This window comes from Mytilus edulis, chromosome 9, assembly GCF_963676685.1.
Source record: "Mytilus edulis chromosome 9, xbMytEdul2.2, whole genome shotgun sequence".
NCBI classification, from domain to species: domain Eukaryota; kingdom Metazoa; phylum Mollusca; class Bivalvia; order Mytilida; family Mytilidae; genus Mytilus; species Mytilus edulis.
Genome location: NC_092352.1, coordinates 5689690 through 5808114, shown reverse-complemented (window position 1 = coordinate 5808114; position 118425 = coordinate 5689690). Strand labels below are relative to the sequence as shown.

The following is a 118425-nucleotide window of genomic DNA, read 5'->3' as shown; positions in this document are numbered from 1 at the left end:
TATACTTTTTGTCTTCTTTGGTTTATTAGATCAAATAACATTAGCATCAGATGCGCATTTCGACAATAAGCGTCTTTTCAGTGTTGTTCAAGATCAAATATTTTATAATCCAAAAACTGATTCAACAAGAGTGTATTCAATTCAATTCAATTCAATTCAATTCAATTCAATTCAATTCAATTCAATTCAAATTAAGATCGTATAAGAGTGGAACAATTTAATCAACTGTCTCTTCTCATGACCAAGACGCACGATCGTATAATCGTATTCAATCGTAAATACGATGGATTAATACATTTGATTAATTCAATCAATTGTCTCTTCTCGTTTTCATAGGCCACGATCGTAGCAACCGTATTCAATATATTTCGGATAGTATTATAGTTGATCAATTCTATCAACTGTGCTGCCTGGATTTTACCGAGCCTGCGACTTTTGTCGCAGAAAGCTTGACATAGGAATAGTGATCCGGCGGCGGCGGCGGCGGAGGCGTTAGCTAACTTCTTAAAAGCTTTATATTTTAGGTGGAAGACTTGGATGCTTCATACTTTGTATATTGATGCCTCATGTTACGAAGTTTCCGTCTGTCACATGTCCATTGTCCTTGACCTCATTTTCATGGTTCAGTGACTAATTGAAAAAAGTTAAGATTTTTTGTAATGTATTTTTTCTCTTATTATGAGTAACTATATTTGGTATGTGTGTACCCATTGCAATGTTCTCCAGTATGTCAGACAATTTTCACTTGACCTCAACCTCATTTCATGGATCAGTGAACACGGTTAAGTTTTGGTGGTCACTGAAGTCCATATCAAGATTGTAAATATTCTTTCAGATATAGTAATATACTGGATATACCACATGTAAAAACTAGTTTGGTAAGAAAAGTTTTTAATTTGCAGCTGCTACTCTGTGGAACAGCCTACCTGACCATTTCAGGACTGAAAACACTGAGTTTTTCACAATGTAAGAGCCTTATACAGTCTTGGAATGGTTCAAAATGTTGTTGTTCTGCATGTTGATAAGCTTTTTTTATATTTTAGAAGTTGCTCTAACATTCTATTATGCCTTAAATGTTTGCATGTGTGCTATATTTTAATTTGTGCTTAATTTTAGTTGTGCTTAATTTTTTGGCCTGTCTAGATATGTGTTTTAGTAGTTCTTTGCATGTATTTCAATATGTCTGTGCTGTTATATATCTTGTCTGCATGTTGTATGTTTTAATGTTATGTTGTATTCGGCAAAAAAGCTCTTAAGAGCTTATGTTTGTATTGTTATATATGAACCGAATCAAAATAAAACTTTCGTACTCGTATTCGTATAGTTTGTGATTAGGACGGCTTATAGTGAACCACTAGTGGTAGTTCAGAGGCGGATTTAAGGGACGGGTCAGGGGCCCGGCCCCCCCCCCCCTTTTCTTGGAAAAAATAGTTTGATTATATAGGGAATCACTGAAGCATGACCGGAGCAGCCCCTCTTAGGCAGTCAGTAGGTCCCCACTTATAAAAATTTCTGGATCCCACTGTAGGTCAATGAAAGTGTGTGTTTTAGCATTGGTTCATCTCATTACCATAGAGATTATTTGACCCTGCCCCCTCAGTCATGGTTTATTCAATAAACTTATTGTCTTTGAGATTTTTCTTAGTTTACAAGTTTATGTTAGTTTAAAGGGAACTACTTATGATAAGTCAATAGTATTTAGTATGCAGTAATATCAGCATTGGCATATCACATTTCCATTGAGATTGTTTACCCATGTACCTTCAGTCATGGTTCATTGACTTTGAATATTTGCAAAACTTGCATATTAAAGTGTTGCTATTTAAATTTCAACATTTGCATTATCGAAATTACAAAAAAAGCGAGATATATCTCTGTGATAACAGTTTATTCTTAAACTATAAGTAATAGGTCAACTATAACTTTTTACGGAAGGATTGTAAGTTGCACATGTCTGCTTGGCATGGTTCATTTGACCTTGACATCATTTTCATGGTTTATTGGTCAATGTTTTTTTTATTAAGTCTGTTTCTAAGAAACCATAAGCGTGAAAAGCAATAGGTCAACAATATTTATTGAATGATTGAAAGGTGTACATGTATTTCTCCTTAAGTTTATTTGACCATGACCGCATTTTCTTGGATCATATTAAAGTTATGCGATTGTTGTAGTAAAGCTTTATATTTAGAACTATCAACATAATATCAATGGTTAATAAAAAAAAAAAAAAGACGAGACATTTCAGCGGGTGCACTCTTGTTTTGATACATAAATTGTTTTTTTACAAACTTTAGATTGGTTCTGAGGATTGGTTATCACTTTTAAACTTACGAACTTGTTTCAATTGAAAACATAAATGATAGTGTTTTCATTGTAAATATGCCCCACCTAGCCTGAGCATTGTGTTTTCGGTCGGTGTGTCCGTTTGTCTACCCGTTCGTTCGTCTGTCTGTCCAGCTTCAGGTTAAAGATTTGGGTCAAGTTAGTTTTTGATGAAGTTGGAATCCAATCAACTTGTAACTTAGTACACATGTTCACAATGATGTAAATTAATCTATCTAGTTATGATGCCAAATTAGAGTTTTTTGTTTACTTGTAATGTGCATTTGTTATGCGATAGAGAGTCTTTATGATAGGAACAGATATCAGTATATATGGTACTCTGTTAATAACTAAGTTTTCATTGGAACTGGAGTCTTCTGTTAAGAGAAACAAAAATACGTTGACACCTCGAGATAAAATATCAAAACAGTAAAGTAAAACGGAGTCTTCAATAGTTTACTTGCAAAACACAAGGATTTGTATAGGGACACTATACAAATCCTTGCAAAACAAAAGTGAGAACTTTTGGTGCCGACTTTTGGTGCCGAAATATCTACATCGGGTGCTGAATTAACCAGGTCCCGATTTAACTAGGTGCCAAATTAAATATACATGCTGCCGAAGTAACAAGAATTACTGGAAAACAAGATGCAGGATTCGTTTAAAAAAAAAGGGTCGATAGCTTGAGAGGGCGAGTTATAATGTTGTCAACTACAACTGTCGAACACGTTTCCTTCCCCGCTACCAATGATTCCAATATTATGATTTACGATACAAAACCAAATGCACTTTAAACATTTAAGAACTGTATGTAACATTAGCAGGTTACTGTTTTCAACCACGCAAAATGTTGTCTAAAATAAATGTTCGAGCGGTATTAGGTCCGTCCGCTCCCAAAACACATTCGCACCCTGCACGTTCGCTTCCTTACCTATCCAGGATATATATATATACACATGTGTATATATGTCTCTGATCTATCTTATTCAAAACCCGGTTGAATTATTTGATGTTCTATTAGATGTATATATCAATATACAGTAAAATCTGTAAAAACTGGCCTTCTACTAGACTATGATCACGAGGCCAGTATGGACAAGGGGTCAGGTCTATTCAGGTTTCCATTTATACCGGAATTTAAGGACTTGTGTCGTCAGATAGTTTGCATGTAAACGTTCTTTCTCTTTTAAAATTGAAAAACTAATTAATACAAATACTGTAAAAATATTATTATTTGAAATTATGTCAGAGGGGGGATAGGACCTTTATCGGGACTTCGGGATCGGGCGTTTTTAAGCTCGGGATTTCGGGATTGACCCTTTCGGGATCTGGGAATCATTTTTTTCGGATTTCGGGACGTCGGGATTTACTTTATTTAAATTTGGGACCTCGGGATTTCATTTTTTTAAGTCCGGGACTTTGGGATCAGGACCCCTCCTATCCCCCCTCATGTCATGATTTGTGTGAAAATATTGTGACATAACAAGTGTTCACTGCCTTTCCATCATTTAACTTGTGTGCGATTGTTGTTTTAAGTATTTGCACATGTATCCAATGGTTCTAGAAATTGGTTGTCTTCGAATTCAAAAGAATTCAAAATAATTATATTTTTACCCTTTTACATATCTTTGTATGTCAAATAGAACTCGGAAGCATCAGTCCCAGACTTGTTAATTTAACTTTCCCTTTGAGCTCAAGTTGTTGTTTTCATTTACAACAGAATCCTTTTATTTTTTTAACTGAGAGTTTCGTTTTTGATACTTCCGTCATTCATTTTCTACGTTGATATAGCCGACTAAAAGCCAGAATTTTATCAAACAAAATTGCATCACGATCATAGCATTGTCGTACAATGTACCATACATTACCAATGAATTTTCATCATCCAGTTTCTTCATTATTATTGTATAGGGGTTCACAACAGGAAACCCAACATTTTTTGAAAAAACATATTAATTTCCTATTTAGCCATTGGAAAAAATGATCAAAGTTACAACATAAGTTCTATCCAATGTCAAACATCGTCTATTGAAATATAACAATGGTAAGAACAACTACTGAAAGTCCTCACAACCAATCATAACTAAGTATTCCCTTATATGCTTATCATATAAGAATTATTTTATATTTATAGTTTATTCAGGGTCCGCTTTACTCAGGTTTGACTGTATATATTTTCATAAATAAAAATTTGTCAAATGAAATTTTCTTTTTGGTAAGAAGATGATTAGTTTATTTAAGATTACTGTTATACACCTTATTGCTCTTTGGAAATCTGTCCCGCTTGATAGAGTTGTTTCATAGGCAATCATACCACATCTCTTTATTTTTTATATAAGATCATAAATGCAACATGGTTATTTTTATTTTAAACTAGAGTATTATTCTTTTTCAGTTAGATAAGATAATGATGCCTGTGGCATTCAGATTATATCCAGTAGAGAGATTAATTCAAGGACTTAGAGTATTATTCAATGCATTCTATAATAAATATTTAAAAGTGAATAGTAAAGGAAGTCCACCTGATGTACTATACCGGAGTAATAATTACCTGATTATTAACAAACCATGGGACGTTAAAATTAATAGTGATAACTCAGAGGAATACACTGTAGCCACTAATCTAACAGATCATTTTCCACAACTAAGTGATGACACATTAAGCCATCGTTTCAGGTAAATGATATTCCTAGTATGGCATTTCCAATTTAATTTTAAAGATTTATTCACTTTTTAGCTCATTTAACCTGAGTGTAGTACACCATATGCACCATAAAATATAACCTCATATTACTTTTAAATTTATTAAATTCAGTGGCAGTTCCATTATTTTTTTGTTAAATGAGGCCCAATAGTGCCCACAGAAAAGAGAACCCAGATGGTAGATAAGAAAAGCAGAAAAATGCACAAAATCTATACTACATTTTTGTACTACAGGAAGAGACCAATTTCATTGAGCCACAACTCCTCTGAAATAAAATTGAGAATGGAAATGGGGAATGTGTCAAAGAGACAACAACCCGACCAAATAAAAAACAACAGCAGAGGGTCACCAACAGGTCTTCAATGTAGCGAGAAATTCCCGCACCCGGAGGCGTCCTTCAGCTGGCCCCTAAACAAATATATACTAGTCCAGTGATAATGAACGCCATACTAATTTCCAAGTTGTACACAAGAAACTAAAATGAAAATAATACAAGACTAACAAAGGCCAGAGGCTCCTGACTTGGGACAGGCGCAAAAATGCGGCGGGGTTAAACATGTTTGTGAGATCTCAACCCTCCCCCTATACCTCTAACCAATGTAGAAAAGTAAACGCATAACAATACGCACATTAAAATTCAGTTCAAGAGAAGTCCGAGTCTGATGTCAGAAGATGTAACCAAAGAAAATAAACAAAATGACAATAATACATAAATAACAACAGACTACTAGCAGTTAACTGACATGCCAGCTCCAGACTTCAATTAAACTGACTGAAAGATTATGATTTCATCATATGAACATCAGGCACAATCCTTCCCGTTAGGGGTTTAGTATCATACCATCATAACATATATGAGAAGAACATAACCCGTGTCATGCCAACAACTGTTTTTAGAATAAATGTGTTTAGTTCCGATGCAAAGACCTTATCAGTGACTCAATATTAACGCCAAAATATGCAATCTTTAATGACTTGACAACAGTATCGTAATTATATCCCTTCTTGATAAGTCTATTCAAAGGTTTTGTAAGTTTCTGAGGTGAATACTGACACCTTTGTGCTTTATAAAGAATATTTCCATAAAAAATTGGATGTGAAATACCTGAACGTATTAGAAGTCTGCATGTTGAGCTATATTTACAAATGATGTCTTTATACCAATGATAAAATTTAGTAAATGTTTTGACTAGTTTGTGATATCGAAAACCCTGGTGTAATAATTTTTCAGTAATACATAAATTTCTCTCGTTAAAATCTAAAACATTGTTACATACACGAGCGAATCGTACAAGTTGAGATATATAAACACCATAAGATGGTGACAAGGGAACGTCACCATCTAAAAACGGATAATTAACGATAGGAAATGAAAAATCATCCCTTTTATCATAAATTTTAGTATTCAGCTTTCCATTAGTGATATAGATATCAAGATCGAGAAAAGGGCAGTGGTCATTGTTAGTATTAGCTTTATCTAAAGTAAGTTCAACAGGATAAATTTCATTAATATACATACTGAAGTCGTCATTATTGAGAGCCAAAATATCATCCAAATATCTAAAAGTATTATTAAATTTGTTTATCAGATGTTGTTTCGATGGGTCTTTGCTTATTTTTGTCATAAATTGTAACTCATAACAATACAAAAAACAGGTCCGCAATAAGTGGTGCACAGTTAGTCCCCATTGGAATTCCGATAATCTGACGATATACGGAATCCCCAAAGCGAACAAAAATGTTATCTAGTAAGAATTCAAGGGCATATATAGTATCAAAGCATGTCCAATTACCTAAAAGAGTTTGAACATATATATTCACATTCTGATTTTTTGAATGCCCATTTAATTAGGTGTGAATTTTTTCTTAATGAGAATGTGAGGCAATGTGGTATACAGGGTAGAAAAATCAAAACTTTGAACAGATTCAAAATCACCAATATAAGCATGCAATTTATCAAGTACTTCCAACGAGTTCTTGACACTCCAAAAGTAATTTATTCCACTATTTTCGAAGGCCTTATTTGAACAATTTATTATCAGGTTTTTAATTGTACCAAGTGTGCTGGTAAGAAGAATAGACAATTTAGTAGTTGAACAATGGCTTGAAGACGAAATAAATCTATATTTGTAAGGTGTTTTGTGTAGCTTCGGAAGCCAACACATAGTTGGGACTTTCATTGTATTTGGCTCTGCTTGTAAAGCGGTGGCTAAAAGTTTAAGTTTGTTACAGATTTCGTTTTCTGAAAATGGAGTCAGTTGGAATGTTGGTGAATTGGTGATTTCCTTTTTCAGAAACCATACAGAGTCAGAAATATTTGTGATATGACTATAAATGTAGTGTTTTGTACTTCCTAAATTTGTCTTTGAAACAATCTTTTTTTCACAGAAAAAAAAAAAATTTTGAGAAAATATCCAAATATTGAGACCATTATAATGATCCATATTTTTTACGCTTTCTTGCATGCTTTGTCTACATACTGGCCGTGAAATTTTTAAAATCTTTGTTTACCCAACACCCAATTGTACCGCTATTTAGGAGGCATCCTGTAGTATCATAAATTTTGAAATAAAACCATCATTTAATAATCATTATTTAATGAAATTAAAACAAGTGATTGATTTTGTTTTCAGATTTAATCACCGTTTAGATTATCCAACAAGTGGAGTGTTGAGTTTGTCATTAAACAAGAAGGCTGCAGCTAAATTTTCGAAATTGTTTCTAAAAAGAAGTATAAGAAAACATTATTTAGCTTTGGTAAGGACTTTTACAACAGAACCCTGATAAGAAGTTTCTTAAAAGAGCTTATTTAGAGTAATTATGTTCAGTAAGGATGCAGCATCTACTGGATGGAACTATGGTACAAACAAACAACAAACAAACAAACAAACAAACACTTTTAAACTATCTGAACAAACTATTTCTTTATTGTACATGACCAATATGTTCATATTAGTACTACTTCAATGAATTCTAGAGAACAAATAAAAGATAAAAGATAAAAAAAAAAAAAAAAAAAAAAAAAAAAAAAAAAAAAAACCCACATCCAACGAATGGATAACAACTGATATGTTCCTGACTTTGTACAGATATGTAGAAAATGTATATTGGACCTGGTTTAATAGCTAGCTAAATCTCTCACTTAAAAATGGTTGATAATTAGAAATATAGGTTATATAATTTTATAGAGGCTAGAGGTATAGGGGGAGGGTTGAGATCTCATAAACATGTTTAACCCCGCCGCATTTTTGCGCCTGTCCCAAGTCAGGAGCCTCTGGCCTTTGTTAGTCTTGTATTATTTTAATTTTAGTTTCTTGTGTACAATTTGGAAATTAGTATGGCGTTCATTATCACTGGACTAGTATATAATTGTTTAGGGGCCAGCTGAGGGACGCCTCCGGGTGCGGGAATTTCTCGCTAAATTGAAGACCTGTTGGTGACCCTCTGCTGTTGTTTTTTATTTGGTCGGGTTGTTGTCTCTTTGACACATTCTCCATTTCCATTCTCAATTTTAACAATTTACACTTAAGGAATTAAAGAAGATGAGAACAAGATTTGATATAACCTATTTACTGAAGGCTTACTTAATATTAGGAAAATACACATTTTGATAATACATTGTAATAACAAGCTAAACTGGTACAAAAGCTTAAATAATATTAATTATATCACTTCTCCATTCTTCCATCGATATCCATATAAGAGATCTGCAAAGCACATCTCCTCATAAACTTCCTGACAGATCTCAGTTAAGCTTTATATTATTCCTGTCCGTCTCATTCTTGTCACTATGAAATAATTGACATGGATTCCAGCCAGCATCCATATGTCAATCTGTCTATCTTTTTTAAGTGCTCTATCAAACTTTCACTTGATTTGATATTATTACAACAGAACTTCAATCAAATTAGAATATTTGTGATGATTGAAATTGAGAGTTATTAGTCCCCCTGGAAATTTGAATTATTGAAAAATTGCCTAACAAATGCTATCATTCAACAATGCAATTCATAATTGATTTCACTAAAATTAATATCAAAGTACATATAAAAAATGTTTAGTTCAAAAGCTAGAACAAAAAGTATTAACATGGTCATAACAGTGCTTGAACCATTACTGTATTGGACATATTTTGATTTATCTTGTTGTTAGCATTGTGAGTATGATATAAAATGCATCTGTTGTTATAAAACTGTTCTGATATTTCAGGTTGGTGGGTATTTATCTGAGCCATATATACTGGTAGATATACCGATCGGAAAGGACAGTTTTGTGGACTATAAACATAAACAATGTGCATGTACCAGTAAAGGGTGTGTGGACAGTAAACATGCTATGACCTTGACAATTCTTCTAGAGTATGGAACATATAATGGAATGCCAGCATCTAAAGTTCTTATGATACCATATACAGGTATACAATTTATTCCTTGTTTTTATCCATGTTGGGTTTATGTATGTATTTTTTGTTGTTTATGAATTTCTTTTTTATAAGAAACCATAGGGTTATATTTATGACAAAACATAAGCTTAAAAGTTCTGTGCTAGTGACTGACATCACTGCAAAAACGCTTTATTTCCTTTGTTTGTTTGTTTATTTGTAATGGTTTTCTTTCTTTTTATCCTCTTCATCCCCAGTGGGACGTAAGGTCACAACAAACTGCCTCCACTTCTCTCTGTGTCCTAAGCCATATACTGGGCTTTACCCCAGGTGTAACCCGCTGCTTCCAATTCTTCTGTTACAGTTCTTCACCAGGTGATTCCTGGTACCCTGGTTTCCTTTTCCCTGGTGATGTCCAATATAGAACTGTTTAAGTGGGCTTTGTTGTGGCATTCTTAGTATATGGCCTAACCATCTAAATCTTTGTTGTTTGATTTCTACTGTAATACCCTTAGCCTTACATTTCCCAAAAAGGCTCTTGTTGCTGATTTAATTTGGCCAAAATATTCTGTTGATCATTAAAAATGTTAAAATGGTGCTGCAATATATTTCTGACAACATATATGTTACAATCATAAGGAGAAATTTGAGAAACTTTAAATTTGATATGAAAGAACTACATCCTACAACTGACACTTGTTGCTGCTTACTGATATTGTCTTTATTGCTCTATAAGGACTCGATGGCATCAGAAAAAAAAGTAACTGAGATCTCTGTCCCATTTGAATCTTTCTTGAAAACAGTAAACAGGGGTAAATACAACAGAAAGAAAAATATCTACATAAAAATAAACATTTTATTTATCTGGGTACAAGGGGAGACAACTTATAATTCTTTATTGTTATAAACAATACAATACTGGATTATCTTTCTTTATATGAGATTTAAGATATATTTTTGATTTAACTGAAGAGTTTTTTGTAAAAGTAAGTCTCTACTAGGATTTTGCTGTTTCAAGTGTCAAACCCCTTATATGGTCCTTCACTTGCATACTGCAGGTTTTGTCCTTGACTGGTACAAAACTTTAAATTTGTATAACTAAGAGTGAGGCCTTTAAGAACTTTCATTTAAAACTCATAGTTAAGTCTTAGATTGCATATCAATGTTTTGAATCAAATTTACAGTCAGGCCTTTTACTAGCATGCCAGTGTTTTGTACCAATTCTTCAGTTTGTAGAAATGAGAAGATGTGGTATGAGTGCCAATGAGAGAACTCTCCATCCACATCACAATGTGTAAAAAGTAAACAATTATAGATCGGTCAGGCCTTCAACACAGAGCTTTTGCTGACACCAAACAGCAAGCTATAAAGGACCCTAAAATGACTAGTGTTAAACAATTTGAACAGGAAAACCAGCAGTCTAATCTATATAAACAACAATAAATACTTATGAACCACACCAACAAACGACATGAACCACACCAACAAACGACATGAACCATACCAACAAACGACATGAACCACACCAACAAACGACAACCACTGAACAACAGGTAGTTAGGTCTTTAACTGTACATCAATGTTTTGAATCAAATTTACAGTTAGGTCTTTTATTGGGCATCAATGTTTTGAATCAAATTTAGTTACCGGTAGGTCTTTTATTGGGCATCAATGTTTTGAATCAAATTTAGTTACTGGTAGGTCTTTTATTGGGCATCAATGTTTTGAATCAAATTTAGTTACCGGTAGGTCTTTTATTGGGCATCAATGTTTTGAATCAAATTTAGTTACCGGTAGGTCTTTTATTGGGCATCAATGTTTTGAATCAAATTTAGTTACCGGTAGGTCTTTTATTGGGCATCAATGTTTTGAATCAAATTTAGTTACCGGTAGGTCTTTTATTGGGCATCAATGTTTTGAATCAAATTTAGTTACCGGTAGGTCTTTTATTGGGCATCAATGTTTTGAATCAAATTTAGTTACCGGTAGGTCTTTTATTGGGCATCAATGTTTTGAATCAAATTTAGTTAGGCCTTTTACTAGCATGCCAATGTTTTGAACCAAACCAACAGGAAAGTGTTTTAGATTAGCTATTTCCTGTTAATGTATTAGACCAACAGATTTGTAAAGTTCTTTATTAATACATTGGTACTAGGTAATACATCTGTTGATTTCAGGTTAAATACATAACACAGCTTGACAGATCCTGCTTTGGTTTTACTTTTAGAGGAAAACATCCCGAAATATCAACACACTTTGATTTCTATTGCAGGTAGAACACATCAGTTAAGAGTGCACAGTAATCTGATTGGTCACACTATTATTGGAGATTATACATATAGTAATGAGAAGGACACAGCACCGTATCGTATGATGTTACATGCCTATAGAATGATAGTACCCCTACATGGGGAACCACTTGATATAGTGTCACCGGACCCATTTCTAACAAGTGTAGATCCTAAGTGGAAGCCACATAAAGTCATTACCAATTATGATGACGTTATGAAGGAAAACTTAACTTTGAAGAATGTGAAAGAAAAGAATATATCTAGTTTAACATATCATACAATGAAAATTTATAACTCTCAATTTGAAAAGAATCCATTAAAAGAGTTTTCATCTTATTTATCTATATTTTCTCTGTATATCAATTTTGGGATGGATTTCACATATGCAACTCTATATTATTGTATGGATAGGTATGACTGAGCTATTGTCATCATTGGGCATCAACCCTTGTATCACATTATTATCTCACTTTGCATCCCTCGTCATCTGTCATCCCTTTTCTTTTACAAAATTTTCCTTTGAAACTACTAAGCCAATTACTACCCTTTTTTCCACACTCATCAGTTGGTTATATTGTTTTAAACATTCTGTCCAATGATCTGCCTGCTGACAAAAATGGCCAACATGCATAAAACATATCTATTATCCTGAAAACTGATAAAGATAGAGAAATCTTACAGGGGAAAGGATATTAAGAATAATGAGATCCGTCTGCTGTTCAAATATATCAAAATTGTCTGATAACTTCTTATGGAAGTTTTTGCCCTTCAATGATGAATTTTTCCAATTTATTTCATTTTGCCTTATATCGTGACAATTATAATCTTATTTCATTGCGGCGTCCACAAATTTTCACTCTGGTTAATGTTTTTGAAATTTTAATAACTTTCTTATTAAACTATACTGAATTTCTACCAAACTTGGACAGAAGCTTGTTTATGATCATAAGAAAGTATCCAGAAGTAAATTTTGTAAAAAAAAATTCCAATTTTTCCGTATTTTACTTATAAATGGACTTAGTTTTTCTGCGAGGAAACATTACATTCACTCTGTGGTTAAAGTTTTTAAAATTTTAATAACTTTCATAAACTATCCTTGATTTGTACCAAACTTGGACAGAAGCTTGTTTCTGATCATAAGATATTATTCAGAAGTAAATTTTGTAAAAAAAAATAATCACTTTTTCCATATTTTACTTATAAATGGACTTAGTTTTTCTTCCAGTTAGCATTACATACAGTCTGCAGTTAAAGTTTATAAAACATTTATTAGATTCATAAACTATCCTGGATTGTTTTACAAAACTTGGAAGCTTCTTTCAATCAAAAGACAGTATCAAGAGGGAAATTTTTATTGATGTTTTTCCTGATTTTTGTTGAGTCTGCTATTAACAGCAAAAGTAGGCGAGACACTAGGTTCCGTGGAACCCTTACAAAAATTTTTTTTCAGATGGGTTGTACAGATGCAGCTCAGTGTTAAGGTTTATATCATAGTGTTACGGTATGGATGATTATTGATATAAGATTAAAGAAGGTTATAACCAAGAGTCCATCACATATGTGTTGTACAGATGCCATCGCACTGACATTTGTCAACTAACTCCTTTTAGGAAAATCCTTAATTTTTTGATGACACATGGTTGAGTTTGATAGTTTTGCTCCTGTAGTAGTTCTTTGTTGACACATGGTTGATTTTGATAGTTTTGCTCCTGTAGTAGTTCTTTGCTGACACATGGTTGATTTTGATAGTTTTGCTCCTGTAGTAGTTCTTTGCTGACACATGGTTGAGTTTGATAGTTTTGCTCCTGTAGTAGTTCTTTGCTGACACATGGTTGAGTTTGATAGTTTTGCTCCTGTAGTAGTTCTTTGCTGACACATGGTTGATTTTGATAGTTTTGCTCCTGTAGTAGTTCTTTGCTGACACATGGTTGATTTTGATAGTTTTGCTCCTGTAGTAGTTCTTTGCTGACACATGGTTGATTTTGATAGTTTTGCTCCTGTAGTAGTTCTTTGTTGACACATGGTTGATTTTGATAGTTTTGCTCCTGTAGTAGTTCTTTGCTGACACATGGTTGATTTTGATAGTTTTTCTCCTGTAGTAGTTCTTTGCTGACACATGGTTGAGTTTGATAGTTTTTACCTGTAGTAGTTCTTTGCTGACACATGGTTGATTTTGATAGTTTTGCTCCTGCAGTAGTTATTTGCTGACACATGGTTGAGTTTGATAGTTTTTACCTGTAGTAGTTCTTTGCTGACACATGGTTGAGTTTGATAGTTTTTACCTGTAGTAGTTCTTTGCTGACACATGGTTGATTTTGATAGTTTTGCTCCTGCAGTAGTTATTTGCTGACACATGGTTGAGTTTGATAGTTTTGACCTGTAGTAGTTCTTTGCTGACACATGGTTGATTTTTGATAGTTTTGCTCCTGTAGTAGTTCTTTGCTGACACATGGTTGAGTTTGATAGTTTTGCTCCTGTAGTAGTTCTTTGCTGACACATGGTTGATTTTGATAGTTTTGCTCCTGTAGTAGTTCTTTGCTGACACATGGTTGATTTTGATAGTTTTGCTCCTGTAGTAGTTCTTTGCTGACACATGGTTGATTTTGATAGTTTTGCTCCTGTAGTAGTTCTTTGCTGACACATGGTTGAGTTTGATAGTTTTTACCTGTAGTAGTTCTTTGCTGACACATGGTTGAGTTTGATAGTTTTACCTGTAGTAGTTCTTTGCTGACACATGGTTGAGTTTGATAGTTTTTACCTGTAGTAGTTCTTTGCTGACACATGGTTGATTTTGATAGTTTTGCTCCTGCAGTAGTTATTTGCTGACACATGGTTGAGTTTGATAGTTTTTACCTGTAGTAGTTCTTTGCTGACACATGGTTGAGATTGATAGTTTTGACCTATAGTAGTTCTTTGTTGACACATGGTTGAGATTGATAGTTTTGACCTATAGTAGTTCTTTGCTGACACATGGTTGAGTTTGATAGTTTTGCTCCTGCAGTAGTTCTTTGCTGACACATGGTTGATTTTCATAGTTTTGCTCCTGTAGTAGTTCTTTTCTGACACATGGTTAAGTTTGATAGTTTTGACCTGTAGTAGTTCTTTTCTGATACATGGTTGAGTTTGATAGTTTTGGTTGAGTTTGATAGTTTTGCTCCTGTAGTAGTTTTTTGCTGACACATGGTTGAGATTGATAGTTTTGACATATAGTAGTTCTTTGCTGACACATTGTTCAGTTTTATAGTTTTGACCATAAGTAGTTCTTTTCTAACACATGGTTGAGTTTGATAGTTTTGCTCCTGTAGTAGTTCTTTTCTGACACATGGTTGAGATTGATAGTTTTGACCCTGTAGTTATTCTAAGCTGACACATGGTTGAGTTTGATAGTTTTGACCTGTAGTAGTTCTTTGCTGGCACATGGTTGAGTTTGATAGTTTTGACCCTGTAGTTATTCTAAGCTGACACATGGTTGAGTTTGATAGTTTTGAACTGTAGTAGTTCTTTTCTGACACATCTTTGAGTTTGATAGTTTTGACCTGTAGTAGTTCTTTGCTGACACATGGTTGAGTTTGATAGTTTTGCTCCTGCAGTAGTTATTTGCTGACACATGGTCGAGTTTGATAGTTTTTACTTGTAGTAGTTCTTTGCTTACACATGGTTGAGATTGATAGTTTTGACCTGTAGTAGTTCTTTGCTGACAAATGGTTGAGTTTGATGGTTTTGTCCCTGTAGTAATTCTTAGCTGACACATGGTTGAGTTTGATAGTTTTGACCTGTAGTATTTCTTTGCTGACACATCATTGAGTTTGATAGTTTTGACCCTGTAGTTATTCTAAGCTGACGCATGGTTGAGTTTGATAGTTTTGAACTGTAGTATTTATTTGCTGACACATGTTTGAGTTTAATAGCCTTTGCCCTGTAGTAGTTATTTGCTAACACATCTTTGAGTATGATAGTTTTGCTCCTAAATTATTTATTTGCTGACATATGGTTGAGTTTGATAGTTTTTACCTGTAGTAGTTATTTACTGACACATTGTTGAGTTTGATAGTTTTGCCCCTGTAGTAATTCTTAGCTGACACATGGTTGAGTTTGATAATTTTATACCTGTAGTAGTTATTTGGTGACACATGGTTGAGTTTGATAGTTTTGACCCTATAGTAGTTATTTACTGACACATGGTTGAGTTTCATAGTTTTGTACCTGTAGTAGCTATTTGCTGAAACATGGTTGAATTTGATAATTTTGTCCTTGCAGTTGTTATTTGCTGAAACACTATTGAATTGGATATTTTTGACCTGTAGTAGTTATTTACTGACACATTGTTGAGTTTGATAGTTTTGTCCCTGTAGTAATTCTTAGCTGACACATGTTGAGTTTGATAGTTTTGCCCCTGTAGTAACTCTTAGCTGACTCCTGATTGAGTTTGATCGTTTTATCTCTGTAGTAGTTATATTTGCTGTCACATGATTGAGTTTTATAGTTTTACCTCTGTAGAAGTTCCTTGCTGATACATGCTTGAGCTAGTCAATGTTGCCTCTTTGGTAGTTCTTTGCTTACACATGGTTGTGTTAGTCATTTTTGCCTCTGTGGTATTTCTTTGCCTACACATTCTTGGGCTGGTCATTTTGCCTCTGTGGTATTTCTTTGCCTACACATTCTTGGGCTGGTCATTTTGCCTCTGTGGTATTTCTTTGCCTACACATTCTTGGGCTGGTCATTTTGCCTCTGTGGTATTTCTTTGCCTACACATTCTTGGGCTGGTCATTTTTGCCTCTGTGGTATTTCTTTGCTTACACATGGTTGTGTTAGTCGATTTTGCCTCTTTGGTAGTTCCTTGCTGGCACATAGTTGAGTTTGATAGTTTTGCCCCTGTAGTAGTTCTCTGATGACACATTGTTGAGTTTCATAGTTTGTCAATGCAGTTGTTATTTTCTGACACATGGTTGAGTTTGATAGTTTTGTCCCTTTAGTAGTTTTTTACTGACACATAGTTGAGGTTGATAGTTTTGTCTCTATAGTAGTTATGTGCTGACACATGGTAGAGTTTGATAGTTATACCCCTGGTGTAGTTATTTACTGACACATGGTTGAGTTTGATAGTTTTGTCCCTTTAGTAGTTATTAACTGACACGTGGTTGATGTTGATAGTTTTGTCTCTATAGTAGTTATGTGCTGACACATGGTAGAGTTTGATAGTTTTACCCCTGTTGTAGTTATTTACTGACACATGGTTGAGTTTGATATTTTTGTCCCTTTAGTAGTTATTTACTGACACATGGTTGAGGTTGATAGTTTTGTCTCTATAGTACTAGTAGTTATGTGCTGACACATGATAGAGTTTGATAGTTTTACCCCTGTTGTAGTTCTTTGCTGACACATAGTTGATTTTGATAGTTTTGCTCACGAGTAGTTCTTTGGTGACTTCTGGTTAAGTTAATGTGCTGACACATGGTAGAGTTTGATAGTTATACCCCTGGTGTAGTTATTTACTGACACATGGTTGAGTTTGATAGTTTTGTCCCTTTAGTAGTTATTTACTGACACATGGTTGAGGTTGATAGTTTTGTCTCTATAGTAGTTATGTGCTGACACATTGTAGAGTTTGATAGTTTTACCCCTGTTGTAGTTATTTACTGACACATGGTTGAGTTTGATAGTTTTGTCCCTTTAGTAGTTATTTACTGACACATGGTTGAGGTTGATAGTTTTGTCTCTATAGTACTAGTAGTTATGTGCTGACACATGATAGAGTTTGATAGTTTTGCTCCTGTAGTAGTTCTTTGGTGACACATGGTTGATTTTGATAGTTTTGCCCATGTAGTAGGGATTTGCTTACACATGGTTGAGTTTGATAGTTTTACCCCTGAAGAAGTTACTTGCTGTTACATGGTTGAGTTTGATAGTTTTATCCCTGAAGTAGTTACTTGCTGTCACATGGTTGAGTTGGATAGTTTTACCCCTGAAGTAGTTATTTGCTGACACATGGTATGATTTGATAGTTTTGCTCCTGTAGTAGTTCTTTGGTGACTGATGGTTAAGTTTGATAGTTTTGCTCCTGTAGTAGTTCTTTGGTGACACATGGTTGAGTTTGATAGTTTTACCCCTGAAGAAGTTACTTGCTGTCACATGGTTGAGTTTGATAGTTTTACCCCTGAAGAAGTTACTTGCTGTCACATGGTTGAGTTTGATAGTTTTGTCCCTGTGAAGTTCCTTGGTGACACAAGGTTGATGTTGGTAGTGTTGCCCCTGTAGTAGTTCTTTACTGAAACATGGTTGAGTTTGATAGTTTTGTCCCTGTAGTAGTTCTTTGCTGACTCATGATTGAGTTTGATAGTTTTGTCCCTGTAGTAGTTCTTTACTGAAACATGGTTGAGTTTCATAGTTTTGTCCCTGTAGTAGTTCTTTGCTGACTCATGATTGAGTTTCATAGTTTTGTCCCTGTAGTAGTTCTTTACTGACTCATGATTGAGTTTGATAGTTTTACCCCTGAAGTAGTACTTTGCTGACTCATGGTTGAGTTTGATAGTTTTGTCCCTGTAGTAGTTCTTTACTGAAACATGGTTGAGTTTGATAGTTTTGTCCCTGTAGTAGTTCCTTGCTGACACAAGGTTGATGTTGGTAGTGTTGCCTCTGTAGTAGTTCCTCGCTGACACATGATTGAGTTTGATAGTTTTGTCCCTGTAGTAGTTCTTTACTGAAACATGGTTGAGTTTGATAGTGTTGCCCATGTAGTAGGTTTTTTGTTGACGCATGGTTGAGTTTGATAGTTTTGTCCTTGTAGTAGTTCTTTGCTGACTCATGATTGAGTTTGATAGTTTTGTCCCTGTAGTAGTTCTTTACTGAAACATGGTTGAGTTTGATAGTTTTGTCCCTGTAGTAGTTCTTTGCTGTCTCATGATTGAGTTTGATAGTTTTGTCCCTGTAGTAGTTCTTTACGGACTCATGATTGAGTTTGATAGTTTTGTCCCTGTAGTAGTTCTTTGCTGACTCATGATTGAGTTTGATAGTTTTGTCCCTGTAGTAGTTCTTTACTGAAACATGGTTGAGTTTGATAGTGTTGCCCATGTAGTAGGTTTTTTGTTGACACATGGTTGAGTTTGATAGTTTTGTCCCTGTAGTAGTTCTTTGCTGACACATGGTTGAGTTTGATAGTTTTGCTCATCTCCCAGGTCAGAAACTACATTGTAAATCCTCGTTTAATGTTGATTGGATGGCATACAAAACTTAACCTAAAAGTTTTTTTCTGAGATGCAGATTAAAGTCAGAATCAATGTCAGACAAGAAATAAAACCTTTAATTTTGATACTTGAATGTAAAGCAAGATTACAACAAAACTGAATCTTTTGTCTTAAAATGTCTGTTGAACTCAATATAAATTTATGAGATAATTGGATAAAAAAGCATATTGTCTTTTAAGGGGTTTTTGTTGGGTTTTTTTCCCCTTCCGTTATTGCATCTTGTTTAAAAGCTGTCTGATCATATTTGATTGATAAAAAAATGCCAGTCATAGATATTCTATATAAAGGTTGAGTTATCTTTCCTTTATCAAGACCCCCTTCAGTGTTATCTCCCTTTATCAACAATCCCTAAGGTGTTCAGAGAATACATGTTGTTGAATCACACCTGTAAATATTGTTTTACCTGTAATCAAGTACTAGATAACACAAACGAACTCTTTCATCTTCCCATGGTATGTCATTAAGGAGATAAAAGTATTCTCTACCTGGCCAGGTACACCAACCCCATAGGTAAACCACTATGTTGATAAAGAGACAGAAACAGTACATAGAAAGTGTTTATTATGGTCAGTTTGAGGCAATACACTTTCAACTGAGGTCAGGAAATCTATTTGTTTTGTAGTAATGTGGTTTGTCTTATATTAAACCCATTAAAAAGACTAATGTAAACTATTGATATCTGTAACCACACTGACAGTTCACAGTTCAAGAATCTTATCACTCAGACAAAATGTAGCATCTTTGGTTTCAAGGATACAATGAATTGTTAACAGTCTACTTGTCGGGAGCCTGTAATTTACTAGTTGTCATTTGTTGCTGTTTTAAATTCATTTTTTTGTACATTAATTAAGCCATTACTTTTCTCATTTGAATTGTTCTTAGTCTGTCATTTTGGTGCCTTTTAAAACTGACTATGCGTTATGGGCTTTTCTCATTGTTGGAGGCTATATGGTGACCTATAGTTGTTAATTTATGTCATTTGGTCTCATCTCATATTACAAATCTTCAAAGTTTGTAACACTACTGCTATTATAGCTGTGTTGGTCTTTAGTCAACCAATCGTACCATATTATAGCTATCACCAGCCTCACTTATACAATAGATATGTGTTAATTTTCTTGAAATTTACTGCCAAGATTCTATACATGTGTATAAATTGTGCAAATAGTTCAAAGTCTGTAGTTCTCTGTTTGTTTTTTCTTTTGTTGTTATGTGCATAAATCTGGATGTTAATTTTTTTCATTTGAATTGTTTTACATTTTGCTGTGTTGGGGCATTTAATAGCTTACAATACAGTATAGGTCTATCCATAGTTGAAAACAAGTCTTTGTGAAATCAGCTGGACATTTGGTCCTGCAAACCATTCTTCTTAACTGAACCGGACTTGTTTTTACACAATGTTTACACATATGATTGGGAAAAACTGAAAACTGTATTGCTCATTCATTTTAGTGATGCATATTACTAAAACTATACCAAATAATTTTTTACTGGACTTTGAACTATGTCAAGCAACCTTGGGAATGACTGCATACAGTGAACTGTTTTTACATCAACATCATTTGGTTTCTGGTGGATAGCTGTTTCATTTGCAATCATACCACATCTTTATATATATTACTTTAAATGTTGTAAACATATACCCTTTCATCCATGACATTAATGTTATTCCTATAAAAATATAGGTGCTTATTCCTGACAAATTAACTGTTGGTATTGATAATCTAATGATAAATAGTAATCCAGGGGACATAACTACAGATCTTAAAATTTGAGACAATAATCGATTTTCCTCAATTCAAAAGAAATCATCAATTGCATATACCACAGTGAAATTGTATTTCAACCAGTATTTAACTGTTTCAATTATTTCGAACCCACTGGTCAAATAAACATATTCATGACAGTTTTTTACCACAATTGTTTACAAGATCTATTTTGACAGATAAAAGGGGAGATAACCACAGATTAAATCTTCTATCAAAACTTGTATTGACTGGCAGGGAAAGAAAACCAAAGACGTATATATTCAAAAGAAATACTTTCTTAAAATAATGCATATAAAACGGTCTTAATTTACAAAACAAAACATTTCAACAACTTTAAAAGCACTATTCCTTCAGTTTTGTATGAACAAATTTGGTATTATACATGTCAAAATAAAAAGGTTACTAATAATAGATACCAATTGTGGTATCTTCTATATTCATCTCTGGGCATCATAATAACTGAATAATTACACAATAAAAATGCATATTTTTAAATTGTAGTTTATTATGTTGAACACTGGTTTTATTGACCATATGTAACATGAAAAAGATACAGCAGTTTTGTCTGGGTCATCTCAAAAGTTTAAATGATTTGTTAATGAGGCTAGTAATGTCAATAATGCATTTATATCATTTTTTATAAATAAAACATTTTAGAGTAAAAGTTCAAAAACAGAAGGGTAGAGATTATTTGGAAAATGAAATTACATTTTGAGATGATCCCTGATGAAATTATACCCTGAATTGTCATGGCGAATTCAATGATAGATTTAATCCTAATACAATTATAATCATTCCATGATACAACTTTAATATAATGGCATCACAGACTAAAAATTGGACAAATAAAATATTTCATGAAGTTGTTTAAGATTCAACAAATTCAATACAAAAGCTGCAAGAAAAGTACATGTCTAAATTTTAAGAGTTTTAGCAATTTTTTTTTGAAGTTGTGATTGATTCATTTCACCAGAGTTGAGTACTTTTAAGAAATTTTTTTCCTTTACATACATCGTAAAATTTGTTTTAAAAAAAATGACAGTTTAAATAATTTTTAAAGTTAACGAGCAAGAAAACACAAGTACAGTTCTCAAATTCTACATTTCCTAATCAATCTATATACTGAGTATTTATTTAGTCTTCAATGAAGGGCTAATAATCCAACAATTACTTAATCATATGTTTAAAAGAACGCATTTTTAGTGCCAAAAATAAGTTTAAAATAGCATCAATCCTTTCTTGCAGAAGCAAATTATGAATACTTCAGACATACTTTGATATTACAAAACTTTCTAGTATTAATATATATCATGTTAGAAGATTTTCCTTCCTAAATATTGAAGAAAAACTTATAAAAAATGAAGTAAAAGCAAATATTTCATTACATTTATAACTTTTAAATCAACATGTTTGATTAAAACTTTCGGAATAGGAATAACATGTGCTAGTATCAACCTGAGACGACCTTAGTTTAATCCTCTAAGGAAGATGTTTTACCACTGAAAATAATATAGTCATCTTTCATGAGAAATATAATGTTAAAATTACAGATTTTTTTAATGGAAACTTTTTCTTACGCTGTCTTTACTTGGTTATGGTAACACAATAATCCAGTTAAACAACCCTTATATTTGAGGACTTCTAAAATCCTCACGAAACTAAGAGTGTTGCTAAATAGGTCTAATTTAAACTACCCTCAATCTTTGAAACAATTTAACCTTCCAAAAGACGAAAACTACATTGAAACGAAGGTTAAAATGTTCCATTACAGAGTTAGGTTTCTCTATGTATTGTATTTTATCTTTATCATAATTTCCAGAGACAAATGAATCTATATAAATTGTTAACTTAAAATTCAAATCGTTCATTGTATGACAACGTAACTTCTTAAAAGATTAATTAGAAAGAAAACACTTTACACAAATAAAAAATAGCACCAGTAAAATGTGTAGACCAGGGTTAACATAAAAACAATCAGTTCCTTTGAATTCAAAATTAAAACGGTTCTTTGTACAGAGATAAAACTTGTTATTTCAGATGAAAATAGGTTAAATCTATTCCCTTACACATGTGTTGTATAAAATGAATAACATGATAGTTGGACTAGGTTTTACAAGTTCAAACAACTCAAAAAACAAGCAATGCCATCCGATAAACACAACCAGAATGGATTATCATGTATGTGTGTAAGCACAATTACTTTTATGGCAGATTTTCCAAAAAAATTATTACTTAAGAAATCCTTTTTTCAAACTGAGTTGGGTTTTTTCCTTTACTTCTCTCAAATTTGATTTAAATAAACTAATTCACTGAGATTCCAAAATGTAACTATATAATCAGTAAAAATTAATATAATTTTGTTCAGTTCAGATTTTCCTGTGTTTCATAGAATAACAGTATTTTTATTAAGTAACCTTGCTTACAGACATACAAACAACCATGATTTACATAAAACAAAAAAATTCATAACTTAAAACACAGTAAAAGTGTATGCATAATTTAAAACAACATAATGACAGTCATTCCATGAGGATGGTTAAAGTTCTGTGCTTTTAATATACATGATATTTTACTGAGGGCCGTCACAAAATGTACCTCAGAATGGCAGAATGTCATTGAAGAGGGGAGCTCATCTATTGGTATTATAAAGCTCTGCTGGTCAGATTTGAAATTTAGAGAACTTGTGGTTAAAAAAAAATATTTCTACTAAATAGCCGTATTTTAGATATGATTAAAATCACATTGTAACTGAAAGTCAATTTAAAACAACAAAAATTTATAAATGGCAGCATTTGCAATATCAATTGTGTTATCCTGGTACAAACATTCTGCCCTCTTGGTACAATTTGCTGGCGCCCTGATATGTAACCCGTAAACTGAATCCATAAATAATCCACTGGCATGGTTGATAATGGCCCCACCTGGTGGTTAAACCCTGAGTCACAGCTCTTTACAGTCTTTATACAAATATACACCACTATGTACACATTATACAATAAATTAATATTTAATCATTCTTAGTCACTTTAGCAATAATTCGACCATCCCATAAGGGTAAAATTTCAGAGTCATTTTTAATTTCTTCATACACTGCTCCCTCCTCACCAAATTCATTGCTTTTCTTCTTGAAGAAATATCTGTAAATAAAAAAATTCAAAACTTTAGCGTGTTACTTAAAATAAAAAATAAAACATAACTACTTAAATCGAAGCTTTTTTGTGAAAATAGATAACTTCCACATAGTATATGTAAATTTAATAAATCAAGTATTTAAATATCCCTCCCCCCCCCTCCTTTCTAGCTTTGTCAAGTGTATTTTTGACTTGCAAGTTCCAATTTTCTTTTGTTATATTTCCCCTCTCTTACAAACAATCTTCGGATGTATGTATTACACCAAGATCTTTTTTAAATTGATATTCTAATGTATTATTGTCTCCTAGTCGTCCAATAAGATGTTTGAACTGAGCTAGAGTTGCATGATCTAATGTACCTATAGTTCGCCATTCATCTAACATTTGAACTAAGTAACATTATGATCCTTACCTATAGTTTCCTGTTCTTCCAATCAGATGTTTGAACTGAGCTAGAGTTACATTATGACCAGGTACTGTTATTTTGTATGGTATAGGTTCCTGGCAGAAATAATATCCTATCACGATTTCTTCACCAGTAGAACCTGAGGTATTAGCACTGCTGTTAGGAGACTTCTTCTTTTTACTGAAATAAAAACATAACATTATAAATATATTAATTAGTGCTTGTCGTTTGTTTATGTGTTACATATTTGTTTTAAGTTCATTTTTTGTACATAAATAAGGCTGTTAGTTTTCTCGTTTGAATTATTTTACATTGTCATTTCGGGGCCTTTTATAGCTGACTATGTGGTATGGGCTTTGCTCATTGTTGAAGGCTGTACGGTGACCTATAGTTGTTAATTTCTGTGTCATTTTGGTCTCTTGTGGACAGTTGTCTCATTGGCAATCATACCACATCTTCTTTTTTAATATTAAAATAATAACTAACATGTGAATCAAATTCAAATGAAAAAACTGCTTCTGTATGTTAACATGGATGAAGTTACCAAGGGAGATAATAGCAAGCTTTTAGTCCTTACAAATAGAGTTGTCTCCCATAAGTGGTTTACTTAATGTTTACAATTTGAAGGAATGTCTAATGTATTTTAAGTTTGATCTAAAATTTGATTGAATTTTGATCATCTTAAATTTCTTGAAAATATTTCTAATGGTCTATTTTATCATTTTACAGATGTCAAACAATCTTTAATAACCCTTTAACAAGTAAAATACACAGGAAAATAGAGCTATTATGTCAAGTTTCGGTAATAACAACTTTTTCCCTGTTTATATGTAAGAACATTCCTGAGACAATACTTACTCTACAGCAGTAGTATCAAATGACATGTCTAAATCACACGGAACAGTTCTGGTTGTAGGTAGAGGTTTCATGTTACCCTGGGATGTTGTATTTGGTTTCTTTTCCTTAGCAGCTGGAATACCACCAAAAGACCTACAATTATACAATTTACAATGATTACTGGGAATACCACCAAAAGACCTACAATTATACAATTTACAATGATTACTGGGAATACCACCAAAAGACCTACAATTATACAATTCACAATGATTACTGGGAATAAAACTGAAAGACCTACAATTATACAATTTACAATGATTACTAGAATAAAACTGAAAGACCTACAATTATACAATTTACAATGATTACTGGGAATAAAACTGAAAGACCTACAATTATACAATTTACAATGATTACTGGGAATAAAACTGAAAGACCTACAATTATACAATTTACAATGATTACTGTCTCAAATATTTGCAGCACAGGTAAAATAACACAACATACAGGAATTTCACATTTATTTTACTCTGATTAATCATTTTTATGATTTCAATTATTTCAAAGTTTGTATTTTGTTCCGTCGATACAGATGAATCACAAATTTGAATGTTTAACGATTTCAATTATTTTCAAAGGTTGTATGTATGCAGACATTTGCCAAACTATGAAATCAAATATCCCTAAAAATCATCAGGCTAAAAAAAAAATTCTGTTATTAATCTGTTAATTTCAAAATCTCATGAAAATGCACCATCTTAATGAGACAACATACTTAGATTTGACTGGGGGAACGGTGCGAGATTCTTCTAGCCGACGCTTGGCTTCCTCCAGCTGTACAGTTGTACTTGTTGGTTGGAGGATTGGCATGGATGGATCCTGCATAAACGGCTGTGACGGCATAGCTCCTGGTGGAGGTGGTGCACTCATCATAGCGCTACGATCCACTGAAGCAGAACGACTTGCTCCATGACCTGATTTCTTTGATCTGTAAAGGAAAGTCATAGGTAATTAATAACTGTTTAATTATCTGTATGAAAACTCATTGGAACATTAACTTTTAATACATACTCTGTCAAATAATTTTTCACTTACTGTAAAAAAAAAGTAATTAATTAATTTAAAAATCTTCATATTTTTTTTTTCGAAAGGATTTTTTATTTATCTGTCAAGCCATTACCTGCTGACAGAGTATTTATTCTACCAAACAATCATCAATTACAAATTCTGAATATTTAAGTATATATTTAAGGAGAATTGTATTTTATTTCATGGTTTTTACTTATTTAATATTCAAAGTTAAGCAAAACACATCTTGATTGTCCATTCATATCAAAACACATCTTGATTGTCCATTCATATCAAAACACATCTTGATTGTCCATTCATATCAAAACACATCTTGATGGTCCATTCATATCAAAACACATCTTGATGGTCCATTCATATCATCAAAATCCATAAATAAAATCTAACTTATCAACAATACTGAATCAATGTACAAATCAACGGAATTTCAAAGTTTTTCTAACAATGTTAAAAGCTGATCCTACATAATATGAGCCAATATCTGTTACTTTTATTCCTTTTTCAATATCTATTTCAAATTATTTTTACATTCACCTAATCACACTTAAAGCCAATACCGTTTGAATAAAAAATACATTATCAAGAATCTGCAATAAAACACAATTTTAGATTGGTAATGATTTTTGTGCTTTATAAAGTGCACGAACTTTTATAACAATTAATTAAGGTTATTTATTTAATGGTTTGTACAAGGTTACCTTATATGCATTCAAAGGTTTGTAAATAAGATAGATTGTGGTTTTTTTTTTGTAATACATTTTTTTTAAAAGGTTTTAATTCAAATAATGTACTGGCAATCTGATTTGAGTTTGAAGTGATATGGAGATTGAACTTGTTATTGGACAACATCCCTATCTATTGTTACATGCATACTTACATTTGTTTCCTGGGAGCAGGCGTGGAAGAAGCAGTAGAGCGAACACGTTTCTGTGATGAGGCTTTATCAGAATCTGCAGTGTTGGTACCACCCATACGATCACTGTCCATCATCCAATTAAGGACCCTGGATAAAAGATAGATTGTATTACTCTTAATTAAGGATCCTGGATAAAAGATAAGATTGTATAACTCTTAACTGGACATTAAGGACCCTGGATAAAAGATAGATTGTATTACTCTTAACTGGACATTAACACTAGCAATACATGTCCATAATTATATGAACGTGTTAAAAATCAAAATTTCTCAATTCACTGAATTGATACAAAAATCTTAAGACTCTATTATGCATAAAATTATGCATAAACTATTCTCAGTCAATCATATGTTAAGACATATCTTAAGCTGATAACAATTTAAGTAATAGTTATATTTTCAGGAGGTTTGTTATTTAAATGGATTTTATACAATGGATTAGTTGCATTTTGTATAATAGCACAAAAATAGTAATTTAAACTTAGCAGCTGGTACAACAATAATTAGGTCAAATCAATATTCCAAATTGGAGGGGGGAAATGTGTGTACCTCCAAAAATAATTTCTCTGGTAAAGGACCAAGTACACTTAGTGCATTAATATTACCTTGCCTTCGGTACATAATAACAGCTTGAAATAATCAAATTATTCACTTTAATCTTTTAACATACTTATAAAAAAAACTTCAAACAATTGCATGACTCAACACACCTTCTAATTTAATGCCACGATTAAAGGGAAATAACTCCTTTGAGATCTGAAGAGTACAACCATACATGCAAAAACAATTTACATGTGGTATAAAATGTTTGTTTTTTCTTTAAAGAACAGATCAGGCTTTGAAATAACTTTTTGAGATGTAATTACATTGAATTTATTATATAACAAACATACAGAATACAATGGCCAACTGTGTCTCTCTGTTTTAATTTTAATTATATCTGGCAGATAGAAGGGTGGAGTATTTGCTCTGGTTAAACATATATCATATCAAACTTGAACAAGGATGTACAGATGCACCTAGTGGTATATAAATATCAGCTATCATACTAGATCAGTTAATGGAAAAATGTCGTCTACAAGGGAGAAATTTAGAAGGCATTGTCTCTTACATACTTCTTCAGTACAATTAAAGGCAATACCAGGGATCTCTTTACGAATTTATCATTTATTAGCTTTTCTTTGAGAGGCAAAGTTTTATACTTTTTGCAATAATTCTAATTTAATAAAAAGCAAAACTAGGGATTTTTTTTTAGTTTAATTTTTTAACATTTTATCTTATTTTGATATAATTACATAATAAAATATATTTCGCTTTTTGAAATGAAACTTTCCACATCTTTTTTATATATACATTAAAACTTTCAAAACAGACAGATTTTTTCCCAATGTTTACAATGTTGAATCAATGATAACTAACCCCTTTGATATCAACCTTCCTCCTTTATTACCATATAATACAAATTAGAAGCTTGTCTGATCAGCAATTCTCTTTAATTAATAAATAATGGTCTCTGAGGGATATTCATATTGTTAACAAATATATAAAATATTCTCTTTGATGACACACTGGATTACAACTTTTAACAGTCAGTTTAAACTCCTATTCATTGTAATATTGATTTTTAGGATACTTAGAAGATCAAAGAGTCAAGACATGTGTGCACCTCTAATTAGAAATATTGTTATTTTGATTTGGTTGAGCCAATAAAAAGTTGTCAGCTGTGGCCATGTCAGTATATATCATGACCAAGGTGTTACACTTTCATTAGACTTGTTTGAAGCCCTACCATGGGATTTCATGTAAAGCTGCTTCTTCCCTCTTTGATGTTAGTTTAAATTTCATTCTGGGCCACTGTGAAAGCAAATAACAACTAATCAGAGATTTTCTTCCATAACATCTGTCCCTTGACTTTTGTAAAACTTATTTTCTATGAGATCTTTGTGATATGACTAATGGCCCTGTATTATGGATCAATGTTTTCCTTGTTTTATCTCTCAACTTCAAAGGGACATTTAAAACCTTAAAGGCATCTTATTTTCTTACTGCAATTTTTTTCTTCTTTTTGTTATAAAATAAACCACATTGGGAGCTCACATGTTCTGAGAGCAGACTTAATTATCATGATGCAAATCTCTGTAGCAGTGGAATTTTTTCACAAAGAAAAATGTTTTTAAAAGAACAGACAACCATAAAAAAAAATAACCTTTAACTATGTAAACAAATCCTTCACAGTTTTACAACTTTTTCTACCTTTGAATTTTTCATAGGTGAATTAATTATAATGTTACAAGTTTTAAAACGATTTCATTTTGTAAACATTATTTAGAAGATTTCTTTGATTTTAATCAGCCATCGATGTTAAATGTACCTTCTTCACAGTCTTGTGAAGTAATTACATAGTTTTCAAAAGCTAAAAAACATGTCTTTTTTTCCAATGAATAATAGTACACACTTTCTTGTAATCAATATCCCTAACTTATCAAATTTATTCAAGTTTAAGATCAAAGCCGATTTTCGTCATTTGTAAATTTGCACATTATATAATTTGATCACTCCGCCGGTTCAATTATACATAGAAATGTAACATTGGTGATTGATTTCTCTATTTGATCACGCGACAAAACACCTTTCAGATCACTGATCATAATGTTAATTCAGAAGAGTATAATGGCTAAAAACAAAACACCCTATAGAGTAGCGGCATTAAAAATTAAAAATCCTTTTGGAATAAACACATCCATTTTAACGAACTCAATAGGAATATTAAAGTACCAGGTTTAGTTTAATACAAGGTTAGACTTCCCTTTCATCCTAAAACTTCTATAAATATGCATGATGCACCTATTGATTAACGAAAAAACTTCACTTAGATTTTTTCCCAAGATCAAAGAGCTCTGTCAACTTTGATGGAAATAAAAGAGAGCTTCACAAAGAGCTGTTAAAATCAAGCAACAGATGTAGAGAATAGCCAAAATAAACATCAAAACTTGCAAGGCTTTTTTTCAGTTTTTGATACATGGCAATTTTTGAAATTCAATATCTAACATTTACAGTTCAGAGATAAAAGAACTCTGTCAATTTATTCAATTTTTCCACATCAGTGAATAATATTACAGTCATACAAACTAAGGTTAAAAATTCACCTAAACCTCTTGCACAAATAGTTTAAATCTAATACAAAAGTTTTATATAAATATAGTTTAAAGCAATGTGCCCTGCGTTCAAAATTTTAACATACTTTTCTTACTGCACAGACAAAGGTAATATTAAAATGTGAGGAGAAAGTTGTCAAATAAAGGAAAAATTACACCTTTTCTCTATTTTACAAAAAAAGAACTTTTTAACCAATATTAGTCAAAAACTGCATGAATATAAACCCCTTCTTCATGAAGACAAAGGATGACAATAAAAACAAGTAATTTTTTCTCAAGTCTCAGGTCAAACACCACTAAATTAATCACAGGCAAAAAGTGTTTCACCGGATGACATATTTAACATGTTTTATAATTTCATCCTTCTAACACTGTTTGATCTCACTTTATGCACTTACACTTTATATATAGCTGTTGAGAAAATAACTTTGATAATAGTATCATATTCTGACCCTATTTCTCAATCATATTATGTAGCTCAATTTATAAAGTGCCGTAATTTTCTGTACAATGTATGTCAAGTTTTTTCGTGAACTAACTCCAAGTTTAACCATGAAAGAGCAAATCAAATGGATAAAGTGGCTCCTTTGAGGCTAAGTGTTGAAGGCCTCAATAAGACTTTGAGGCAAGGAACAGCATACTTTGCTTTTTTGTATGTGTTTTTTTGCTATGTATGTGCTGATTCAATATGATGGAATGGATGGATACCCCATATCCTTTTTTTTTCTTTTACATCATCTTCTTATTTTACCACATTTCAGTTAGTGCTAACAATGGTCCAAACTATTCATATTAAAATTTAGTCCTTCAAACCCTTAAACATTATAAGACTACTTACTTTTCCGATGAAGGATCTTTCATGTTTGGCATCGAAGGTATGGAATCAATCATACTAACACCACTATCAAATTTACTTTCAGTGTCAGAATGTTTACGACTGCCTCGTCCTTTATCGTTTCCTACATAAACCTTTTGAGCATCACTTTCTATTTTACACCGAGACTCTTTTGTATGATGATGATGATGGTGATGATGTATATGACGATGAGTTTCAATGGCTTTTTCGTCTCCCATTCCACTATCGAAAGATGAATGATAATCAGGCCGTTTTTTATGATGAAGTGTCCGTGAAGCTGACGGCAAGGATTGCATTTTTTTATTTCTATCAGGGGACTTTGGTTTTGTATTTGGAGGACTATGTCTCCCAGGCGACAGACTGGGCGTTTGTTGTGCTGAACTTTCCCATATCCGAGAACAATGTTCCTCTAATATAGAATCAGCATTCTCCTCGTCTATCACAGTAGAAGTCATTAAAGGTAGCACTGAACCGGAGGTAGTGTTATTGTTTTGTGAAAAGGATGATGTCATTGACCTGTTACCAGGATTGTCTATATCACTCTAAAAAAAAAAAAAAAAAAATACATGTACAATTCTATCAAAATTTGGCTAAGTTCAAATTTACCTTTTCATGTAGAAAAAAACAGAGGTAAACTTTATATTTATTGCATACACTAGCATATTTCTTTGTCTATCAGTCACGACATCTCAACTGCACATTAATTTAGTGGTGTTCGACCTTCATGAACTTGTACAAATGCACTTACCGTACATATTGGGGGGTAAAAAAAAGATTAAAAGGATGAGCAAGTCAAATAAATGTCTGATCCATAATAAAAACATCTATGAAGGTAGAACACATGTTCGGTTTTGATGTCCCAAAATATGTGTTGAAATTAATCCGTATTTAAATATTGATTTTTCACCTTTTTGTATTTCTTGAGCAAACAATATAGCCGTAAGGGCTCCACATTTTCAAATAACCTCTTGTTCTCCATCTATTAATGAGAATTTGACCAAACCCCTCTACAAATGACTATTTCTATTTTATATGCGATATCATTTCTCAATATAATTTGCCGATTGAATGTTGAGTACTGACACAGCCGTTTAGTATTACAGTAGTACGCCAACATCAAACGAAGTATTGATCGGCTGGATATTAGTAACATTTGTCAACCTTCTAATTCAAACAATTTGTAAACAGCTAAATATCATTAAATGGTGAAAAATTGCAGATTTTGCACGTCAATTCAACAATATTGTATTACTTAAATGCAAATTTAACAATCAAATATTATCAATGCAAATTAATGTGAATTAATTCACCCAATAAAACATTAAGTAGAAATGATTACATTAAATAACAATGCAGTTAACATGCACTATTACATAGAAGATTAAAAGTACGTTTATTCCCTGTAGAATCCATCACAGTTATCCAACCCCTAAAGATAGCAATACATGTACATGTAATCAGTAACAGCAGGTGCCCTTTGATGTTTTACATGCAATCTCCAATAACAAGTCACACTATTCCCATCACTCTTTGATGTTTAAATAATTTTACTAAGGCCAAATAAGGCATTCTACAAAAGCTGTTAAAACTGTAATGAGTTAAACAGCCAGCAAGAGTTTATGATTTTATTTTTATATAATAACTGAACCCTGGCTTTGAAATACATTAATTCCCTGTAAGTTTCAGTGTGGTATCACAATTACATTAACTTGTGTTTACAGGACATGGTGACACACACACATATATAAAGCTTGATATAAATAAGTACCTCATCTAAAACTCTGCTCATGTTAGCTCTTATCCTTTCATCATTTTCTTGTTTTTGTTCAACCTTCTTTAATCTGTCTATTAATACTTCTGCGAAAGCTTTAGGATCAGTTTCTGCTATGTTTCGATCTTTAGGCGGGCGATTTGTTCTCTGATAAATAAAAGGAGAGGTTACAGAATATTAAAAGACTAGAAAGACAGTGTTTTAGAAAGACTTCAGGCTCCTTATTAAACAAAGAAGAGGTACAGAAGTAAGCAATTTGAAAATTGGGCTATGCATATTTATCTAAAAAATCAAAAATCTTAAAAATTGAGTTTTTCTTTTCAATGTAAATGCGATTACTACAGACAATGCTGTTACCCTATCTGAACCATCAGAAAAACATTTAGACTGAAAAAAAATAATCAACTTCTTAGCAGTGCTCTGCATCAATTTGATGTTGGGAAATTATTTGAAGTACTGTCAAAGCTACACTTATCAAACTTGAAACACAAAGGAAAAAGAAAGGATGTCCCCTGTTGAATTGTTCCTTTCATCTACAATAATGTATACAAGTGTACTTCTCTCTATTTATATAGGTGCTTATTGTGGACTGATATCGGAAACATCCTTCCAATTATTACATCTAACAGTACCCTTCTTGTAATTGTGTCAAAAGAGAAACATCCTTTCAATTATTACATCTAACAGTACCCTTTTTGTAATTGTGTCAAAAGAGAAATCGTACATTTCTTCTTTGAGGAAATGTTAACATAGATTTTTAAAGTCTATTAGAAAGCATTAATTTTCGATTTAACTCTTTTGTTTGACATAAATAGAGAAAAGGATTAACTATGGAATATTTGCCTATTAAGGCAGGTAATACATGAGGGTAATACATTTACAGAAATAAAAGGCTGATTGAAGTATGAGTATGGAATCTTTGCCTATTTAGGCAGGTAATACCTAAGGGTAATACACTTACAGGAATAAAAGGCTGATTGAAGTACGAGTATGGAATCTTTGCCTATTTAGGCAGGTAATACCTAAGGGTAATAGACTTACAGGAATAAAAGGCTGATTGAAGTACGAGTATGGAATCTTTGCCTATTTAGGCAGGTAATACCTATGGGTAATACACTTACAGGAATAAAAGGCTGATTGTAGTACGAGTATGGAATCTTTGCCTATTTAGGCAGGTAATACCTTAGACAGCCTAAGACTTACAGGAATAAAAGGCTGATTGAAGTATGAGTATGGAATCTTTGCCTATTTAGGCAGGTAATACCTTAGACAGCCTAAGGGTTATACACTTACAGGAATAAAAGGCTGATTGAAGTATGAGTATGGAATCTTTGCCTATTTAGGCAGGTAATACCTTAGACAGCCTAAGGGTTATACACTTACAGGAATAAAAGGCTGATTGAAGTATGAGTATGGAATCTTTGCCTATTTAGGCAGGTAATACCTTAGACAGCCTAAGGGTTATACACTTACAGGAATAAAAGGCTGATTGAAGTTACTTTCTTTATTTTGTTCTGCTTTCAGTCTCAGTTTTCTTCTCATTCTCTTGTGTTTATATAAATCCCCATCTCTGGAAAAGACATTTAATTTATCATTAACATTCAGGTTTCTACATTTGATGATCTACACATTTTTCTCTCTAACCTTAGGATTTCCTTTGATAAACTATCATCTATTTGTCAAAATTTAAATGGTTATTGCCAACAGCAGAGGATTACATAATGACCACAAAGTACAAAAGAAAACTACAATGTAATCTTATTATATACAAAGTCAGATAATTAGTTGTCATTGATGTAAAGATCAAAGGCAATCACAGATAACACATTACCTACATGTTTTAAAATCGCTTTTATTTGCAATGTTTCTTGGTAATTATAGAATTTTTCATCACAAGCCATCAGACTATGGTAAAAGGATCTTGATCTTCTAACATCAAAGAATCTTTTTTACAGCTATCAATTGATTAAATGAGTCACTTTTATGTGCCCACTTCTACTTTAATTAATAGAAAAACAAGTCAAAGAGTTTGATAATGTATTAATGAAGAGTCTTCAAGTGTTCTTTGTCTCCTACAGTAATCACACAATTCATTTCATCCAGACACAAAACAAATAAACTTTCATCAGAATCAAGTTCTCCCCCCAACACACAAAGAGTAAGCAGAAATATTTACAGGTCAAAAATCAAAACAGCAGTGATGCAACATATAAATCAGGGTTTTTTTCATAAAAAAAGACTAATCGAAGTGTCTATAAAATTCATCAAACCTTACAGATGTTTTTATAAGAATGCTTCGTATAAACAATTCTTAAAAATCTTATCATAACTTTACTATAATCCAGTAAAGTATAATGCTTACAAATATACATTAACATGTTTTCTTTCAATCCATCAAAAGAATGTGTATTTTGTAGTATAATGTTGAAGAGGGCACTTTATATGTGTAGCGCTAGCTATATCGGATTATATAATGTTAGACAATGTGGAAACCATTCAGACAAAATGTGTCAATAATCACTAAAATAAACCACTTATCACACATAAGACCATTCATTTATAGAACACAAAACAGAGAAATACCAAAACTGTATAAGAATAGAAAAGAAGAGATGTTTGTCTGATGAGGTTACTTATAAGACCTGCTGAATTACCCCAGTCTTTCATGATGCCTTAATATTCTTCATAATTTTTTATATATTTGATGCATTTTTTTCTTTTTATTTTAGGTAGCATTTGCTTTGGGTTTTTAAATTATCTATTTTATTTTGATACCACTTGAATATCTTACAAATGTTAAACTGGGTTATTTGGAAATTGTTTATTCTTCTTCAAGTCTGGATGAAGTAATTATGATAACCTATTTTATGATTGATTGACCTATTTAAAAGCGACTAAGCTATAGATTCAAATGATTGATTGATTTTTTTGTTTTTGTTGAATATCCAGTGGCAAATACATTATGTATCATCATACACTCTAGAAGACTAAAGGTAATTTAATATCTTTGAAGAGAGCTGTTAATATCCTTGTCCAGAACAAACCTGGAAATCTAGATCCATAGGGAGGACAGACCCATATGGTTATTAAATATAAAAGTCCATTTAGATATTAATCCTGCAGTCTCTGAAACTTGACAATCCCTTTGTTTAATCTGGCCATTTGATGATTTTTTTACAGTGGTTGAATCAAAGGATTGCTTGTCTATAATGAGATAACACTGAATTTACCCTCTAGTGCTAATATCAATTATCAGATTGTTTAAAGAGCCATCTTCAAAGGACAGCACTGATTGGACACTTTATGTCCTATAGATCAAAGAGTTCAAATGATCCTGATAAAACTTCCATTAAGTGAACATATACTGCAAAATGAATTTTGGGTTGTACATTAGAAAATTAAATGTAAAAAATATTTATGACATCTTTTTACTCTTTTGATCTCCATTTAAAAACAGGTATATATTTAAGTTTCACACAATATTGCTTTTAAAGATTTAAAATAGAAGTAAGTATTCAAATTTTAATAAAACTTCTACAAAACACTCTTTGATCACACAGAAAGATTTTGCAAATTAAAATTTTACAAAAATTAAACCAGTACAAACAAATAGAGATACAAGAGTAACAAAAGTTGATTTGATTTTTCCACACTGTCGACCATAAGGATCAAAAGTCGTTATATTTTTGTTTTGTCTGCGTATTTTTGTGTAGTTAAATCCTATATAAGGCTTGGTTTCACCTCTATACTAAGCTTAGTTTTTGAAGTCAATCAACACAAAGGCTGTAGCTCACTGTATAAGGATTGTAAATTATGGTGAATTTCCACCTGATAGATCAAAGACTAGACTTCAATGAGGAATGACCATTACCTATGGTTTAATGGCTGAGCTTTACAGCTAACTACACAAGATATGTTATAAGAAGTACACATAAAGATTGCTTCTTTGTCAACAGATTTTAAACATTAAATGTGAAGTTACCAGAATATTAAGTTTCCCTTTAATTTGTAGTAAAATAAAATGGGAGAATTAAAGAGCACATACAGTTTCAAAGAAAAATATTATATCATCAAAAATGACAAGAACGGGCACGAAAAGCTTTCATCAAAAGATATTTTCAAGTGATTTCTGTGAATCAAGTATGTTTAATCTATCACACAAACAGGAAATCAAAGCCACGACAAAGTTTTTATATTAGAAAATGTACTGCAATTCAGATTAGACTTTAAAATGGGAACAATAAGATATTAAATATGGTGTATGGTGTACATTGTAATATTGTATACAATGTTGACAAGTTGGGGTCAAAGTGAATGTAAATAAAGAAAATTACAGGGTGCATAATGTTAATTTCTTAAAGACTTTGGATGACATCTAGGTCATTTTCTTTTAATAACATATTCAATATTCTGAGTCCAACCTAGAACAGTTGTACATGTAAGCTTACAGAAAACATTAAATATTAAAATAGGGAGATGTGGTACAATTGTCAATGAGAAAGCTATCCACCAGTCAAACAAAGATGTGGTATTATTGTCAATGAGACAGCTATCCACCAGTCAAAGAACTAGGATGCATACAACTATAGGTCATCTTACAGCCTTCAACAATAAGCAAAACTCAAAATGCATAATAGTAAAAAAGCCCTGAAATAACAAATTGTCAAACAATTTAAAAAGAACCAACAGGTATATACAGAATGTCCTCTATGAAATACATTGTAATATGTTCAGCTGAATATGTTACATGGAGATCTTAATCAAGTTTATTTTTATTTCAAAATTGTCAAGTTTACCACTTTTTAAATGTGTAAAATATTCATAAAAATTGTTATGTAAATTTGGAATTGATGCAACTGAAAAATATACTGATGACCAAAATGTTAAACATGAAATACATGTAGCTGTATTAAAAACATTTTCAACATACCATTACCATAATAAAACAAGTCAGCCACGCTTACAATCTGTACAATATATCTTCTTCAAACATGGTCATTCATTTTTTTTTTAAATACGCTAAAAGTTACAAAAGTTGTTAATAGACATGGGATTTCCACTAATTCCAAAAAGTAAAATGTGCTTTACAGATACCCCCCATGGATTGTTTGTACTGATTACCAGTTTACAACCTATCAAATGCTTCAAAAACTGTGCAGATAGAACTAACAATGACATGCAGAAATATTACATGTAAAAAGCCAGAAATGAGAACATAGTCCAAGGTCAACATCAACAACACATTAAAGGCAATGATGTAGTCAATGTAAAGGAATTTATCTTGGTCACCTGGTTTTATGTTCAACTTGATCATTTTAACCGTATTGCTTAATCTGTTTAAACAGACTTGTAAAGCATGGATTTGACATGATATTTTAATCTTTTAATTGGGATAGAAATCATTATTTATGAATTTAAATGATACACTTCCAACATATGCCACACAAGGATCATCCTTTCAGCCATTTGTTTTTAACAGATGTTTTATCTGAATTACATCAATCAGTCAAAGCATAGAGGTATTCATCTATGGTCAAACATTAGCGACTACTGTTTGAGTGGTGTTTCTAGGTCACTTTTTTCGCTAATTCTTAGTTAACTTATACATGTTTCAACTCTACATTTGCTGAAATTGATAATGTCTAATTTCCAAGCTGTTTACTGGTTTATAGAAGAAACAACTACACAGGAATATCAGCAAAAAACAGTATTCTTTAAAAACTTTTTACAAATTTAATAACTATCTTTGTTAATCTGGTATTTTTGTTTGAGGTTTTAGGTCAAGGACACTTACATTTTGCAAGTAATAGAAATAGTTAAAAATACCCATAGTCCAGTGAGAAAAAAATGATGAAATACATTCACAACAGTAGGTTGAAAATAAAGCAAATCAAAGGCTAACAAATAATAATTCTTGAAAAAAAAAAACAGTTTTCAGGTAAAAAAATATAATGATGATATGTGCATTCATTTTTACAAATAATAGGTTTTTGTTTAAGAAATGGTAAAATGACTTGATTCCAGAGTTATCCCTCATGTTAAGGATTTACAAATTTCACTACCACCTTTTTTTTGCCAATGTTGTAAAGACATTTTGTTCTATTGATCTCTCAGTCAACAATAAATCTGATTGAGGCTAGGACATTTCACTTTGCTCCTTTTATTGTAAAAGTCAGCATGACAGTATGTAGGAAATATCTTTCTGTACTGACCCTCACCTACTCAGTTTTGCAGCAAGATAATGTGAGGCAAATAATTATATTCACCTGTTTGTAACTAAAATGTTAGTAATTTGAAGGTCTACCATTTCCAAATGAATTTCTGTTGTGAGTAACTACATGTATGTTGGTCATGAAGATTACTACTATCATTTTACCACAATAATAACAAATATACAAGAACACCTACATGTACTACAGACAAATAATATCCAACATGGACACAAAACATGAAGATGACGATGACTTACATGCTACTATCTGTCTGGGAACGAGTGTCGTCAGTTAATGCATCGCTGGCGCTGGAAATGCTCTGGATCTCGCTGTCTTGGAGAGAGGTAGGAGCATAGGATTGGTAGGTATGTGGTATTGAGGGTACCCTTGGAACCGATGGATATGAAAAACTGTAACATAGCAACATAAATAAACAAAATAAAAACATAGAAGCATAATTAGATAATGCAGGCTACATGCAGCAGGTTTTATTGTAACTACAAGATGTAATAGCTTGTATTTATCAAGATAACAAAAGAAATCACATGCAAATTGATAAACAAAAATATTTTTATTGTGTATATATCATATTTAGATAAAAAAAAAAGTTCCTGCAAAAATACCCTATATAAACATATCATCTTTTTTACTTATTTTCTTAATTGTACTACAATACAATGGTTCAAAACATGTCCAACTTAATATTGATGAATCCTAAAGAAATGGGTAGTCCAAAATAGACACAAGTTATCAATACTTTTTTATAGCCTATATATAGCTATAATACAATGAGGTGAAAGCATTTATTCTGAAGACTAAAACAGGCAAGAGTCTGGCTAGCAGCTGGTTATGGAAACCCCTAGTGAAGTGTATTTCTGAATTTTATCAAACACAGAAAAAAGTAATTGCTGGAATAATTAAACAATCTTTCTAACTTTTACGGTTTAAGATTGATTAACAACAATGCAAAATGTTAACATGTACGTCCAGAAAATGTGTAGCATTCCTCCTCCTCCATGTTTATGTAGGTAGGAGAATGGATGCACATGAGTGATTTTCCTATCTTATGTGGAGAATGTGACCTGACTCACCTTGGTCATTATACAACTGTGTTAAATGCCCTTTGTTCCTAAGTAATGTGGAATTTTAAGAATAGCCTGCCCATCATAAAGTCACTGGCTTGGTATAAATTAATGTGAATTACTGAATAAGAATAAAAAGGTCCACAATCTGATTAATTTTACAATATGTCATTAGCTTTTGCTTAACTATGACTTTAATGAATGTATTCAGTGTCATTTCCCACCTAGAAAGATAGACCTTTATCATTTTACCCCCAAAAAAGGCATGATGAAATTATTTTATCATAGATTTGATGACCCAGTTCATACATTTTCAGGGGTCGAAATTAGCGCTGTCCGGTAGTCCGAGACCAGTAGAATTTGCGAAGGACTAGTAGATATTGTTAGCTGGTGGTCCAGCGGACCAGTAGAAATTAGTGGATAAAAATCACTGATTGCATCAATCACGGTTTGATTACAAAAAAAATTACCTGTGAAATAATATAATAAGGTATTTGGGGTAATAATTAGTATAACAATTGATCAAGTTAATTAATATCTCAGGTAAGCTTCTTTGACAACAACACAAAATACGAAAATTTTTGGAAGAAGTTAAACCCCCAGACAAAAAAATGAAAATTCGAGACATTCAAAAGGAAGATCGGAATAGAGTTTATGAAATTGACAAAAGGAAATGTGAATATCAAAAATCCTGGGGGAAAAAAATCGCGAATGGTTAAAACATATAGTCGATTGCAATGTTATAAATTGTATAAAATGTGAAAAATTTGCAGTGACAGACCTAGATAAGAAATGTATTTTTGCAACGGGATCTTCAAATTTTAAGTTATATTCTATACTATCTCTGACATGAGCAATCAGAACAGCCCAAAAAATCTATGGGAATAAAGGATAGGAAAGCACTTTTTGTCTAACATATATATGTAAAAGAAAAAGAAAATTAAGTGTTTGTCAAATGAATGACATTTTTGCAGGACCAGTTGATTTGGAGCCGGACCGGTAGATTTTTCAGTCCACTGGTCCGGCTGGCCAGTACACACAAAAGCTTAAATTCGAACCCTGCATTTTTTACTTATACATTGTACATATGATAAAGTTAGACTGTTTTTTCAGCTAACCACATTAGAATATGCAAATTCTGTAACATCCTTCGAACCAGTGAAAAGTTATAGGGTGGTCTAGTTGTGAAGGAACCTAAATCTACCTGCTAAAAAATCTAACTTATTTTCTTAATAATATCCTATGTTGTAGAGTACAAATCAAACTTATGATAGTTACAAAACAAATTCTACTTAATACCTACAAACAAACTTATTTTATTTATCATATCCTATAATATTGTAGAGTACAAATCAAAGGCTTCGGACACATGAAATTATTAAAGGTGTTAGTCTCAATTTTAAAGGGTTACAAAACAAATTCCCCACAAGACCTGTCACTATCACCTGTATACATGTAGGTCATATTGGTCATTAATAACTGGGTTCATATCAACAAAATATTATGCTTGAAAATAACATTAAAATTTAATAAAACCTTAGTATTTCTTTCCAAATTTATTACTGTAGATCTTGTGTAATTAAACAAAGCTCATCCAAATGGGACAAAATTGTTAGTTTACTAACAAATGTATATACTCTTATCCTAAACTAATTATGTTTGCCCTAAATATACCAAGTATTTGAAGATGAAAGCATTCACACAACAATCTTCTTACATTTATGACCTACTTTTATATATATATAATATATATATCACAACTACAGAGGTAACAGGTTATTTTTTGTTGAAAATTTTGCACTAAAATCTTTCAGAAAGGCAGTTGAGGATTTCTTTGTTGTTTAGTTTAAACAATATTTATTCAGATAAATCAACATTAAACATATTATACAATGAAATAATATTAAGGATTCAGAAACAAGCAATTTGCTTTTACAAATCTGTCTCTTTGTTGTTTAAAATTCAATAGGTGTGTTCAAGTTTCAATGAGGCTGAATATCCATTACATTCAATGTTTTTTTTTCTTTTTTTGGAAATGTACATTTGTATATAAATTACTTTGTTACTTTATACATGTGCACATATTTGGTGATTCAAGAATTATTCAGAAATTACTTTTTTAAGAATTTGGATAAAAATTGCTATACATATTTGGTGTAAGTGTAAGTACATTTACTTTGGCCAAATAAAAATAAATGTGTTTTTCCTCCTTAAAATTGTAGTTGGTAGGATGGTAATTAGATATTTTTTTATTTAGCTCATTTCAACTCGAGTATACAGGCCTAGGGACCGTCTCCAATTTAGTTAATATACATACTTCACTATCACTGTGCCAATAAAACCCTATATTAAAGGATAGTCATTTTGAGGAAACAAAATATTGTAGATAGGGAAACCATAAACACTAGTATTTTATATTTTGAACTTTAAGTAGTTCCCACTTTTTATTTTAAACAAAAGAATTGAAGGCCATTCAGACATTTATATGTGGACTTCTTCACCAGGGTCTGTAGAGTAACCTTCACCTTAAATTCAATAAGCTAAAGACTAAGCACAACATAGTGTACTTACTTAAATGGTTCATTCACAACTCTCTTCACACAGGTTTTAGAAGCACTGGGTGGACCATCCATATCACAACATGACACATTATTAAGTTCCTGATCTTCCAAAAGAGTAGGAAGAGGCCCTGAAACTGGACGTACACTATTTGAACCACTAGTACTAGTACTTTTTGGACTTCTTTCACCTTCCTTTTGAATATATTGAACAAAAAGATCACTTTTAAGGAATAATGGATATGTATTTTTACGCATATGTTCCTCTACCTCCATCTGAGCCTTGTCAAATATCCCCTGACCAGCCGCAAAAGTTCTTTTTTGAAGTTTTTCATGAATATAATGCCTAGTCAGTTCTGAGATGCATGGTAACTTATCAGTTTTTATATACTTTTTATGAATAGCTCGGATTATGCTTTGTATATTAGCTACATCATCTGGAGGTTTTCTCTTTAATCCTTCACATGCAAAATAAAAATCCACAGAATAACATTTAAAATCCTCGTTTTCTAAAAACTGTTTAAATAAATGGACACCATCTCTGTCTTCTAACAGATAACTCAAGTTCTCAGCCCATTTCATGTACGGCGGTGTACTATTCTCAGTAAAAGGAGGAGAATTGGACACACTCCCTTCTGGTTCAAAACCAAGGGGGGCTGTCATATCCTCGTCGTCTACACAACAACTTTGGTTAGATATGAGAGACTTGTCTTTCATAGACCGTCTTGGTGTAGCAGCAGGTGAATGTGTAGTTATATCACGATTTGATCCACCACTCTTACACGATTTGTTACTTTTATGAGATTCACTACTTTTTGTTGATAATCCGCCGTTTGACTGAATCTCATTTTCTTCACCTGGCACGGGTGGCCGTGGAGCAGTCTCTGTAAAATTACTACCTCCACTCTCTGAGAGAAACTGGCACACCCTGCTAGATGTCATGTTGCTTGATACAACCCAGCTTTGGGTTTCTGTCAGCTCATCTGAAAATGAAACATGACTTTTAAAAACTGTTACTTTTAAACATCTCAAGAACAGAATTCACACTGAAGTTTAAAGAAAGTAAAATCAATTTAAGATTGAATAATTTTGATGGTGTTTATTGCCTATTGAGACCAATTTCTAGTGTACATGTATATTATGCATAACACATTGATGATACTGCCAAAAGTGCATTTTACGTTCATGCAAAATTATACTCTAACCAGCTTTTATCATCCTAAATCAATAAAGGACAACCTAGAATCTTAATCAATGAAGTGTTTCATGGGTCAGAAGAAATGCAGAATGCACTGACATGTATAAAACGATTCAGTGTTTAGATGTTTATCTGTTTCTGTGAACTGTGAAGTATTAGAATTTTTCTAATAGCACAAATCAACAATTCTTTTCCACACAATTGGCAACAACTTCTATTATCTATTGAAGATTTATCTTTTGATCATTAACTGCAGAACATTTAACATGCTTTTTTCTATAATGGTGCCATGTCTTTTAAACATTACTATAGAACATTTGAAGTGCTCTTTCTTAGATGGTGCCATATCTCCTTATCATTTATGCAGAACTCTGGGTTATTTTTTCTCTCTTGTTTGTCATACAAGCAAATACTCATTACCTGTTCAGTATTGAGGTTCAGTTTTCACCAAAATCTTTTCCAACTACTTGTTGGAATACAAATATTTCTGTGTCTTAACAAAGTTTAGAAAAAACTAATGTAATCCAAATAAAATATTACAAGTCTGTGGCTTCAACCGTGTAGATAAAGATGCACTAGTACTCTGCCCTTTTTCTAATCAGAACTCCATCAATATACAAAATGTATTATGAACTCTGAACAAAAATAGTGTTAAACTGGATAAAATGTTATGTTTATAATCATATGCTTTCTACTCGTTATCTGTTTGTCAACAATAGAGGAATCAGCCTGCAGGTACATGTAAGTAAAACTCATATTTGAAACCTTTTGAAAATCAATGGGAATGATATTTTACGGAAAAAATGATTAAAAAAATAAACAACATAGGACAAGTAATACCGTTACAGTGAAGATAATGTTGTATTGTGTCAGGGGTGTCTAAGTTTAGTTAACAGTAGTGTATAACAACACCATGAGAAAAACAAAATGTAGTTCAATGGTATGCAACTAATGCAAGGGTTTATAGTTTATACACAATGTACTAATGTCAAATACCTCAATCAATTTAACAACTGGACGATTTAATGTGATGTATAAACTTAAAACATACATTTCAGCTGATTAATGGCTAAGAAGTTATTTTCAACCGTCTTGATATTAGAAGCAAGATACAATCCTAACAGTAAAGACAAGAGGCGGCCATTATGATAAGTCTTGGGGTACTTAAAAGGGGACATAATTTATGTGTTTAATTATACATCTGGCATCTAAAACAACATGTATCGACTGTTAAAGTGCACAATTACATATCTAATGACTAAACAGAAATGATGGAAACAAAATCAAGACTTACTTTCATCAACTAACGACATCAGAACAAAGTATTATTGGGAAACAATGGCTAAATTGCATTGCTATTCTGAAGCGTTCGCGCACCTGTCGAAAACGGTCACTGAAACACCAGATATTAAAAAACACCACAGTTAAATCCCAAATGAAATTGCACGCAGCAATTAATGTGTGTTAAGGAAGTGTGTTTAATCCTCAAATGAAATAATTTCACTAAAAACACAACCGAGTTATCTCCTCATAACATCCCACGAAACAAAATGGCCCCTTTCAAAAGCTGTGTTTATACGACATGGTGATATGAAATTTAGCAGATGGTGTACACTTCGAAACATACCTTAATAAATGTTTCAATTCGTGTGCATGTCGGTCAAATCAGATGCTACAATATTAATTTGAAAAGTTTGAATCTTCAAACATCAAAAGCCACGAGCCCGCCGCCGACTATCCTAATACAAAGTGACGTCACAGTTCTTTTGAAGAACCGCACCAATCACAGACGAGATAAAATCAACATTCACAAAAATGTTGTGGATTAGTCTAACATGTGGGTAAATCAATGTTAATGCGATTAACATTACAATTAAAATATAATTATCTATTGTGTTTTGTTGGCATTTTTTTTATTTGATCAACACTATATTTGCATCTGATATATAAAATAAGTAGATTTTATTTACAATAGCATCCTAAAAATATGACCAACTAAACATGAGCCCCCTCAAATATATACAAATGGGAAAAGCTTCCGATAGCAACAAAAGTTAGGAGAGAATGGACTCTTAGAAGTAAATTCGTGCTGTGCTGAAGCTGTTCGGGATACCTTCGATAAAATGATGAAAGTTTACAATGGAATAGCATATTGCTGAGAAATATTACATAATCTTTTTGTAAATACAACACACCAAAATAACACGCGGGGTATTATATTAGTCTTTCATCTTCTTAGATAATTTACATTTGCCCCTATAAATTACATCGGCGTGCCTTAGGCGATATGTGATGGTCAATGTATTACACTAGTGTTATAAATCTATAACTTTGTACGTGAAAAGGTTGGTAGGAAGAGAGGTAACGGTGAAATAAGATTATTATTTAAAAAAGTATATATATAGTTACATTTTTTCCTTCTGTTAAAATGTTGACACTGTGGTTCAGAACTAACCAGGGTTTGAAAGAAAGACATTATGAAGAACTTGTTAATCCAATCAGTACGATTCACAAAACATAATTACACGAACGAATTAATTATTTTAATTGTTACGTATGTTCAGGTAAACATCAAAGGAACCGATCGCCTTTGTTCTCTTTGTGGGATAATTACGGATTCGTCGATATCACCTATCTTGTTATGATCAATTCACTTGTTTTCCTACAGAGAACTAGTAACTTAATATTTTTAATTCGTTTTATCCCAAACACACTTTTTATAACTTTAAAGTAGATTTATCAAGCGGCGCTTAAAGGAAATTCAAAGAAATTAGAGTAATAACGCCGGTGATACACACAGGTAGACTTTATTGACTCTTTGTAGTTGGAGATCAAAGAGAAATTTGTCATTATGTCATGCTTGTTTAAACTCGGCTAGGTCGTAATGGGTTACCTTAAAACTTTATATTATTCATTGATGTTTGTAAAGGAAAAATTATTCTGTGCTCTTTAAAGAAACACAGGGAATTATTATGTTAACCAAATGTTGTTTCTCACTCCCAAATTGTAATTAGAAAGTTATTGCAAAAGGGAATTAAATGTTGAAATATAAAGTTTATTGTTATTAAACATTCGGCATAGTTTATCAAAATGGAAATTTGACACATCAACAAGGAAACTGCTTACATATTTTTCTGTGGGGCACACAACTAAATAATTAATACTGATGCACACAAATCTTTTCTTTTCATTGGACATCAATGTTTATGAATTTTGATACCAGGAATTACTTCGGAGTGAGTTAACAGGAACTAATTTTTTTAACCACAATTTGACGTTTTGGATCAATTTTGGAATCACTTTTTCATGTACATTTTACAAGAATATCATTTTTTGTTAAAACATTAAAAGATCCCCCCCCCCCCTAGAGAAATAAGGAAGATTTTAAGACCGACCTCTTTCTTCCGAAAAGTATTAAGATTTTCAAGTCCAACCACCCTATTTCTCCGATTATCACACATATAAGTGCATGTCTGAATCACCGTTGAAAAGCAAATCATAACATTACACTTATACATTTGTAGGTAAGTAAGTAATTTTTATTGGTTTGAAATAAAAAATTACAGGATTGATACCAAGACAATACACATTTGTTATACACATACAGACATATATCATACCAAATTCATCAATATATGTAATAAATATACTGTAGTAGACGCTAGATTAAAACTGACGAGGGAAGGTAACACATGGCCACCGAAAGCTTTATTATTGTGAAGCCAAGGTGGTCGTGTGATCTAGCAGGACAGCTACAGTGCAGGCTATTTGGTGTCACGATATCTCAGTAGCATGGTTCGAATCCTGGCGAGGGAAGAACAAAATATTTGCGAAAGCAAATTTACAAATCTAACATGGTTGGGTTGATATTTAGACGAGTTGTATATACATAATGTACACAGCCATGTATCACCATCATTGCTGGTGATCCGATGGATAAATCTGTTGTAGAGTTGTCACTGACTCGTCTGAATAGTAGTCAACGATTTTCCCCACGAGGGCGCTGGATCGTTACGCGTAACGATACATGTACACAATAAATAAATTATATAAACGCCTATAAACTCCAAATACAAAAAAGGTAACTATAAATGTAATTATTTATAAATATTTCGGATAACAGATATCCTTCATCGGTATATATGATTGTGATGTTAAATGAATCAATTATCAGTCTACTTAGATTAAGCTGTTACAATCTTGAAATTTATACAATAAAAAAGTCAAACCGAACATCAGGTAAGACGCTTGCACAATTCTAAAAATTTGTGCTAGTTCATATCGCACATTATTATTTTTCTTTGAAGCATATATTTGTACTCTCTGATGTAATTAGTCATATAACCTATGTGGTGTTTAACAAATTTTTAGAATATAAGGAGGTGATGGTACTACAAAGTTATTTAGTACTTAATAAAGCATTTCTAGAAATGTACATGTCACTTATAAATTGGACAACAATTCTAATTATATCAGTCTCACCACACGTATACAAAATTTAAATCTTGCTTCATCAGTCATATTTAAAAAGAGGGCACTATTTCGCTTATTTCAAAAAACAATTGGTCTCTATAAATTATATTTAGTTTTGTTCATTTTAAAGTGAAATGAAATTCATCTTCTACTTCTTTGTATGAAACTAAATGTTTAATGACCATATTTGTTTCTCTCCAAATTTCACCATAATCTACCACCAGAGACATATGTCTCTACTACTACGAGGGGTTTTAACAGCCTTGACTACCAATGAGAATCTTGCATGGTCGGACATTCACAATTAACGAAACGGTCCTTCCTTATGTTAAACACTGCATATAAGAATTAAATCGGATCTTGTAATCTAAGGGTCATATAAAGATGATTCTGAAAATTTGTTATTTTTTACATTGGGAATAAATTATGGAAAGTTATTCCATTTTTTTCACATTTTTGTCAAAATTTGACAAAACGGCAATCAATTGCATGAGGTTATCTCGAACAATGATGATACATGCCATACAGTAACAGACTGAAAGACACGGAGAGTAACTTTTACAGAGCACCACAGACTAGTGGCAGGTCCTCAATTAATTGATAGTGGTACAATAAATGATTCTCAAATTTCGGCAACACTTCCTATTGAACCAACTTCGCCGATATATGTCTATTACATTAATATAAAAAAAAAGATGTTGTGGCATGATTGCCAATAAGACAACTCTTCACAAGAGACCAAATGACGCAGAAATTAACAACTACAGGTCACCGTACGGCCTTCAACAATGAACAAAGCCCATACTGCATAGTAAAATATAAAAGGCTCCGCAATGACAAATGAAAACAATTCAAACAAGAAAACTAACGGCCTAATTAATGTACTAAAAAGTTGAACGAAAACAATTATGTAATACAGCATCAAACGGCAACCACTGAATTACAGGCTCCTGATTTTGGACAGGTACATACTACTAGTATATGCTTTAGCCTTATTCCACCAACGAAGATTGTTCAAAAGGAAGTCTTTCACAAATTTCTTTACGACGTTCACAACTAGGTGCGTGCGACATGGTTCTAATGTTGCTGTCAGCTAATATATCTAAAACAAGAACAAGTCTCTAAATAAGTTTTTGTCAATTTCTGTCTCTTAGCTAAAGCCTTCAATAAAATTTTGAGAATGGAAATGGGAAATGTGTCAAAGAGACAACAACCCAACCAAAGAGCATACAACAGCCGAAGGCCACCAATGGGTCTTCAATGCAGCGAGAAAATCCCGCACCCGGAGGCATGCTTCAGCTGGCCCCTAATTAAAAATGTATACTAGTTTGAGTGATAATTAAATGGACGTCATACTAAACTCCGAAATATATAACTGAAGAAACTAAAATTAAGAATCATACAAGACTAACAAAGTCCAGAGACTCCTTCCTCACTTGGGACAGGCACAAACATGCAGCGGGATTACACCTGTTTTTTGAGATGCATGTATCTTGGAAATGTTTATAAAAAAATATATGACGTACATATTCCGATTCATTCATTGCAACTAAAGCTTGAATGAAGGACGACTATACTATGATATAATGATTTGAATTATTGAAGACGAACATATATTAATCAATATGTTATGTTTTCTATTTTGTAAATTGGAAATGTAATCGTAGTGACCTAAAGCTATAATCAGAATACAGCCATGTCATAAGTATAAACTCGGTTGTCTCGTGTTCGCCTCGAGTACGGAACGTAACATGGGTTCAATCCCTGGCCGGGTAAAACCAAAGTCTTGAAAATTGGTTGCTTCTTCACCAAGAAAGTGGCGGCATCAGGGAATAAAAGCAAAAACTTGGAGTCAGAAAAATGTGTCCGCGTATATAGGGTTACATGTGTTCTGTAGACTGTTACTTTGTGAGCTAGCACATTAAAAATCCTACTCAGTGTATTGGTCTAGTACAAAGAAACACGTTCTTGCACTGAATGTGCGTCTAGTTTGCCACTAGACCGGTTAAACAACCGCCATCTTCATCAGTACTATTTAGATTACAGATTTTATAGAATTGATACATACTTTCGTCAGAGACATATATATGTGTATATATGTCTCTGCTTTCGTATAATAAATTGTATTTAATACTACAATCTATTTAAAAATACAATTTCCCTCACCGGGATTCGAACCATATGCTACTGAGATATCGTGACACTATATATATACAAACGAGTCTAAATTGAAAACTACGTTCAAACCTATGACTGCGTTGGATAAAAACCTCAATTTTTATACGTGTGCATGTAAAACAAATTTCGTTTTAGAAGGGTCTAAAAACAGCACAAACAACATTTTCCAAAAGACCCAAAAAGTGAAAAAGTATATTTAAACAAAACGCATTTGACTAACAGGTCGAACAACTGATGTTCTTAAACCCTGCTGACTGCCATTGGCGATTGCCAAATAAAATTGATCACGAGATGTAACAAAATGGATCTTAATATAAATTTAATACTAAACATAAAACGATAAACTTGTGACCAAGATGTCATGCCACAAACACAAGGTATTAATATTTTTTTTGTACACCAGATCTAGATTTCGACAATAAATGTCTCTTCAGTGATGTTAGGGATCGAAACGGTATTTGGAAGGCCATATAATTTACCCTCAATTTCAGATCGACTCTTGAATTTTGAGAGTTAATATATATAGGATGAACGGATCATATAAACCGGAGGGAAAACATGACACAAGCCCAAACGAAAAAATATAAACGAGTCTAAATTGAAAACTACGTTCAAACCTATGATTGCGTTGGATAAAAACCTCAATTTTTATACGTGTGCATGTAAAACAAATTTCGTTTTAGAAGGGTCTAAAAACAGCACAAACAACATTTTCCAAAAGACCCAAAAAGTGAAAAAGTATATTTAAACAAAACGCATTTGACTAACAGGTCGAACAACTGATGTCAGTCTTAAACCCTGCTGACTGCCATTGGCGATTGCCAAATAAAATTGATCACGAGATGTAACAAAATGGATCTTAATATAAATTTAATATATATTGTTTGTGATTTTATAGGGTTTTTTTTGTTTTGACATTAGTTGTGTATGATCAAGTTATGTAGGTCTATTAATACGGATACTATAAAAAGCAGTGGTTTTTTTTTTACTTAAAATTGAGAATGAAAATGGGAATTTGTTCAGGAGACAACAACCCGACCAAAGAGCAGATAACAGCCGAAGGCCACCAATGTGTCTTCAAAACAGAGAGAAAATTCCGCACTCGGAGGCGTGCTTCAGCTGGCTCCTTAACAAAAATGTGTACTAGTTCAGTGATAATTGACGTCATACTCCGAAATATATAAAATAAACTAGAATTAAAATTTCATACCGTTGAAGACTAACAAAGACCAGAGGCTCCTGATTAGGGACAGGAGAGAAAAAATTAGGCGGGGTTAAACATGTTTTTTTAGATCTCACCCCTCCCACTATACCTCTAGCCAATGTAGAAAACAAACACATGTAGCAATACGCAAAGTAAAACTTAGTCTAAAAGAAGTCCGAGTTCAATGTCAGAATAGGTAAAAAAAGTAACTAAACAAAATGACAATGTTCCATGAATTAACAAAGGACTACTAGCAGTTACTGACATGCCAGAGCCAGACCTCAATCAAAGTGATTGAAAGATTATGTCTGCATCGTATGTATATCAAGCACAATCCCTCCCGTTGGGTGTTGAGTATCACATATCACCATAATATGAGACTTCTAGAAAGCGAGATGTAAAGTCTAGCGATAAAGAACCGAAGATTTCAAGTAATATATATGGTGGAATAAGGCTAAAGTCCAGCGCTCAAGATGTACGATCTAGCGCTGCAGATGTAAAATCGAGCGCTGTAGGTTTTAGGTAGCAATACACATTTAAGACTTTGGTTTTCACTCGCGGCAATTCGGCCCCGTTGAATAAATTGTATTGCAATTGGACAAACTCACTAGGGCGGAATTGCAAAATCCAAAATCCTAACTGTGTATTGCTAACTAAATAAAATTGAGAATGGAAATGGGGAATGTGTCAAAGAGACAACAACCCGACCAAATAAAAAACAACAGCAGAGGGTCACCAACAGGTCTTCAATGTAGCGAGAAATTCCCGCACCCGGAGGCGTCCTTCAGCTGGCCCCTTAACAAATATATACTAGTCCAGTGATAATGAACGCCATACTAATTTCCAAATTGTACACAAGAAACTAAAATTAAAATAATACAAGACTAACAAAGGCCAGAGGCTCCTGACTTGGGACAGGCGCAAAAATGCGGCGGGGTTAAACATGTTTGTGAGATCTCAACCCTCCCCCTATATCTCTAACCAATGTAGAAAAGTAAACGCATAACAATACGCACATTAAAATTCAGTTCAAGAGAAGTCCGAGTCTGATGTCAGAAGATGTAACCAAAGAAAATAAACAAAATGACAATACTACATAAATAACAACAGACTACTAGCAGTTAACTGACATGCCAGCTCCAGACTTCAATTAAACTGACTGAAAGATTATGATTTCATCATATGAACATCAGGCACAATCCTTCCCGTTAGCGGTTTAGTATCATACCATCATAACATATATGAGAAGAACATAACCCGTGTCATGCCAACAACTGTTTTTAGAATAAATGTGTTTAGTTTCGATGCAAAGACCTTATCAGTGACTCAATATTAACGCCAAAATAAAACCTATAACACATAACATGGAATCAGTATAAAGATGCCCCAAACAATCTAAGAAAAGAACATGACTCTATACAACGCCAAAACAAACGTATCGACAGGATGACAATTAGGACCATAAATGTCCATAACGTTATTTTCTTTGTCACCATGTTTCGTGAAAATTGGTGTATTTTTTCGATCATCGTGAAATTGCCACCCCCTCAACACCACCGTTTTCAGAAGATTTAAGTATTCACATGAGTCGCAAAAAATAAATTTGAAATCAAATTGTTCAACGGACTTTTTGTAAAATAGAAATAGAAATTTTCCATTTAAATGATTCAAACGAGAAGACTGATTTATGTACAAAACAATAAACGAAAAACTGATATGAAAGACATGCAGACACCAACAAGCACCACTGAATTACAGGCTCGGATTAATCATAAGATTGTATGTGTCGGATTTAAACTTTTTCTAATGCTGTAGTACCACCCTCTATAAACATGGGACAGTGGAGTAACAGACCTCATGAAAAAAAAAACCACTTTCACAAATTAAGTTTATTTTTTTTCTTTCAAGACTCATCATATCGACACACAGCACAAAAATACTAAGAATACTATAAGCACCGGTCTAAAAGTAGGATGTTTTCTCTTCTGTAATGCTATCTATATTTGAATCAGCAGTGGTGCATTCATTTATACATTGTAAGCAGGGGAGTGAGCCCCTAGTAACTGAAAGATTATAGATTTATTGAAAAGAAAAATGTTTTATAAATTATTTAAATCACTGATGTCAAAACTTGTCAAGTTGCTGTGGAAAGGGAGATAACAAGTGTTTCTTAGTTTCTAACTATTCGTCGATTAGTTTCCATATATTGATGTAGTCATTTTTTGTAATCATTTACTTATGTTTCACATTAAATAAAGTATTGCAGTGTATGTCTTTATGGTAAAAAATAAATTCCCAAAATATACAAAAATCTTTTATAATTAAATCACATTTAAGAAATTTGTAAATCACATACGTATTTGAAACTTGGATATGTTATTAAGAAATCATCCTTCAAAATGTAAGTTAACAAAAGATAACATAAAAAGAAAAGATTTGAGATAAAAATTGAATACAAGCAACCATTTTATGATAATTATATTACAAGTTACACGGAGTTTAGTTTAGACTTTAATAGTAGCTTGAATGTCCCATTGGTATCTATTTTCGGCCTATCTTTTACATGTATGTTTTTTGCCACCCCTTTTTATGTTGATTTGTTCATTGATTTGATGTTGATTTCATATAGCTCAATAAAAGATCAGATGATAAATTATGGACACAGTTATAACTGTGGAAGAGAACAATTGTTTAAATGTGGGGAAGAGAACAATCGTTTAAATGTGGGGAAGAGAACAATCGTTTAAATGCGTGCAAGAGAACAATCGTTTGAATGTGGGGAAGAGAACAATCGTTTAAATGCGTGCAAGAGAACAATCGTTTAAATGTGTGGAAGAGAACACTCGTTTAAATATTTGGAAGAGAACAATAGTTGGAATGTGAGGAAGGGAACAATCGTTTAATTGTGTGGTACAGAACACTCGCTTAAATGTGTAGAAGAGAACAATCGTTTAAATGTAAGCAACATAACAATAGTTTAAATGTGTGAAAGAGAACAATTGTTTAACTGGATGGAAGAGAACAATCGTTTAAATGGGTGGAAGAGAACACTCATTTAAATATGTGGAAGAGAACAATAGTTTGAATGTGAGGGAGGCAACAATCGTTTAATTGTGTGGTAGACAATAATCATTTAAATATATACAAGAGAACAATCGACAAATGCATGGAATAGAATAATCATTTTAATGTATAGAAGAGAACAATCGTTTAAATGTGTGGTACAGAGCAATCGCTCAAATGCGTGGAACAGAACAATCGTATTAAAACGTGATACAAGACAATAGTTTATATGTGTGTAAGAGAACAATCGTTTAAAGTTGTGGAAGAGATTAATAGTTTAAATGTGAGGAAAATAACAAGTGTTTTAATGTGTGATAGAGAACAAGCGTTTAAATGTGAGGAAAATAACAATTGTTTTAATGTGTGATAGAGAACAATCGTTTAAATGTGAGGAAAATAACAATTGTTTTAATGTGTGATAGAGAACAATCGTTTAAATGTGAGGAAAATAACAATTGTTTTAATGTGTGATAGAGAACAATCGTTTAAATGTGAGGAAAATAACAATTGTTAATGTGTGATAGAGAACAATCGTTTAAATGTGAGGAAAATAACAATTGTTTTAATGAGTGATAGAGAACAATCGTTTAAATGTGGAGGACAGAACACGTTTTAATGTGTGATAGAGAACAATCGTTTAAATGTGGAGGACAGAACACGTTTTAATGTGTGATAGAGAACAATCGTTTAAATGTGGAGGACAGAACACGTTTTAATGTGTGATAGAGAACAATCGTTTAAATGTGTAGTAGAGAACACGTTTTAATGTGTGATAGAGAACAATCGTTTAAATGTGGAGGACAGAACACGTTTTAATGTGTGATAGAGAACAATTGCTGAAATGTGTAGTAGAGAACAATCATTCAAATGTGTGGTAGAGAACAAGCGTTTTTAAAATGTGTGGAACAGAACAAACCTTTTAGAATGTGATACAGAACAATCGTTTATCTGTGGTAGAGAACAATCGTTTAACTGTGTAGAAGAGAACAATCGTTTTAAATGTGTGGAACAGAACAATCGTTTATATGTGGTAGAGAACAATCGTTTAACTGTGTAGAAGAGAACAATCGTTTAACTGTGTACAAGAGAACAATCGTTTAACTGTGTAGAAGAGAACAATCGTTTTAAATGTGTGGAACAGAACAATCGTATTAAAATGTAAGAGAACAATCGTTTTAATGTGTGGTACAGAACACTCGCTTAAATGTGTAGTAGAGTACAATCGTTTAAATGTAAGCAACATAACACTAGTTTAAATGTGTGAAAGAGAACAATTGTTTAACTGGATGGAAGAGAACAATCGTTTAAATGGGTGGAAGAGAACAATCATTTAAATGTGTGGAAGAACAATCGTTTAAATGTGTGGAAGAGAATAATCGTTTAATTGTTTTGAAGAACACTCGTTTAAATGTGTGGACGAACAATCATTTAAATGGACGGAAGAGAACATTCATTTAAATGTGTGGAAGAATAATCGTTTAAATGTGTGGAGGAACAATTGTTTAAATGTGTGGAAGAACAATCGTTCAAATGTGTGAAAGAATAATCGTTTTAATGTGTGAAAGAATAATCGTTTAAATGTGTGAAAGACAACAATCGTTTAAATGTGTGGAAGAGAGCAATCGTTTAAATGTGTGGAATAATAATCGTTTAAATGTGTGGAAGGGAACAATCGTTAAAACATGTGGAAGAGAACAATCGTTTAAATGTGTGGAAGAGAATAATCGTTTAAATATGTGGACGATATTTATCGTTTAATTGTGTGGAAGAGAACAATCTTTTAAATGTGTGGAAGAGAATAATCGTTTGAATGTATATGGAAGAACAATCGTTTAAATGTGCAGAAGAGAATTATCGTTTTAATGTGTGAAAGAATAATCGTTTAAATGTGTGGAAGAATAATCCTTTGAATGTGTGGCTAAGAGTACAGTCACTTGTTTGAATACGTGGAAGAGATTGTTATGTATGGAAGAGAGCAATCGTTCAAATGCGTGGAAAAGAACAATTCATCAAATGTGTGGAAGCGAACAATCGTTCAAATAGGTGGAAGAGAACACGAGTTTTAATGTGTGGACGAGAACAATCGTTTAAATGGGTGGAAGAGAATAATTGTTAAATGTGTGGAAGAGAACATTTGTTTAAATGTTTGGAAGAGAACAATCGTTTATATGTTTGGAAGAGAACAATCGTTTAAATGTGTGGAAGAGAACAATCGTTTAAAATGATGGAAGAGAACAATCGTTTAAATGGATGGAAGAGAACAATCGTTTAAATGCGTGGAAGAGAACAATGGTTTAAAATGATGGAAGAGAACAATCGTTTAAATGTGTGAAAGAGAACATTCGTTTAAATATGTGGACGAGAATAAGCTTTTGAATGTGTGGAAGAGAAAAAACGTTAAAATATGTGGAAGAGAATAAGCTTTTGAATGTGTGGAAGTACAATCATTTTAATGGGTGGAAGAGAACAACCGTTTAAATGGTGTGGAAGAGAACATTAGTTTTAATATGTGGAAGAGAACAATTGTTTAAATGTGTGGAAGAATAATCGTTTAAATGTGTGGAAGAGAACAATCGTTTAACTGTGTGGAAGAGAACAATCGTTAAAATGTTTAGAAGAGAACAATCGTTTAAATGTGTGGAAGAGAACAATCGTGTATATGTGTGGAAGAGAACAATCGTTTATATGTGTGGAAGAGAACAATCGTTAAAATGTTTAGAAGAGAACAATCGTTTAAATGTGTGGACGAACAATCGTTTAAATGTGTGAAAGATATTTATCGTTTAATTGTGTGGAAGAGAACAATCGTTTAAGTGTTTGGAAGAGAACAATCGTTTAAATGTGTTGAAGAGAACAATCGTTTAAATGTGTAGAAGAGAACAAACGTTTAAATATGTGGAAGAGAACAATCGTTTACATAGATAGAAGAGAACAATCGTTTAAATGTGTAGAAGATAACACTCGTGTAAATGGACGGAAGAGAACAATCGTTTAAATGTGTGGAGAGAACACTTGTGTAAATGGATAGAAGAGAGCAATCGTTTAAATGTGTGGAAGAGAACACTCCTGTGAATGGATGGAAGAGAAAACTCGTGTAAATGGATGGAAGAGAACAATCGTTTAAATGTGTGGAAGAGAACACTCCTGTAAATGGATGGAAGAAAACAATCGTTGAAATGTGTGGAAGAGAACACTCCTGTAAATGGATAGAAGAAAACAATCGTTTAAATGTGTGGAAGAGAACACTCCTGTAAATGGATGAAAGAGAACACTCGTTTAAACATGTTTCAGAGTACAATCGTTTAAAAGTGTGGAAAGAGAATTATTGTTTAAATGTGTGGAAGAGAACACTCCTGTAAATGGATAGAAGAGAACAATCGTTTAAATGTGTGGAAGAGAACACTCCTGTAAATGGATGGAAGAGAACACTCGTTTAAACATGTTACAGAGGACAATCGTTTAAATGTGTGGAAAGAGAATTATTGTTTAAATGTGTGGAAGAGAACAATAGTGTAAATAGGTGGAAGAACAATCTTTTAAGTGTGTAGCTTAGAGTAGAATTGTTTAAATGGGTCTATACGCACTCTCAAGTGTACAATTTTCGCGTTTTCTACTATTCTTTATTTCCCGTCCAAAATTGTATATTTTGTAAATCCCACCTTTTATTAAAACGTTTAATCAACATTTTGCCAAGTAGGTTCTCCCTTAGAACAAGCTATTGTACGTGACTTGTCTCTATTTTAACTAATTCCTTCGTATTGTATTACGTAAAAACAGAATAACAGCAATGATAGTGTGGTACCATCAAGATTCCTAGTCATTTATAAGTTGTAATGCGTCTACTCGTTGGAGCATGCACATCTTGAAATTAGAGATTTATATAAAAGTCATTACAAACATGTGCTGCAGTCTGACAGAATATGTCATTAAAACACATATGCCTCAATCTGACATAATGTCATTACGGACATGTGCATCCGCCTGACAGCTAATATCATTACACACATATATGTGATTCAGTCTGACTGTATATGTCATTATAAACATATGTTCCTCATTCTGACAGTATGTCATTACAAACATATGCCGAAGTCTGACAGTTTGTCATTATAAACTCATATGCCTCATTCTGACAGTACATGTAATTACACACATATATGTCTCAGTCTGACAGCCTATTTCATTACAAACGCATATGTGCTTCAGTTAGACAGTATATGCCATTACAGACTAATGAGTGTCAGTCTGACATCTTATATCCTTTCTAACACGTATTCCGCTGACATATTATATCATAACAAACACATATACCCCAGATTGACAGAATATGTCATAACAAACATATGTGCCTCAGTCTGATAGTATGTCATTACAAACATATGTTAAGTCAGTCTAACAGAATATGTCATTTCAGAGATATGAGTCGCTGTTTGACAGTACATTCCATTAAAAAGAATGTGCATAAGTCTTACAGTATTGTCATTTTAAACACATATGCCTGAGCCCTCAGTGTGAAACACATATCACTCAGTTTATATCATAACAAACATATGTGCCTCAGTTTGCCAGTTACAAACACATAGGTTTCAATCTTAGAAAATGTGTCGTTTCAGAAATATGAGCGCTTCTGTTTGACAGTATATTCACTTAAAAACATATGTGCCTCAGTCTGACAGTATATGTCGTTAAAACGTGTGCATAAGTTTGACAGTATTTGTCATTTTAAACACAAATACCTCAGTGAGACAGTAAACGCCATTGAAATGTGCGCCCGGCTGGATATCTAATATCATTTCAAACACATGTGCGTCAATCTGACATTAACTCATATGTGCTTCAGTCAGACAGTATATGTCATTACAAACATATGTGGCAGTGGCGGAACTAGAAATTTTCACAAGTGGGAGCCCACTGACTGCCTAAGAGGGGGCCCGCTCCGGTCATGCTTCAGTGATTCCCTTTATAATCAACCAAATTTTCCCCACAAAGGGGGTGGGGCTCTAAATCCGCCTCTGTGTGCTTCAGTCTGACATCTTATAGCATTTCTAACACGAAACGTATTCCACAGTCTGACATTTTGTATTATTACAACACATATACACCAGGCTGACAGTATATGTCATAACAAACATGTGTGCTTCAGTCTGACTGAATGTCATGTCAGAGATATGAGCATAAGTTTGACAGTACATTCCATTAAAAACATGTGCCTCAGTCTGACAGTATATGTCGTTTATAGAATGTGCATAAGTCTGACAGCATTTGTCATTTTACACACATATGCATCAGTGTAACAGTAAATGTCATCAAAATATGTGCCTCCACCGGCAGCTAATATCATTACAAACATATATGCAATTCAGTCTGACTGTATATGTCATTACAAACATATGTACCTTAATCTGACATTATGTCATTACAAACATGTGCCGAAGTCTGACAATATGTGTTATTATAAACACATATGCTTCTATGACAGTATATGTTATTACACACATACATGCCTCAGTCTGACAACTAATATCACTACAAACACATATGTGCTTCAGTCAGACAGTATATATCATCACAAACACATGAGTGTCAGTCTGATATCTTATATCATTTCTTACACGTATTCCAGTCTGACAGTTTATATCATTACAATCACATATACACCAGGCTGACAGTATATGTCATAACAAACATATGTGCATCCTTCTGACAGTATATGTCATAACAAACATATGTGTCAAAGTCTGACTATATGTCATTACAAACATATGTGCTTCAGTCAGACAGTATGTCATTACAAACATATGAGCGTCAGTCTGACATCTTATATCATTTCTTACATGTGTTCCAGTCTGACAGTTAATATCATTACAAGCATGTGTACACGAGTCTGACAGTATTTGTCATAACAAACATATGTGCCTCAGTCTGACAATATGTCATTTCAGAAATATGTGCTTTGGTTTGACAGTATATTCTATTAAAGACATATGTGCCTTATTCTGATAAAATGTGTCATTACAAACATATGGTCCTGAGTATGAGTTTATTTCATTACAAACACATTTGTCTCAATCTGACATCATGTGTCATTACAAACATATGTGTCACAATCTGCCAGTATATGTCATTATAAACACATTTGTCTCAATCTGACATGTGTCTTTACAAACACATGTGTCACAGTCTGACATGATGTGTAATTACAAACACATGTGTCACAATCAGCAGTGTATGTCATTACAAACACATTTGGCTCAGTCTGACAGTATATGTCTACAGAAATATGAGCCTTGGTTTGAAAGTATATTCCATTACTATTGTATGTGCCTCATTCAGATAATATATGTCAATACAAACATATACTCCAGTGTCTGACAATAAATGTCATGACACACATGCACACCTTTAAAATATGTACAAACAGCCAGCAAAGTCAAAACTTCCTAGCATTCAAACTGTAGAAAAATTTTGTCGAAATGATATGCACCTCTTATGCAAGTATATACTCCAAAAATGACAAAGTTCAACTATCTCCAAAAAGAGCAAATATTAATAAACTTCAAAACCTCGACAACATGCACACCTTCAATATATGTTCAAACAGTTGCCATCTGCTGATGTGGTTCATGTTTCTCGTTTTTGTCAAGCCTTTGACTTTTGTCCAAAAAGCAAGACAGCAATCCTACATTCCGTCGTCAGCGTCCACAAATATTCACTCTGTGGTTAAAGTTTTTGAAATTTTAATAACTTTCTTAAACTATCCTGGATTTGTACCAAATTTGGACAAAAGCTTGTTTAGGATCATAAGATAGTATCAAGAAGTAAATTTTGTAAAAAAAATCCTGTTTTTCCGTATTTTACTTATAAATGGACTTAGTTTTTCTGCCAGGAAACATTACATTCGCTCTGTAGCTAAAGTTATTGAAATTTTAATAACTATCCTGGATTTGTACCACACTTGGACAGAAGCATGTTTATGATTAAAAACTAGTATCTAGAAACTCTGTTGTTTGGTTTCAGAGGATTGGTGATGGCAAGAACAGGACTGAGGGGTACAATGGATAGGTGCTACTCAAGTTAAATCATTTTAATGCTTTAAAAAGTTCTTAAGAGTATCAATCAAAGAGCTGAATAGCTCTGAGGGGAAAGACGGCCCTGGTTTCTATTTCATTTTTTTTTGGGGGGGGGGGGGACATCTTTTGATAGTCTTCATATAAAGAATGAAAAAAAGAACAGCTAGAACATGTAGAAAGTTTGACAATATTGAAATCAATGGTTGTTTAATGTAATTTCGTTTCTTTAGTTTAGGATTCAATTTAGACCAATGGAAGAGATCTGCATCTTCTAAATCTAAACATTCAATTAAAGTTGATAGTTAAGTATCTAAAATTCAACTAGTTGAATTCTGTCATTTAACAACAACTACAATATTTTTTGAAATCTTAATAGTGTACGACTGAACTGCAGGCTAGGGCCATTTTCCATTTTTTGTGACAGTACTCTTAAGATTTTTAATTTTTTCTTAAGAAAGTTAGGACTGAAAAATCTATTCAGTTTTAAATTTCCAATGATAAAGTTCCCAGTTACAACTTTCATCACTGGGATACAGGTACTAATAAAAAAACAATATGATTGATGTAAACTGTGTGAAGCTTGTTTCCAAATCCTACATTTTGAAATATTTGTAAAATTTCATGAATAAATAGGTTTAAACTACAAAATGCAACATTTGTAATTTAATTTTTTTTGTTACCATTACAATGATTATGCTGGTACACAAAATTTAGTTTTAATGGAAGACTACTTATCATATACTAAATGTCACATTTTAAGTGTTTATTTTAGTGGATAATTACTCATAAATTGAGGTGCTCCTGAATTGGAGGAAGATTCTCAAAACAGAGTTTTACAGAAAAAAATGAGAAAATCGTTTCTCTCCCCAATCTCATGTAGCTCTCGGACTTTGTTTACTTTGAAAGTTGTTGACCTACAAATTAAAGTATTGCATGTTGATGTTTGAATCATCTACAGCAAACATAATTATGTTTAAATTTAACAAATACTATTTTTTAATGAGTGCACAATCTTTGAGAATGATTTAAATAACCAGTGAAGGATATCCCTGCTTATGCGTAGTGTGGCATTCCAACAATGACGTCACTATAAAATATAATGTAGGTTGGATATATTTAGAATATCTCGTCATACTGATTTTTTCAGATTGTAAAAGAAACGTAAATAGTGTAAAGGAGAGCTCGATATACGATAATTTCAAGAGAAACAGAAGGGAAATGTGTAAAAAAGTGTTTAAAGTCAATTTATTCATTTGTGTCTCCCCATCTCATCATTCTCAGTAAGATTTGTTGGGGGTTTTCCACACTATAAAAACAAAATGAATGATGTGAGGGAATGTCACTCTGGTCAACCCCAAAGGGGATTGAAGGCTTGAAGCCGTCTTTCCCCAAAAACAAAAGAGGAATAATTCTTAGAATTTTTAATATTTATGTCAAATGATCAACATAAGTTCATATGTACCGATATATAAGATTAATAAAAAGTTTCTTCTCTACTTAGTAGATAAAATTAATCATTACAAACACATTTTGCATACAAGCATACTTGTAACAAAACAAACAATTATAAAATAAGAAAGCAAGACATCTTTTGTACCAGTTTGCAAAATTAATAATTAAAAAGAATGATTTTCTGTTTTTCATTTTTATTTTGGTGAATTTCCTTATTACATGTATATCATTATTAAAGCATGATGGGGTATAATAAGGAATGTCTTCCAACCAACCTATTTGTATACATTTATTTTTTGGAACAACCCTTAGTCTGGTTTTATATATTCAAAGATTATACGTTAACATACAGACCCATATGAATATGGTAATTACTAGTGATTTCAGTTAATAAAAGTAACAGAACACATACTGTTAAAACATTTATAGAAGCAGAATAAAGAAGTGGCATTTCACTAAAAGCAGTCAGTTTGGTACAATTTCATCAAAATAAGCTAAAAACCATCACTGGTGTATTATTGACTTGCAAGTCAATATTTCAACTCATTTAGATCTGTATTCATGCAACCATTAAATTTAGCAATGTGATTCATAAAGTATAACATGTACTGAATAGGAATGTTTCCATTATACACACCATCACCTTTATTTCAAAATACAATCATACAATACTAAGCTCACAACTTAGTCCTAAACTTTCAATACATTTTGGGGGCATAAATTGTCACCTTTATTAAAAATTTTAAATCTTAGCATTTTCTCTTCATCATAAAAGTTCACTACTGCACTCATCAAGTCTTAAAAGAACATGTATTATAAGAGAATAATAAAGCCAGAACCTGATTAATAAATAGTCTGAAGAAAACAACTAAGGATTATCACATATATGGCATGTACAGATAATTATGTGGATATAACTATTCTTGTATAAAATTATTGATCTAACAATTATACAAAACACTAAATCACTAATTCAAACAATGAAAAAACTTTTGGTTCTAAACGTCTACATACATGATGATTAACTATTGACTTATGAATTACTGTTTGCTATAGAAATATATTTCAATAAAACTTGGCACGTTAGACCTTACCAGACATACATTTTAACTTAGAAAGAAAGAGCAAAAAAGCATAATATTTAAGACACAATAGTCCAAAGGCTTTACAACTTGAAATTTAATAGTTCTAGAAAAATGTGAATGACCCTAACTTTATAAATTAGTGAAGTTTCCTTTAGATAAGCAGTAGTTTAGTGACACTTGGCACTATATATCTTTGTATATTTAATGGACAACCAGGAAATCAATAATAAATCTTATTACAACAAGGCATTTATCTGGATCACATCCAACCTAATTAAAGATCCTGTTTCCACTTTCCTTACAAGGATTAGATACTGCCCTGTTTTCTGTTTTTACCTTATGTTTCTCAAGATTCTCATGATGTATCATAATATAACACTCCCTCAAAAAATTGGAGGCAGTAATTTGATTTGTTCATGTAATAACTGTCAGAATACACCACTTCAAAAATTTGGCGGCTGTAATTTAATTGGATTTTGTAATAATTATTAGAACAGGAAGAATAATGGAGCGTTGTCAGATCCTTGTAAAGAAAGTATGGACGCAGGATCACATGTAACCAGCTGACAAATACTGTTAAAAATAAAATATAACACAAATGATATGTCACGCTTGTCACTTTGGTCACCAGAAAGTTTAACTGTCTCCAGTATTAACCATAGGAAGGAAAGTGTAGTAATTAATTTGATTGTCCCAATCGTTTCCTTTTCTTCTTCACTTCACAGCCATAATAGTATTGTCTAGAACCATCTCTAAAAACTGAAAAATAAACAAACATATCTCATGTTCAATTTTTTGAAGTGATTGAGTGATTTTTTTCTTATGCTTAATAAGGGTATAAATCTGAATTATCATTAGAGTCTTAGCCAACTAATGCTGACATCAGTGGCGAAACTGGGGGCCCGCTCCGGTCATGCTTCAGTGATTCCCTATATAATCAACTTTTTTTTTAATTGGCTTGTAATCAGATATCCCAGCATATATCTATACACAGTAAGTTAATGTATTACCTCTTCATAACCAATATTTATAACTCCTCTCTGTTGGGTGTCCTTCACTCGGAATTTATCTGTTAATGTCTTTAACATTACACAAGCTTGAATAAAATCGTCAAAATTAATGGTCCTCATTCCTCTTCTGTCAAACACTCGGATCACACTGTCACTGAATTGAGGTGACCTGAAAACAAAAGTTAAAATTTCTTGTTAACATCCTGACGTAAGTCGTAAACTTTTTACCTCCAATACTTGCTTAAAATCTCTAGAAGAAAAGAAACAATCAGGAGATATAAAGGGAACTACACAACAAATAAATAACATTTATCTTGCATAAATGTACTTTATTAAAATTAATGTATTCACACAAAATAAAGTTTTACTATTTCAATGACTAAAATATGCAGTATTTATAACAAAACAGTGTTTTGAGGGGTATTTTCATAATCTTGCACTCAAGACAATAGGAGAACTTGATGAGTTCTTGATTAATTTTGGTAAAATGGAAGAACAAGAAATGATCTCTTGTCATACCTTCCCCTTCTCTCTTCAATATGTTTATATTATTCATTTTTTTAATGAAAACTGAAACAAAGGATATGAGATTTATTTGTTCTTTATTTAAAATAGCTATTTTCAGTCATTCTTTGAAACTAAAAGCTAATACCACTGGTATTCCTGTCCTTGTAAATCTACTGTTTTGTTTTAAAACGATAGATCGCCAAATAAACACCAGATTAATACTTACAAATTATAACCAAATGTTCTGAATGCATTGCCTAGCTCCTGAGCATCAATGTTACCTGATCTGTCTGTATCAAATCTATAATGTAAAATAGATAAATATGATCAAATTATTTACTATTTTAACCCACATCTATCTACAATAGGTAATAACTTGTGTGAAATTTTTTCTTAGTTCCTCACTGTGCAAAATACCATATTTTAGCAGTTTATACTGTAGATTCAGAAATTATTGCGTGCATTTATTATTGCGATTTTGTCATTGTAGACTGAAATGCGATTTTAATTTTTACGATTTTGAGAAAAGTCCTGTTTAATTTTCATAAAATATTTCAAAATGCGAGTTTAAATTATTGCGTTCACAAGTTTCTCGCATTTTTCGCAATAATAAAAACCTAGCAATAATTTCTGAATTTACAGTAATGTAAGGAGTCAGCCAGGATAGGTCAATGTTTTGTAAGCTAGTTCTTTTAAATCACATTAGTAAACTGTCTAGGCTGTCATTAATGATTGTTTCCCTCCTTTCTCCTTTTGTATAGTCTTGTTCTTTAATTTTCAATAAGTTTTAGGTTTTTTTTATAGTATAATTTATATCCAAACTTTCAATTAGTCTTTTGTAAGAGTATTCTTGTATCTGGTGTTATATTCTTTATAAAGTCTTACCTTTCAAAACATCCTTTCCAATCTTGTACATATTTCCATAAAGCAGCAAATTCATGGATATCAATTGTACCATCTCTGAAATAAAAGGAACATAGATTAAATGTTAAAACAAGCAGAAAGACAAAACTATCATTTTGTTACAGTTTTTTCTTTCCTTAAGGGGATAGAAAACAAGTGTTCTCCATTGCAAATTCAAGGTCACTGAAGGGAAAATTAGGCTGAATGGAACACATTTAGGAAATTTTGAGTTATCTTCCTTTAATGAAAACTGTACTTGAACCTATTTGCAAAACTTGTGTATTTTTTTATATTATTAAACAGCTAATCTTGACAAGTACAGTTATGTAAATACATATAATTTTGTAAACTAATTGATAATTATTAATAAAATGGATTGCACCATGGTTTTTTTTTAACTCTGGCATTATATGTGTCTAAGTGTTTGTAAATAAAGTGATCTTATTATCCTCATTCACATATACAAATGAGATTTGGAAGAGAGACTTAAGGAAGGGGTTTGGCTCATAATCCTCAAAACTACAAATCGGATTTCATGGTAAATACTAGAAAGAACAAAACTCTTAACTTGAAAACCGAATAACTTACATAATTGAACAATATAAAACAATTCATATAAAGAGACCAACTACATGCAATCAGGCTAATGCAATGTTAATATTTCATCAACAACAAATATTTTGGCAAATATCATTTATTAAAGCTACTAAATCTACATCTATATCTTCAATAGAAGTGGGATCTTTAGGTACATTATAATGTCAGCACAATGATTATATATCAATGTAAAGAATATAAATGACACTTGTAAAATAGAAGTGAAATACTGACGGATCTGAAAATTTTAAAATTGCATAGCTCATCAATCAAGGGGGTAATATCCAAAAAAATAAGAAGCTCTTACTTGCAGTTGCTGAAAAATTGAAACAAAAAATTCTTATATTCTGACATGTGACTCATTGTAAAGAACATAAAATGAGAATCGAAATGGGGAATGTGTCAAAGAGACACAACACGACTAGAGTTCTCCTACACAGTGAGAACATCTGGCACCTAGAAATGGCTTTCAGCTGCCATATATTTGGTAATTGCCAGATCTAAATGAATGAATATTGAAAAAGATTGCATGAAGATGCAGTTTTTTTATTTTGAGACTTTTCATAAACTATGCAAAAAATTCAATATGTAAAAAGCAAGCAATATATAGGTTTAGTGTATCAAATAAAGCCTGGTACGATAGATGTCAACTCTGAAAATACTGATGGGATCTTAAACAAATGTTTCTTCCCCTTCTTTTGCATCATTAATTGTTGTTTTGAAAAGTGAAATTGCACAAGTTATTGTCAAAAAAAATTTCTTGTTAAAGATACAGAACCAAAACCCCTTGACATGTTTTAGTGAATCTATTTATTTATGATCGCCTTTCTTTGAATGTTTTGAACTTTTTGTTCAATTATTCAAACATATTAATTGCAAAAGTCTGATAAATTGTCTTAAAAAATTAGTTGTAAATCACTTTTCCTCTAGATATTTCCCAAGATTAAGAATTTCCCACCTTGGAGACTTTTGTTTTGACACTAATGTTATGCTTATTTGTGTTTTGTGTATAAAACTAATTAGTAAATACAGCCTAAAGTGTGAGCACACTGTAGCACTGTATATTCTGGTTAAAGATTAGTGTGCTATGAATGTTGGATGAGATCAGATGTATATATGAAACTTAAGTAGCTTTATTGTATGCTTATAATGGGAATGTGTTATCAATAATTGAGTAAGAGTTTCCATCAAATTCACCTCTACTACATTTGTAAATAAGACCCAGTAAAAAATTTGATTTCCATACCAAATGTAACTGGATGAATGAATGAAACAAATTCAAACATTTTTGTGGGGGGGACTTTAAAATTTGTGTCCTCAAATATAATACTTTCAGTAATTGTAATTGTGCTCAAAAGGGAAGGATGTATCCTTATACTTATTTCTTAGGTATTTTCTTTCCAAAAATGAAAAGTAAAATGATAATACATAAGCTTTAATGTGATTTAGTTTCCTTCCACCCTTAATTAGACTACGTTTATATATTTACATATTAAAGCATAAACTCAATTTACAAAACTTTGAACAACTATTGATATTTTACAATCTAGGGGCCAACAATACAAACAACTACAGCATGCTAGAACATATTACAATGTACAACAAGAATGGTGTCTCTTACTTGCTCTTATCAAACATCCCAACCATTAGACGGCAAGTTTCTTCATTAAAAGGTGTACTATTCCCGTTCATTAAGGCTTGCCGTAGTTCAATGGCCGTAATTTTACCCGAACGATCTTGATCAACTGCCTGAAATAAGAATAGCTTACTTGTTAGTGTCAAACATCCCAATCATTAGACGACAAGTTTCTGGATTAAATGGTGAAAAATTGCCATTTAGTAATGCAAGTTGTAACTCGTTGGCAGAAATCTTACCAGAGTGATCCTGGTCAACAGCCTGAAAAATATGGCAAACAATATCTATATACATGTAAAGACAGCTTGAAGCTTTCGTAATCCATTAATTGTTTTGCGATTAGAATATTGATCTTTATTTGAAGATTAATGAAAAGACAATCAATTGATATATAACAGAACATTTTTAATGCTTGTTTGTACAACATGTATTTCTTAATTGTAATGCTAAGATGCATATTATTTTGTCAAATTCATTTTATTCAAAATCTGTATTTATTGTCAAGATAAGTAATTTTCTAGGACAACTTTTATTAATTAAAAAAAACACTTTGTTCACAGGATGATCTTAGATAATTTAAATTTCTATGATTCTTCATGCAGGTTCTTAATTGGTTTGCAACATCATAATTTACCCGTTGTGTGCGATAATGTGTATTAAAGTACCTGTCATGGTAATAGTATCAACAAAGTACACACTATTATGTGTAATGTGTAAAGTACTTGTTTCATACTATTCATAATGTTTTATACCTGAAACCAATTCCATAACTCTTGACTAACACCTGGTGGTGGAGCCGGTGCTCCGTATCCCCCTGGAGGTCCATATCCTCCTCCTTGTGGTGGTGCTCCTCCACCATAGGCACCCTGCTGGTAGCCACCTGGCTGACCATAGGATGCAGGTGGTTGTTGGTAACCTTGTGGCTGGTAGCCCTGGGGTGGGGGTTGTCCATACTGTTGTTGAGGTGGTGGTTGTCCATACTGCTGTTGAGGTGGTGGTTGACCATATATTTGTCCTCTGTTAGGTGGTGGGGCCTGTGAGTAAGATGGAGGAGAACCTGGTCCTTGTTGAGGTGGAGGTGCACCATATCCTCCCTGAAATAAGTATGACAACTGTCTTCATATTTAATTTAACTTTTGTATGTCCTTATTACATTTCTATATATTATGCTTATATTGTGATATTTGACAGTGTTGAAAATTTTTACTGGTGATTAATGGAGTCATTAATATTCATCATGTTCAATGTGACAAATATTTTGTGAATTTCTTTGGTATACATGTACATGAACATAAAAAATGAATTAATTATTCATTGAAGTAAATAAATCTCAATGTACGTTAACTTTGACAAAACCATGAAATTAAGTGTCAATGAAAATATAATTTGTCACTTGACAAGAATTTGTAACCATAAAATAAATGAATCCCCATTACCAATAAATGAGTGATCCTGAAAAACAAAGTATTTGAAATCTACAGCTAATTTCACCGATTTTTTTATCATGAATTTAATAATAAGCTATAATTGGTATTGACCAATTACACTGGATATCATGATGACCAGTTACTATCAGAAATACACATTTTTTTTCAATAATTATTAACAGGACTTTTTTGGGAAAATATTCTTTAAACATAAGGTTTCTTCCAAAAGTTAGGTTTATCACCATAGACTCTGACTTTATGCAATATCTCTTTATTGAATATATTGGCAGATGATTGTAATAGATCTATGATCTTTTGATTTCAATTTAAACTCCAGGTCCCTTAAGGTGTCACTGATGTACCTTATCACTTTTTGTCAGCTGTTACTGGACATCACAAACGAAAAAAGTGATTGTTGTAAAACATCAAAAGTTGAAGTGTTGCAAATTCTTCGACTTAGGTCAAATGTTGCAGATTCCCAAATAAGGATTAGGTCTCTTTGTACACCTGATCAAATTTACGCTTGACCCAAGAATCTGTGCCGGTTGAACTTTTAAAGTAATACAACAATCACTTCTCCATTATTGTGTCAGATATTTATTATCTTAACTTCAAAATTTTGCAGGGAGCCTTAGTGATGTTCATTAATGGCAAACAAATAGTGATAAGGTGAAAATCTGCACTGGTTGTGACTGGGACCATTATACTAACGGGACTGGAAACCGTTACACCAATCAGTGTAATAACATCTACATCACGGCCGTTAGAACGAGACTTTACCTGCTTTTTAATCGATATGCCATATTGTTTTTACAGTGACATCGTGCCTTATAATTTCGGTAATTTGTTTTTTTTATTTTATAGTTATTAGAAATGATAATCCTTAAGATAAACATGATTACTTTTAATGATAAAAGATATCCCAATCTTTGACAATTGTTATTTATCACCAAATCCCGCCTTAAGTGTAAAAAATAACATATAAACATTGAAATTTTCAGGATGAAAATAGGGTGGGGATGACGTGGAAAAAAGTATATGATTCGTGAAATGTCTTATAACTTTTGATTGACAAGTTTGGTTTGTTGTAAAATCCTATTTAAAGGTGATAGTTTACATTTGCCTATTTTTATATTCACTTTTTTAAGTGAAAAGTGGGGGGAAAATCACTTTTTTATTACAACCGGAACCCACATGCTCGGCTCAAATAAATTTTACTGTTCCTATAGAATTGCCTACTCCTTTTTATGTGTGCAATATTTTATTGTAATCAGGGTTGATTTTGCTTAGTAATGGTCTTCAGGTGGCATTAGCATATGACTTTATGAAAATATATACACTGGGTTCCACATATTAGAACTACAAAAGAAGGCACAACCGTGCACCGTCATTTTGAAATTTTGGTGTAAACACGAAGTTCAAAACAATGTGGCTATGTTTTCATGAGACCCGGATAGCTTTTGTTACATGAATTAATTAGGAACTTAAATTGTCAACATTGTTTTTATTGCATACTAATTGTTTTTATCAGGATTATATATGATCTGTTAACCTTTGACACATTGTTTTCTTAGCGGTCAAGTAAATTGTCTGCCACTTTAATTTTCGACTATTTCTGGTTTATTTTCAACACTTATATATTGACAATTTATTAATATTTTTTCGTAATCAATATCGATTTTTTTGCATATAAACTAATTAATTTAATAATTATTCTTTATTTCAAATCCCCCAATTTTAACAGTTTTCTATCGGCTGTTTTGTTTACATGTACCAAATGCTAATTTACTACACCGTAACACGACATGATAAGCTGTCAATCAAAACAAATAATCAATAATCCCGCTATCAGGGCATTGAAATCTTAATAGATCGATCAGTTTCCAGTCCCATTAGTAGTATTAGTATAATAGTCCTAGGTTGTGACCAGAATCTGTGCCAATATTAACTATTGACATAATACAACAATCAGTTCTCTAAACTATTTTGTGTCATCAGATTTTTTGTACAATCAATGACGTCAAAATTTTACAGGAACCTTTGTGATGTCAAGTTTTGACAGACAAATAGTGATAAGTCCTACCAAGGATTTGTATAGTATACAAATCCTTGGTCCTACCATCTCAAAAATCCTGATCTTAATTTACAGACTACAATACACCTTATCGCTATTTGTCCGCCATTACTGGATATCACACAGGTTCCCGTAAAATTTTGACGTCACAAAACAAAATATCTGACGCCACAATGGGAAAGTGATTGTTGTTTACGTCAAAAGTTAAAGCGGCCGGGTCAGCCGGGATTAGCGATAAGGTGTATTTAAAAAACCAGAAAATTTACAATTTCAGTCTGAAATTGTTTCAAAACTTTTTGAATTAAAGGTATTGCGAAAGAGAAAACCCTACTTTACAGTACGTTTTTATACTTTTATACTAGGAAAATAATGCCAAATACTTTGTTTCCAGCTTCTACAAAAATGACAGTGATCGTGAACATCGGTTAGGGAATTTATAAGTATCTTACGTATTGTTGTTGGGGTGGACCACCCCAAGACATTTTCATATAATGTTATAACAAAATGAAGAAATTATTTTGACTAATAATCACAACTAATACACAGGACAGTGCTGACATCTATTTACACAAAGGTAGATAACTTTTATCCTCGAAGATAAATTATGTCTTTCAAATCTGGGTCCATCATCAATTCGCCGTTTCTCTGTAAGAAATGCGGTACTTATATTAGTGAATATATTGGGGATTCTCCTAATTAATGTTTTTATAAAAATCCACTTGTGTTTATTTGTTGAAAAAAAGCAGGTGTGCCTATCCAAAGGATAGAAATGTATTTTTTTTTGGAGTAAATGTACAAAATTTTGACTTCTCGGTTTATCTCTTTTAACCCTCTTAATGCCAAAGCGACACATATGTCGTTCTAGTGTTGATGCCAAAGCGACATATAAGTCGTTTGGGGGTTTGATGCCAAGGCGACATATATGTCGTTTCAACAATAGTATATACTATAAATCAAAATTTTGCAATCTTCACTTCAGCAAATAATTAAACCTTTATAACATTGTTGACCATCGGTCATCTTAGTGTATTTTGAAGCAATGACGTCATATCCATGACGTCATTATGACGTTATAATTATGGCAAAAGTCAATTGAATTTTCTTTCTCAGAAAAAAAAAACACGTTAACCAGCGGCAAACGGCAACGTTAGTTTTTATATTTTCAGATCTTTGCAAGCACATGACACTGGTGCTGAAATTTAGTGATTGCATAAGAGCTGGAAACACAAGATAATTGAATAAAACCGGGTCACCCTTTTTTTTTGCATCGTTACTTATTAGACTTACATAATTAAAAACACTTTATTGACGCATTTCCGACATATTCGATAAACGGTGTGTTGAAAAATGACCTATAAAGTTTCGCACATTACGTATGTTCGAATATTAATGTTTATGTCTTTATCCTCAAATAGGAAATCGGCCCGTCCACTCATGACAGAATAATGGCACAAGAAAACTCGATTATTAACACTGAAAAGAATGTTAAGATTTGGAGTTATGAAAATTTAGAAAAACACTAATTTTCAGCATGGAACTAAACAAAAGTCACCTTAAATGATCGATAAAACACACACTGTCAATGTTCACATTTTCCTATCTAAATTGAGTTCCTTTTATCCAAATGGTGTTTGATTGATAAGCGACAAATACTTGCAAGTTGACTTTAATTTGGTAAACTAAATTTCATATTTATTAGTTTTCGCCCATTGGAATTACTCCTTTTGATGTTTAAAGTGTTCTTTATTATTGCTAGCTTAGTTCCTGCTATGAAGGCGGAAAGGGTTTATTCATTTTTTTACAAACATACGTTTCGTAAACTTAAGACTTTTATTTGTCTGAATCCCGTAGGAGAAATATTTATAAACATTTATTTTAGGACTGAAATCGTGTCACTATTAAACATTATATATATATGGTGCATTATTGACGGACACTTTCAGTCGGCTTCACATAATTGATAGACGAAATATTTAATTTTAAATTTTAACTAAAGCTATTTGAAAACTGAATTTACGATTAATTAATTGCGTGTCATTTAGTTCAGCGACAAATATTTCATACTTATAATTATAATATAAAAATAAGGGGATTTGGTTTAACTGCCAATGAACATGATGAGACAACAATCAAAGAACGTTTAAATGAAGTGGATGTTAGCAATTTTGCAGGCAACCGTACGGCCTTCAACAATGAGAAAAAAACAGTACAACTAATCGCCTACAGAAGGCCCTGAAATGTAAATAGGAAAACAATTTAATCGAGAAAATGAATGGCCTAATTCATAATACTATATTTGGCTTATTCATACTCGTGTATAACAAATAAGTATTAATCATTTAAATGAAAATTAACGAATTTTAACCTTTAAATATTTGTAACGGGTTCTGTATTTCTATATCTAATATGATTTCTAGGAGACTGTATTGCTCACTCAGGGACTATTCATCTATATTAGCATCAGCTTAATTGAATTCCATATAGACCCTTTACAGATCCGTATTTAAACATACAGGTTCATGACATATTTTTTAGCCATGCATGCACCATCTGTAACTAGCTTGAAATTTTAAAGGCACCAGTCTTTTTTATTTGAAGTAGGACTTTTCCGGATTTAAAAGAAGCTAGGGATTTGAATTTCACTAAACGGGAAACCAAAGACCTGGTCATGAAATATTCCTAACCAAATTATAGAGAATAAAATGATGGAACAATATGTTCTCCGAATGTTTGGCATTCATTTTTGTAATTTAACTTAAAAGGATCTTGTCGATAAAATAATTCTCTATTTATCTGTGCGATGATTCACACTAAAAAATCCAAAATGAACACCCATTTTTTTGAGGAGACACCCTCTAATGGCACAATTTTGTTACACAAAACCAGCAGCGGTTTTTAGGCCTTTAAAATCTGGACCTATTTTTTCTTTAGATTCGGATAATGATGTAACATATACAATTAAGAAATAATATAAGTTGTTTTGCACGTGAGGAGTACAAGGAGTATGAATACTAAAATTATTTTAGATAATAGTTTATACGGGCAATACTTCCTTTTATACTGTTTTGTATTTGCTAGGTTTTTGAAATGTATGTGGTTCTTCAGAAATTTACACAAAAGGAATTTCGTGACCTTCATGTTATTTTTTTTATATAGGCCAACATCAAAAGACACAATAAATTAAAACAAACATTCAATACGTAATCACATCTACAAAATGTATAAAACTTCATAAAGTAAATAGTCTACAAAATGTATAAAACTTCATAAAGTAAATAGTCTACAAAATGTATAAAACTTCATAAAGTAAATAGTCCCGTGTCGAGACGGGGATAAATTCAAGCCAGTCTTCTGAATTTATCCCTACACATTATATGCAAGAAAAAAATGTGAGATATAAAAAAGAAAAGGCTTCTGCTCGCATGGTTCATGTATTCAGACAGCACAGGACAATGATATGAGGCTAAAATATCCCGACATTATTCGCCTCCTTTTGTATCGGTAATTGTTATATCAAAATGTTACTTTTGGAAAAATAAAAGTTCTTGGACATGGATAAAAAAAAACGATTATAACTGACGATTTATTACCCTTTAAGAAGAAATGATGTACGAACCCCTTTCATGCAGTGGCGTGAAGAATATTGTCACGAACAACTTTGTGCTAAATATTGCATTTTTTTAATAAATTTTATAAAGTTATTTCTTATGGGATGTCAATCAACCAAAAGATTTATAACAATCTATTTGTTTATCAGGTTATGTTTATCATTGAACAACTATCTTTTACTGGAGATATGAACACTATTTTTTTATCCTGAAATTTGCCATATATTTTACCAAAATTGGTTTGAAAAATATTATAATAGATGTCCACATCAGTAGAAAATAAAAATTTACTTATACATCTTTTTCATAATTACGGCTACATTGACGCGGGAAAAATTATGGACGGCGGGAAAGCGCAGTTCTACAGCTGATAGGCACAAGTTTTGCAACGTCACAGATAAGAAACGTCAAGATGCTTTTGGCGCGACAAAGCAAGAATAAAACTCGGCAGCAAGAGGGTTAAAAGAAGCCAACATGACGTATATTTTTTAAAACACATCTGAATTCCTTAGATAATAGCTTGTATGCAAATTTTCGTAAAAACTTATAATATTATGGGATCGAAAATGTATCATATGCCCGGCTTACAAATGGGCATGACTATTAGCTGCGAGATATGAAAAAAAAGAATATGATTGTGTTTGTTTCAATCATTATAAGTTAAGTGAAATACTGAAATAAAAATTGAAACAATTTTGTCAAAAAAAGCAAAAAAAAAAACCCTCATAATGAATTATTCACTTGGAAAAGAAGGAGAAGCTTATATAACTTAGGAGGCGATAGTCAGGGTTATAAGGAAGATTTATTTTAAAAGTTGTTAAACCAAATGGAGTACTATACATTGGAAATTCATCATATGTATAATCCATGTATTTGACTTGCAAGTAATAATTCAACTTCATTGAAACCGTATCATGACCATTTGTATTTTTTTTTAAATGCGAAGATGCAGTTATGCTTGTTATTTTTATAATACAGTTCCAGGATATAGATATATGAAGACTGTATCTTGACCTATAATGGTTTACTTTTATAAATTGTGACATAGATGGAGAGTTTTTTCATTGGCATTCATACCACATCTTCCTATATGGTGATACATGGCTGTGTACCTTCTGTATATACAACTCTTAGACGGATAAATAATAATAACATTTAATGAATGGCTGCAGGGGCGGATCCAGCCATTTTAAAAAGGGGGGGTTCCAGGACAAGAAACTACTGACAGATGGGTAGTGGTAGTAATATACTTGTTTACATAAATTAAGATAAGATTTATTTTATTAAAGTGTCACCATCCATTACAATATCTCTCTCTCTATCATATATATAAACAAGTCTAAATTGAAAACTACGTTCAAACATATGATTGCGTTGGATAAAAACCGCATTTTTTATACGTGTGCATGTAAAACAAATTTCGCTGTAGAAGGGTCTAAATACAGCACAAACAACATTTTCCAAAAGACCAAAAAAATCTAAGATTTGTAAATTTGCTTTTTTTGTTCATCCCTCGCCGGGATTCGAACCCATGCTACTGAGATATCGTGACACCAAATCGCCTGCACTCAGTAACCGGAGCGCTAGACCACACGACCACCTGGGCTTCTAACATTGTTGGGTTGATGTTTAGACGAGTTGTATATATATACAGAATGTACACAGCCATGTATCACCATCACTGCTGGTGATCCGATGGATAAATCTGTAGAGTTGTCACTGGTTCAGACGTACTTATATATACTCTGCCAACTGTAATGATTGTAAACGTGAAAATTCAGATAAAAATCTCTCGACAGGTATTTCAATAAAATTATAAATACTGTTGATATTTTGAGACAATTCTGAAATTAATAATAGAGTCTATGATATACCCATTTCTAGAACAAAAAGATAAACTCTAAGTTTTCGCAAAGCGGTTTGTGTTCGTACCGACAGACAAGCACATAATGTAGTGGTTGTGTGACGCATGCATATACTACATGGAAATTATCAAAATGAAATGGTCAATTCTTCTACATACAGGTCCGTCCTCTCCACAGACAGTTTTATTGTTTTAATGATAGTGTCGGCGTAAGTCGTTTTCGGCTGGCATCCTTTTACTTAAATGTTAGGTTCTTATGACTTTATGTGTATATATATAACTTTGAACGTAGTTTTCAATTTAGACCTGTTTATATTTTTTCGTTTGGGCTTGTATCATATTCTCCCTCCGGTTTATATGATCCGTTCATCCTATATTGACTCTTAAAATTCCGCAGAGTCTATCTGAAATTTATGTTAAATTATATGGCCTTCCAAATACCGTTTCGATCACTAACTTCACTGAAGAGACATATATTGTCGAAATTTAGATCTGGTGTACAAAAAAAATATTGACACCTTGTTAATTGTTTTCTGTTGAGTATTAAATTTATATTAGATCCATTTTGTTACATCTCGTGATCAATTTTATTTGGCAATCGCCAATGGCAGTCAGCAGGGTTTAAGAACATCAGTTGTTCGACCTGGTAGTCAAATGCGTTTTGTTTAAATATACTTTTTCACTTTTTTTGGTCTTTTGGAAAATGTTGTTTGTGCTGTATTTAGACCCTTCTACAACGAAATTTGTTTTACATGCACACGTATAAAAAATGCGGTTTTTATCCAACGCAATCATATGTTTGAACGTAGTTTTCAATTTAGACTTGTTTATATATATGATAGAGAGAGAGATATTGTAATGGATGGTGACACTTTAATAAAATAAATCTTATCTTAATTTATGTAAACAAGTATATTACTACCACTACCCATCTGTCAGTAGTTTCTTGTCCTGGAACCCCCCCTTTTTAAAATGGCTGGATCCGCCCCTGCAGCCATTCATTAAATGTTATTATTATTTATCCGAAATTGCACTGACAACTTTGATCAACTTTATCTGGCAGTTGGTTCCAGTTCATGATGTTTCCACACAAAATGAAGATTTATAATGAATATTTTTGACAATTTATAACCTAATTCTTAAAACAAATATGAGGGTTTGGATGGGGTTAAATGATTAAAGAATAATGCCCTTAAAAATTGAAGATTAGAGAATAACGGGCAAAAAAATTGAAGATTAGAGAAAAAAGGGGTTAATTTTTTGAAGATTAGAGAAAAAAGGGGTTATTTTTTTAAAGATTAGAGAAAAAAGGGGTGAAAATTAAATGTTTACAGAATAACAGACCCCCCCCCCCCCCCCCCCCCCCCCCCCATCCAGACCCTCAAATATAAAAGCAGAACAAAAGTGCTCTTATCTTAGATTTATTTTTTTGGACTAATACGGTATACATTACTGTTCCTAGATTAGACCATAGACGGTAAAGGGCTTGTTGGTATTTCGCCAAATCGTATCTAACTGAGTTCATAAGATCATTTTTGATTGGACAGATGCAAGAAGAAACCCAATCAAATCATGTTTTACAGATAGAATATTTCGTGACGTAAATTTCGGATTTTCCCTACCGTTATTGCTCAAGACTGGCATTGAAAAAGGTCACCTGAAAAGGTAAAACAAAATGATACAGAAAGTGCATCTGTGTTCAAAATCATAATATATAAAAGACTTATTCGATAGTCATGTATAACTGATTTATTTATTTCTGATTTCAGGTTCTTTAACAACCAAAATCAAGTCAAGGACAAACAGAAAATAGACCGACAATTGAATAGTGTTATTTTTGTGTCCTTTAGAACGGTCACCTGTTTGTCATTCTTCAACACTTACATATGATATTTCGCAAAATAACGTTAGGATATTGTTCGATGGAAATTTATTAAATCGTTTGATTGCCATCAGGCTTTTGATGTGTTGATTAGAAATCTGGAGCGACATCTGAATTTTGATTTAAGACATAATATAAGACATTTTCACACACTAAAGACGTCATGTATCGTGTGAAGGCTATTGCTTCTGGTCTCACTAGGCCAGCACTGTATCAATTGAAGTGTCTGCATAACCAAAGATTTGCAGAAGTGACAGGTGTTCCATTCAGGAAATATGCTTCAAGTGCACAGGCTGAATCGTTTCTCAATGGAAGTTCAGGAAGTTATGTTGAAACGATGTATGAGTCTTGGCAAAAAGACCCGAATAGTGTGCACAAGGTGTGGTTCTATTCTTTAGTGCAAAACCTTGTAATATTGTGTTAATTTTATATGCCAATCTTGTGTTTGTCTGCCTTTTTCTTCTTCACAACATAATTTTTGATGTTTCATGTGAACCTGGTCAACCTGGGCAAAATTGAGGTTACTCCTAATATAATACAGGAACATGAGATTGGCATATTGGAATCTAATATACACCTTACTGCTATTTAAAAATCTGGGCTGGTTGAGCTATTGACGTCACTCACATCAATCACTTTTCAATTGTGGCATCAGATATTTTGTAATATGAGTATGACATCAAATTTATTAGAAACCTTTGAGATGTCCAGAAATTGTGAACAAATAGCAATAAGGTGTACATGTAATGATTTTTATAATCTATTGATTTCAATTTTTAAAACAGTTTTTGTTTTGATATTTAAAACAACATATGCTATGATGACCGTCGACAGTTAACAGCAAACACAGCACCTTGTTATAAAACAAAATTTATCTAACAACAATAATACTGAAGATTTCCATATAACTTACATATGCCATTTATTTTAAGTGTAAGATCATTTTGAAAATAGCATGTGCACTTAAGATTAAATTGTTTAATTTTTTTACTTAAGGAATGACTAATATTTTGTCTCTCTATGAAGAAATATCATTAAAAATGTGGTGCCCACTAAATAACACTTGTAAGATTTCCTTATAACTTGCATATGCCATTTATTTTAAGTGTAAGATCATTTGAAAATAGCATGTGCACTTAAGATTTAATTGTTTAATTTTTTTTACTAAAGGAATGACTAATATTTTGTCTCTCCATTAAATTGTTTGATTTTTTTTACTTAAGGAATGACTATTATTTTGTCTTTCTATGAAGAAATATCATTAAAAATGAGGTGCCCACTAAATAACACTTGTAACATTTTTTTATATTAATTCCAATAGACAGCATTACAGTCATTCCTGAAAAAATGTTGATGACATCAAAGTCACATGTCGAAATTATGTCCATGAGCTGATTAACAAAATTCTCTCAGCCGATCAGCATGATCAGAAGATGTGTTACATCCAAATTTAAATCAAATGTATAAAGAAAAACCATAATCTTTATTCAGTTAAAAAATGACTGTCATAGTGGTTTTCTATCTACATGTATGAAGAAATAACATAAAAAATGTGGTGTACAAACGTACACTGAAAAACCTGTGTAGTGGGTTATTTTAAAGTTTTTGAAAGTGTGCATCACATTTTTGATGTTATTTCAAATAAACAACAATCTAACTATCATTGGAAGCTGGTGAACATTTTTTTTTTAAATCATAAAAAAATGTTGATGACATCAGTATGTCTATGAGCTGATGGTCAAAATGCTGTCAGCCAATCAGAATAAATACATCCAAAATTAAATTATTTCTGAATATAAACTATTGTCTGAAGGGAATACAAATTGCAATATAATATGCAATATACATATTAAATGAGGATACTACACATTAATTAGGATTTTTCCAAATCTGTTAAATTATATATAATATAACATATTTTTTTATTCTTATATATATAAATGTCATAAGCATACTGAATGTAATATACATAAAATGTAAACAATTGTAGATTTATGAGGAAATAAGTTTTCAATGGATTTTTTTTTTTTTTAATTTACTCTGATTTGAAGCATTTTGAAACATGTAAATTGTACTTTTATTTTCTGGGGGAGAAAATGTTGAAAACAGTGTTGCATGAATACACTTGTAAATGTAGATGTTCATATAATTCATACAAAACTGGTGCATTTGTGTATAATTCCATCAAATTTAATGATATAAGTTTGTGTATACTATTCAAGAATGCATTAAGTGACAAAAAAAATCTTTTTAATATCATATTTATAACACAATGGTTGTTTCAACATAAGACATACATGTATCTGACTTAAATATATAGGTTTTTATTAGCACACCTGGCCCATAGGGCCAAGTGAGCTTTTCTCATCACTTGGCTTACGGTGTCGTCTGTTAACTTTTACAAAAATCTTCTCTGAAAATACTGGGCCAAATTTAACCAAACTTTCACATTGATCATTCGATAAGAAGATATGCAATAACTTGAATAAGCAATATAAGACGTGTAAGATGGCTTCAGACTTGAAACTATTATAGTTAATTTAACATGTCATGATTCAATAATAGGCGAAGATAGAAGCAAGTCTTAAGGGGGCTCGTGGGTCTCTATCACATTTTCCCCCCTTATATAGGATTTCTCTATATTTTTTCATAAATTAACTTAATACATATACTTAATAGAAAAATGAAATAAAAGAATGGGGTCACCGTTCATTTAAGCTCACACTCTACCTCGAAAGAGGCATACATTTTTGTTAATGTCCTGTTTTCTGTTGAACTAATAGGAGAAATAAAGGTAATATCGAAATAAAAAAAGAACTAAAATTACAGAAATTACTAAAATTTTACAATTATTTAGTTATTTTAAGTTTATTTGAAAACAATAATAAAAAATATAGGTCACCGATGAGTTAAAGAAGACATTTCAATTTTAATGTAAAAAAATGGCATTTTTGCACCAAAGGGAGATAACTAGGAGCTTTTTCAATGATAAAAACATTTTAAAAGTCATCTGGGGCCAAACCGAATCGATTTGTTTTGGTTGATTTGTGTACCATATCATAAAAGTAATAACTAAAAGTGTAATAAATAAAATTTGTAATGAAAAAACAAATGTTTAATTTTTTGCCGAAATTTTTGTACCACTTGCCTCCTTAAGAGGTACATTTGACCATGTCTTTTTGTGTTTTTTTATTTATTTTAAGATCATTACAGGTATTGAAAGATTTGGCATGAAGCAAGTGCAGTCAGAAAATCAAAATGACACAAAGTTATTCATTCCTTGTGACTAAATTTTTACAGATATGTATAACAAAGACCTGAGCTATCTCCATATACACGTATAAGTAATGTACTGATAAGATAAATTTTTCCTCAAATCTCACAATTTTCAACATTGATCTCTGAAACTAAAGACTTAACAAAGACCTCAGCTATCTACACGTACAATGTACATGGATAAACTTTTCTTCAAATCTCAGTTTTTCAGTTCCAAGTGGTTATATATGGTTGTATTAGAAAGTGAATAAAAAAAATTACCCTGTTTTGAGACCCCCACTCATAATATATTCAGAAGACAAAATATTACACAACAAATACTGGTTATAGTTGTCATAAAGTCTTGGAGATGCACATTTTTTCATATTAATGGTTCATGTCTTGGGTCTTTAAAATTAAATGTAGTTGATGGTAGCCAGTAATAGAAATTTTAGATTTAGTTAAAACATTTTCCCGGCTTTTGTGGCTTTTACCCCTGCTGTGGTGGAGGGGGCCTTGAGTGTTGCCCTTGTCTGTACGTCTTTCGTAATTTTTTCTAATCTTTTACAAAAATCTTCTCCTCTAAAACTACTGGTCCAAATTTAACCATACTTGGCCATAATTATCATTGAGGTATTTATTTTAAAAAATGTATGTGGTGACCCTGCCAACCAACCAAGATGGCCGCCATGGCTAAAAAAAGAACATAGGGGTAAAATGTAGATTTTGGCTTATAACTCTGAAACCAAAGCATAGAGCAATTCAGACATTGGGTTAAATTGTTTTGCAAGTCAAGATCTATTTGCCTGAAATTTTCAGATGAATCCGACAACTGGTTGTTGGGTTGCTGCCCCTGAATTGGAAATTTTTAAGGAAATTTTGCTGTTTTTATACGACCGCAAAAATTTTAATTTTTCGTCGTATATTGCTATCACGTTGGCGTCGTCGTCGTCCCGTGTCGTTCGGCGTCGTCGTCGTCCGAATACTTTTAGTTTTCGCACTCTAACTTAAGTAAAAGTGAATAGAATTCTATGAAATTTTAACACAAGGTTTATTACCACAAAAGAAAGGTTATGATTGATTTTGGGAGTTTTGGTCCCAACAGTTTAGGAATTAGGGGCCAAAAAGGGCCCAAATAAGCATTTTCTTGGTTTTCGCACTATAACTTTAGTTTAAGTAAATAGAAATCTATGAAATTTTGACACAAGGTTTATGACCACAAAAGGAAGGTTGGGATTGATTTTGGGAGTTTTAGTTCAAACAGTTTAGGAATTAGGGGCCAAAAATGGCCCAAATAAGCATTATTCTTGGTTTTCGCACAATAACTTTAGTATTAGTAAATAGAAATCAATGAAACTTTTACACAAGGTGTATGACATCAAAAGGGAGGTTGGGATTGATTTTGGGAGTTGAGGTCTGAACAGTTTAGGAATTAGGGGCCAAAAAGGGGCCCAAGTAAGCATTATTCTTGGTTTTCGCACCATAACTTTAGTATAAGTGAATAGAAATCTATGAAATTCAAACACAAGGTTCATGACCACTAAAGGAAGGTTGGGTTTGATTTTAAGAGTTTTGGTCCCAACAGTTTAGGAATAAGGGGCCCAAAGGGTCCAAAATTGAACTTTGTTTGATTTCATTGAAAATTGGGGTTCTTTGATATGCTGAATCTAACTGTGTATGTAGATTCTTAATTTTTGGTCCCATTTTCAAATTGGTCTACATTAAGGTCCAAAGGGTCCAAAATTAAACTTAGTTTGATTTTAACAAAAATTGAAGCCTTGGGGTTCTTTGATATGCTGAATCTAAAAATGTACTTAGATTTTTGATTATTGGCCCAGTTTTCAAGTTGGTCCAAATCGGGGTCCAAAATTAAACTTTGTTTGATTTCATCAAAAATTGAATAATTGGGGTTCTTTGATATGCCAAATCTAACTGTGTATGTAGATTCTTAATTTTTGGTCCTGATTTCAAATTGGTCTACATTAAGGTCCAAAGGGTCCAAAATTAAACTTAGTTTGATTTTAACAAAAATTGAAGCCTTGGGGTTCTTTGATATGCTGAATCTAAAAATGTACTTAGATTTTTGATTATTGGCCCAGTTTTCAAGTTGGTTCAAATCAGGATCCAAAATTATTATATAAAGTATTGTGCAATAGCAAGAAATTTTCAATTGCACAGTATTCAGCAATAGCAAGAAATCTTCAATTGCACAGTATTGTGCAGTAGCAAGAAATTTTCAATTGCTCAGTATTGCACAATAGCAAGAAATCTTCAATTGCACAGTATTGTGCAATAGCAATTTTTTTCAATTGCACAGTATTGCACAATATTGTGCAATAGCAAGACATTTTCAATTGATTGGAGTTATCTTTCTTTGTCTAGAATAGTAGTTAAATCAACTTAAATCATTGTTTTATACAATATACAATGTATATTCACTTTTACTACCAACTGATAAATTAAAACAATCTTTACCATTCAGTGATAACAAGCACCTTTTGTTACATTTTAATATATTATGATGTATTTAAATGAGTAGTTATTGTTGCAAACTCCATAAGAAATTTGAATTGAGATCAGTTTTGGAAAAAGGGAAAGGGGGATGTGAAAAAAAGGGGGGGGGTAAATTTTTCTCATTTCAGATTTCATAAATAAAAAGAAAATTTCTTCAAACATTTTTTTGAGAGGATTAATATTCAATAGCATAGTGAATTGCTCAAAGGCAAAAAAATATTTTAAGTTCATTAGACCACATTCATTCATGTGTCCGAAACCTATGCTGTGTCTACTATTTAATCACAATCCAAATTTAGGGCTGAATCCAGCTTGAATGTTGTGTCCATACTTGCCCCAACCGTTCAGGGTTCAACCTCTGCGGTCGTATAAAGCTGTGCCCTGCGGAGCATCTGGTTGGTTATTATCTTGAATATTATTATAGATAGAGATAAACTGTAAACAGCAATTATGTCCAGCAAAGTAAGATCCACAAACAAGTCAACATGACCAAAATGGTCAGTTGACCCCTTAAGGAGTTATTGCCCTTTATACTCAATTTTTGATAATTTTGTAAATTTTAACAAAATATTTTCCTCTGTAAAATGGGCCAAGTTCATTATAAATTGAGATATTTGTAAGAAGCAAGAATGTTCAGAAAAGTAAGATCTACAAACACATCACCATCACCAAAACACAATTTTGTCATGAATCAATCTGTGTCCTTTGTTTAATATGTACATAGACCAAGGTGAGCGACACAGGCTCTTAAGAGCCTCTAGTTTATATTTGCACTAGCAATGAGTTAAAAAAAAAGATCTCCATTCTAGTTGATGATGAGACAAGATTTAGGCTTCCATGAATTTCAAAATGAGGTGATGTATTTTCATGGGTACAGCATGAAATGGGCAGATTTTATTAAAGTTCTCTGACTATTAAACTGCATAACAAGCTGGAATATCGGACCACTTTTAAGATTCTGAAACTCTTACATTCATGATCTTTACATGTATATGATTTAAAGTGCAAATCACTTTCATGTTATTCAGCTACTCTTTTAATCTAAAAAAAACAAACCAAAAATATAAGTACATGTACATGTAAAAAGGGGTGTAAAAAAATTGTTAAGTAGTTACTACAATTGTGAAAAGCCAAGGACCTCTTGTCTAGCCTTTGTGTTTCTTGTTTTTTTTGTGGGTTGACTCATTCCTGTTTCCATTCTCTATTTTGCATGTATGCGATACACAGATTATCTTATATTTTGACTACAAAGATGTCGAAATAATCTGTTGCTAACATATAATTTAGAATTATTTGTAATTAACTAATTTGTTAGTTTTGGAATCTTACTACATCAAATCTTATCATTTCAGTGCCATTGTAACATTTAAACAAGTAACATCACTTTGGTACTCTTCTGACCTTAACACTAAATCTGAAGTCTTTTTTCAGGTTTATAAAATAAAAGATCAAAACTGATAATATACTGATTTATTTTGAAGTCTTGGAAAGCATATTTTGAAGGCCAGGAGTTTGTCCGACCACCATCTTTAGGAGGCAGTGTTCCTTCTCTCTCTTCATTTTCAAGTAAAGATATCAAAGACAATCTGGAAGTTGGCAAACTCATAGAAGCTTATCAGGTAATTAACATATTTTAGTCGTTTATTGTCACTTGTCTCTCTTTAAAGTGAGAAAAAAATTGATTTCTGACATAATATACCTACACATACTAGATAAAACCAATGACCCAAAACCAAGCCTTTTTTTTGCTATTCTTCATCTAAAAGTCTAGAGTGATGTCTTCAACACAGACCAAAAGCTCTTGTGTCAATGTAATTGTAAGATACAAAATTCTTAGTTAGAAAGCAAGAAGACTTCATCTGTTCATTGACCACAACTAAAGAACATTTAGACAAGTTTATAAAGAAAATTTATAGCACCCAATCGTTTTTATTAAGTAGATACCATGAAGAAAAATTGTAAGTACGGCAATGCTTACTGTAAAACACTCAGTAAGTCATAACAAAGAATGACCCAGGACACAGCTATGTCATTAAAAAACATTCCTTAGGTCTCAGCTCAATTTTTTTTCAATTGCTATACAAGAAATGGTAGCATGCTAAGTACCAATATCGCAATAGGAAGTTTTCAAAACTATCTTGTTGCTCTTATTTAGATTGATTGTAATTGCTTACTCAATGTCCAGATACTGTTATTTCATGCATATTCAGGTTGAGCATATCATCTGGGTGTATCAAATGTTATATGATATAATATATAGGAAATCAAGAGTAGAAAATTTCTAACTAACAGATCGATCATTCTAAATCCTCATCAAATTTTCCTTGATATTTTTGATATGTAGTTAGTTTTAAATGCATATTTTTTTATTCTATTATTTAACTATTTGTCTAACTATTTGTCTGTTCCTGTGTTATAGTATAATACAAAGAATATACTCAACATGAATGATAATAATATATAAAGTGATTTTTGATGATGTGTGTTATGTAATTAATTGTTTACAGGAAATGACAGCAGTGAGCAGTATAACTAATGCCAAGTTAATAAATAGTAAAAAAACAGTCAAATACTTACCAAATAGATTAGATTAAACAGATAAAGATGTATACATTAATACTTTTAATGATTTTTTTATTTAGATTAAAAAAAAGTTTAAAAAAGGGGAGATAATTCAAATTTGTTTCTTTAAAACAAGTTTACAGCATACAAATTTTTTCTACTTTCTAGCTATTTAAACATTAGAAGTGGTGAAATATTTGGTTTTTTAAATAGCACTTCTCAAGAAAATGTTGTAATAATGGTGTCTACGAGCAAAGTGTTGCCTAGAAGTGTGCCGTTTAGGGCTATACTTTACACTAGTTTATTATCTCTTCTGTGTGATGCTGATTAATCTATTTATCTACAGGTCACACTTTCATTCCCATGCTTGCTGTGGTTATGGTTTTTATGTTGACATTAAGCTGTTGATAGGCTTAACATGAATATACCTTCTATGTAAGCCTACAAAAACTTGCAATAAATACTTTTGTTTTAATTCAGTCTTATCTGAACTGTACACAAATTTGATTTATTTGAGTTGTTTTGGGATGAGGTATAGAGGTAGCTGTGTGCAATTAAAACTCTAGTGAAAGTCACAAATGTTTTGTTCAATATATATACTGTAAATTCAGAAATTATTGCGAAAAAAAGTGACAGGGTTATAATCGCAATAATTAAAACTTGCTTTTTGAAAGTTTTATTTGAATCAATCAGGAATTTTCAAAAACTAAAATGGCATTATAGTCTAAAATGACAAAATCACAATAATAAATGCACCCAATTATTTCTGAATTTACAGTATATGTATCGGTTCTGTGTTTAACATTTATTATGATAGCAAGGGTTTTCAACTTATCAGAAAATTCCACACTGAAAATATTATTGTACACTTACTCATTATTTCTTGATAAGAACAAACAGTAAAAACAAAGGCTTGAGTATTTTTGTGAATTATAAGATATTATTTTTAGGCTCTACAAGTTTTCCTTGCATCAGTGAGATATTTGCAGAATAGATTCATAATTACTTTTATTGAAAAAAATAAATCATTATTGGATCTGGAAATAAGTTGGAGGGTATACATGCCTGGCTGACAGGGGTCGTCTGAAGTTAAAGCCTCGCTTTCAGAGATCAGTGATTCAGTTTTGATTCATGATGAGGTTAAATTTTCATTTCATTAATATAATGAATCCTTTATATTGGATCTGTTAAACTTGCATACAGCTATTTTTTTATGAGCTTACTAACATTTCTGACACAGAACGTCAGAGGTCATAAAGAGTTATGTCTTATTTCTTAAGAAAGCTAACAAACATTATATCTACCACAGAGAAGAGGTCACAATATTGCAACACTGGATCCCTTGGGTCTACTGGATGCAGATTTAGATCCAGAAATCCCTAAAGAGCTATTACTGAGTAGTTATCACTGGGGTAGGTAGATACTGGGTAGTATATACATTTGTACATACCTAAGTCCCAGTGCAGCAAGGTCAAATAAAGCAAAGGTGTGGTAACAGTTTGATGTTGAGGAAAGACACATTGTCTGAAAGTTGGCAATGTTAGTGGTACTAGTTCAAAGGACAAGGTACGATAAGGCCCATTTTTGGTCCCCCTATTTTCTCATTTTGTTTTGGAAAGCTACTTATCACGTCAGGTTTGAAGTTTGTTTGGATGAACTTCAAAACCATTAATTTCAGAAAATGGGTGAGGTGAGGGGGGTTAAAGGGCATCAAAAACGCCAAAAGAAGGAAAAATTACGATTTTTGGTCATTTGCATGGGCCTACATGACCTGGAGAAAATTATAGCGATTAAGACATAAAAAACAGTTCTCATGACATTGGAATAAAAAAAATCCTGGGCCACATTGGCACAGACATTAAAAAACAAACAAAAACGTTGTACGGAACACCTGCAAAGGGAATAATAATTACAATATTTGTATAATGACAGAAAGTTGACCCCCTTCACCTCACACAGTTTCTAAAATTAGTGGTTTTGAAGTTCATCCAAACAAACTTCAAACCTCAGGGAATATTTTCCTAAACAGAATTTGAAAAAGGAGAAAATAGGGGGCCAAAAACAGGCCTTATCGTACTTTGTCCTTTACTTATAAAAGTCTGATATTTTTTTATCAAAATACAAAATTAGCCATGTTATAAATGAATAACTGGAACCACATATTGTTTTATTTGGCTTTACTGTGGTATTGTAGTGGGCTGCTGTTGGTACGTACTTTTAGCCCATATGAAACCATTGGGTCTTTTTCTGTAAATTTGACATCTATATAAATACAAACAAATAATCTGTGTTAGAACTTTTTTCGTTGATATGTCTTGTGTTAAATTCTGAACTGTAAAAATGAAGGAATGTTTATTTGTTTGTATATAGATAGATGTCAGATTTGATATTATATAAAACGGTGACATTCATGGAAACCTGTTTAAGCCCACCTTCCACTTTGTTAACCTATCTGGAAGAACCTTCTAAAACTCATTCTCCAAAGGCAGCTTAGACCAGGTTTACATTATTTGCTGTGAATCAGTTAGTTACTAATTTTAGTATTTATTTATTGTAGATATTGACAGAATCATGAAATTTGGTCATGTGTGATCTTGTATGCCACTTTACTCACGGCTTTTGTTGATGCATCCCGTCTGTTCATACAGTATATATACACACCCTTTATCATGACTGTCAGTCACATGTGCTGTACTGCTTTAAACATACATTCAAAACCTTACTGACATATAAATCCATTTTCAATATTATAATATTCACCTCAAATTTCAATTTCTAAAAGTAACTGGATAGCATGGCTTTCAGTCAGGTTTTTTTTTGCTGATTTTCATTTGAATGTTTTAATTTTTTTGTCCTTTTTATTAACCTTTCTTAAGACTGGTAACTCCTCTATACCCAAGCACACATATGACCAAAATTTTTTGAGGACATTTTCAGGATATTTTGAATTGTTAAATTATTAAACAAAAATTAATTTTTGGAGTTGTGTGAACTGTTTGTAGGCACGTGGGCATACTATCGCCAAACTTGACCCACTAGAAATCAGTACTGCTAATTTGGATGAGAAAACTGAGTTATCTCCGTCTATATTTAATTTTGGTAAGATACGTGTCGGTGCTGCATGGTGGTGTGTTTGTCAGTTTTGCTTGCACTGCTTTTCATTCTCACTATTTAATCCACATGCCAAGTTTCTTTTTAATTTAACACATTACAAAAGTAAGAAGATAAATAAATTTTTGAGCTATATTTCATTCACAATTCTCACCAATGAGTTTTCTTTAGTTTAGAGTTATTTCCCTTCGTGAAAAAAAATCACAATTAAAGCATTTTTTAAAAGGAAATTATGTGCAGGCATAGTGATATTGTTTGTTATGATAAAATTCATTAATATTTAATAAAGTTTTTACAAATTATCAGATATTTTTTAAATAGATTGGTAGTGATTGTTAATGAAGGGAAGAAACTCTTGAACAAACTAAAAAATATCTTGTTTCTCATTGCAATTTTTAGATATTTGGAATTCACTTTAAATGTTGAAGAATTGTTATTGCTACATGTAATATATGATTTCTTTGTTGGTGCTTATTTTGATATGAAAGTAATTTATATAAGCAAATAAAAGTCAGAATATTTTAAAAAGTTCAACTTATGTGAAATCAGCTCATTCTGTATAAAATTGAACATCACTGCAAGATAAAGTTCGCTCTTTATCATTAAACTAAAAGTAGTCATTCTTAAGTACAAAGCAGGAGGTGGGACAGGGTAAATGGTACAAAATAAGCCTTGTAATACATATGAAATATACATGTACTTGACCTTGTTCCATATTGGAGGTTACATTCTGGTCAACAGTATATCTTGGTGGTTGTTAAATGCTGTACATAATGTAAAGTCTCATTGTAATGTTGATCATTTCCCAGAAAAAGTCAAACTGTTCATTTCACACAGTATTAAAGTCATAAGAAACGAGTGACCGGTGAAAAATAATGTTCTTCCAATTCTTAAACCAATGCATACAAACATCATAAACTTAGTCTTCTGTGCTCGAATTTATCATTTTTTTCGTGTAAAATTCGTATAATCGTCAATTTTTTTTTCAATCGGTCAGTGTTGTTGTGAAAATATGGCAGGTAATTAAAGTTCGTGTTTTAAAGCCGAAGTTTAACGATTGTCACCTGTTTGTCAACAATTGACGAAAAATAAACAAAAAAGCATGGAAATTGAGCACGTGTTTAACATGTAAATTCAGATAATAGTTTATTTTAAGGACATCCATGCGTATTGTGGTCACCGGATTTTAACGAGATGGGTCACACTGAGGTCACCTTGCATACGGAAAATATATCGGGGGAATTGCTTGCTGGAAGGAAGCAATTCAAATAAAGTAAACTTCTTCTAAATATGAATAAATTAAAGAATGTTCATCAGAAAAAAAGTATATGTACATAAGTTTTACAATGAAAACTATCCATTGAGTTATAAAAAACATATGCATTTTTTTTTTTGATTTGAGGTTTCTTATGACTTTAATTCTATAGTAAAACTGTTCATTTCACACAGTATTAATTCTATAGTAAAACTGTTCATTTCACACAGTATTAATTCTATAGTAAAACTGTTCATTTCACACAGTATTAATTCTATAGTAAAACTGTTCATTTCACACAGTATTAATTCTATAGTAAAACTGTTCATTTCACACAGTATTAATTCTATAGTAAAACTGTTCATTTCACATAGTATTAATTCTATAGTAAAACTGTTCATTTCACACAGTATTAATTCTATAGTAAAACTGTTCATTTCAAACAGTATTAATTCTATAGTAAAACTGTTCATTTCACACAGTATTAATTCTATAGTAAAACTGTTCATTTCACACAGTATTAATTCTATAGTAAAACTGTTCATTTCACACAGTATTAATTCTATAGTAAAACTGTTCATTTCACATAGTATTAATTCTATAGTAAAACTGTTCATTTCACACAGTATTAATTCTATAGTAAAACTGTTCATTTCACACAGTATTAATTCTATAGTAAAACTGTTCATTTCACACAGTATTAATTCTATAGTAAAACTGTTCATTTCACATAGTATTAATTCTATAGTAAAACTGTTCATTTCACACAGTATTAATTCTATAGTAAAACTGTTCATTTCAAACAGTATTAATTCTATTATTTCAGTCCTCTGATGTTATACAACAGTGTGCATTGTCAAGATATGCTCAGAGACATCAGATCAAAACAAAAAAAACAAAAATATGTAGCAATATTATTATAGTCCTTCTGTTCTTTTTTTCAATTTCTATGAAAAAGCCAATTGTCAATGCAATAAAAAGAATAACTTTTTGATGAATTAAAGTATGCAAAAATATTCAACTAAGGACCCAACAACTATGACACAGTGACACACATTCATAAATTAATGGGTTGTTTGGTCATTTGTTAGAAATTTTCTATATTTAAATTCCTATATTAGTTATTCCATTATTATATTATAGTTTTTAACCCATTTGTCGGTCCTTCTGTCCATTGCTCATCTTCTTTTCAGTATCCTGGCATAGATATTTTATATCAGATTGCAACCTTACCAGGATGTATGTTCCCATATGAGGAAGATTACTTTTGATTTTATGGTCAAACCTTAATTGTCCTAAAAGGTCAAGGTCAAAGTTACGAAGAATCGAAAATAATTTGTGCCAAAAAGTGGTATCCGTTTGATAAGTCGAATATTTCATATGGTATATTGTAACATAACTTGGGATTCATGGTCACTTATAATGAGAGAAATACAGCTTTTGATTTTGAAGCAAAGGTCAAGGTTATTGTTCCAATATTTGAATAGCAGGCAGTAATATTTGGTTGTATGAACATCACACACTTTTTTTTTATACTTTTCTAGATATAAAGCAGAAAGTTCATATATAAGTTAACCTGTGTGTATAATGCTTTCACTAGTGAAACATTATGATGAAAGTGTTTTATTTTCTGTATATGGCACATTTTCTTTATAAATTTTATACTATGTGATTCCCTCTGTGATGTCCTGTAAAGTTTCTTTATTCTTTTCTTGCTGTGATTTTATGTATAACATACATAATATTATATAATAGTTTAAGCTTAACAACTTCATAAACTCTTGTACTTAGAGAAGCATCATTTCCTAGCTTTATAGATATAATGATAAAACTATCCAGGCACTTTTACAATGTATTGTTGAACAATCAATTATTTCAATGGAAACAAAATTGATGTGAAAATAAGTTGATAAATTGAAAGAATATGAATTAAAATTCATGTTAGTTCTGATATGTTCTAAATTTGAACATGCACAAAATGTTTGTAGTCATCTGTTTTTGGATGTACACATCTGTGAAATGAATTATTGTGATTTCAGGAAATGCTTGCTTACAAATGATGCCATCAAAATTTAAAGTGTGAAATATAATTTTTGCAATTTTCTCAATAATAAAAACATTTGAATTTACAAAAACTGTATTTAAATTCATGAACATTAATTTTCATTCTATCTTCACATGCCTCTGTAACATCATCATATATTAGTGTTTTGCTGAAATAATACTTTAATAATGCAAAGAATATTTTCTCAGATTTCTAAATATACAGTAGACTAATGCCCCTTTTGTTCATTTATATATGATTATTTGTTTAAAAGTTGTAATAAAAAAAGATGTTGTTATAAGTGAAAAATTAGTTCTGAAATCATTCAACAGAATAATTTGAACATACTGTATCATTGTTTTCTATAATAGTTTGACCATTTCTGTATCATTGATTTGTATTAGTTAAAAGTGTATGTATGATTGTCCACTTATTGATACTCTGTGATATACTTTATATAGAGGAGAGTGATTTGGAGAGAAGTTTTACCCTGCCAACAACAACCTACATTGGAGGGAGTGAAACAGAAAAACCACTTAAGGATATCATTGAGAGGTTGAAGGTAATTATCACTATAATATTATAGCTACTATCTACATACACATATCACAGAGTACACTAACCAGGTGCTTCAGATTTCCAACTTGACATTGGAAACATCAGTTTTTTAGCTCATCTGGCCCGAAGGGTCAATCAAGTGAGCTTTTCTCATCACTTTGCATCCGTCGTCCGTCATCCGTCATCGTCTATTAACTTTTACACAAATCTTCTCCTTTAAAACTACTGGGTCAAATTTAACCAAACTTTGCCACAATCATCATGAGGGCATCTAGTTTAAAAAATGACTAACAAAGATGGCCACCATGGCTAAAAATAGAACATAGGGGTAAAATGTAGATTTTGGCTTATAACTCTGAAACCAAAGCATTTAAAGCAAATCTGACATGTAGAAAAATTGTTTATTAGGTCAATTTATCTGCCCTGAAATTTTCAGATGAATCAGACAACCTGTTGTTGGGTTGCTGCCTCTGAATTAGTAATTTTAAGGAAATTTTGCAGTTTATGGTTATATCTTGAATATTATTATAGATAGAGATAAACTGTAAACAGCAATAATGTTCATCAAAGTAGCAGCTACAAATAAGTCAATATGACCAAAATTGTCAGTTGACCCCTTAGGGAGTTATTGCCCTTTACAGTCAATTTTTAACAATTTCATATATTTTTCTAAATTTTTACAAAATATTTTCAACTGTAATTACTTGGCCAAGTTCATTATAGATGAGATAATTGAAGCAGCAAGAATGTTCAGTAAAGTAAGATCACCATCACTAAAACACAACTTTGTCATGAATTTATCTGTATCCATTGTTTAATATACACATAGACCAAGGTGAGCAACACAGGCTCTTGAGAGCCTCTAGTTCTTTGTAACAATTGACAAAATTTACCAATTCAGTTTTACAGAAGCACATTTTTTACACATTGTGCATATAAAACCTAGATGTGATTTGTCAGTGTAACCATATATTTGGAGTAAAAGATTCATATTAGACAAAATTATTTTTTTTGATCAATGTTAAGTATCCACTTGTTATGTGAAATCATAACCAAAAGGGTGTAGTGGAAGAATCTGTATACATGCTATTGTGTGAAGTATTAAACTATCCATCATCTGAGATTAAAGGGTAACCAAAAACTAACATTTCTAAAAATGTTTTCAGGAAGTTTATTGTGGCCATATTGGAATAGAGTTGATGCATCTAAATAATAAGGAGCAAATTGACTGGATCAAACAGAAGTTTGAAACACCTGGTATTGTGAGGCTAACCAAAGAGGAGAAAAATACAGTATTAGCAAGACTGCTCAGATCTCAAAAGTTAGTATTGGTTAAGTCTGATAATTGAGTCAGGTGGTTACATCTATAGTGATCACAATAGAACCCTCAACAATGAAGGAGTCCCAACACCATTAACCTTTTTCATTGGTCATTATACTATGAAGTATTGCATCATTACAAGAAATGCTTTGAATCATAGATAAATTATCAGTTTAAAATGTGTATTAATGCAAAGAAGCATTCAGATATTAATCTCATAGAATTCAAGTTTCTTTATTCTTTAGTATATACAGTAAGGGATCATCCATAATTGTCAACCATTTTCTAAAGTGTGCAAAACATACACTTTTTCTGATGCAGACATTTCAAAGTCAAAGCGTTTCAACTGAGGTACTGCCTAGGCGTAAAAGGCGTCATTATGGAGCAAAGGGGGTGGCGTCAAAAGGCGTCATTATGGAGGAAAGGGTTAGCATAATTTGACTAGACTGTAGATACTTAATATCCTTTTAGATTTGAAGAATATTTAGCTAAGAAATGGTCATCAGAGAAAAGATTTGGTTTGGAAGGCTGTGAAGTTTTGATACCTGCCATGAAAACTATCATAGATACTTTAAGTGACCGAGGTGTAGATGACTTCATCATTGGTATGCCACACAGGTAAGTTTAGATACCTGCCATGAAAACTGTCATAGATACTTTAAGTGACCGAGGTGTAGATGACTTCATCATTGGTATGCCACACAGGTAAGTTTAGATACCTGCCATGAAAACTGTCATAGATACTTTAAGTGACCGAGGTGTAGATGACTTCATCATTGGTATGCCACACAGGTAAGTTTAGATACCTGCCATGAAAACTGTCATAGATACTTTAAGTGACCGAGGTGTAGATGACTTCATCATTGGTATGCCACACAGGTAAGTTTAGATACCTGCCATGAAAACTGTCATAGATACTTTAAGTGACCGAGGTGTAGATGACTTCATCATTGGTATGCCACACAGGTAAGTTTTGATACCTGCCATGAAAACTGTCATAGATACTTTAAGTGACCGAGGTGTAGATGACTTCATCATTGGTATGCCACACAGGTAAGTTTTGATACCTGCCATGAAAACTGTCATAGATACTTTAAGTGACCGAGGTGTAGATGACTTCATCATTGGTATGCCACACAGGTAAGTTTTGATACCTGCCATGAAAACTGTCATAGATACTTTAAGTGACCGAGGTGTAGATGACTTCATCATTGGTATGCCACACAGGTAAGTTTTGATACCTGCCATGAAAACTGTGATAGATACTTTAAGTGACCGAGGCGTAGATGACTTCATCATTGGTATGCCACACTGGTAAGAAATATTAACTGACAAATATCCATCAAAGTTAAAATGAAGTGGATGTAAGCAATCATAGGCAGCTGTCTTCAGAAATGAGAAAAATCCATACCATATCGCTGTCTATAAAAGGCCCCAAAATGAAAAACAAACGGTCTTATTTATAACAAAATAATTTATAAAAAACAAATATAATAGGCATGAATCAACAACTGAACTACAGGCTCATGACCTAGGACTGGCATTTATGAATGAAGAATTTGGTAGAGTTAAACATGTTGAAGGTGGCAGCCCTCCCCATTCCTGGACAGTGGTGAAACAATACAACATAAGAACAAACAAAAAAAATCAGTTGAAAAGGGTTGGACTCATCAGATCAATATAAAGCAGAAAAATTTTACATCCCTTACATTAAATTGACTCAAAGTACAGATCTGAAAAGCCAATAACAACTAATGGAAAATCATATATCTAAGACTAAAGTATCAATTAAAATTGAGAATGGAAATGGGGAATGTGCCAAAGAGACAACAACCTGACCATAGAAAAAAACAACAGCAGAAGGTCACCAACAGGTCTTCAATGTAGCGAGAAATTCCCGCACCCGGAGGCGTCCTTCAACTGGCCCCTAAACAAATATATACTAGTTCAGTGATAATGAAAGCCATACTAATTTCCAAATTGTACACAAGAAACTAAAATTAAAATAATACAAGACTAACAAAGGCCAGAGGCTCCTGACTTGGGACAGGCGCAAAAATGTGGCGGGGTTAAACATGTTTGTGAGATCTCAACCCTCCCCCTATACCTCTAGCCAATGTAGAAAAGAAAACGCATAACAATACGCACATTAAAATTCAGTTCAAGAGAAGTCCGAGTCTGATGTCAGAAGATGTAACCAAAGAAAATAAACAAAATGACTAATACATAAATAACAACAGACTACTAGCAGTTAACTGACATGCCAGCTTCAGACTTCAATTAAACTGACTGAAAGATTATGTACTCTATAGTCAACACTGCTTTTAGCATAAGATGCCTTACATAATTACATGTACCAATGATATGGCAGGAATTTAAACATTTTCTAATTTTGATATACCTAGAAAACAAATTTATTGATATCTTTTCAGAGGAAGACTGAATGTGCTGGCTAATGTGTGTAGAACACCATTGGAGAGGCTATTTGGTCAGTTTGATCCCGACTTGGAACGTTTCGAAGAAGGATCTGGGGATGTCAAGTACCATCTGGGAATGTCTATACAGAGACTAAATCGGGTCACAAATAAAAATGTATCACTGTCTTTAGTGGCTAACCCATCACATTTAGAAGCTGTTGATCCTGTTGTACAAGGAAAGACTAAAGCCAAGCAATTCTATAGAGGGGATAGTGAGGGGAAAAAGGTAGGATATTTTTCTTGGGTTTAGGGTCTAACTAATACTACTATTTGGTCTAGATCAGAAATTTGGGCTTTTCAGAAAACTTGTAATGTAATGGAAAAACAAGTGTATTTTCCAATTCTGCTTTAAAATACTTGTGGAGTAAAGAATATTATATTTGTTTGCTGCTCTTTTCCTGGTTGGAGGATACTAAACACACTTATAGTTTAAGGGGGTTCGCGGGTCTAAATCATTTATATAGGATTTCTCTATATTTTTCTATAAATGAACTTTATCTTATAGTTAATAAAAAAATAAAATAAAAAAATGGGGTCACCGTTCATTTGCGCTCACAATCGGCCTTCGAAAGAAGCAAACATCTTGTAAAAGTGTTTTTTTTTCTGTTGAACTAATAAGGAGAAATAAAGGTAATATCGAAATAAAAAAAGAAATTTATTACAGAAATCGCTCAAATTTTACAATAATTCAGTTTAAGTACAGCATTTATCGAAATTATATTAAAAAATATAGGTCACCGATGAGTTAAAAGATATATTTCAATTTTAAAGCCAAAAAAATGGCATTTTCCACCAAAGGGAGATAATTTGGAACTTTTTCAATGATGTTTACATTTTAAAAGTCATCTGGGGCCAACACGAATTAATTGTTTTGAATGTTTTTTGTACCATATGATAAAGTAACAACTACAAAAGGTAATACATAAAATTTGTAATGAAAAACAAATGTTTAATTTTTTTCTGAAATTTTTATACCCTCGAGCCTCCTTAAACTGATTAAATGATATACTAATTCCCAATATGCCAAAACTTAAAACCCACTTATTGAGGTATCCTGACCTGGTTGATTTTAGTAAACATTTTCAGTAGTCAGGGCATTGTTATGTGCATCTTGCTAAAAGATGATGTTGTGCTGTTAACAGTTACGTTTGATAAAATTAGAATAAGTAGATATCTACTATCTGACTATTTGTAGGTGGTCAGTATGTTACTGCATGGTGATGCTGCTTTTGCTGGACAAGGAGTAGTTTTTGAGACTTTCCATCTGAGTGACCTTCCAGATTATACCACAAATGGAACAATTCACATAGTTGTCAATAATCAGGTCAGTATACACAATCATTTTGTTTCCTATATAGGTCAGTATGCTGGGATGAGTTTTTCATCCTAGATTATAGAAAAACAAAACTATTGCTATAAAATAGAATTTAGTCAGAAGGACAATTTTGTCTTACTGATCAATTTTCCTAAATATAAATGAGAGTTTAAAAAAAAGTAAGAACCTTTTTTCAGTATTTTTAATGTGAAAAAAGAATAATTTTATTTTACAATCAACGGTTTTTGAAGAGTGCAGATAAGAATATATTTAATTTTTGTCAATGATTGAATAAAGCATTTAGGCCAAATAAAAAAAAATGTGTGTTTCCTATTACGATACCAACCCTATTTTTTAAGCTCAAAAACAGCCTACCCTGAAGTTTTTTTGGTCATTTTCAATAAGCACTGTTAAAGTCAGAATGTCCCTCCCATAGACCTAATGTAAAAAAAAAAGGTAAAAAAAAAAAATCCCTACCTACTTACCCTATTTTTTTCAAAGGTGTAATAGGAAACACACATATTTTTGTTTGCCTTATGATATAATGGAACATAGATATAAACCTTGCATGTATGTTTTATATAGAAGGAAAGGTATTTATATATTAGATACTGTTTTTATAATGCATAATGTTTTCATTATATTGTTGTAGATTGGATTTACCACAGATCCCCGATCAGCCAGATCATCAGCCTACTGTACTGACGGAGCTCGTATGGTCAACGCCCCAGTCTTTCATGTCAATGCTGATGACCCAGATGCTGTGGTTTACGTGTCCAAAGTAGCAGCAGAATGGAGGGCAGAGTTTGGAAAGGATGTAGTCATTGATTTGGTATGTACTGCAAAATTAAAACAAATCAATGTAAAATATACAACCTGAAAAAGATACACATTATGATCATTTGGTCGAAAGGAAAAAAAACATAAGATTTGGTTAATTTTTCTCTAGTGTTGTTTCTAAAAAGAATTATTTTGATTTGAGTTTGTATATGTGTTTATAGCATATAAGTTGAGTGAGTTTTAACTATTGGTAACTATGAATGACTTAGAGAGACTTTGTGCACAGAAATAAGAATGTTTACCAAATCAGTACTATCATATTCCTCATCAAAAGTGTTTAGAATATTTGAAGTTTACTACATTATGTTATTTCCACACACTTTATTTTACAGGTATGTTACCGTAAGAATGGTCACAATGAAACAGATGAACCAATGTTTACTCAACCATTAATGTACAAGAAGATAGCAGTACAGAAACCAGTTTTAGACCAATATGCAGAACAGCTAATCAAAGAAGGAGTGGTCACCACAAAGGCGTATGAGGTTAGTAGATTTTGATATTAGAATATAATCTTAAGAATAGATATAAAGTACCAGATACTTGTTGAAAGCCAGTTTTTAGCCTTTTTTGTGACAAAGTACATTAGTACTGGTTCTACAACTTGGTTGAATTTATCGTGTAACAAAATACTTTTGTTCATGTCAATAAATATAGCCATTTGGCACTGATGCTATCTTGTAACGTAGAGAACAAAGTTTATTACAGCTTGAGGCTATGGTTTAGCAGGAAAAATGATTCACTGTTGATTGGAAATACATTTTTTGGTTCTTAGATACTAAGATAGTCAGAATTATATTGTTGGAAAAAGTAAAAAAAACGTTAATTTTAAAATATCAATTAGAATTATTTAAAATTTATTGACAGGAAGAAATTGAGAAATATAACAAAATCTGTGAAGAAGCATTTATTCATAAAAAGGATCATAAGAAAGGGGAGTGGTTAGATTCACCATGGGATAACTTCTTCAAGAAAGAAGGACCTGGTCAAGAACGGTGGATGATGGTCAAACCAAACACAGCTGTACCAGAGGAGAAACTCAATCACATCGGGATGAAAGTTAGTTCTGAGCCAGAGGATGTTACCATTCATTCAGGTGAGATAAACTAGTTCTGAGCCAGAGGATGTTACCATTCACTCAGGTGAGATAAACTAGTTCTGAGCCAGAGGATGTTACCATTCACTCAGGTGAGATAAACTAGTTCTGAGCCAGAGGATGTTACCATTCATTCAGGTGAGATAAACTAGTTCTGAGCCAGAGGATGTTAACATTCACTCAGGTGAGATAAACTAGTTCTGAGCCAGAGGATGTTACCATTCATTCAGGTGAGATAAACTAGTTCTGAGCCAGAGGATGTTACCATTCATTCAGGTGAGATAAACTAGTTCTGAGCCAGAGGATGTTACCATTCCTTCAGGTGAGATAAACTGCATCTATGTATACACTATACTTTCATCTACCTGACAAAGAACTTCTTAAAAGTTCAACCTTCATCCAGGTAAATAAAACATTTAAATCTAAATGGTTTTTCCAGACATGGGCATCAAATTAATTACCTTTGATGAGTTGACTTTGTTTTAATTTGGAGTAGTACCTTTTATTGTCACAAGGCCATGTGAGCTTTTGTCATCACTTGCCATTTGTCTCAATTGTAAACTACTGTTCTATGAAACTAATGGACCAAATGTTTCCAAATTATACCTGAATATTCCATAGGGTTTCTAGTTTAGCAATTCACAAATATAGCTACTGTTGCTAAAAATAGAACATAGGGGTAAAATGATCCACAGGTCAATATCTCAGGTAGAATTTTCTGAAAATCTGTCAGTTCTTTTTGGAGCTATTGCCCCTCAAATGTAAATCAAGAAAGTTGCATAAGTTTTTGACATATCTTATAAACTAAACTGATCAGTAGTTCAAGAACTATCTGTGGATTTTTCAGTATTGAACAAAGGATTAGAATTGTTGCCTCTACAAAAGATTTCAAATTTCACAGGTTTGGGTTTTTATCTTGAAAAGAGTAATGTTAAACAGTACAAATTACCAGCACAATGATCCATGATAGGAGTTATTGCCCCTGTAAGATAAATTTTACAGAAACTATTATGGATATGGAAAGTTGAAGAGAGAAAAATAGAAAGTGATCAGCAAAGAGGTCAACTTGGCTGTAATTGTCAATTGACAGATATATAGGATTTTTTTTGTCCTTTAAAGATGATTTTCCCCCCATTTTTGCTACTTTTGGAGAAAAAAGTTTAATAGATAAAAGATATTACCTGATAATTTCAGGAAATTTATTGGGAGTTGATTGGTACTAAATGTTAATCTGTTATATTTGTCCTGGGTTCCAGCTCTCCATTATTCTTTATTTTTTACCTTCTAGGTTTGAAAAGAATAATGAAGATGAGAAAACAGATGGTTGAAAAGAGACAGGCAGATTGGGCTTTGGGTGAAGCCTTAGCCTGGGGATCTTTACTCAGTGAGGGATATCATGTCAGACTAAGTGGACAAGATGTAGAGAGAGGAACATTCAGGTATGATGGTCAGGGAATCACTTAAATGAGAATCAGAGTGTATAAACTTGTACACTGAAGAATACTTTTGGTTGATGTTTTTAGACATATAGAATAAATATGATCTACTTCATTACATACCCAAGTCAGAAGACTTAGCTCTCAATTTTCAGTATACAGTCATTGGAATTTATGTAAAATTTAATTAAAGCCTGGTTTCGAGAAATATTGTGTTGCTTTGATGAAAAAAAAGATAATAGTTTATATAATCAAAGATATAATTCCTATACATGTTATAGCCTTAGAATTGATAATGACTTTGTAGATCATAACTTTGTTTGATTGTAGCCACCGACATGCTGTATTGTTTGATCAGAATGTTGACAAGAAGAAAATTGTACCACTGAATCACTTGTATCCAAACCAGGCCAAGTTCCAAGTTCACAACAGCTCGCTCTCAGAATACGGAGTACTGGGTAGGTATAAGTAGTCATTTTGTATTATAAGTCCTATAGTTTTGGTGGCCCAGTGGTTATTCAAAAGGAGCATCAAGTGTTACCCTTGTCTATCTTTATGTTTATCCTTAAATTGGTTTCTGTGCTCTAACTTTGGTTAGCCTCAACCAAATTTTATGAAACCAAAAAAATATCATTTGCCTTTCTTAAGGTAACACGATACCGAATGGCATATCTCCCGATTTCCAAACTTTTTGGCACACGTGTTCTTTGAATCGAGTTACATCGGAATATGTAATAAAAAATGGGGGTCCCCATTTTTGTTTTCTTTGTATTTTCATAGGAAAACGTCAATTTTGGAGAAAAATTTACCTAGATATATAGGGGAAATGCCTTTTTTTCGGCTTACCTTTTTAGATTTTCCAATGGATGGCTATGTTCTTATATACGGAGAAAAACAAAAAACTAACATAATATCCAGAATTGCATACTGAATCCATACACGTATAGAAACTAATATGTCACCATCCTTGTTTTTGAGATAAATGGCTTCAAAGTTGATTTATACCCTTAGAATTGGACCGAAAACGTGTGACGTTATTGAATGCAGAATGTAACGTAATGGTATTACTACTCAGAGATATTGAAAACAAAATATGTGTCGGGATCTGAATGGTGTTTTTTTATTTTCATTTCCGCTGTCGGGTTTCGTAAATATCCTAGTAATGCAATATGCAATTCTGCTGATATAATTTATTTCGTTCTGCACCTGGAAATTAATTGTTGGTTGCTTAACGTCCAGTGGCAAATATGTCATGCATGTTCAGGAATATTTATAGTTGAAAGTGGATACTTGGGACTGGCTTAAATCAGACACTAACGGGACATTATTTTTATTTTTTTTTATTTTTGCCGAGTCAAGTTCATATGTATTTCTTAGCCTACGATAACTTTCTCAGGCCTTATTCTGATGTTGCTGTCTGTCCTGTGTAGACTTGGTCTATGATATTACGACGCTAGCACTTTATTTTTAAAATGTTTCCGAAACTATATCGAATTTACTCTGTACAGACTGTTTACACTTGGAATACAGGAAATGTTATTCGGCAAAATTACCAATTAAACCACTTTTCTATATAGGAATATGACAGTTTTTGTCCATTCGTTTTTTATGCGTTTTGTTATTTGATTTTGCCATGTGATTATGGACTTTCCCAATTGATCTTCCTCTAAGTTCAGTATTTTTGTGATTTTACTTTTTTCTACATTCCATACTAACAAACTATTTTCTGTATGAGTTTCAAAGTCTGGTTGTATTGTGATTTTTTGCCTTATTCTATCCGCATTGAGGGGGAAGGATCTTTATCGGGACTCCGGGGTCAGGTGTTTTTAAACTCGGGATTTCGGGATTGACTCTTTTGGGATCTGGGAATTTGTTTTTTCGAATTTCGGGATGGCGGGATTTCAATATTTTAAATTCGGGACCTCGGGATTTCATGTTTTTAAGTCCGGGATTTCGGGATCAGGACCCCTCCTATTCAGTATTCTCATCCAGATAAATTTCCTTTTTCCATTTTGCCCGAGCGGTGTTTTTGACGACCATTTTAACACGAATTAATAGCTGTACAATTAAGTTTCTATAGACAAGATTTCTATTTTCAAAACAAAATTGCATGGGGATACGGCGTTCATCATGAAAAAGTTTTTATTGCGAAAATAAACTGAGAGTAAAATAAAATGATAAAACTCGGACTATTTTCCATAAGAACATAATTATATAGATAAATCGTGCAGATGCTAAAATATTAAAGAAACAGAATATGAATTAAAAGTAAAGTAAAACATTGTTTAACAAATGTTTAAGGTTAACAATGAGCAGAATAATTACCGGAAAACGATAAAACAATCTATGTCGAAAAGTTAACCGTTACGTATTGCATCAAAACTCTCGGCACTCTGCATCTAGAACAAGTTACCGTTAAAAATGTAACATAGTTATGATTATCCAAAATATTTTTTCTTTATTATTATAATCACTTTGTGATTGCAGAATCTGCTGTATTGGCTTGTATATGTATGAACGTTATTCGATAACGTCGGGAACGATAACTCGTGGCGTAACGTCATTCGGTATCGTGTTACCTTAAATTATGTCCCTTTATAAATGGAAATGTTGCTGAATTTGCAATTTCCGCACTCTTACTTGAGTCTTCTGCTACCAAATGTCATGAAACTTAAAGACAATGCTTATTACCACCAAACACAAATCAAGTTATAATTTGGATGGTGTCACTTTCACTGTTCTTGATTCATGTCCCTTTATACATGGAAAAACATCAAATAGATACATGGGTGAATATGAAGATGGTATTCAACATGGCTGCCACTGTAACTATAAAATAAATTGGTAAAACATTAAATAGATACATTGGTGAACATGACAATGGTATTCAACATGGCTGCCACTGTAACTATAAAATAAATTGGTAAAACATTAAACAAACAAAAAATTAAAATTCTTTAGATAGCACACTCTTTTCATCAAATTTTACATAATACATTTATGTTCCCCTTGTATAAATGATGGTTAAATAATTTCAAACAACATCATTAAAGGTGCAAAGTTTGATTACAAAAAAATGTTCACAGGGCTGACATTCCTTCAGAATCTTATGTAGAAGTTACTCTTTTTTTTAAAACTGATAGTGGATAGTGAGGAGTGGTGAGACTTCAAAGAGATGTGCCTTTTTGCTTACAGTAATAAACTTTGTTATGTTGTCAAATCAAATTTCACCAAAAATATACATCAAGAAATATGTATAACCAAGATGATATTATTTTCAGGATTTGAATTAGGCTATTCCTTAGAGAATCCTTATACATTGGTGATATGGGAGGCTCAGTTTGGGGATTTCGCCAACACAGCACAATGTATAATTGATCAGTTTATTAGCAGTGGCAAAGACAAATGGACAAGAGAAAGTGGCATCACTTTACTGTTACCACATGGTTATGATGGCATGGTAAGTGGCATAACTTTACTGTTACCACATGGTTATGATGGCATGGTAAGTGGCATCCCTTTACTGTTACCACATGGTTATGATGGCATGGTAAGTGGCATCACTTTACTGTTACCACATGGTTATGATGGCATGGTAAGTGGCATCACTTTACTGTTACCACATGGTTATGATGGCATGGTAAGTGGCATCACTTTACTGTTACCACATGGTTATGATGGCATGGTAAGTGGCATCACTTTACTGTTACCACACGGTTATGATGGCATGGTAAGTGGCATCACTTTACTGTTACCACATGGTTATGATGGCATGGTAAGTGGCATCACTTTATATTTTTATAATTTTTGAACTGGTCAAATATTTCCAATTTTAATTTATTTATGATAAATAAAGGCAACAGTAGTATACCGCTGTTCAAAACTCATAAATCCATGGACAAAAAACAAAATCGGGGTAACAAACTAAAACCGAGGGAAACGCATTAAATATAAGAGGAGAACAACGACATAACACCGAAACGTAACACACACAGAAACGGACCAAGCATCAGACAAAACACCATGGTATATATCTTACATGTATTATGTGTGTTGTGTATATATTTTAATTGTTGGAAATAAAAAAATAGAAAATAAAGTTTTAATGAGATTGTTTTGCTAGGCAGAAGTATATAATATAGTAATTTTATTTGACATAAGGGTGTTGCAGCTTCCTCACACAAACCTTGAATTGTATTACACAGTACACAACAGCTGGGGAGCTATCTTTGCTCATATCATTTTCATCAGAATTTAAAAAATATATATAATGAAATGTCTATTGTAATTACTAACTAAAATATTATGCAATTTTGAGAATATTTACTCCTTGTAAGCATTCTCATTATTATCTACATATAAGTTTGTGATTTTGATTGTAGGGACCAGAACATTCCAGTGGCAGATTAGAAAGGTTCCTTCAAATGTCTAATGATGATGGAGAATATTTCCCTGTAAGTATAGATTCACTAGTCTTATTTGGTAAACTGAACTCAGGTTGGCCCTCTAACAAGGGAGTAGTGTCTCAACAGTCACAAAAGTTAAAAAGAATGTGAGATCATAGTTAATATGTGAATCTGACAGAGGCATTGTAAACTTTATATATAAATTTAAATAAATGATAGTCAATAAAAAGAACATCACAAACAAGTTTTGTAGGAAGACAAAAATAGTTGGATCTGTGTACAACAAAACACGGAAAAACAAATTCTCCTGTTTTCTGGTGAGTTACAATATTTCTCCAATATCTACAGTTATTATACAGTTGAGAAATATAATTTTCAATGGAAACAGAAAGAGACCCACTATTTTTGATAATATATAGTGTTATAGCTATTAGGGTTACATCATTTATAAATATTGCTACACATTAAAATGACAGTTACTTAATTTTTTTTAAATTTCATGTTTCAGCCTGAAAATGAAGATTTTGTGACACAACAATCTCATGAAATTAACTGGTTTGTATGCAACTTTACAACTCCAGCTAATTTCTTCCATGCAATGAGGAGGCAGATACTTTTACCATTTAGACGACCAGTAAGTCCAGAGTCAATTTAGAAGTCAACACAAATCTTACAATAAACTGAAATTAATTTCTATATTAAATCATGGTGTACAAACAAATGTGATTTATACAATATAAAATATCACATATGTTGAAGAGCATTTAATTACAAGCTTGCGGGTACAAAAATTTCGGCAAAAAAATTTAATATTTGTTTTTTCATTACAAATTTTATTTATTACAGTATTAGTTATTACTTTATGACATGGTACAAAAATCAACTATAAAAATCAATTAGGTTTGGCTCCAGATGACTTAAAATGTTTTTATCTTTGAAAAAGCTCCAAATTATCTCCCTTTGGTGTAAAAAATGCCATTTTTTGGCATTAAAATTTAAATAACTTTTTTAACTCATCGGTGACCTATATTTTTTATTATTGTTTTCAAATAAGTTTTACATATACTAAATAATTGTAAAATTTTAGCGATTTCTGTATTTTAGTTCTTTTTGTAATTCGATATTACCTTTATTTCTCTTAAATTTTATTTCTTTTAAAGGATATTAACAAAAATTGTATGCTTCTTTCGGAGGAAGATTGTGAGCTTAAATGAACGGTCACCCCATATTTTTATTTCATTTTTCTATTAAGTATATGATGAAGTTCATTTATGAAAAAATATAGTGAAATCCTATGTTAGGAAAAAAAATGATTTAGACCCCGAAGCCCCCTTAACTGATAAGTAGCATTCAGTCAAAACAGTGTTAATTAGTTTGGAAATGTATTCTTACCGAATAGAAAATTGATATAGACAGTGGCAGCCAATATAAAAACTTCTTTCAAATATTAATAACAATATTATTTTAGCTTATTGTCATGTCACCCAAAAGTTTGCTAAGACATAAGGATGCCATTTCTAGCTTTGATGATATGAATGAAGGAAGTAAATTTCGTCGAGTTATACCAGAGTCAGGAGCTGCTACACAGAACGCTGCTGGTGTAAAGAAGTTGATCTTCTGTAGTGGCAAAGTCTATTATGATCTGATCTATGAACGAGAGAAGAAGGAATTAAATGATCAGATAGCTATTGCAAGAATTGAACAGGTAATAAAACATAGCTTTATCACCTACCCAATACTGGTGTTGAGAAAAGATTATATATTCTACATTGGTGAAACTAACAAGCTTAATACCCCTTGTTGAGGTAGAATGTCAACATTTCCATCTAAAGAGATTATTTTATTGTACTCTGCTGAAATTTGTTTAACCTGCAGTAAACCAAGCTCCTACATTTTAGGCCCCAGATTGTCATGCTTGTCGTACTTCAGTCCATTGAGTTTTAATAAGATAGTCTTACTGGAAATCATTGAAACAGTTGGCCCTAATTTTCTACAGTCATCTATGAATGTGAAGTTAAAAAACCCAACTTCAGATTATCTAGTCTACCAAACAACATGTCTGCTTTTACTATAAATAGAACATCAGTATTTCAGATTTTACCAGTGTTTGAAATAGTGCCTGATGTATTGAAAGACAAGTTTGACATTATCATTTCCAGATTTCACCATTCACATTTGACCTTGACATTATATTCTACAGATTTCATCGTTCCCATTTGATCTTGTATATTTTGCAGATTTCACCGTTCCCATTTGATCTTGTATATTTTGCAGATTTCACCGTTCCCATTTGATCTTGTATATTTTGCAGATTTCACCGTTCCCATTTGATCTTGTATATTTTGCAGATTTCACCGTTCCCATTTGATCTTGTGAAGGAAGAAATACAGAAGTATCCCAAGGCCAGCATTAACTGGGTACAGGAGGAACACAAAAATATGGGAGCCTGGTTTTATGTAGAGCCCAGAATCCGGACTGTCCTAACTAAACTTGATATGTCAGATGCTTCTATTGAGTAAGTTACTTTTATTTCATTTAAACACATCTTCGATATAATAATGTAATATGATCATTTTTAATTGCCACATTTTAAAATATCAAAAAAGAAATGTTGTCATCTGATTTTATGAAAGAACAAATGAATTATTTGTTTATTATTGTTGTAGATATTGTGGCCGTGAACCAGCAGCATCCACAGCGGCAGGATCCAAACGCAGTCATTTATTACAGTTAGCGTCTTTTCTGAACGAAGCTGTCAGTCTGTCAGAATGAGGAAACAAAACATTAGAACCTTTAAAATACAGTATCAGGATGTAGAAAATCATAAATAAAAGAGAACTTGTGATAAATGAAAATATTTGATGTACACAATACCAACTATTTGGGTGTTTTAATAATCAATTATGCTGGGTGAATGTAGTTGTAATCGATTGTTTTAACTGTAAATTCTATTCATTCTGTACATACCTTTATATGAAATGTTTATTTTAATGTCAGATATAAACTGCAGGGCAGATGTACACTTGTTATAAAAACTCAAAATGTCACACTTTTGTAAGATTTCCTTGGATGTGAATCAAACTTGTTTTTTAGACCTATTTTTATACCTTATATTTTCTACCTTACTGAATTGTTTGTGATATCTACTGTGCCAGAAGTCAATGTGAATAATTTACCATAAAAAAAATAATGTGATAAGTTTAACATTAAATTAGGTATTTATACAAGAGTTGGTGAACATGTTTATGTCACAAGTTTTCAAGTCTAAAAAGGGGATATAATAAAAGTTATATAATGGACATGGCAGTCTGTCTTGTGAATTTGTCTGTTTTCTGTCTCTATTACCAAATATATTTATTTATTTTACAGATGTATAAATTCTGTTGACGCAAAACTCTCTGTAGGTGCACAAAGTTCTTTCAATGTCACAAACTAAACAAACAATTGTAAATTGGGAAATTGGAGAGGATCTTCATAAACAACCTCTATTGTTATTTCTTACAATAATATCTCTAGAAGCTATACAGAATTATACAGGTTTCCTAGATTTGTGTTATCTCGTTTAAAAAAGGGTTAATATTCGAATTTTAAGCATGTTAAAATATTTTAGTCCAGATTACTAAACAAAATAAGAAATATTAACAACGATAAAAAAATTTACCAAAGGTTTTGTGAGGAGTAGGTTAGATAAAGGAGGTAGATTTGGTGGTTAGGGATTATACAGGGACACATATAAAAACCAAGTAATTCCTCTCACAACTTTCATTTCATAGTTAGAGGAATTATTTAAATGGCATTAAAAGTGACTTATCAAAAGTCATACATATTTATTAAAAGAAATAGTGGATGGAAATTACAAAAAATAGTGTGTTTATTTCAAAAAGGTTCAAGTTCTACAATTTATGATATATTTTAATTATATAATTTTCACATTTGACAATTTTTAAGTTGAAAGGCCTAGTTTTGATTCTTTCTGTAAATAGTTTGCCTCCAAGTAGATTTTTTGTGTTTCCATTCAAAGTTTGGTGCTGTACTTACCTTTACCTTTATATAGATCTGCAAATACAATCATCATCATTATAGTTACAACACCATTCAAGAATATTACACATTTCTTTGTGCCATTTATTGACACTATTAAAAGAAAACAGGCAAGTGTGAAAATTTTGTTTATTTGATAATTTTGTGTGTTTTGTTTAAGTTGAATGCACTATTTCATTAAAGACATATGAATTTATCGATAAAGCTGAGGTTAGTTAAAAGAGCATGCCAAGTTTGATAATTAAAAAAAAAAATGCACAAATACAAATTGACAAATGACCTTGAAATTATCTTGATTTCTGCATCAATTATAGTACCAAATATGACTTAAGAATTAGGACTCTTATAGAATTATATATTTATACTTAAATTGATAGTAAAGGACTTTCCATTTGGTACATTGGGTAAGTCAACTTGGTACCAACTTTAGGTCAAGTCAGCTACATATTTTTATAGCGTCAAGGTCAAATTTTATGAGAAACATGAGCTTGATTTTTTATGGTAAAAGAAGGGTAACATGTGTTGAGAATTGTGGTGAATAAAAGTGACTTCAAATGAAATTTAAGCAAAATCAAGCAGAAAAACCTTTTATCATTGTAAATGATACAAGACCTTATGCTTCCAATAACCACATTTTCATGCTAAAATAACTTGTTTTTGTTTTTACAATAGTTAATTTATTATTTTGTTTATCTTGCTTTGTTTGTCAACTATGAATTAGGCCTGGAAAGAAGATATATTGTTCAACAATTTTTAACAATAAAAATTTGTTTCATTATTAATGTTTTCTATTGCATTCATCTTCAAATTAACAATAGCTGTGCTTTAGGATCAGTACTTTCATTGTGTTTAAATTTCTTTAGTTATGCAGTACAAAAAATGTAGTTAGTTTTCATATAGTGTAACAAGTCTTAGTGGTCAAATGGTGGTAATCTAATTTATCTGGACACATAACTCTTACTTCTAAATGCTGCATGTTTGGCAGAGAAGCAGCAAATAGGTTTTTTATTGCTTTCTTGCATATGAGACTGTCTGATCATTTTTATACGACCGCAAAAATTTAAATTTTTCGTCGTATATTGCTATCACGTTTGTGTCGTCGTCGTCGTCCGAATACTTTTAGTTTTCGCACTCTAACTTAAGTAAAAGTGGAAAGAAATCTATGAAATTTTTACACAAGGTTTATGACCATAAAAGGAAGGTTGGGATTGATTTTGGGAGTTTTGGTCCCAACATTTTAGGAATTAGGGGCCAAAAAGGGCCCAAATAAGCATTTTCTTGGTTTTCCCACTATAACTTTAGTTTAAAAGTAAATAGAAATCTATGAAATTTTGACACAAGGTTTATGACCACAAAAGGAAGGTTGGGATTGATTTTGGGTGTTTTGGTTTCAACAGTTTAGGAATTAGGGGCCAAAAAAGGGCCCAAATAAGCATTATTCTTGGTTTTCACACAATAACTTTAGTATAAGTAAATAGAAATCAATGAAAATAAAACAAGGTTTATGACCACAAAAGGAACTTAGGTTGGGATTGATTTTGGGAGTTGAGGTCCCAACAGTTTAGGAATAAGGGGCCCAAATAAGCATTATTCTTGGTTTTCGCACCATAACTTTAGTATAAGTAAATAGAAATCTATGAAATTTTAAACACAAGGTTTGTGACCATAAAAGGAAGGTTGGGTTTGATTTTGGGAGTTTTGGTCCCAACAGTTTAGGAATAAAAGGCCCAAAGGGTCCAAAATTGAACTTTGCTTAATTTCATCAAAAATTGAATAAGTGGGGTTCTTTGATATACCGAATCTAACTGTGAATGTAGATTCTTAATTTTTGATCCCGTTTTCAAATTGGTCTACATTAAGGTCCAAAGGGTCCAAAATTAAAATTAGTTTGATTTTAACAAAAATTGAATCCTTGGGGTTCTTTGATATGCTGAATCAAAAAATGTACTTAGATTTTTTATTATTGGCCCAGTTTTCAAGTTGGTCCAAATCGGGGTCTAAAATTAAACTTTGTTTGATTTCATCGAAGATTGAATAATTGGGGTTCTTTGATATGCCAAATCTAACTGTGTATGTAGATTCTTAATTTTTGGTCCCGTTTTCAAATTGGTCTACATTAAAGTCCAAAGGGTCCAAAATTAAACTAAGTTTGATTTTAACAAAAATTGAATTCTTGGGCTTTTTTGATATGCTGAATCTAAATATGTACTTAGATTTTTGATTATGGGCCCAGTTTTCAAGTTGGTTCAAATCAGGATCCAAAATTATTATATTAAGTATTGTGCAATAGCAAGAAATTTTCAATTGCACAGTATTCAGCAATAGCAAGAAATCTTCAATTGCACAATATTGTGCAATAGCAAATATTTTTAATTGCACAGTATTGTGCAATAGCAAGAAATATCTAATTGCACAATATTGTGCAATAGCAAGAAATTTTCAATTGGAGTTATCTTTCTTTGTCCAGAATAGTAGTTGAATCAACTTAAATTATTGTTTTATACAATATACAATTTATATTCACTTTTACTACCAACCGATAAATTAAAACAATCTTTACCATTCAGTGATAACAAGCACTTTATTTTACATTTTAATATTTTATGATGTATTTAAATGAGTAGTTATTGTTGCAAACTCCATCAGGTTTAACCTCTGCAGTCGTATAAAGCTGCGCCCTGGGGAGCATCTGGTCATATAGGTTGCCCTATAGTGATCAAATCTGTCTGTCCGTCTGTAACAAATTGTGTCCATTCTATTTCTTGAGAACCATGACGATTTTCAAAGTTTATACTGAACATGTTTCTAGGTCAAAGTTCAAGGTCAAAAACTTTAGTTTCACTGTCTGTCCCTGTCGGTCTCTCCGTAACAAATTGTGTCTGCTCTATATCTAGAGAAAGGTAATAATTTCATACTTTATACTTGATATGATGTTTATAAACCAACACCAGAGGGTGTGTCTTAATGGTTTGAACAACTTCCTAGGTCAAAGGTAAACGATCAAAAGCTTTGTTTTCAGCTGACAACCCCATATCTGTGGTAAAAATCATGTCCTCTCTTATATCTTGTGAACCATTACAATTTTCAAAGTTTATATTTGACATGTATATTAACCAACACCAGAGAATGTGTTATAATGTATGTACAATTTCATAGGTCAAAGGTCAAGGTCAAAAACTTTGGTTTCAATTGACAAACCCCATGTCCTGGGGTAAAGATACATTGTTTACCAATTTTGTTGACAGTGGGGTCCACAAAGATGGCTCCCATCTCAATGATGTCTAGTTATGATAAGTAATACGTCTCGGTTGGGAGGATCTTCAGGCCAATCATGCCAAGTACACTGCATTTTATATTTTAAAGGGACCTTCATGGTGCTCAATGGGGATCATATTCTGAGTTCTTACTCTTATAGGTTTATACATCTATGACTAGAAGCAATTCCTACCAACTTATAAATAATACAGATGCATGTATAATGTTTGAATAACAATCTCATTTGTACCACATATGCTTATCCCCGTGACTGCTCACTGATCCACATATGCTTATCCCCTTGACTGCTTACTGTTCCACATATGCTTATCCCCTTGACTGCTTACTGTTCCACATATGCTTATCCCCTTCGACTGCTTACTGTTCCACATATGCTTATCCCCTTGACTGCTCACTGTTCCACATATGCTTATCCCCCTGACTGCTCACTGTTCCACATATGCTTATCCCCTTGAATGCTTACTGTTCCACATATGCTTATCCCCTTGAATGCTTACTGTTCCACATATGCTTATCCTCTTGACTGCTCACTGTTCCACATATGCTTATCCTCTTGACTGCTTACTGTTCCACATATGCTTATCCCCTTGAATGCTTACTGTTCCACATATGCTTATCCTCTTGACTGCTTACTGTTCCACATATGCTTATCCCCTTGACTGCTTACTGTTCCACCTATGCTTATCTCCTTGACTGCTTACCAAAGTCCACTGCCTCTTTTGTTTAACAGTTAGATGTCTCTAAGGAGATCGTATTTTATTTCAGGTCAAACGAAACTGCAACTGGTATTTGTTGTTCCAATTCCAAGCACTCAGCATTTAGCAGTTAAGAGTTAAAAGAGTTAAACTAGTGTTGTAGGGTGGTGTCCTGAAGACTACTGTCTTATGAGCTACCTTAAAGCAGGGTTTATTCATATCTTGTTAATATTCTTGTGAGGTAAACTTGAAACACTTACTCAAGAGTGTCTGTCTTGTACAAAGCATTGAATACTCATATCTCATAAATATATTATTTTCTTTAATATTCATGTGGTACTTGTTCCTAGAAACCAGCACGAGATCTTCTATGCGGCAGTAATTGAGGACTTAAATGCTGACTTACTATCCATTTTGCTAGTTTGTGGTACAACTGTTGTTATATTTAAACTTCCCTCTCTTAATTGTGGTCCTAGTTCTGAGTTTGCATCAAATATTTGCCACTGGAAGTCAAGCAAAAACATAATCAATTATAATTAATTGTGTTTAAGTGGTTTATAATACAAATAAAACTTCTTTCAGTATTTGTTTGTGGTTTAATATGCTTTTGCATGAATCTGGAATTTTCCTTTGTTCGAGATTTAAAAAAGGGGTATGAATATCCACAAAAGTAGGCAATCTTCCTCTGTTGTTTTCTGGCAGCGTATTTCCCTCGAGTGCGGAGGAGTGGGTCGGTTTTTCGATCTCCTAACGGATGAAACCAAAGACTTGTTAAAGGGTATTTGCTGCTTAATCACTAAGCAAGTAGCATTGAGTAGACGGAGCAAAGGCAGATGGGTTAGGAGTAAGTATATTGTGTCCGAGTCACATTTATTCCTGTGAACTCTTACCATGGTTTGTGAACCAGTTCATTATTCCTGTGAACTCTTACCGTGGTTTGTGAACCAGTTCATTATTCCTGTGAACTCTTACCATGGTTTGTGAACCAGTTCATTAACAATTTGGCTTATTGTGTCGGTCTAGTTTTATGCAGTATTACAATAAAATAGAAATCCTGTAAAACAATTCAAACGAGAAAACTAACGGTAGCTGATTCATATACAAATCTATTTACGTAAAATGATATAATATACATGCAATCTCTGAATTATTAGCTCCTGACTTGAGACAGGTACATATAGAATGTGGCGTGGTTAAACAGGTTGGCGGTGGACTACTATCCCTTAACCTGGGACATTGATGTACCAAAACAACGAAAGAACAGAGGTTATTCTGGTAAGAACAAACTATAAAAATCAGTTGAAAAATACCGGACTTGATCAACACGACGCCTACATAAAAATAAAAAAGGCACAAAGTCTTCATTTTCATAATTTAATTTCTTAATTTGCAATTTTTATACGACCGCAAAAATTGAAATTTTTTTGGTCGTATATTGATTGGTATCACGTTGGCGTCGACGTCCGAAGACATTTGGTTTTTCGCACTCTAACTTTAGTAAAAGTAAATAGAAAATATGAAATTTAAACACAAGGTTTATGACCATTAAAAGGAAGGTTGAGATTGATTTTGGGTGTTTTGGTCCCAACTGTTTAGGAATTAGGGGCCAAGAAAGGCCCAAATAAGCATTTTTCTTGGTTTTCGCACAATTACTTTAGAATAAGAAAACAGAAATCTATGAAATTTTAACATAACGTCTATGCCCACAAAAGGGAGGTTGGGATTGATTTTGGGAGTTTAAGTCCCAACAGTTTAGGAATCAGGGGCCAAAAACAGGTCCCAAAATAAACATATTTCTTGGTTTTTGCACAATAACTTTAGTATAAGTTAATAGAAATCTATGAAATTTCAACACAATGTTTATGACCACAAAAGGAAAATTTGGATTGATTTTTGGAGTTTTGGTCCCAACGATTGAATTAGGGTCCAAAAGGGTCCAAAATTAAATTTTGTTTGATTTCATCAAAAATTGAATAATTGGGGTTCTTTGATATACCGAATCTAACGGTGTATTTAGATTCTTAATTTTTGGTCCCGTTTTCAAATTGGTTTACATTAAGGTCCAAAGGGTCCAAAATTAAGCTTAGTTTGATTTTAACAAAAATTGAATTCTTGGGGTTCTTTGATATGCTGAATCTAAACATGTACTTATTTTTTTTATTATGGGCCCAGTTTTCAAGTTGGTCCAAATCGGGGTCCAAAATTTAACTTTGTTTGATTTCAACAAAAATTCAATAAATGGGGTTCTTCAATATGCTGAATCTAACCA

The 118425-nt window shown here is 32.3% G+C and overlaps 5 protein-coding genes across 15 annotated transcripts; 2 read left to right on the top strand and 3 right to left on the bottom strand.

Moving 5' to 3' along the window:
* The first annotated feature begins 3033 nt into the window (after positions 1-3033).
* LOC139489459 (RNA pseudouridylate synthase domain-containing protein 1-like) lies at positions 3034-12134 on the top strand. Of its 2 annotated transcripts, none has more exons than XM_071275844.1 (5): positions 3034-3129; positions 4718-4998; positions 7660-7783; positions 9236-9440; positions 11680-12134. In XM_071275844.1, the coding sequence occupies exons 1-5, from the start codon at positions 3106-3108 to the stop codon at positions 12117-12119; spliced, it is 1074 nt and encodes a 357-aa protein (XP_071131945.1). In that variant the 5' UTR covers positions 3034-3105; the 3' UTR covers positions 12120-12134. The 2 variants fall into 2 exon arrangements, with proteins under 2 accessions (XP_071131945.1, XP_071131946.1); XM_071275845.1 differs by lacking the exon at positions 3034-3129 and adding an exon at positions 3185-3203.
* A 1160-nt stretch (positions 12135-13294) lies between these two features.
* LOC139489407 (zinc finger protein 544-like) lies at positions 13295-13816 on the bottom strand. Its single transcript, XM_071275724.1, has one exon. The coding sequence runs from the start codon at positions 13814-13816 to the stop codon at positions 13295-13297; it is 522 nt and encodes a 173-aa protein (XP_071131825.1).
* A 7149-nt stretch (positions 13817-20965) lies between these two features.
* LOC139487541 (axin-1-like) lies at positions 20966-46603 on the bottom strand. 6 transcript variants are annotated; one of them, XM_071272414.1, is made up of 11 exons: positions 46331-46603; positions 42737-43706; positions 39341-39493; positions 34345-34441; positions 32869-33018; positions 31083-31642; positions 27052-27177; positions 25861-26073; positions 25104-25235; positions 24252-24425; positions 20966-23845 (listed from the first exon to the last, which is right to left on the bottom strand). In XM_071272414.1, exons 1-11 carry the CDS (start codon positions 46395-46397, stop codon positions 23716-23718), a joined length of 2772 nt encoding a protein of 923 aa, XP_071128515.1. In that variant the 5' UTR covers positions 46398-46603; the 3' UTR covers positions 20966-23715. The 6 variants fall into 6 exon arrangements, with proteins under 6 accessions (XP_071128515.1, XP_071128517.1, XP_071128516.1 ...); XM_071272416.1 differs by lacking the exon at positions 46331-46603 and adding an exon at positions 45549-45708; XM_071272415.1 differs by lacking the exon at positions 46331-46603 and adding an exon at positions 45216-45697.
* Positions 46604-63315: 16712 nt separating this feature from the next.
* LOC139487540 (programmed cell death protein 6-like) lies at positions 63316-73200 on the bottom strand. Of its 2 annotated transcripts, none has more exons than XM_071272413.1 (7): positions 73050-73200; positions 69852-70193; positions 69233-69360; positions 66849-66923; positions 66190-66264; positions 65457-65625; positions 63316-65205 (listed from the first exon to the last, which is right to left on the bottom strand). In XM_071272413.1, exons 1-7 carry the CDS (start codon positions 73086-73088, stop codon positions 65161-65163), a joined length of 873 nt encoding a protein of 290 aa, XP_071128514.1. In that variant the 5' UTR covers positions 73089-73200; the 3' UTR covers positions 63316-65160. The 2 variants fall into 2 exon arrangements, with proteins under 2 accessions (XP_071128514.1, XP_071128513.1); XM_071272412.1 differs by lacking the exon at positions 69233-69360 and adding an exon at positions 69085-69212.
* A 6417-nt stretch (positions 73201-79617) lies between these two features.
* LOC139487538 (2-oxoglutarate dehydrogenase complex component E1-like) lies at positions 79618-112963 on the top strand. 4 transcript variants are annotated; one of them, XM_071272405.1, is made up of 20 exons: positions 79618-79737; positions 79842-80333; positions 87205-87342; positions 89595-89697; positions 95157-95257; positions 96420-96574; positions 97046-97192; positions 99007-99277; positions 100247-100375; positions 101019-101198; positions 101539-101691; positions 102074-102302; positions 103591-103741; positions 104069-104196; positions 107020-107198; positions 108121-108192; positions 108653-108778; positions 109613-109849; positions 110493-110659; positions 110811-112963. In XM_071272405.1, the coding sequence occupies exons 2-20, from the start codon at positions 80118-80120 to the stop codon at positions 110914-110916; spliced, it is 2988 nt and encodes a 995-aa protein (XP_071128506.1). In that variant the 5' UTR covers positions 79618-79737; positions 79842-80117; the 3' UTR covers positions 110917-112963. The 4 variants fall into 4 exon arrangements, with proteins under 4 accessions (XP_071128506.1, XP_071128507.1, XP_071128510.1 ...); XM_071272406.1 differs by lacking the exon at positions 89595-89697 and adding an exon at positions 91288-91384 and having other exon boundaries at positions 79625-79737; XM_071272409.1 differs by lacking the exons at positions 89595-89697; positions 110811-112963 and adding an exon at positions 91288-91384 and having other exon boundaries at positions 79625-79737; positions 110382-110581.
* Positions 112964-118425: the final 5462 nt, after the last annotated feature.

Coding starts and splice junctions, on each gene's coding strand:
- LOC139489459 (XM_071275844.1), top strand. CDS start 3,106: ATGCACTTTAAACATTTAAGAACT. Junction 4,999..7,659: donor ACATTAAGCCATCGTTTCAG/GTAAATGATATT, acceptor TTTTGTTTTCAG/ATTTAATCACCGTTTAGATT. Junction 7,784..9,235: donor GAAAACATTATTTAGCTTTG/GTAAGGACTTTT, acceptor CTGATATTTCAG/GTTGGTGGGTATTTATCTGA.
- LOC139489407 (XM_071275724.1), bottom strand. CDS start 13,816: ATGTGTCAGCAAAGAACTACTACAGGAGAAAAACTATCAAAATCAACC.
- LOC139487541 (XM_071272414.1), bottom strand. CDS start 46,397: ATGTCTTTCTTTCAAACCCTGGTTAGTTCTGAACCACAGTGTCAACAT. Junction 39,494..42,736: donor GTTGTGAATGAACCATTTAA/GTAAGTACACTA, acceptor GCTATGTTACAG/TTTTTCATATCCATCGGTTC. Junction 23,846..24,251: donor GGAAGAACAGGAAACTATAG/GTAAGGATCATA, acceptor TTTTATTTACAG/ATATTTCTTCAAGAAGAAAA.
- LOC139487540 (XM_071272413.1), bottom strand. CDS start 73,088: ATGAAAATGTCTTGGGGTGGTCCACCCCAACAACAATAC. Junction 66,924..69,232: donor GGGATGTTTGACACTAACAA/GTAAGCTATTCT, acceptor CTTTTATTTCAG/AGATGGTACAATTGATATCC. Junction 65,206..65,456: donor TAAATATTGGTTATGAAGAG/GTAATACATTAA, acceptor TTTATTTTTCAG/TTTTTAGAGATGGTTCTAGA.
- LOC139487538 (XM_071272405.1), top strand. CDS start 80,118: ATGTATCGTGTGAAGGCTATTGCTTCTGGTCTCACTAGGCCAGCACTG. Junction 80,334..87,204: donor ACCCGAATAGTGTGCACAAG/GTGTGGTTCTAT, acceptor TTTATTTTGAAG/TCTTGGAAAGCATATTTTGA. Junction 95,258..96,419: donor ATATCATTGAGAGGTTGAAG/GTAATTATCACT, acceptor AAATGTTTTCAG/GAAGTTTATTGTGGCCATAT.